At 39.2% G+C, this 144179-nt stretch overlaps 3 protein-coding genes and 3 pseudogenes across 4 annotated transcripts; 5 read left to right on the top strand and 1 right to left on the bottom strand.

Annotated features, from left to right (window-relative positions):
• Nucleotides 1-2042: 2042 nt before the first annotated feature.
• LOC144323167 (olfactory receptor 6C2-like) lies at nt 2043-2989 on the bottom strand. The gene is given in 2 exon segments (XM_077913243.1): nt 2043-2696; nt 2699-2989. Coding segments are annotated over 2 exon segments (945 nt in total).
• Nucleotides 2990-48603: 45614 nt separating this feature from the next.
• Nucleotides 48604-89058, top strand: LOC144323451 (olfactory receptor 6C1-like; annotated as a pseudogene). The gene is made up of 3 exons (XR_013388877.1): nt 48604-48773; nt 50410-50508; nt 88006-89058. The product of XR_013388877.1 is annotated as an olfactory receptor 6C1-like (transcript).
• LOC144322966 (olfactory receptor 6C2-like) lies at nt 54239-55425 on the top strand. Its single transcript, XM_077913185.1, has one exon. The coding sequence runs from the start codon at nt 54290-54292 to the stop codon at nt 55226-55228; it is 939 nt and encodes a 312-aa protein (XP_077769311.1). The 5' UTR covers nt 54239-54289; the 3' UTR covers nt 55229-55425.
• On the top strand, nt 78315-79314 carry LOC144323166 (olfactory receptor 6C2-like; annotated as a pseudogene).
• Nucleotides 89059-100983: 11925 nt separating the features above from the next.
• Nucleotides 100984-101922, top strand: LOC144322965 (olfactory receptor 6C2-like). The gene has a single exon (XM_077913183.1). It carries the CDS (start codon nt 100984-100986, stop codon nt 101920-101922), a length of 939 nt encoding a protein of 312 aa, XP_077769309.1.
• Nucleotides 101923-122599: 20677 nt separating this feature from the next.
• LOC144323165 (olfactory receptor 6C4-like) lies at nt 122600-123534 on the top strand (annotated as a pseudogene).
• The last annotated feature ends 20645 nt before the right edge of the window (nt 123535-144179 follow it).

Genomic DNA, 144179 nt, shown 5'->3' with positions numbered 1-144179 from the left:
TCACCCTCACAGACTTGCCTTACCACAATGCATTTTTGATTGGAAAGAAAGGATTATAATAAGAAATCATAACATGGAATTTCAAAAACCACTAAGATTTTTTTCATGAATAGCATAATATATAAAATCATACATAAGTTTTGAAATGTTTAGACAACTTAATGTTTTTCTTTGATGTCAGTAAAGAAAATAAATAAACTGAAATGTAGACACATCAATAAACTGAGTCTATGACTACAGAGAGAGATCCCAACTGCTGTAGATTACATACTTTGAATCAGTGTCTTTTCTTAGCCCTTCCACAGCAAAACTACACTATTACTTGAAAGGTCATGAGTTGTAGTGAAGTGGACATGACTTGATATCAGAATTCAGGCTCCATTTTTCACTACCTATTATGTATTGGTCAATGTGTCAATCTTCTTCAGCCTACATTTTGATATAACTAAAATGTATTTCCAGGATTAATAATAATCTTTGAAGAGTTTGGCATATCATTGGCATTTTGAAAAATACATTTATTTTCAAACCTATGCCAATAGAAATAATTAAAAGAGTGGCACCTGGGAAGCTCAGTCAGTTAAGCATCTGCCTTTGGCTCAGGTCATGATCTCAGGATCCTGGGATCAAGCCCTACATTGGGATCCCTAATTAGCAGGGACATCTGCTTCTATCTCTGCCCCCCCCAATCCTCTCTCTCTCTCTCCCTCAAATAAATAAAATCTTAAAAAGAAAATAATTTTAGATGTTATTTCAACGCCCACTTTTATTTTTATTGATTTTTTAAAATTTATTTATCTGAGAGATGAAGAGATGGCACAAATAGGGGAAGGAGCAGAGGAGGTGGGAGATGGAGAGGGAGAGAATCTCAAGCAGACTTGCTGCTCAGTGAGGAGTCCTATGTGGTTTTCGATCTCATGACATTGAGATCACGACCTGAGCTGAAATGAGTAACTGGCTGAGCCATGCAGGAGCCCCTCAGAGCCCACTTTAGAATTTAAAATTTATCATTTTTGTATTTTCTTATTTTTTCCTATTTCTACTGATTACATATTCTTGATCTCTTCTTAAATCATTCACTTAGCCTTGTGTAGATGTGAATAATGGTCTTATTTCATTGTCATTTAAAATTTGGTGTTCCAATTTGCTCTTATGCACTTATTCTAATTTTGTAACATATAATAAGTGACATAATGTTTAGTTTTTAATTAATTATTTATTTTAGAAGGTTTATTTACTTAGAGAAAGTACTCATGAGTGAGTGCAGGGAGGGGCAGAGGGAGAGAATCAACCAGCAGAATCCCTACTGAGCATGGAGCTCATTGATGGGCTTGATCTCATGACCATGAGATCATGACCTGAGCCAAAACCAAGATTTGGACACTTAACCCACTAAACCACCCAGGTGCCCCTGTTTACATTTGTCTTAAATTAAATGTATGCCTTTTAAGTGAAATTCTGTCATAAATATAAGTAATACATCTAATCAGCGTTTGTGAAGCTGTTTCCATCTCTTCAATTCTGATTATTCCCAAACTCCCATTGATATCTCTGTTTCAATTTGTTGTTTTCATTATTTTGACTGCCCTAGAATGCCCTATTTGGTTTAATTTATTTTAATGCATCTTTGCTCTCGCTGTTTTCTATATTGTATTTGGGTCTTCGACTATGCCATTAATTTTGATGACTTTGGTTAGGGAAAGAAACTGGTTTTATTACTATGTAATGTGTCTTCTATAGCACTTATATAGTTTTAATATTATTACTTTCCTTCCTTCCCCAGAACACTGAAGAAAGGATTAGGTCAGAAGTGGCGATAAGTTCAATTATAGTTTATACGTTATAGTTTTACAGTGAAAGAAAACATCATGTATGAATTTGGTTTGAAAGAAAAAGGAGTTCAATTAAGATGAGATTAGGATGTATTATTAAATGTCTTTGAGAGGGTTAATATGATCAAGTTATAAGCAAAGCAATGAAACAAGTTAGAAGCTGTTGTTAAATGTTTAGAGGAACTTCTTCTTTCATTTTACACTGATTTATTAAAACTTCAGTTTCATTGAGTGAAATTTCATCTTCTTTATGAAGTCATTAAAAGCTTGTTTCACTTGCTTATTTCTTAAGGTGTAAATGAAGGGATTCAACAAGGGTGCAACAGAAGTAGTGAGCACCGAAACACCTTTATTTATGGCTATCCCTTCTTTTGCTGATGGCTTGATATAGATGAAGATGCAGCTTCCATAGGTGATGGAAACTACAATCATGTGGGATGAGCAGGTGGAAAAGGCCTTTTTTCTTTGTTGGACAGAGGGGAATCTCAGAATGGTCCTGATGATGTATGTGTAGGACAGAAATACACACACTAAGGTGATAATGAGTGCAAATACAGCCACAAGGATAACCATTTGTTCTATCATCCATGTATCTGAACATGAGATCTTCAGGAGGGGAGCTGCATCACAGCTAAAATGATCAATGGCATTGGAGTCACAAAATTCCAGCTGGAGGCACAAGCTAGGGGGTGGGAGAATGATCATCAAGCCAGACACCCAACAGCAGAAGACTAATAAGCTACACACCCTATTGCTCATGATGGTCATGTAATGAAGTGGTTTACAGATAGCAACATAGCGATCATAGGACATGGCGGCCAGGAGAAAAAATTCAGTTGATCCAAAGAGAATAACAAAAAAAATATTTGACTTGCACAAGCATTGTAGGTAATAGTATTGTCCCCTGTTGATATACTATACAGGAATCTAGGAATGCAGACAGTGGTGAATGACACTTCTAAGGAGAAATTTCTCAGAAAAAAGTACATAGGAGTTTTAAGATGGGAGTTCACCAGTGTGAGGGTGATAATAGTCAGGTTTCCTGTTACGCTCAAGATGTAGGTGAGAAATATAAAGATAAAGAGCAGGATTTGCAGTTGTGGGTCGTCTGTCAGACCCAGCAGGATAAAAGTTGTTATTGCTGTATAGTTTCTCATCACTGACTTTTGAAATCTAACCATCAGCCTAAGAAAATAAAAGAGATTTTTGTGGGAAGATCAGTATTAAAATTCTGTAGCAAAACACTGAATACAAAAACCAAGCAAATCAGTCTATTTTCTCATTTCACATCATAATCCATATCACCACTATTCCAACTAGCCTTCTTGAATATTCCATATATGAGCAAATATTTAGGATTCATGTTAATGTAAAACAATCCAACATTTTCTCAGATCATTCTTTCCCCCTGAAAATTTACAAATGTACATGTTAATTGTTTGTAATTCATTACATGGATTGGATTTACAAATAAGAGCAAAAAAATGATGTTACTTAATGTGTATTTAAATGTTCTTTATCCAAGACAAACCTTGGATATATGTCATATCCAGATGACAAAGAACATGACTTCTCTTCAGTTGTTATTTTCAGAGGATTGTTTTCAGGTTAAGATGCATTTTACCTGGAATACAAACAAACAACGATAACAAAGCACAGCACTGGATTCTGAGATTTCCCCCTTGTCTCTTTATTATTATCTGCTTGTACTCCTTATTCTTAAGGATAGTTCGATATGCAATTATTTTATCTATTGTGTGAAAAAAGGAATATTTTCATATGCATACACCTGACTTTTTAGTTGTCTGTGGCTCCATTTCTCTCAAAAGCCCTGAAATGAAATCTGTGTTTAATATCAATAAATAGTCTTCCAGGAGCTGTGTATCTAGTTTTTTGAGAAACTGTGGGGAGAGCCTAAGGGAGAGGCAGAGAATCTGAAGCAGATTTCATGCCTAGCACAGAGCCCCATGTGGGCTTGATCTTACAATCCTGAGATCAAGATCTGAGCTGAAACCAAGAGGTGGATGCTCAACCAAGGTGACCCACAGGCTATGCATCTTTGATTACATTTTTTATTCCTTTGAAAAGATACTACTATTTCCACCTTCTCATCCTACCCCTACTTAGTTTAGGTCTTAGGGCTCTGCAACCCTATTTTCATGTCCAACCTCCTACTGCTCTAACACCCATAAGAACGTTTTTACTGTTGAAGCCATTGGCATATTTTTTGTAGTTATTTTGCCTGATAGCCCCTTCAAATGGATTCCATACCATAATCCTGATTCTATTCCAGATTCTATCTCTTTTTAGTGTCCTATGGCCTCCTCATCCTCTATTAACCTATGAAGCATTGCTATTCCCCAATATTTTGTCCTGAAACCTCTCTTTTCTTGTTTTCTCCTTGTTCTTCTTCTTACTCCATGCTCTCCAAGAAGATTTCACTTGGTGCAATTGATTTCATTGCCATTTATATGATGAATTCCAAAGTCTGGAACTTTTCCAAATAAAAAAAATTGCTAAGTTTATATCATCAGTTAGATGTTCCACAGACACTTCATACACTAAGAGCTCAAAATGAAATCATGGTCCTTCTCCAAGCCATCTTCTCTTCTAGTGTTCACTATTTATTTTTTAAAGATTTTATTTATTTATTTATTTATTTATTTATTTATTTATTTATTTATTTGAGAGAGAGAGAGAGAGAGAGGGAGGGAGAGAGAGAGAGGCAGTGGGAGAAGCAGGCTTCATGCAGGAAGCCCAATGTGGGACTAAACCCCGGGACCCCAGGATCACACCTGGGGCCAAAGGCAGGTGCTAAACCGCTAAGCCACCCAGGCATCCTGTGTTTGCTATTTATTGATAAAGATTAGTCTCTTTTTTGTGGCCTGCAAGGCTCTTCATGGACAGGGCCTTCCTTATTTGCTCACCTCATCTCTTACAAATTCCTTAGCTTTCTTTCTCATAACTTAAGTTCCACAAACATTGAGGGCTTAAATTCCTCATATTTTTCACATGTTGTCTTCTCTGCAAGGGCTAATCTTTGACTAATGGCAATTGGTGCTTCAGAATTCTCCTTAGGTATGAGTCTTCCAGGGAAATCTTCATTCATCTTCCCAGAGTACGTGAGATTATGATACCGTGTTATTTATAAACAGCTGCTGCTTACTCTCTAGACCACATTGTATGCTTCCGTATACTTATATTTTTCCTCTAAGTTCCTATAAACTTCTCCAAAATAGAGGTTATGTTTTTATATATCCTTTATTCCATTACATCTGGCACAAGTAGGTTGTTATGTAAATGCGAACTAAAGAAACAAAAACCTGAGTGGTGAAAAATTAGACAATAAGACAACCATGAGAAACTCCTAACTCTGGGAAACAAACAAAGGGTTGCAGAGGGGCAGGTGGGTGGGGGCATATGGTAACTTAGTGATGGGCATTCATGAGGACACATGATGAGATGAACACTGGGTGTTGTATTATATGCTGGCAAGTTAAAGCATATATTAAAACAAAACAAAATTAAAATTAAAAACAAAAACAAAAATTAAAAATAAAACAAAAACAAAAAAGGTGTGGTCTATGTACTGAGACAAATCTATATTCTTTAATGCCTATTCTGGTCAGGTGGTTCAGCACTCTTATTTTTTATATCTGTTTCATATTGCACCGTCATTTTAAGTACACTCCTACGTAAAAATCCAAATTCTAAACTGTAAATCCTTTTCCAGACTTCTTTTTTTAGCTTCCGAGCTAGTTTCTACTTTAATATTTTAATTCTCCATCTGTTGTTATTGATTCCTTGTGGATTTGTTTCTAGTAATCTATCTCCTGCACCTCTTCCTTGTTGGGTATTTAGTTTTTTTTCCATTGTCCAGAATTTGCTCCCCATTCAATATTTCTTAGAGACTACAGTTCTGGGTTTTTTTGTGTTTTTCTTTTCCTTTTTTGGTTTTTGGTGGTTTTTGTTTGTTTTTGGTTTTTTTGGGTTTATTGCTTTTTTTGTTCTGGGTTTTTTGTTTGTTTTCGGTATTTTTTTAAATAATGAATTTATTTTTTATTGGTGTTCAATTTGACAAAATACAGAATAACACCCAGTGCTCATCCTGTCAAGTACCCCCTCAGTGCCCGTCACCCATTCACCCCCACCCCCCGCCCTCCTCCCCTTCCACCACCCCTAGTTCATTTCCCAGAGTTAGGAGTCGTCATGTTCTGTCTCCCTTTCTTTTTTTTTTTCTCTCTTTTTTATTTATTTATTTATTTATGATAGTCACAGAGAGAGAGAGGCAGAGACACAGGCAGAGGGAGAAGCAGACTCCATGCACGGGGAGCCCGATGTGGGATTCGATCCTGGGTCTCCAGGATCGCGCCCTGGGCCAAAGGCAGGCGCCAAACCGCTGCGCCACCCAGGGATCCCTCTGTCTCCCTTTCTGATATTTCCCACCCATTTCTTCTCCCTCCCTTCTATTCCCTTTCACTATTATTTATATTCCCCAAATGAATGAGAACATATAATGGTTGTCCTTCTCCGATTGACTTATTTCACTCAGCATAATTCCCTCCAGTTCCATCCACGTTGAAGCAAATGGTGGGTATTTGTCGTTTCTAATGGCTGAGTAATAATCCATTGTATACATAGACCACAGCTTCTTTATCCATTCATCTTTCGATGGACACCAAGGCTCCTTCCACAGTTTGGCTATTGTGGACATTGCTGCTAGAAACATCGCGGGGCAGGTGTCCCGGTGTTTCATTCCATCTGCATCTTTGGGGTAAATCCCCAGCAGTGCAATTGCTGGGTCGTAGGGCAGGTCTATTTTTAACTCTTTGAGGAACCTCCACACAGTTTTTCAGAGTGGCTTCACCAGTTCACATTCCCACCAACAGAGTTAGAGTGTCCCCGTTTCTCCGCATCCTCTACAACATTTGTGGTTTCCTGCCTTGTTAAATTTCCCCATTCTCACTGGTGTGAGGTGGTATCTCATTGTGGTTTTGATTTGTATTTCCCTGATGGCAAGTGATGCAGATAATTTTCTCATGTGCATGTTGGCCATGTCTATGTCTTCTTCTGTGAGATTTCTGTTCATGTCTTTTGCCCATTTCATGATTGGATTGTTTGTTTCTTTGGTGTTGAGTTTAATAAGTTAAGTTCTTCATAGATCTTGGAAACTAGCCCTTTATGCTTTCTTTTTTAAAGCTGAAATCACTTACACTGTTTTTGAAGATTCATTCCTCTCCTAAAAAGAAACTAGAGTGTGGCACGGTTTCTTTAGCTTCCCCATCTCAATCTCTAGTCTCAACCCTCGTCGTCTGATAAGAAGTATTGATGTTATTCATTCAAGAATCACTTTGTATAGTTTTAATTGAAATCAGTAACAATTCACATAGGTACTATAGATGGAGATATTCCAGGAGTTCAAGAATAGTCATTGGATCACTTAGGTCACTAACAAATGAACTCTACGCACAAGGAATTTGTTCTTTCTCTGCTATATACCTTGTTATTGCAGAAACTGAGTCTGACACATAGCATGCATTCATAATTTTAGATGAATGATTTAATGTACCTTATGTATAATTTAACTCCATTTGCATTTTATTATTTTTTAAAGGAGAGAAAATTTTAGGCAATAATGATAATTAACAGGCTTACACTGCAACATCAGGATGATTCGAATTGCCCTAACTCCGGTGAGTGTACTCAAGATAGAACCTATTTCTTCATTTAAATAATCTACTTCCCTTTCTACACCCAAAAACCTATTTATCTCTTAATGACCCTTTTATATCATGCAATCAATAAATGAAGTGTATTTTAATATTCAGTATGAATTTCACCCATTTTTAATACACATATTAGAAATTCATTAAGCTGTCCAGTTTTTTTGTGCTATGTAGAACTAATTTTTAGAGAAACAAATGCCTAAGCATAGAGACAAACCAATAAACCAACTTTTTGTAAGGGGAAATGGTATCCTCCCATTTCTGTGCCTTGAAACTGCCATAGGGCCTCTAAAAACTCTTTCATTCAACTTTTCGTTGCCTTGTCAGTACTCCTTTCTCTATCTCCTTTTCCATCAATCAGTCACACATCAGTAGCACAATGTTCAACTCTTTATTTGCATTAACACTTCCAAGATATAGAATATAATAATATAGTAACAGTAAATTGCTCTCTTTTGTGGTGATTATGAATTGGGAGTTGGATGTATACTAGTTACTCTATCACCCCTAGTATATGTGAGCATATATGAGATTCTTTGGGTAATGGAAATCTCATGAGTTTGGAATCAGTCAACCTCAAAAAGGAATTCTGAAATATCCAAATAACGGATGACCCTTCCACTCCTAGAGAGAGATTTCTTTGTGAGCCGCTCATACCAATCAAGGTAATACCTTATACAAGGAAAGAAAAGCAGGGTTCTTTGTTCTCAAACTTCCTGAGATTTTTCTTTCTTTAAAAAAAAATAATTTAAAGACACAGAGAGAGGCAGAGACAGACAGAGGGAGAAGCAGGCTCCCCATAGGGAGCCTGATGTGGAACTCGATCCCAGGACCCCAGGATTACACCCTGAGCCAAAGGCAGTTGTCCAATCTCTGAGCCACCCAGGGGCAAATTCTATTTTTGCTTGTGTTAGAAAATCAATTTATTAACAGTTTCTCTTTTGTGCAAATAAAACAGTGTGCTAATAATTTACTATGGCTTATTCTTTGCCTTGTCCTTTGATTTTGGTTTATCTAAGAATTGATGATCTCCGACTACTTCAGGGCTACAAAAAGGGCAAGAAGCAGAACAAACTACAAAGTAACTAAAAATTGACTTCCTGCTCTCATCTCCTTTTCCATCCTTCCTCTCTGGATGAACAGCAGGCAAAAGTTGCACTTGTGAAATATTCTTTTCACTTTGTTATCTTGAACAGTGTCATACAAGTCATTATCTAGAGAACAAATTGTGCTCCATGAACAATAAAAATGGCCTCTCTCTCCTCCAGTCATCCAATTACTCCAATTATTGTTATTGAGGAATTAGATATTAAGGGAATATTTTTGTTGAATTAACAGATGTTTGGGAAGGATTAAATTAATTCTTTTAAAATTATTCATTGTAAGAGAATATTTACAAATTAGAAAATGTGGACATTTTAAGCAATGTAATATTCTTTTGGGGTACAAATTCCAAGGATTGGAAGGTATATTTCTGTATGTTCTTGAAATTACGCTACATGGGTGACTAATTATGGATGCAAAAATATAGCTCTGACTATATGACCTTAAGTCTTACAAAGGGCTATTGAATAGTTCACAACATGTCTACTACAATTTTCCACATTAAAAGTTGAATCAAGGGATCCCTGGGTGGCGCAGTGGTTTAGCACCTGCCTTTGGCCCAGGGCGCGATCCTGGAGACCCGGGATTGAATCCTACATCAGGATCCTGGTGCATGGAGCCTGCTTCTCCCTCTGTCTGTGTCTCTGCCTCTCTCTCTCTCTCTCTCTCTCTCTCTCTCTGTGTGTGTGTGTGTGTGTGTGTGACTATCATAAATAAATTTTTTTTAAAAAGTTGAAACAAGCTTAAGTAACCATATTACAGAAGAAATGCCAGCAAATGTTTCTTTCTCTTATCTCCTATAGGAGAAAGTAACTCTTATGTCTACCTGCAGTACTTACTCTGGGTAATTACTGGTGGCTTCAGCTGGCAGCTCTTCCTGTGTTTCACTGTGTTGTGCAGAGAAGATGTGCCTCAGCCCAGGTCCAATGGGATTATCAACTCATAGTCACTCTCCAGGCATTTTCTGAAGGGTCTTGAGTTCTTTGAGTTTTCTGTTTTCATATCATATAAAAACTGTCATTGGAGACTCTTATTTTAAACATTGGAAGCATTTTCCTTATTTTCCTTTGGTCTCGGCCAGGAAGGGAAGAAAACTTAACGTAAGGAAAGAGAATAAGCAAATTTCCTCAGGGTTTTGGAAGTCATCTCTGATTGTTCTCAGCTAGGGATTGGCTTTTCTACTCCAAAAATAATGATATTTATGGTTCTTTGCTCTATCTTCTGGAGATGCCCTGAGATCATGTTTATGAATAACATAAAGGATCCTTAGAGACCTGAGTTCTAGTGTCACCAAGGAATATTTTGCTTAGTGAACTTTGGCAAAGCAACTAAAATAGCTGCAGGGATGTTCTCCTTTGAGACAATAAGAACAACAACATCAGAGATCAGGTACCCTTCGTACTAATGAGAAAAATTGTGCAAGCTTAACCCAATCTTCTACTACACTTTCTAAAGATATGGGTATATGAGACTTTAATAATCAAAATATTTTGCTTCAACGTGGATGGAACTGGAGGGTATTATGCTGAGTGAAGTAAGCCAGTCGGAGAAGGACAAACATTATATGTTCTCATTCATTTGGGGAATATAAATAATAGTGAAAGGGAATATAAGGGAAGGGGGAAGAAATGTGTGGGAAATATCAGAAAGAGAGACAGAACGTAAAGACTGCTAACTCTGGGAAACGAACTAGGGGTGTTGGAAGGGGAGGAGGGCGGGGGGTGGGAGTGAATGGGTGACGGGCACTGGGGGTTATTCTGTATGTTAGTAAATTGAACACCAATAAAAAAAAATATTTTGCCTTATCTAACCCCCCATGATATAATTTTGTTTGTAAAATGTCTAATATGTATTGAAAAAATTACTATGTTCAATAACATTGAAGAACAAATTTATTTATTTATTTATTTATTTATTTATTTATTTTAACCTTTTTATTTATTTATTCATGAGAGACACACAGAGAGGAAGAGAGATAGGCAGAGGGAGAATCAGGCTCCCCACAACAACCTGATGTGGGATTTGATCCCAGGACCCTGGGATTATACCATGAGCCGAAGGCAGTCAACCACTGAGCCACCCAGGCACCCCTGAATTTATTTTTTTTAATTGTAGGAGCATTTACCTACATTTGGCAAACAGGAAAAAAACATATATGGCAAACATATTTTTATCCTGCCTACAGACAATGCTTGTTAAGTTCATGGATGACTCAAAAATATTTCACTTAATTGGAAGCATGGCTCTAAAATTTCTGTTGTGAAATATCTGCCCCTGAGAATTCAAAATATGTGTTAAGAGGAACCCATGTGAAAATATTTTAAGACATAAACTAAGGTTTGAAGAACTGGTTAAGAAATGTTGCTTTTGATCAATTATAAAGGGGAAATAGGAATTACAGTAGCTTGGAGATGAGATGACTGCTTAGAAATCTGGAAAGACCTTGTATGGTTGCATATTAATTGCTTTGGGAGTTATGATTCGATGATGGTAGATTAGGGCTCATGATTAAAACATTTGTCATGATTAAGAATGAAAACTCCTACAGTAAAGGTGGGAGAAAATGCCCTTTGTGCAAAATGCTTGAATAAATAAAGCTAATCTCTACTTTTTATTACTTTTAATTATACCAGCATCACTTCTATGTCTTTTCCTAATTTTCATTTTATATTTTAATTGAGGCAAGTATTTGTTTTTACAATTATTCTTCATTTTAATATTTTTCACACAATAAAGTTTTATTTATTATTAGGATTTATGTTGTGGGAGGCAATATATTATAGGAATAGGTTCCTTTTTTAAGATTTTATTTACTTATTGAGAAAGAGAGATTTTATCCCTCCTACGAGGGAGGTGGGAGTTGGATGGAGGTGGGATGAAAGGGGCAGAGGAAGAGGGGGAAGCAGATCCCCTGCTGAGCAGGAAGCCTGATTCCATCCCTGGACCTGAGATCATGACCTGAGCCAAAGTCAGACACTTAATGGACTGAGCCACCCAGGTGTCCTGAAGCAGGTTCTTTCATGCTGGTAAGTATTCAAATTTTTGGTCTGGAGAATAGAAAGAGGATAAACAATGAATTTAAGATGTATGAAAACTATGACTTCATATGTTGGATTTGAAAAAAGAAGAATGAATGCTATCAAGCAAGTAATATTGTACAACTTCAGAAAGTTTTAGTCCTAGATATTTTAAAATTTTCCTTCCATCCTCTTACCTGTTTTTTACTACTGTATGTAGTAGGCTGGTATATGTAATATAACTAATACTTTTGCATTTAGAAAGGCCTTGATCTTAAATATATCTTATAACAGGTCAGTCACTTTTTCCCAGATGATTCTCTTAGATTTTTCAAACATATATTATGAGTAAATTATAATGATTTTTCCATGGATTCACCAATTGGATTTGCAATGCCATACACTTGCATTATTGCACAGCTTTTAAATAAATCAATCGGAGGAGGACAAACATTATATGGTCTCATTTATTTGGGGAATATAAAAAATAGTGAAAAGGAATAAAGGGGAAAGGAGAAAAAATGAGTGGGAAATATCAGAAAGGGAGACAGAACATAAAGACTCCTAACTCTGGGAAACAAACTAGGGGTGGTGGAAGGGGAGGAGGGCGGAGGGTGGGGGTGACTGGGTGATGGGCACTGAGGGGGGAACTTGACGGAATGAGCACTGGGTGTTATTCTGTATGTTGGCAAATTGAACACCAATAAAAAATAAATTTATAAAAAAAATAAATAAATAAAACTTATTTTAAAAAACTCTACCATGCGTACAAAATAATGTATCATTGTAGAGGTATCCACAAGCTAGGTTAGGGAACAGAACATTACCTGTACCTTTGAAACCTCCTGTTTGTCCATCTCTGATCACATCCTTCTTCATCCCTGATAGAGGAATTTAAGGGCCATTTAGTTTCTACTTGTTCTCTTCGTTCTTCTTTTGGTCCGGGGAAGCTGACCAGAATACACTGCATGAACAAGCTCCTTTTTCTGTGGATTTTATTGTGAGTTCAGCCATTGAGAGCCCCTTAGAATATCATCATCAAGTATCGTATCAAGATTATGGCTTTGGGACGCCTGGGTGGCTCAGCGGTTGAGCGTCACATCATGATCCTGGGGTCCTGGGATCGAGTTCCGATCGGGGTCCCTGCATGGAACCTGCTTCTCCATCTGCCTATGTCTCTGCCTCTCTCTTTGTATTTCTCATGAATAAATGAAATCTCCTTTGGCTATGACCTGGAAATGTCTGTGGAGAACCAGTATAAATTTCTCAAATATTTACCAAATATTGTTATATTCTGGAAGTTTTATGAGATAATTTTCTTTGGAGATTCAAAGTTTGTAATCAATATATAGGTATTCAGAATTTATATTTTTTGGTGTATTATTTTGTAGAGATTTCAAAACTACTTATAAGTTTACTGGCAAAAATTATAATTATTTTAATGTATGCTTATGTTATGTGTAGTTATGTGCACTCTATTTCCTATTATGATTGATTTCCTTACTTTTTTAATAATAAATTTATTTTTTATTGGTGTTCAATTTGCCAACATACAGAATAACACCCAGTGCTCATCCCGTCAAGTGCCCCCCTCAGTGTCCGTCACCCAGTCACCCCCACCCCCCGCCCTCCTCCCCTTCCACCACCCCTAGTTCGTTTCCCAGAGTTAGCAGTCTTCATGTTCTGTCTCCCTTTCTGACATTTCTTACCCATTTCTTCTCCCTTCCCTTCTATTCCCTTTCACTATTATTTATATTCCCCAAATGAATGAGAACATATAATGTTTTTCCTTCTCTGATTGACTTACTTCACTCAGCATAATACCCTCCAGTTCCATCCACGTTGAAGCAAATGGTGGGTATTGGTCGTTTCTAATGGCTGAGGAATATTCCATTGTATACATAAACCACATCTTCTTTATCCATTCATCTTTCGATGGACACCGAGGCTCCTTCCACAGTTTGGCTATTGTGGACATTGCTGCTAGAAACATTGGGCTGGGGCAGCCCCGGTGGCGCAGCGGTTTAGCGCCGCCTGCAGCCTCGGGTGTGATCCTGGAGACCCAGGATCGAGTCCCACATCGGGCTTCCTGCGTGGAGCCTGCTTCTCCCTCTGCCTGTGTCTCTGCCTCTCTCTTCGCTCTCTCTGAATGAATAAATCTTTTAAAAAAATAGAAAAAGAAACATTGGGGGTGCAGGTGTCCCGGCGTTTCATTGCATCTGTATCTTTGTGAACTGGTGCAGCCACTCTGGAAAACTGTGTGGAGGTTCCTCAAAGAGTTAAAAATAGACGTGCCCTAAGACCCAGCAATTGCACTGCTGGGGATTTACCCCAAAGAATTCCTTGCTTTTCTTTTAGTCACCTTTGAGAGAGATTTTTATTTTATTTTATTTATTTATTTATTCATGAGAAACACAGAGAAAGGTAGAGACATAGGCAGAGAAAGAAGCAGCCTCCCCACAGGGAGCCTGATGCAGAACTCGATCCCAGGACCCTGGAATCGTGCCCTGAGCTGAAGCCAGATGTTCAACCACTGAGCCACCTAGGTGCCCCACCCTTGAGAGAAATTTAATGATCTCATTAGTCCATGTAGACATTCCTCTTTGGGCATTACAGGTTTTAACAAAAGGTTTTGCTCATACTCTATTTGTTTCTTCTCTATTTTTATAATATTCTGCTTTAATATTTATTACTTTCTTTTTTTCTAATTTAGTTAGGTATAATGTCATGCCTTTTTTACTTCTTTGGATTAATGTTTAACGTTGATTTTAAGCTCTGATCATTTTTTTTCTAATGCACTTGGATCTAAATATGCTGCTATTCACCACTTTATACTTACTGCACAAATTTGTTACTTTATATTTTGTATGACATATAAAATGTGCATTCTAATATTTGTTGTGATTTATTTTTTGCCCAATGTCATATTGAGATGCTATTTCATAATTTTCAAATATATGGTGATTTTCCATGGTTTTTTCTTCTTTATTAACATCTGATCAGAACTTCTACTGTGGATTATTTCACTCCTTTTTAATTTTTAATAGCTGTTTCAAGGCTCAATATATGGGTAGTCTCAGTAAATATCCTACAACGACTTATATAAAATACCAATTCTGGGGCAGCCCGGGTGGCTCAGCGGTTTAGCGCCACCTTCAGCCCAGGGCCTGATCCTGGAGACCCAGGATCGAGTCCTGCGTCGGGTTCCCTGCATGGAGCCTGCTTCTCCCTCTGCCTGTGTCTGCCTCCGTGTGTGTGTGTGTGTGTGTGTGTGTGTGTGTGTGTGTGTGTATGAGAGAGAGAGAGAGAGAGAGAGAGAGATGAATAAATAAATAAAATCTTTTTTAAAAAATACCAATTCTGGAGTAGTTGGATGTAGTATTTTACATGTATCAATTAGTTCTAATTTGCATATTAAACTTGCCAAGTGTTTTGTCCTTAAAGATATATTTTATAGTTTTTACATATTTATTCTTATCTATTTTCTCTATCAGTTACTGAGAATAGTTTATTAGAATATTCACTGTGGATTTATCTATTTCTCTTGAAAGTTCTAATGATTTTTCTGTGTTTTGAAATCTCTGCTATTAAAGACATTTGAATTTACAATTTTTTGAACTGTGTAAATTTTGTCATTATGAAATCTTTATCTTTAGTGATTTTTTTATCTTGAAAGATATGTGCTTTTATTATTATTAACATAGTTATACAAGCTTTCTTTTCCCAGTATATGTTTTCTGCATGTTTTCTATGCTTTTACTTGAAATTTCTGCACATATTTCAGATGTGTCCCTTGTAAGAAAACATGTTGGTTTAAAAAAAGAATTGTTCAAAGTTACATATGCTTAGTTGAGGGGATATTATTATCTTTTTTTAAGCAGCTGAAATCCAGAGTTCATATTTGTGCAGTACATTCTATGAGTACTGACAAACGTATGATGATGTATGCAGCACTGTCGTATTGACGTATTCTCTGGCATAAAAATCCCCTATGATCCACCAATTCATTGCTTCCTCCCTCCCTCCTAGCCCCTGGTAACCTCTGATTTTTTTGCTATCTCCATAGTTGGCCTTTTCCAGAATGTTACATAGTTAGAATCATATAGCATGTAGCCTTTTCAGATTGTCCTCTTTCACTTAGTAATATGGTTTTAAGGTTTCTTCATGATAGCTCATTTCTTTTTAGGGGTAATAAATATTCCATTGTCTAGATGTACCACATTTTACCCATTCATGTACTGAAAGATGTCTTAGTTGCTTCTACGTTTCAGCAATTATGATTAAAGCTGCTATAAACATGAGTATGTGGAGTTTTGTATGAATGTAAGTTTCTAATCATTTGCATAAATACTAAGGAGTAAAATTGCTGGACTGTATGAGCAAGAGTATGTTTTGCTGTCTAAGAAATTACCAAGCTCTTTTCCAAACTGGCTGTACAGTTTTGCAATAAATGAGATTTTTCTGTTGATACACATCCTTGCCAGCATTTGATGTGGTCAGTGTTTGGGATTTTAACATTTTTAATAGGTTTTAAGCAGTGCCTCATTGATGCTTTATGATATATGATCTTGAACATCTTTTTATGTGCTTCTATGCCATTGGTGTTTCATTTTTGAAGTCTCTGTTCAAATCCCTCTCCAGTGTTTGAGTTGTACATTTTCTTATTGTTGAATTCTAGTATCAGCACATGTCCTAATTGAAAAGTATTTAACTGTACTTTAAAACATTTTTAAAATATTTTTAAAAACTTTGAATAGATAGTTTGATATGAACCACTTAGCTCAGCATTGTCAGAAATGGAATACATATTTATTCACTTCAACTTTTTCGTGACTTTATCCTTAGAAAAAGTTAAATTTCCATTATAATTGGATGCCACCTTCTTAACCTATTTATTAATTAACATTCGTATCCTTTCCTGGGTGAAAATGCACTAAGTGTCCTCTGAAATTCACACTCACAAGTCGCATGTGACAAATGGTGTGATATTGAAGACATTATGGAGAAAGGGTATGTTTGTCAGAATCCTGAAGGAAGGGGGCGGTGCAAGATGGTGGAGGAGTAGTGTCCGCAAGTCACCTGTCTCCACCAACTTACATAGATAACTTTCAAATCATCATGAAAACCTATGAATTCGACCTGAGATTTAATGAGAGAACAGCTGGAACGATGCAGACAGAAGGGTTTGCACTTCTAACAAGGTAGGAAGGCAGAAAAAAAAAAAATAAAAAAGAATCAAGTGGGGGAAGGGCACTACAAGGAGGCGGGCTAAGGGGGCCGGCGGGAGCTTCCGCAACAGGAGAGTCCCGCGCCGGGGAAGCAGGAACTTCAAAAATTTGCACCAGATGCTTCCCGGATGAAAGGCGCTCAGCAGGGACCTCGGGGGGAACCACAGGAGGGGCAGTGAGGCCTCCATATTCCCAGGGTCACTAACAGAGGAAGTGCAGCTGGGGAGAGCATGACACAGCCTGTGGGCCCAGCTCGGGGAAGGGCTGGAGGGTGGAGGGCGGGGCCCCGGGAAGAAGGCTGCTCCGGGCGGAGGGATTCAGGAGGGGGCTCCAGGTGGAGGGGGCTGGGCCCAGCTGCCTTCAGGAGCCGCAGACCGGCAGCGCGATTCTAGCAGCACTGGCGCCAGAGGACACAGCCCAGGATCCGGCGTTCCCCCCGGGACAGGGGGAGGCCAGGAGGGCACAGGACAGTGAGCACCAGGCGCCCCCAGGATGTGCAGGTCAGCGCCCCCCACCCCCCGAGCATCCAGGCCAGTGCGGACTGGGAGCTGCAGTGGTTACTGCTGGGAGCTGACTCCAGAGCTGGGGACACGGCCGCCCCCAGTGGTGTTGTTCTTCCTCGTGTCACCCTGTGCCTGGGACAAAGTGGGGCCACCAGGGGACACGGGCCTCACAGGATAAACAGCTCCCACTGAGCCGTGCACCTGGCAGGGGGCGGGGCAGCTCCCCCAGGTGCACACACCTGATTGTCCACACAAGAGGCCCCTCCCCCAGACGACCAGCTGGAAGGACAGGGGAAGAGGAAGTTCTTGACCAAGCAGCACTGGAAAGCTCCAGGGGAAGTCAAGGGATTTACAGTATGTAGAACTAGAGGGTATCCCTCCTTTTTTATTTTCTTCCTTTTTCCAGAACAACTCATTTTTATATCAGACTGTAAATTTCCAATTTTTTTTCTCTTCTCCCACCTTAACTACAATATTTTACCACCTCTTCATTTTTAAATTTCTTCCTTTTTGACTTTGATATTTCTATAATTACAGGTTCTAGATATACTTTGTACTTCTAGATTCCCTTCAACATACTCAATTTTGGGAGATACACAACATATGCTCTTTTTGTTTTGTGTTTTTTCTTTTCTCGGCCTCATTTTGTTCTACAATGGCAGAAGGTAATACCTTCTAAAATATGACCACCACATATCAGATCCAAGTGGTAACACTATGCTGGTTCATCCTGTGAGATGCCTGATTCCCATTCTGCCCCCTCTTTTATCTCATTTATGTTTTGGTGGTCAATGTTGCACCCTTAAACAAATATTTCTGGTTTATATAAATTTGGGGATGAGCATCTTCTAATATACCAAACAATATACTCAGAAACAAGAGGATCACCACTTAGAATGCCACAGGTAGACTAAATTCTCTCTCCAATACAACTTCTTCGCCACCACCATCTCTCAATCCCGCCCCCCCCTTTTTTCATACCCATTTTTCTTTCTTTTTCTTTGCTTTTCCTTTTTATCTCTTCTCTAGGATTCCTGGCCTCTTATTTTTTACTACTTAGTTGTAAAATGTGTTTTTCATTTTAGTGGTCCTTTTGATTTATTTCATTCTCATCTTTGTTTTCAATTTCTGGTCTCTGACCTTGGCTGAATTATCTACAGTCAAATTTACTTAGGTCGTGGTTGATATTTCTTGATGCAGCCTGCTCATACAGCCACTCTGCACTGAGGAAAATGAGTAGAAAGAAGAACTCACCACAAAAGGAAGAATCAGAAACAGTACTCTCTGCCACTGGTTACAGAATATGGATTACAATTCGATGTCAGAGGGCCAATACAGAAGCACAATTATAAAACTACTGGTGACTCTGGAAAAAAAGCATAAAAAATCAAGAGACTTCATGACTGCAGAATTGAGATCAAATCAGGCCTAAATGAAAAACCAATTAAATGAGATGCAATCCAAACTGGAGGTCATAAGGATGACAGTTAAAAGGTAGAAGAAAGAGTGTGTGACACAGAAGACAAGTTGATGGCAAGGAAGGAAGCTGAGGACAAAAAGAGAAAAAAAACATTAGAAGATCATTAGGAAAGTATAAGGGAAATAAATGACAGCCTCAAAAGGAAAAGTCTATGTTTAATTGGGTCCAGAGGGCACCAGAAAGGACATAGGGCCAGAAAGCATATTTGAAAATATCATAGCTAGGAACATCCATAAGTTGTGGTAGGAAACAGGCATTCAGATACAGGAGAAAGAAAAGGGGCCACCAAAATGAATTAAAATTCCCCTGGCTATTCAGGGTCTTTGCTGATTCCACACAAATCTTAAAATAATTTGTTCTAACTCTGAAGAAAGTCCATGGTATTTTGATAGGGATTGCATTAAACGTGTAAATTGCCCTGGGTAACATTGACATTTTCACAATATTAATTCTGCCAATCCATGAACATGGAATATTTTTCCATCTCTTTGTGTCTTCCTCAATTTCTTTTGAAGTGTTCTATAGTTTTTAGGGTATAGATTCTTTACCTTTTTGGTTAGGTTTATTCCTAGGTATCTTACGCTTTTGGGTGTAATTGTAAATGGGATTGACTCCTTAATTTCTCTTCCTTCAGTCTCATTGTTAGTGTATAGAAATGCCACTGACTTCTGGGCATTGATTTTGTATCCTGCCACGCTGCCAAATTGCTATATGAGTTCTAGCCATCTTGGGGTGGAGTCTTTTGGGTTATCCATGGAGAGTATCATGTCATCGGTGAAGAGGGAGAGTTTGACTTTTTCTTTACCCATTTGAATGTCTTTTTGTTGTCTGATTGCTGAGGCTAGGACTTCCAGTACTATGTTGAATAGCAGTGGTGAGAGTGGACATCCCTGTCTTGTTGCTGATCTTAGGGGAAATGATCCCAGTGTTTCCCCATTGAGAATTATATTTACTGTGGGCGTTTCATAGATGGCTTTTAAGATGTTGAGGAATTCTCCCTCTATCCCTACATTGTGAAGAGTTTTGATCAGGAATGGATGCTGTATGTCCACAATAGCCAAACTGTGGAAGGAGGACCATTGTCCATCGAAAGATGAATGGATAAAGAAGAAGTGGTTAATGTATACAATGGAATATAACTCAGCCATTAGAAAAAACAAATACCCACCATTTGCTTCGATGTGGATGGAACAGAAGGGTATTATGCTGAGTGAAATAAGTCAATCAGAGAAGGACAATATTTATATGGTCTCTTTGACTTGGGGAATATAAATAATAGTGAAAGGGAAGAGAGGGGAAAGGAGAAGAAATGGGTAGGAAATATCAGAAAGGGAGACAGAACATGGAAGACTCCTAACCCTGGGAAACGAACTAGGGGTGGTGGAAGGGGAGGAGGGCGGAGAGTGGTGGTGACTGGGTGGCCTCCACTGAGGGTTGGCACTTGACGGGATGAGCACTGGGTGTTATTCTGTATGTTGGCAAATTGAACACCAATAAAAAATAAATTTATTATTAAATTTAAAAAAAGGAATGGATGCTGTATTTTGTCAAATGCTTTCTCTGCATCTATTGAAAGTATCCTATGGTTCTTGTTTTTTCTTTTGCTGATATGATGAATCACATTGATTGTTTTACAAATGTTGAACCAGTCTTACATCCCAGGGATAAATCCTACTTGGTCATGGTGAGTAATCTTCTTAATGTACTATTGGAACCTATTCGCTAGTATCTTCTTGAGAATTTTTGCATCTGTGTTCATTAGGGATATAATTCTCCTTTTTCCGTGGGGTCTTTGTCTGGTTTTGAAATTAAGGTGATGCTGGCCTCATAGAATGAATTTGGAAGTACTGCATCTCTTTCTATCTTTCTGAACAGCTTTAGTAGAATAGGTATGGTTTCTTCTTTAAACGTTTGATAGAATTCCCCTGGGAAGCCATCTGGCCCTGGACTTTTGTGTCTTGGGAGGTTTTTGATGACTGCTTCAATTTCCTCCGTGGTTATCTGCCTGTTTCGGTTTCCTATTTCTTCCTGTTCCAGGTTTGATAGTTTGTAGTTTTCCAGAAATGCGTCCATTTCCTCTAGGTTGTCTAATTTATTCGCGTATAGCTGCTCATAATATCATAATAGGTTTTTAAAATCGTTTCTATTTCCTTGGTGTTGGTGGTGATCTCTTCTTTCTCATTCATGATTTTATTAATTTGAATCGTTTCTCTCTTCTTTTTAATAAGGGTGGCTAATGGTTTATCTATCTTATTAATTCTTTCAAAGAACCAACTACAGGATTTGTTGATGTGTTCAACAGTTCTTCTGGTCTCTACTTTATTGAGTTCTTTTTTTTAATAATAAATTTATTTTTTATTGGTATTCAATTTGCCAACATACAGAATAACACCCAGTGCTCATCCCGCCAAGTGCCCCCCTCAGTGCCCGGGACCCAGTAACCCCCACCCCCGGTCTCCTCCCCTCCCACCACCCTTAGTTCGTTTCCGAGAGTTAAAGGTTTCAATGGTCTGTCTCCCTTTCTGATATTTCCTACCCAATTCTTCTGCCTTCCCTTCTATTCCCTTTCACTGTTATTTATATTCCCCAAATGAATGAGACCATATAATGTTTGTCCTTCTCTGATTGACTTATTTCACTCAGCGTAATACCCTCCAGTTCCATTCACATCAAAGTAAATGGTGGGTATTTGTCATTTCTAATGCCTGAGAACATCCCACTGTATATGGAGTCCACATCTTCTTTATGAATTCATCTTTCAATGGACACCGAGGCTCCATCCACAGTTTGGCTATTGTGGATATTGCTGCTAGAAACATAGGGGGCGAGGTGTGCCAGCGTTTCACTGCATCTGTATCTTTGGGGTAAATTCCCAGAGGTGCAATTGCTGGGTCGTAGGGCAGATCTATTTTTCACTCTTTGAGGAACCTCCACACAGTTTTCCGGAGTGGCTGCACCATTTCACATTCCCACCAACAGTGCAAGAGGGTTCCGCTTTCTTCACATCCTCTCCAACATTTGTGGTTTCCTGCCTTGTTAATTTTCCCCATTCTCACTAGTGTGAGGTGGTATCTCATTGTGGTTTTGATTTGTATTTCCCTGATGGCAAGTGATGTGGAGCATTTTCTCATGTGCATGTTGGCCATGTCTATGTCTTCCTCTGTGAGATTTCTGTTCATGTCTTTTGCCCATTTCATGACTGGATTCTTTGTTTCTTTGGTGTTGAGTTTAAGAAGTTCTTTCTAGATCTTGGAAACTAGTCCTTTATCTGATATGTCATTTGCAAATATGTTTTCCCATTCTGTAGGTTGTCTTTTAGTTTTGTTGACTGTATCCTTTGCTGTGCAAAAGCGTCTTATCTTGATGAAGTCCCAATAGTTCATTTTTGCTTTTGTTTCTTTTGCCTTCATAGATGTATCTTGCAAGAAGTTACTGTGGCCGAATTCAAAAAGGGTGCTGCTTGTGTTCTCCTCTAGGATTTTGATGGATTCTTGTCTCACATTTAGATCTTTCATCCATGTTGAATTTATTTTGTGTATGGTGCAATAGAGTGGTCTAGGTTCATTCTTCTGCATGTGGATGTCCAATTTTCCCAGCACCATTTATTGAAGAGACTGTCTTCTTCCAGTGGATAGTCTTTCCTCCTTTATCGAATATTAGTTGACCATAAAGTTGAGGGTCCACTTCTGGATTCTGTATTCTCTTCCATTGATCTATGTGTCTGTTTTTGTGCCATTACCACACTGTCTTGATGACCACAGCTTTGTAGTACAACCTGAGATCTGGCATTGTGATGCCTCCAGCTATGGTTTTCTTTTTTAAAATTCTCCTGGGTATTCAGGGTCTTTTCTGGTTCCACATGAATCTTAAAATAATTTGTTCTAGCTCTCTGAAGAAAGTCCATGGTATTTTGATAGGGGTTGTATTACACGTGTAAATGCCTTGGGTAGCAGTGACATTCTCACAATATTAATTCTGCCAATCCATGAGCATGGAATATTTTTCCATCTCTTTGTGTCTTCCTCAATTTCTTTCAGAAGTGTTCTATAGTTTTTAGGAAATGGATCCTTTACCTCTTTGGTTAGGTTTATTCTTATGTATCTTATGCTTTTGGATGCAATTGTCAATGGGATTGACTCCTTAATATCTGTTTCTTCAATCTCATTGTTAGTGTATAGAAATGCCACTGACTTCTGAGCATTTTTTTGTATCCTGCCACACTGCTGAATTGCTATATGAGTTCTCGCAATCTTGGGGTGAAGTCTTTTGCGTTTTCTATGTAGAGTATCATGTCTATGGCCATACCTCCCTGAACGCGCCCGATCTCGTCTGAGGTGGGCACTTGATGGCATGACCACTGGGTGTTATTCTATATGTTGGCAAATTGAACACCAATAAAAATTAAATTTATTAAAAAATTTTCACTGGATATTCAGGGCCTTTTCTGATTCCACACAAATCTTAAAATAATTAAAATAATTTTAATTAATAATTAAAATAATTTGTTCTATTTCTGAAGAAATTCCATAGTTTATTCCTAGGTATCTTATACTTTTGGATCCAACTGTAAGTGGGATTGACTCCTTCATTTCTATTTCTTCAGTCTCATCGTTAGTGTATAGAAATGCGACTGACTTCTGGGCATAGATTTTGTATCGTGCCACACTGTCAAATTGCTGTATGATTTCTAGCAATCTTGGGGTGAAATCTTTTGGGTTTTCTACGTAAATCATGTCATCTGTGAAGAGGGAGAGTTTGACTTCTTCTTTGCCAATTTGAATGCCTTTTATTTCTTTTTGTTGCCTGATTGCTGAGGCTAGGATTTCTAGGATGATGTTAAATAGCCGTGGCAAGAGTGGACATCTCTGTCTTGTTCCTGATCTTTGGGGAAAGGCTCCCAGTGTTTCCCCATTGAGAATGATATTTGCTGTGGGTGTTTCATAGATGGCTTTTAAGATGTTGAGGAATGTTCCCTCTATCCTTACACTCTGAAGAGTTTTGATCAGGAATGGATACTGTATTTTATCAAATGTTTTCTCTGCATCTATTCAGAGGATCATATGGTTCTTGTTTTTTCTCTTGCTGATTTGATCAATCACATTGATTGCTTTACGAGTTTTGAACTAGCCTTGCATCCCGGGAATAAATCCCACTTGGTCATGGTGAATAATCTTTTTAGTGTGCTATTGAAACCTATTGGCAAGTATCCTGTTGAGAATTTTGCATGCATGTTCATCAAGGATATTGGTCTATAATTCTCCATTTGGTGGTGTCTCTGTCTGGTTTTGGAATTAAGGTGATGCTGGCCTCATAGAACATGTTTGGAAGTATTCCATCTCTATCTTTCTGAACACCATTAGTATAATAGGTACAGTTTCTTTAAACATTTGATAGAATTCCCCTGGGAAGCTATCTGGCCCTGGACTTTTGTGTCCTGGGAGGTTTTTGATGACTGCTTCAATTTCCTCCATGGTTATTGGCCTGTTCAGGTTTTTATTTCTTCCTGTTCCAGTTTTGGTAGTTGTAGTTTTCCAGAAATGTGTCCATTTCTTCTAGATTGTCTAATTTATTGCAATAGAGCTGCTCGTACTATGTTTTATTTATTTTATTTTTTTTAATTTATTTTTTATTGGTGTTCAATTTACTAACATACAGAATAACCCCCAGTGCCATCACCCATTCACTCCCACCTCCCGCCCTCCTCCCCCTCTACCACCCCTAGTTCGTTTCCCAGAGTTAGCAGTCTTTACGTTCTGTCTCCCTTTCTGATATTTCCCAAACATTTCTTCTCCCTTCCCTTATATTCCCTTTCACTATTATTTATATTCCCCAAATGAATGAGAACATATAATGTTTGTCCTTCTCCGACTGACTTACTTCACTCAGCATAATACCCTCCAGTTCCATCCACGTTGAAGCAAATGGTGGGTATTTGTCATTTCTAATAGCTGAGTAATATTCCATTGTATACATAAACCACATCTTCTTTATCCATTCATCTTTCGTTGGACACCGAGGCTCCTTCCACAGTTTGGCTATCGTGGCCATTGCTGTTTTAAAAATCGTTGTATTTCCTTGGTGTTCGTCGTGTTCTCTCCTTTCTCATTCCTGATTTTATTAATTTCTGTCGTTTCTCTCTTCTTTTCAATAAAGGTGGCTAATGGTTTATCTATCCTATTAATTCTTTCAAAGAACCAAATCCTGGTTTTGTTGATCTGTTCCACAGTTCTTCTGGTCTCGATTTCGTTGAGTTCTGCTTGAATCCTTATTCACTCTCTTCTTCTGCTGGGTGTAGGGTCTATTTGCTGTTTTTATCCAGCTCCTGTTGGTGCAAGGTTAGCTTTTGTACTTGAGTTCTTTCCAGTTTTTGGATGGATGCTTGTATTGCGATGTATTTCCCCCTCATGACTGCTTTTGCTGTATCCCAAAGATCTTGAACGGTTGTGTCTTCATTCTCATTAGTTTCCATGAATCTTTTTCATTCTTCTCTAATTTCCTGGTTTACCCCTTTCATCTTTTAGCAGGATGGTCCTTAACTTCCACGTGCTTGAAATCTTTCCAAACTTCTTCTTGTGATTTAGTTCTAATTTCAAAGCATTATGGTCTGAAAATATGCAGGGGACAATCCCAATCTTTTGGCATCGGTAAAGACCTGATTTGTCACCCAGTATGTGGTCTATTCTGGAGAAAGTTCCATGTGCACTTGAGAAGAATGTGTATTCAGTTGATTTTGGATGTAAAGTTCTGTAAATATCTGTGAAATCCATCTGGTCCTGTGTGTCATTAAAAGCTCTTGTTTCTTTGGAGATCTTGTGCTTAGAAGATCTGTTGATTGTAGAAAGCAGTACATTCAAGTCACCAAGTATAAGTGTATTATTATCTAAGTATGTCTCAACTTTAGTTATTAATTGATATACCTGGTAGCTCCCACATTTGGGGCATAAATATTGATGATTGTTAGGTCCTCTTTTTGGATAGATCCTTTAAGTATGATATAGTGTCCCTCTTCATCTCTCCCTACAGTCTTTGTGATAAAATTTAGTTTATCTGATATAAGGATCACTAACCCTGCTTTGTTTTGAGGGCGATTTGAATGGTAAATTGTTCTCCAAACTTTCTTTTTTTTTTTTTTATTGGTGTTCAATTTACTAACATACAGAATAACACCCAGTGCCCGTCACCCATTCACTCCCACCCCCAGCCCTCCTCCCCTTCTACCACCCCTAGTTCGTTTCCCAGAGTTAGCAGTTTTTACGTTCTGTCTCCCTTTCTGATATTTCCCACACATTTCTTCTCCCTTCCCTTATTTTCCCTTTCACTATTATTTATATTCCCCAAATGAATGAGAACATATAATGTTTGTCCTTCTCCGACTGACTTACTTCACTCAGCATAATACCCTCCAGTTCCATCCACGTTGAAGCAAATGGTGGGTATTTGTCATTTCTAATAGCTGAGTAATATTCCATTGTATACATAAACCACATCTTCTTTATCCATTCATCTTTCGTTGGACACCGAGGCTCCTTCCACAGTTTGGCTATCGTGGCCATTGCTGCTAGAAACATCGGGGTGCAGGTGTCCCGGCGTTTCATTGCATTTGTATCTTTGGGGTAAATCCCCAACAGTGCAATTGCTGGGTCGTAGGGCAGGTATATTTTTAACTGTTTGAGGAACCTCCACACAGTTTTCCAGAGTGGCTGCACCAGTTCACATTCCCATCAACAGTGTAAGAGGGTTCCCTTTTCTCCGCATCCTCTCCAACATTTTTCCAACATTTGTTGTTTCCTGCCTTGTTAATTTTCCCCATTCTCACTGGTGTGAGGTGGTATCTCATTGTGGTTTTGATTTGTATTTCCCTGATGGCAAGTGATGCAGAGCATTTTCTCATATGCATGTTGGCCATGTCTATGTCTTCCTCTGTGAGATTTCTGTTCATGTCTTTTGCCCATTTCATGATTGGATTGTTTGTTTCTTTGGTGTTGAGTTTAAGAATTTCTTTATAGATCTTGGAAACTAGCCCTTTATCTGATATGTCATTTGCAAATATCTTCTCCCATTCTGTAGGTTGTCTTTGAGTTTTGTTGACTGTATCCTTTGCTGTGCAAAAGCTTCTTATCTTGATGAAGTCCCAATAGTTCATTTTTGCTTTTGTTTCTTTTGCCTTCGTGGATGTATCTTGCAAGAAGTTACTGTGGCCGAGTTCAAAAAGGGTGTTGCCTGTGTTCTTCTCTAGGATTTTGATGGAATCTTGTCTCACATTTAGATCTTTCATCCATTTTGAGTTTATCTTTGTGTATGGTGCAAGAGAGTGGTCTAGTTTCATTCTTCTGCATGTGGATGTCCAATTTTCCCAGCACCATTTATTGAAGAGACTGTCTTTCTTCCAATGGATAGTCTTTCCTCCTTTATCGAATATTAGTTGCCCATAAAGTTCAGGGTCCACTTCTGGATTCTCTATTCTGTTCCACTGATCTATGTGTCTGTTTTTGTGCCAGTACCACACTGTCTTGATGACCACAGCTTTGTAGTACAACCTGAAATCTGGCATTGTGATGCCCCCAGATATGGGTAAATTGTTCTCCAAACTTTCATTTTCAGGCTGTACATGTCCTTCTGTCTAAACTGAGTCTCTTGTAGACCGCAAATAGATGGGTCTTGCTTTTTTATCCAGTCTGAAACCCTGCACCATTTGATGGGGTCATTGAGCCCATTCAATTCAGAGTTACTATTGAAAGATATGAATTATGTGTCATCATGGTGCCTATTCAGTCCCTGTTTGTGTGGATTGTTTACTTGGACTTCCTCTATTACAGAATCCCCCTTAGTATTTCCTGCAGAGCTGGCTTCGTGGTCGCATATTCTTTCAGTTTCTGCCGATCTTGGAAGCTCTTTATCTCTCCTTCTGTTCTGAATGAGAGCCTTGCTGGATAAAGTGTTCTTGGCTGCATTTTCTTCTCATTTAGGACCCTGAATATATCCTTCCAGCCCTTTCTGGCCTGCCAGGTCTCTGTCAAGAGGTCTTCTATTAATCTAATATTTCTCCACATAAAAGTTAGAGATTTCTTGTCTCTTGCTTCTTTGAGGATCTTCTCTTTATCTTTGGAATTTGCAAGCTTCACTATTAAATCTCAAGGTGTTGAGCGGTTTTTATTGATTTTAGGTGGGGAAATCTATTTCCTGGATCTTAATGCCTATTTCCCTTCCCAGATAAGGAAAGTTTTCGGCTATGATTTGTTCAAATACATATTCTTACCTCTGTCCCTTTCTGCGCCTTCAGGAACCCCAATTATGTAGATTTTTCTTCCTCAGGCTGTCCTTTAATTCCCTTAATCTATCCTTATGATCTTTTATTTGTTTTTGTCTTTTTTCCTCAGTGTCCCTCTTTGCCATCAACTTGTCTTCTATGTCACTCACTCATTCTTCCACCTCGTTAACCCTCGTCTTTAGGACCTCTAGTTTGGATTGCATCTCATTTAATTGAGTTTTAAATTCTGCCTGATTAGATCTAAATTCTGCAGTCATGAAGTCTCTTGAGTCCTTTATGCTTTTTTTAGAGCCACCAGTAGCTTCATAATAGTGCTTCTGAGTTGGCTTTCTGGCACTGAATTGTAATCCAAATTTGGTAACTCTGGGAGAGCACTGTTTCTGATTCTTTCTTTTGAGGTGAGGTTTTCCTTCTAGTCATTTTGCTCAGTGCAGAGTGGCCAAAAACAAGTTGTATTGGGAAAAGGAGAAAAAGGGAGAAGAGGGAAAAAAAAAGAAAAAAGAAAAAATGAGAAGAAAAGAAAGGAAAAATGGTGGAGGGGAAGCAAACGGAAGACAAAAAGAAAGGGGATTGTCCTCTGATTCTATATACTGTAAATCCCTGGACTTTCCCTGGAACTTTCCAGTGTTGCTTGATCAATAACTTGTTTTTCTCGTCTCTCTAGCTGGTCTTCTCGGGGAGGGGTATGCTCTGTTGATTCTCAGGGGTGAGCACCTGGGGGGAGCTGCTCAGCCTCCTGCCTGGTGCACGGCTCAGTGGGAGTTGTTTATCCTGTTTATCCAGTGAGGCCGCTGTAAGGCTCAGTGGGGGAGGTTTATCCTGTGAGTCCCCAGGGGGAACAACTAGCGGTGGCCAGCTTTCCAGCCCTAGAGTCAGCTCCCGCTGTAACTACTGCAGCTCCCAGTCCACAGGGGCCTGGATGCTCCCGGGACGGGGCCACCGATCTGCAGAGCTCTCCCAGCGGCAGGAGTGTCCTCTCTCTCCTGTGCCCTCCTGGCCTCTGCCTGTCCCAGGGGGAGTGCCGGATCCTGGGTTGTGTCCCCCGCACCCTGGGCTCCCAGGCTGGGCAGCACGCTCTGCGGGAGCCTCTGCCCGAGCCCCTCCTTGTTGCTCCAGTGTCCAGCCGGGCACGCGCTGCAGCCCTTCAGGGAGCTAGGCGCTCTCCCCCGGGCGGGGGGCAGGTGTCTGTTAGTGTCCCAGGGAGCCTGAGGGCATCCCCGCCCTCCTGGGGTCTTGCTCCAACTCCCTGCGAGCACCTTTCCATCCGGGAAGATTGGTGAAGCTCCTGCTTCTCCGGGCGGGGCTTTCCTGTCGTGGGGACACTCGCCCCGGCCTTAGCCCGGCTCCTCGCGGGGCTCCTCCCCCTTGGAGGCCTTTTGTTCCTTTTTTTTTTTCCATCTTCCTACCTTGATAGAAACATGAACTCTTATAAACATCAGGGTGCAGGTGTCCCGGCTTTTCATTGCATTTGTATCTTTGGGGTAAATCCCCAACAGTGCAATTGCTGGGTCGTAGGGCAGGTATATTTTTAACTGTTTGAGGAACCTCCACACAGTTTTCCAGAGTGGCTGCACCAGTTCACATTCCCACCAACAGTGTATGAGGGTTCCCTTTTCTCCGCATCCTCTCCAACATTTGTTGTTTCCTGCCTTGTTAATTTTCCCCATTCTCACTGGTGTGAGGTGGTATCTCATTGTGGTTTTGATTTGTATTTCCCTGATGGCAAGTGATGCAGAGCATTTTCTCATATGCATGTTGGCCATGTCTATGTCTTCCTCTGTGAGATTTCTGTTCATGTCTTTTGCCCATTTCATGATTGGATTGTTTGTTTCTTTGGTGTTGAGTTTAAGAAGTTCTTTATAGATCTTGGAAACTAGCCCTTTATCTGATATGTCATTTGCAAATATCTTCTCCCATTCTGTAGGTTGTCTTTGAGTTTTGTTGACTGTATCCTTTGCTGTGCAAAAGCTTCTTATCTTGATGAAGTCCCAATAGTTCATTTTTGCTTTTGTTTCTTTTGCCTTCGTGGATGTATCTTGCAAGAAGTTACTATGGCCGAGTTCAAAAAGGGTGTTGCCTGTGTTCTTCTCTAGGATTTTGATGGAATCTTGTCTCACATTTAGATTTTTCATCCATTTTGAGTTTATCTTTGTGTATGGTGCAAGAGAGTGGTCTAGTTTCATTCTTCTGCATGTTCTCATTCATTTGGGGAATATAAATAATAGTGAAAGGGAATATAAGGGAAGGGAGAAGAAATGTGTGGGAAATATCAGAAAGGGAGACAGAACGTAAAGACTGCTAACTCTGGGAAACGAACTAGGGGTGGTAGAAGGGGAGGAGGGCGGGGGGTGGGAGTGAATGGGTGACGGGCACTGGGGGTTATTCTGTATGTTAGTAAATTGAACACCAATAAAAAATAAATTAAAAAAAAAAAGAAACATGAACTCTTCTCACTGTAGCATTCCAGCTGTTGTCTCTTTAAATCTCAGGTCGAATTCGTAGGCTTTCAGGATGATTTGAAAATTATCTAGGTAAGTTGGTGGGGACAGGTGACTTGGGGACCCTACTCTTCCGCCCTCTTGCCCCCTGTCCAAGCATTTAAAATTTTCCCAGGGGATGCCTGTGTGGCTCATTCGCTTGAGCCTCAGTCTCTTGGTTTCGGGTCAGGTCATGATCTCCTGGGTCCTGGGATTGAGCTCTGTGTCAGGCTCTGCACTCAGCGGAGAGTCTACTCGAAGATTTTTCCCTCTCACTTCTCTTGCCCTCTCTCTCTCTGTGTCTTTCTCAAAATATAAATCAATCAATCAAATCTTTGAAAAATTTTCCCCCAGTGTAAGTAATATTAGAATGCATACACACACATATACATTTCGGCATTTTTGACCTGTTACCTTTTGACAGTTAAGTTTCCACAAAGGAGTTACTGATCATAATTTTAGACACTTAAAGTGTTTATGCATATTTGCATATTTCTCTAGAGTATGGTTGTTTATATTTCATCTTTAGTCAGTGTCAGGTTTAATCCGATTGGTAGTGAAGTGAAATAAAGAGGCCAGGCAAAAGTTGGTCAAAACAGGCTTTTAATGGGACGCTCTCTTGGGCAAGGTTCCACAGCCCACAGGGGAGGGTGAGAGCGGGGAAGTCGTGGGCCAGGGAAGTTGCACCCAGGGAAGGGCAAGTGGGCTTTTTAAGAGGGGGAGGGGGAAGGGGTTGGGTGTCTGTATGGGGTGATAGGTATTAGGCATATTACTGGAGGAATCAACCTGGGGTAATAACTGCCCATGCCCTTATATGAGGTCTGAGTAACTATGGTTCAGGTTTCCTGCACAGGTCCAGGTTCCCCCTGAGGATGTGTCCTTGGGTGGGCTGCTAGTGGTGGGAAAGTTCTGAGTTGGGGACCACAAGGTGGGGGGCCTGCTACCATTTTATTGGTGCCTCCCGATCCCCCTTGATCCTGCTGACCCAACATTCCGATCCTTTTGTTGTTATAGGGCATTGATTCAGATCTGATACTTCCTGCTGAGTAGGGAGTGTCATGGGGTCCCTCGGAAGTGGGCAAGTGGGAGTAGGGGCGTAGGAGGAGTTGGTTGACAGATAACTCGAGACATCTCATGAATTCGTTCCTAGATGAATCAGAGAATCCAAGGGGCCACCATTAATAATATGCCGATGATTAGGAGTGGGCTTAGAAGGGGGAGGAGCCATGTGGTTAGTGGGGTCTGCCACCATTGGGGTGTATTTGTGCTGCCGGGGTGGTACCAGGCTTGGAGAGACTCAGGAACTTCAGCAAGGGTGTGGAGAATGGTCTCAACTATACCTGTTTCATTGCTGTAGTAACAGCATTCTTCGTTGAGAAATGCCCTTGTCTGCAGTGAGAAGGTCCCAGGCGCATCAATTCTGGAGGGCCATCTGGGCCACTGAGGTTATCTGGTGTTGGAGGGAAGCCAGAGACTCTGCCAAGGCCTCGATGGCCTTCTGGAGCCTTTCAGATATGTCCCTGGTGGAATCTACAGAGTGGATTAAGGCCCCCATCCCCAATCCCTTGGCCACCAGAGTTGAAGCCAGGGAGACCCCGATAACTAGTGGGAGAAAGACCACTTGTTTCTGCTTTTCCAGGGGGCTGGCAAGGAGGGCTACTTCTGCCTGACTATAGATAATCTCAGAATCAGGGAGATAGGCAGACAGAGGAAAGAGGCAGAGGTATTGAGAGATTTAGAAAGGGTGCTGTTGCACCAAAAGAGACTGCCAATAGGGGTGTGATGAGAGGTAACATTAGACAGGGTGACATTGCAGAGGGAGGAGTTAGGGGTGGAATAACAGAAAGGGAATTGGTAGTTGAGAGGCTCAGTGACTAAGGGAATGTCACAGAGAGAGGGATAATGTCCCGTGGGTGTGAGATTGGTGCAGTTAAATGCATTAGGGAGGGGAACAGCCACCAGGGGGCCTTTATCCAAGGTTGCACAGATTAAACAGTGGGACAGATTGCCCATGGCGGAAAGGCTGGAGGGGGAAGTGCCTTGTTGGATAAGTTTTATCCAGGAGAAGGGGCCCTGGTCCTGAGCTGGGTTAGCCTGTAGGTGGGTTTGGAGAAGTTGTTCCTGTTCATGTATGGTGTGAGCTTGGTTACTTAGGGCAGACTGGATTTGTGGAAGTGAGACCTGCACATATGTTCTATAGATTCAGAGAGAGGCAGTGGGGTAGGAGGAAAAAGGCCATCGATATAATTTTCCAGTTGCCCCCGTTGCCCAGCGGGAATCCCAAGGGTCTGGAATAAGTTAGGATATACTTATCGTGTTGTCTGTAGAAGCGGCATCATGGGTCACTGGTTGCAAAGGTGCCAGTGAAAGGGTCCCAACAGGAGTGGCCAAGGTGATAAGGACAGCCCCCATAGATTTCAACCCAGTAATTTTGGCAGGTAGGATGGGTCTGATCATAGGTGAAACAGATTATAGGATCAGAGCTGGATACAGGAATTGACTGTAAATTTGGTATGGAGAAATTGATGAGAGCCTGGCAACCCTGTGGTTGACAATCAATGGTAGAAATAAGGTGAGACCTGATTTCCTAGTCCCAGGTTTCTGTCATGTAAAACCTCCACCTAAACCCAGGGGCAGTGGTGGAGTGACTAGGATGTAGGACCAGGAGGAGGATGATGGTGTGAAAGCCATATTTGAGTACGTCCCAAAGGTTGTGCTATCCATACACCTTGTGAGGGGGTTCATTTTAATTTAGAGACATGTACCCACATGTGGTGTCCTATGAGTTTGGCAGCTGTGGGGCTTGTAAAGACCACCATATAGGAACCAGTCCACTTAGGCTGTAAGGTTTTTGGGTGTACTTCTTTCAGCAGGACATTATCCCCTGGGGCCAGGGCTTGGGGAGTATCTGGTGTGGGTTCTCCTGGAGTAGGGGTGACTGAATCCGCATGGGCCCACAGGAGGGCTCGTAGAAGAGCTAGGTAAGGTAAGTAAGATAGGAGAGGAGGAAGTGATGATGGAAGATTTTGAGTGAGCAGGAAGGGCCGCCTGTAGAGAAGCTCAAAGGGACTTAGACCCGACGACCGTCTAGGGGTAACTCTAAGCCTTGTTAAAGCCAGTGCGAGGAGGGTTGGCCAGGACAGGCAGGTTTCAAGGGTAAGTTTGGTGAGATGCTCCTTGAGAAGGCCATTGGCCTGCTCTACCTTACCCGAAGACTGGGGATGATATGGGATATGGAGTTTCCAGGTAATATTTAGTCTCTCGGAGACTTGCTGGGCGATGCTGGAGATGAAAGCTGGGCCGTTGTCAGATTGTAGGGTCCGTGGGAGGCCAAATCTCAGAATGATGTGCTTGATGAGTATGGTGGCCACCACATCCGCCATCTCCCGAGCTATGGAGGAAGCCTCTATCCACCCTGTAAAGGTGTCCACTAAGGTTAATAGGTAGGGAAAGAGTTTATGGCGTGGCATGTGAGTAAAGTCAAGCTGCCAGTCCTCACCAGGTTGGTGGCTGTGGAGCTAGTGATTGGGTCCCAGCCTGCGAATTCCACCTTGAGTGTTTACAGTGGAGCAGGTTTTGCAAGACTGATGCACCTCTCCGATTACCTTTTGGGGATGTGGAGAGGGGAAAAGGGGTTCTAGGAACTGGTGTAAGGCCTTGGGACCAATGTGTAGGGATTGATGTATGTCTGAAATGATCATGGGAGCTAAATGGTTTGGAAGAGCGATTTTCTTTTGAATGAACATCCAGCCTTTTCCCTCAGCTATTCCTCTCATCCTTTTTAGTATCCGAGTTTCCTCATCTGTGTAAGAGGGGGAATATGGTGTGTTGAGGGAGAGGAAGGGTGCTGGTGAGGAGCCTAAGGCAGTGACTCAGGCAGTGGAGTAGGTTTTGTTGTTGCCTCGGGACACCGGGTCCTTGGAGGATTGGTGTCGAAGACAGTGGACAATGGCCACTTCAGTGGGAAGGCTGAGGGCCTTGAGTAGTTTTGAAATGAAGGACCCACATTATGGGGGTTCCCTTCGTTGTAAGAAACCCTCACTCTTGCCAGAGGAAAGAATTTGTATGTGTGATGAGGGAGGCATATTTGGAGTCAGTGTATATGGTAACTCATTGCCCTTTGGACAGGTGAAGAGCCCTGGTGAGAGCTATAAGTTCTGCCTTCTGAGAGCTTGTCCCGAGGGGGAGGGAACTGCCTCTAGGATGGTGTCTAGGGTAATGACAGTGTATGCTGCGTGTCTCTGGCCGTCCAGGGTGATGAGAGAACACGATCCACAAAGAGTATTCAGTCAGGTTATGGAGGAGTTGAAAGTTCTGGATGTTGAAAAAAAAAAAAAAAGAAAGTTCTGGATGTGGAGGATTCAGCTCTTCCAGGAGTTGAGGACAGGTTAGTAGAGGGGATAAGTAGGAGGGTATCAGGATTTAGATGAGGAGAAGTTGATAGATAGATGTCAGAATTTTCGATGAAGAGGAGGTGAGCAGAAACAGTGGATGAGGGAGAAAGACGAGTGGTGGCCTTGAGTTTGTGTAGGATATCCCGGCCAAGGAGAGAGGCTGGGCAGGAAGCAATTATAAAGAAGGAGTGTGAGAAGGGGAACCCATCCAGACTCCAAGAGAGGAGTGGGGCAGTCCGTGGAATAGAGGAGGTGCCATCAATTCCCTCCACCACCCCTGGAGAGGGGAAACTGGCCCCCGAGTAGGAAGGCAGAACAGAGTAGGTCACCCCGTGTCCAACAGGAAAGAGATGCACTCACCCGTTACCTGGAGCAGGACCCTGGGCTCAGTCTGGGTTAGGGGGATGTCCAAGTCTGGGCCTCGTCAGTCATGGTCCAATCCAAGTAGTTGGAAGGCTGGACTTACCGGTTCAGGGTTTCCTCCACGTGGAAGTGCCAAGGATCCTCCGACACTGGGGTAGTCAGATTTCCAGTGGCCCATCATTCAACATTGAGGGCATGGCCGCATTGGCTCCTTGGGATTGGGACATTGACAGGCCCAGTGTCCCTCGGTGCTGCGTTTGAAGCAAGCCCCAGGCAGGTGTGGTTGGTTCTGGAGCCCGCCGGCCACAAGGCTGCCACCAAGGCTGGGGTCTAGAGTTGGACCTTCTGCTGGAGTCTAGGCTGCCTCTTAAGTTCAGCCACTTCCTCTTGGGTATTAAAGACCTTAAATGCCATTTTCACCAGGTCAGGAATGGGGTTTGAGGACCCCCTTTGGCCTCCTTTAATTTTTTACAGATATTGGGGGAGGACTGAGAGATAAAATGGGTCCCCAAGACAGTAGCCCCGGCCAGGGAGGCAGGGCCCAGGCAAGTGTACTGGGTTAAGGCCTCAGTGAGCCTATTCAGGAAAACTGCAGGGTTTTCATCTGGGTTCTGAATGATTTCCCTGAGTTTATCATAGTTGACGGCCCTGTTAGAGGCTGCCCGCATGCCAGTGATGAGACAATGGCCATGCAGTCGCGGCGCTGGGGGCCCCCCTGCCCAGCCTGATAATGCCATCCGGGACCCACGGTGGGAACTGAGTACCGACGGCCCAGCAGCATCCGTCTAATGGCCCTGGTCCCTGGTCAGCATGCTCTCCGGAAGCAGCCTGAACACGCTCCCTCTCCTCCGGTGAGGGCGGTGGTCTGGACAACATGCCAAATCATGCCAAATCTTGGGTTAGCAGAGCAAGAGCCCAGCCACTTTTCAATTTGGAAGGGTCCCAGAGCGAGAAAGCGTGGCCCCAAACAACCCCTTCAGTCCCCACCGCCACCGCTCGTAGGGGCAGGCCAGGTCAGGGGAGGAGGAGACCTTGTGGCATCTAGTGCACTGGAGATCGAGGGGGGATGGGGGGTGAAGGTCGGGGGTCAGAAATGGGTAAAGAGGTGTATGGTTGGGAGGCAGGAGGAGAAGGAGAGGGGGCAGGGGGCTCCAGATAGGGAGGGGGAAGGCTGGCGTCCCCTTAAGACGTGGATGGGCCAAGGTCTCAGGAGACTCCCAGAGAGGGGAAAGGGGAAAGGATTCGGGGCTTTCTGAGCTGAGGGAATAGGGGGAAGGGAGGGAGGGAGCAGTTCCGGCGCCAAAAGGACCTGGGTGCTGGAGCGTTGGGAGCAGAGGGAGGGGGTGTGGAGGTCCTGGGAAGCCTGCACTTGCGGCACCTTTGATCCGACTTGCCCTGGAGTCTACAGAGATTGTCCAGGTCCCCGAGAACTCGGTAAGACGGTGTTTTCTAAGATCCTGTGAGAACCCCAGATTTCGAAATTGGCCAGTAGACAACCCAACGGAGCTTGGGAGTCAAATCTGGATCGGGCAATTCCCATGACTCCCGCCGGGTAACCCAGAGACTGAAACCCGGTGTCCCCGTTTGCAGTCAGGGTCACGGACGGAAACAGAGGTCACCGTGAGGATGAGGACGTCTCCTGATCCCCAGGGACCCTTGGGGAGCCACCTGGTGGCTCGGGGGAGGTGTCCTGGCACGGCCGTGGCTTCAGGGAGGACCACCCAACTGAGGCAGGGAATCGGGGAAACTACCCGGCGTTTCCAGGTGCTGGGTCCAGTTAAGGTCCTGGTGGTGAGAGGAGAGAGGCTCCCCACCAGCGCGGGGCCTAGATCTCCTCCCGGGTTTCAGCACCAAATGTCAGGTTTAATCCAATCAGTAGTGAAGTGAAATAGAGGGGCCGGGCACAATTTGGTAGAAACAGGCTTTTAATGGGACTCGCTTTCAGAGGTTCCTGACCCACGGGGTGGGGGGTGGGGGAGAGCGGGGAAATCGCACCCAGGGGAGGGCAAGTGGGCTTTTTAAGGGGGGAGGGGGAAGGGGTTGGTGTCTGTATGGGGTGATAAGTATTAGGCATATTACTGGTGGAATCGGCCTGGGGCAATAACTGCCCATGCCCTTATATGGAGTCTGGGTAAGTATGGTTCAGGTTTCCTGCACAGGTCCGGGCTCCCCCTGATGACATGTCCTCAGCTGGTCTGCTGGTGATGGGAAAGTTCTGAGGTGGGGACCACAAGGTGGGGGGTCTGCTGCCATTTTATTGGTGCCTCCGGATCCCCCTTGATCCCACCGGCCCAACACAAGAATGTTTATTTAAACACAAACTCAGCTTGCAGAACATGAATACTTTCCACCGCTATGTGGGAGAGTGTAAGTGCCACTTCCCCACCACCCTTGGAAGCAGATTTTTAAAATATATTTATTTATATAATTAAACATAGCATTGCCATTTAATCTTGCAAATCCATTTCTGGCTGTGTGCCCACAATAATTGAAATCAGAATCTCAAAGAGAATGTTTTTTTGCGGCCTTATTTACAATAGCCATGGTATGGCAATAACCTAAATGTCCATTGATAGATGAATGGCTAAAAAAAAAAAATGTGGTGTACACATATAATGTAATAGTAAGCCAACATAAAAAGGAAGGAAATTGACACATAAATTTCAATATCAATTACTCTTGAAGATATTATACTAATTTTCATGAGCCAGACACAAAAGGACAAATATTGTATAATTTCACTAATAATGAAGTACCTAGACAAAATCAGAGTCAAAATCAGAGAATTAGAAAGTGGAATGGTGGTTGCCAGCAGTGGGTGTTGGGCCGGCGGGATCAAGGGGGATCTGGAGGCACCAATAAAATGGTCTTGTGACCCCCACCTCAGAACTTTCCCACCAGCAGCAGACCGCACAAGGACACGCCATCAGCGGGGAGACAGGATCTATGCAGGAAACCTGAACCATACCTTACCCAGACCCCATATAAGGGCATAAGCAGTTACCACCCCATAGTGATTCCACCTGTGACATGCCCTAATACCTATCACCCCATGCAGACACACAACCGCTTACCCTCCCCCTTAAAAAAAGCCCACTTGTACTCCCCTGAGCGCGACTTCCCAGGCTGGAGTCTTCCCTGGCTTCACTCCCTTGCAGGGCCCTGGAACCTTGCCCAAGAGTGCATCCCATTAAAAACTTGTTTCAAAAACAAAACAAAACAAAAACAAAAACAAAAACCACCTGTTTTAACCAACTTTCCCTGGCCTCTCTATTTCATTTTCACTACTGATCAGATTAAACCTGACAGTGGGGAGGATATCTGCTGTATAACGCTGTGCATATAGCCGACAATACTGTGTTGTGCACTTAAAATTTTGTTGAGAGTAGATCTCACGTTAAGTCTTCTTCCCACAGTTTTTAAAAGGTGGCCCTTTCGCATTTTCCTCTGGGAAACTCTACAAACAGCCGCACAGAAAGGAAGAAGGAGGAAGCATTAAAGTATTTGGAACCCAGGCCTTGGAGCTTTAAGCAGCCCCAAGGTTTATCTGGGCAACTGTGAGGTAGAAGCAGCAGTAAGCAGGGGTGTCAGGGGCCTGAAGACTTTCAGCCAAAGTCACTTCTGGATGCTTGCCAAAGAGTGCATACCAGGGGATTGAGAATAAGATTGATATCCAAGAAAAAGGATGTGTATGATTCGCTTAGGATGAGGATTGGCTGTCAGAAAACATTTTATGGTTACTGGGAGAAGGATGTAGCTTTCTCAGCTGGGGGGAATTATACATGCCATGAATCTCCTTGTTGGGTGTGATATTGCTTGTGCTCCCATAAGGTGCTCCTAGCTTCTGGCATGTTTGTTTGGAGAGCATAAGTTAGTATGGAAACCATGACCAGGACAGGGACAAGAAAGTAGACAGCATGGTGCATGGAAAATTAACTGAACAGGGACGTAGATCTCGATTTGTCCCAATTCACTGAGTCACCTGGGAGAATTCCCTTCTCTTTCTTGGTTTCAGTTGCTTCATCTCACAAGTGAGAAAGTTAGCTATATCAGGTGTAGAAATAAATCTCATCTCATAGGTCAACTCTTATGGTATTGGCATGAGGTTGAGAAGGATTCTGAGGTCATGTCCTCACTTTTTGAGAAATAACTCTGCAACTTATTTGCAATGATGTGCTATAGCCACAGGAAAGGAAGGTTAGTGGCATGTCTCTTTCATTTGCTACCCCTGTAGGAGAATACATCTATAATCCCCTCTACATGGAAAATTGTATTATTCTAAACATTTTAATAGTTGCCCTGATATTTGAGGTCAGAAAATTATATTTAACCCTTCTCAATCATTTTATGGAATACCCCATACCAATCTTCCACAGAAATATAGGATTACAGAACCTGTTTTTAGGCATCAAAACTCAAAACATGTATAGAAAAACACAGCGCCTAGTCATTCCATTTAATAAAGTTTTCAATTCCTTCGACGTTGTGCTCTGGTAAGTAAACTCAGCCTTACACTAATAAAGTACAATGTGTGAAATCACATACACGTGCGCGCACACACACACACACACACACAAATACTGTGCATCAATTCATCTAAGGTTTGTACACCTAACAAGATATTGATAAAATGTTGGGAATTTTTGAAAGCACAGCACTTAGAAGAACTTTGTATAGTTTTTCAGTAATTCTATCCATGGTTAAAAAACATACTCAGGAGGAGGGTGTCAATGTTGGGGCTTTCCACAAGTATTGCTGGCTTATATAAATTTGGGACTGAGCATCTTCTAACATACAGAACTTAATAATTCAGAACCAAGAGGATCACCATCTAGGACCCCTCAAGCAGACTATATTCTCCCTCCACTACAATTTCGTCACCACCACCATCTCGCAGTCCCACCCCTTTCTTTCTTCTCTTTTATTTTCTCTTTACTTTTGCTTTTTTTCTCTTTTTTTCCCTTTTCGTTTTTTTCTTTTTTTCTTTTCTTCTTCTTCTTTGGGATTCTTGGCCTTTTATTTTTTACTACTTTGTTTTAAATTTTGTTTGCAAAACGGCGGAAGAGTAGGTGCCTCAACTCACCCAGCCCCACCAACTGACTTAGATTACTGTCAAATCATTATGAAAATCTACTAATTCGATCTGAGATTTAAGGAGAGAACAGCTGGAATGCTACTGTGTGAAGGGTGTGCTCTTCTAACGAGGTAGAAAGGCGGGTAAAAAATTAACAAGAATCAAGTGAGGGAGGGGCCCCGTGAGGAGCCGGGCTGGGGGCAGCGTGAGCCTAGGGACAGGACAGCCCCGCCCCGGAGAGGCGGGAACTTTAAAAAGTCCACCCTGGATCCTTCCCGGAGGCAAAGGCGCTCAGCAGGGAACTTCGGCAGGAGCGGGAGCGCAGAAGGGCAGTGAGGTCTCCGGTCTCCCGGGGTCACTAACAGAGGAAGTGCGCCGGTGAGAAGCGCACACAGACCGGCCAAGCTCAGGAACGGGCTGGAGCGCCCCGGCGGGGCCTCAGGGAGAGGCGGGTGGGGCAGCCGGGAGCTCCGGGGGAGGGGGTCGGGGAGGGCTCTGGTCGGAGGGGGGCAGCGGGGGGCTCCGGGGGAGGGGGCAGCGGGGCTCCGGGGGAGGGGGTCGGGGAGGGCTCTGGTCGGAGGGGGGCAGCGGGGCTCCGGGGGAGGGGGCAGCGGGGGGCTCCGGGCGGAGGGGGTCAGCGGGGGGCTCCGGGCGGAGGGGTCCAGCAGGGGGCTCCGGGTGGAGGGGGGCAGCGGGGCTCTGGGCAGAGGGGGTCGGGGGGGGCTCCGAATGGAGGGGGTCAGTGGGGGGCTCCGGGCAAAGGGAGTCAGCGGGGAGCTGCGGGCGGAGGGGGGCAGTGGGGGACTTTGGGCGGAGGGGGGCAGCGGGGCTTCGGGGCAGCGGGGCTCCGGGCGGAGGGGGCGCTGCGCCCTGCTGCCTTCAGGAGGCACAGCCCCAGGAGCGCGATGCCAGCAGCCCAGGCCCTGCAGCCCAGGGCGTGGGGCGGGGGGACACAGCCCAGGATCCTGCGCTCCCCCAGGGACAGGCGGGGGTGGGGAGGGCACAGGACAGGGAGGACACTCCTGCCCCCAGGCGCCCCCAAGCTGTGCAGGTCAGTGCCCCCCACCCCAGGAGCATCTAGGCCAGTGAATAATGGGAACTACCGGTGGTTACTCAGGGAGCTGACTCCAGAGTTGGAGACATGGTCACTTCCAGTGTGGTTGTTCCTCCTGGTGTCACCTGGTGCCTGGGATGGACCGGGGCTGCCAGGCGACAGAGGCCTCATGGGGTCAACAGCTCCCATTGAGCCCGGCACCTGGCAGGGGATCGGGGCTGCTCCCCCAGGTGCACACACCTGAGAATCAGCAGAGCAGCCCCTCCCCCAGAGGACCAGCTGGAAGGACAGGGGCAGAGCTAGTTCTTCACGGAGCAGCGCTGGAAAGCTCCAGGGGAAGTCAAGGGATATGCAGTATATACAAGCATGGGGTAACCCTCCTATTATTTTTCTTCCTTTTTCCAATACACTTCGTTTTTCTAGCAGACTGTAAATTTCCAAATTTTTCCTCTTTTTTCCCACCTTAACTACAATATTTCACCACCTCTTCATTTTTAAATTTCTTCTGTTTTCACTTTCATATTTCTACAATGACAGGTCCTAGATATGTTTTCCACTACTATATTCCCTTCAACATAATCAACATAATTTGGAGAGATATACAAGAGAGGAGATCCATTTTTTTATTGTTTTGTGCTTTTTGTTTTTTCTCTGCCTCATTTTGTTCTACAATGAGGGAAGATAATACCTTCTAAAACATGACCAGCATGCACCCAGAACGAAGTGGTTACACTGTGCTGGTTCATCATGTGAGATTCCTCATTCTCATTCTGTCCCCCTCTTCTATCTCATTTATGTTTTGTTGGTCAGTGGTGGGACCTTCTACAAGTATTTCTGGTTTATATAAATTTGGGACTGAGGGTTTTCTAATATACAGAATTTAATAACTCAGAAACAAGAGGAACACCCTCTAGAACCCCTCAGGTAGACTACATGCTCTCTCCACTACAAATTCGTCACCATCACCATCTCCCAATCACCACCCTCATTTTTTTTTCTTTTTCTTTCTCCTGCTTTAGGATTCCTGGCCTTTTACTTTTACTACATTGTTTTAAAATTCATTTTTCACTCTAATGGTCCCTTTTTAAAATAAATTTATTTTTTATTGGTGTTCAATTTGTCAACATACAGAATAACACCCCGTGCTCATCCCGTCAAGTGCCCCCATCAGTGCCCGCCATCCAGTCACCCCCACCCCCCACCCACCTCCCCTTCCACCACCCCTAGTTCGTTTCCCAGAGTTAGGAGTCGTTCATGTTATCTCCCTTTCTGATATTTCCCACTTATTATTCTCCTTTCCCCTCTAGTCCCTTTCACTATTTTTTATATATTCTGATCCTTGTCTTCAATTCCTGGTCTCTGACCTCAGCAGAATCATCTAGGGTGAAATTTACTTAGGTCGTGGTTGATATTCTTGACACAGCCCACTCATACAGCCACACTGCACAGAGCAAAATGACTAGGAGGAAGAACTAAACACAAAGAAAGAATTAGAAACACTACTCTATATAAAAAAAAAAGAAACAGTACTCACTGCCACAGAGATACAGAATTTGGATTATAATTTGATGTCAGAAAACCAATTCTGAACTACAACTATAAAGCTACTGGTGGCTCTGGAAAAAACATAAAGGATTCAAGAGACTTCATGACTGCAGAATTTAGATCTAATCAGGCTGAAATTAAAAATCAATTAAATGAGATGCAATCCAAACTGGAGGTCCTAGCGATGAGGGTTAATGAGGTAGAAGAAAGAGTTAGTGACATAGAAAACAAGTTGATGGCAAGGAAGGAAGCTGAGGGAAAAAGGAAAAACAAAACACCATGAGGAAAGGTAATAGGCAATAAATGACAGCCTCAGAGGGAAAAATCTACATTTAATTGGGGTTTCAGAGGGCGCCAAAAGGGACAGAGGACCGGAAAGCATATTTGAACAAATCATAGCTGAGAACGTCCCTAATTTGGGGAGGGAAACAGGCATTGAGATCCAGGAGAAAGAGAGGTGGCCACTAAAATCAATAAAAACTGTTCAACACCTCAACATTTAATAAACTCGCAAGTTCCAAAGATAAAGAGAAAATCCTTAAAGCAGTGAGAGATAAGAGATCCATAACTTACCTGGGGAGAAACATTAGATAACAGCAGACCTCCCCACAGAAACCTGGGAGGCCGGAAAGGGCTGGCAGGATATACTCAGGGTCCTAAAAGAGAAGAACCTGCAGCCAAGAACACTTTATCCAGCAAGGCTCTCATTCAGAATACAAGGAGAGATAAAGAGCTTCCAGGATAGGCAGAAACTGACATAATATGTGACCACCAAACCAGCTCTGCAAGAAATATTAAGGAGGACTCTGTAAAAGAAAGAGGATGCCCAAAGTAATAATCCATAAAAGCAGGGACTGAATAGGTAATACTACAAAACTAAATTCATATCATTCAATAGTACCTCTGAATGTGAATGGGCTTAATGATCCCATCAAAAGATGCAAGGTTTCAGACTGGATAAAAAAAAAAAGACCCAACTATTTGCTGTTTCAAAGAGACTAATTTTAGACATAAGGACACTTCCAGCCTGAAAACAAAAGGTTGCAGAACCATTTATTATTCAAATGGTCCCCAAAAGTAAGCAGGGGTAGCAATCCTCATACCTGAGAAATTGAAGTTTATCACAAAGACTGTAGTAAGAGATAAAGAGAGACACTACATCATACTTAAAAGATCTATATCCGACAAGAGGACCTAACAATCATGAATATTTATGCTTCTAATGTGGGAGATACCAAGTATATCAATCACTTAATAACCAAAGTAATGACATACTTAGATAATAATACACTAATAGTGGGAGACATCATCACGGGCTTTTTGCAAATGACAGATTTTCTATTCATAACATCTCCAAAGAAACAAGAGCTTTAAATGACACGCTGGACCAGATGGATTTCACAGATATTTACAGAACTTTACATCCAAATGCAACTGAATACACATTCGTCTCAAGTGCACATGGAACTTTCTCCAGAATAGACCACGTACTGTGTCGCAAATCAGGTCTCCACCAACACCAAAAGATTGGGATCCCTCCCTACATATTTTCAGACCATAATGCTTTGAAACTTGAACTCAATCAAAAGAAAAAATTTGGAAGAAACTCAAATGCGTGGAGGTAAAAGAGCATCCTGCTAAAAGATGAACGGGTCAACCAGGAAATTAGAGAAGAATTAAAAAGATTCATGAAAACTAATGAGAATGAAGATACAACCATTCAAAATCTTTAAGACGAGCAAAAGCAGTCCTAAGATGAAATACATTGAAATACAGGCCGCCCTCAAAACACTGGAAAAAACAATCATATTCACAGCTAACCTTGAACCTAAAGGAACTGGAGAGAGAACAGCAAACAAATCCTACACCCAGCAGAAGAAGAGAGTTAATAAAGATTTGAGCAGAACTCAATGAAATAGAGACCAGAAGAACTGTGGAACAGATCAACAAAACCAGGAGTTGGTTCTTTGAAAGAATTAAAAGGATAGATAAACCATTAGCCTGCATTAAGAAAAGTAGAAGACAATAGACTCTAATTAAGAAATCACGAATGAAAAAGGAAAGATCACAACGAATACCACGGAAATACATATGATTTTAAAATGTATTATGAACAGCTATACACCAATACATTATGTAATCTGGAAGAAATGGATGCATTTCTGGAAACCACAAACTACCAAAACTGGAACAGGATGAAATAGAAAACCTGAAAAGGCCCATAACCAGGGAGGAAGTTGAAGTAGTCATCAAAAACCTCCCAAGACACAAAAGTCCAGGGCCAGATAGCATCCCAGGGGAATTCTATCGAATGTTCAAGAAGAAAAAATACCTATTCTGAAACTGTTCCAAAAGATAGAAAGAGATGGAATACTTCCAAATTCGTTCTATGAAGCCAGCATCACCTTAACTCCAAAACAAATACCCCACCATAAAGGAGAATTATAGACCAATATCCCTGATGAACACACATACAAAAATTCTCAAGAAGATACTATCCAATAGGATCCAACAATACATTAAGAAGATTATTCAATATGACCATTGTGATTCATCCCCAGGATGCAAGGCTGGCTCAACACTAGTAAAACAATCACTGTGATAGATATCAAGAGAAAAACTAGGAAACAGGGGATGCTCTCAATAGATTCAGAGAAAGCATTTACAAAATACAGCATCCATTCCTGATCAAAACTCTTCCGAGTGTAGGGATAGAGGGAACATTCCTCAACATCTTAAAAGCCATCTAAAAAAGCCTTCAGCAAATATCATTCTCAATGGGGAAGCACTGGGAGCCTTTCCCCTAAGATCAGGAACAAGACAGGGATGTCCACTCTCACCACTGCTATTCAACATAGTACTGGAAGTCCTAGCCTCAGCAATCAGACAACAAAAAGATTAAAGGCATTCAAATTGGCAAAGAAGAAGTCAAACTCTCCCTCTTCACCAATGACATGATACTCTACATAGAAAACCCAAAAGCCTCCACCCCAAGATTGCTAGAACTCATACAGCAATTTGGTAGCGTGGCAGGATACAAAATCAATGCCCAGAAATCAGTGGCATTTCTATACACTAACAATGAGACTGAAGAAAGAGAAATTAAGGAGTCAATCCCATTTACAATTGCACCCAAAAGCATAAGATACCTAGGAATAAACCTAACCAAAGAGGTAAAGGGTCTATACCCTAAAAACTATAGAACACTTCTGAAAGAAATTGAGGAAGACACAAAGACATGGAAAAATATTCCATGCTCATGGATTGGCAGAATTAATATTGTGAAAATGTCAATGTTACCCAGGGCAATGTACACGTTTAATGCAATCCCTATCAAAATACCATGGACTTTCTTCAGAGAGTTAGAACAAATTATTTTAAGATTTGTGTGGAATCAGCAAAGACTCCGAATAGCCAGGGGAATTTTTAAAAAGAAAACCATATCTGGGGGCATCACAATGGCAGACTTCAGGTTGTACTACAAAGCTGTGGTCATCAAGACAGTGTGGTACTGGCACAAAAACAGACACATAGATCGATGGAACAGAATAGAGAACCCAGAAGTGGACCCTCAACTTTATGGTCAACTAATATTCGATAAAGGAGGAAAGACTATCCATTTGAAGAAAGACAGTCTCTTCAATAAATGGTGCTCTTCAATAAATTGGACATCCACATGCAGAAGAATGAAACTAGACCACTCTCTTTCACCATACACAACGATAAACTTAAAATGGATGAAAGATCTCAATGGGAGACAAGAGTCCATCAAAATCCTAGAGGAGAACACAGGCAACACCCTTTCTGAAGTCGGCCACAGTAACTTCTTGCAAGATACATAGATGAAGGCAAAAGAAACAAAAGCAAAAATGAACTATTGGGACATCATCAAGATAAGAAACTTTTGCACAGCAAAGGATACAGTCAACAAAACTCAAAGACAACCTACAGAATGGGAGAAGATATTTGCAAATGATGTATCAGATAAAGGGCTAGTGTCCAAGATCTATAAAGAACTTATTAAACTCAACAGCAAATAAACAAACAATCCAATCATGAAATGGGCAAAAGACATGAAGTGAAATCTCACAGAGGAAGACATAGACATGGCCAACATGCACATGAGAAAATGCTCTGCATCACTTGCCATCAGGGAAATACAAATCAAAACCACAATGAGATACCAGTGAGAATGGGGAAAATTAACAAGGCAGGAACAACAAATGTTGGAGAGGATGCGGAGAAAAGGGAACCCTCTTACACTGTTGGTGGGAACGTGAACTGGTGCAGCCAGTCTGGAAAACTGTGTGGAGGTTCCTCAAAGAGTTAAAAATTGACCTGCCCTACAACCCAGCAATTGCACTGTTGGGGATTTACCACGAAGATTCAGATGCAATAAAACGCCGGGACACCTGCACCCCGATGTTTCTAGCAGCAATGTCCACAATAGCCAAACTTTGGAAGGAGCCTTGGTGTCCATCGAAAGATGAATGGATAAAGAAGATGTGGTTTATGTATACAATGGAATATTACTCAGCCATTAGAAACGACAAATACCCACCATTTGCTTCAACATGGATGGAACTGGAAGGTATTATGCTGAGTGAAGTAAATCAATCGGGGAAGGACAAACATTGTATGTTCTCATTCCTTTGGGGAATATAAATAATAGTGAAAGGGAATATAAGGGAAGGGAGAAGAAATGTGTGGGAAATATCAGAAAGGGAGACAGAACATAGAGACTCCTAACTCTGGGAAACGAACTAGGGGTGATGGAAGGGGAGGAGGGTGGGGGGTGGGGGTGAATGGGTGATGGGCATTGAGGGGGGAACTTGACGGAATGAGCACTGGGTGTTATTCTGTATATTGGCAAATTGAACACCAATAAAAAATAAATTTATTATTAAAAAAAATATCAGTGAGGGTGACAAAACATGAGAGACACCTAACTCTGGGAAATAAACAAGGGGTAGTGGAAAGTTAGGTGGGAAGGGAGTTGGGGTGACTGGGTGATGGGCACTGAGGGGAGCACTTGGCCGGATGAGCACGGGGTGTTATGCTATATGTTGGCAAATAGAACTCCAATAAAAAATAAAAAATAAAAAAAATAAATAAATAAATAAATAAATAAATAAATAAATAAATAAGAAAAAATAAATAGGGACAGCTTAGTTGTCTCTAGTTTGGGCGATGCTAAATAAAACTGACTTTATTTGCAAAACAAACTTGAATACCTTGCACAAAGACAGGCTTTATGGACTACCATCCTGAATCAGTTTGGATTAGGCCCATTAAAATACATTTTCAGATGGATGGAAGCTGGTGGAATAGAATTCCTCATGTCAGCTGGTCCCCTTAATTTAGCTACATAACTATCAAGCCATCCTGAACAGCAGTGAATTCAAGCTGAGATGTAAGGAAGAATGCCTGACTCTACAAATCAAAAGATACACCCCTGTCAAGACAGCAGGTGATTGCTGTGCAGCTGCATTCACTTTGAAAGCACTATGATGTCACACATTGCCATGGTGACGAGAAATATACCTCTGCCTTTCTTCCCAACTGTCACTCTTTGAGCTGAGCAGTTCATAGTTGATATTGAGTTGTCAGCTCTCTACCTAGCGTCTTTGAGGATGGACAACCTCAATTCTTGCTGCTGCGATGATGTTGCCAAGGCTGTGGTGCCAGATTTTGTCCACCGAAACTCAGTGAGTGACTCTCCACCCACTTCTATGATTCACCCTTCAATACATTCATAATGAGAAGGTTCATAAAAAATATTAATGAGGAAGAACAAATAAATATTGTCAAGGTGGCCTCAGGAAATTTGAAAGCGATTGGGCAGTGGAGAATATTGGGGATGACATTACTGACAAGGAATCCTCACAGAGAGAGACAAAGGAGTTACAGGAATGGCAGAGGAAGAGGGATATTCAGACCCTGAACTGAACAGGGAGCCTGACATGATCTTGGGATCATGATGCGAGCTGCAGTCAGACACATAACCTATTGAGCCAAGAAAGCCACTGTATCCTGATTCCTATGCTGCTTCACAAGGAAGATTATTTTGGTCACTGTGAAGACTCAGATCCTTAAATCAACATCCTTCTAGTGCCTTTTGTTAGCCTTGTATTCTTCCCACTTGAATTCTGGCTTTCATGATGTGTCTACAGAAGTTACACCATGGCTGGTGGAACAGAACCAAAGATAGCACATTGTAGGCCATCCCTCGTCATGGCATTGATTTCCTACAGCCTCAGAAGCTGATTCTGTCTCATGCTGGGATAAATCAGGTCTCCTGAGGGGCGTCCTTCATCTCCAAACAACTGTACTCTGCATAAACACTGTAAAAATTAGCCTGAGAGCCTCCTCCCCATGAGGTCATGTGACCACAGACCTTGGCTCTTTAGGCATCTTGAGTGGTAATGTCCGAAGACAAAACACACATGGAACATTGTCTAATGTATGGAAGTGTTGAATCACTATGCCGTATAACTGGAACTAATACAACATTGTATGTTGACTACAAAAAAATTCAGTAATAAATCATAGTAAAACCAGAAACCTATCCCAGAACCAGGCTATTTTTTTTTTTTTTTTTGCATATTTGGGATGCAAAACTCCATTGCTTCAAATACCAAAAGTAGTTTCAATGCCTTCCTGAAAAGTCTTAAGTGGAAGGAGAAATGATGAAACTAAAGGCCAGGTAGCATTAAGAGAACATCAAATTTGAAAATTAAATGTCAGTAAGCCTCTTAAATATTGGGACAAGTAGCTAAGGTAGCATGGAGGAAGAAGAAGGATCTTTGTATTTTAATAAACTCTGATCCAAAATCTGCACCACCTCAGTGGGGCATTTTGGTTAGTCATTTCGCTGCTCCTCAGTTACTTCTTCTGTAAAATGAGGAAAATTTGGGATTTTTTTTATTTTTTAAGATTTATGTCAAAGATAAATAATACATAATATATATAAAGTGCCAGAATGTCTAACTCTGGGAGAAATGTAAAGATTCAACAGAGAAATCCAAACAGAATTCAGATGGCATCAGACCATCCCCAGTGTCCCTGAGGACATTGTTCCCACTGCAACATGTGTTTTTATGCTGCTAACTAGACTGCCATGGATTCGTTAGTAACTTTTGAAACTTGGTCACCAAGGACTATTTTGTTATTCACTCAGATGTTCCCTGTGCACTGGTAACAAACTAAACATATAAAAGAAATGTTGCCATTATAGAATTTGCAGGGAAGCCTGCCTCCCTGTCCAGATCAGATGTGCCTCTCTGACAAAACTAGAGAGAAACTTCCTTACCTCTGCATTTTTTTCTTCTTTCAAACAAACAGAGCAACGGTGAAATCCAGTATCGGTGCCAGTTTAGACTTGGTGAGAGAAGCAGAGACTGTACCCAGGCTCCTTATATCAGTCATGGACGTCTAATGAAGGTCTGTCAAGTGTCAGGCTTGCCTGTGTGTGTGTGTGTGCTTGTGTGGAGGGTGAGGTTGGAGGCTGTGATAAATAGAATATGAGAGTGGGAACAGAAGGACACACGCCAACTCCTGACCAACTGAATGCTGCTCAAGTTGCAGTTCCCTCAAGGGCCACTAATAAAGAACCATCAAAAAGTAATTGTCATGATATATTTTTCCAAATTCTCCAAAGGCAGAGGGTGAGCACAGTTTTTAAAATCTGGAATTCAGTTCATTATAATTGATACTGCAGAAAAGTATTCAACAATCATTTCTTATAAGTCATTATCCTAAAGGAACACAAAATTAGAATTTTCTACCATGGTTATTTTATGAGTTCAGGAAGCTTTTATTTTGGGGAGTGGCAGAGGGAGAGGGACACAGAGAGTCTTATATGGTCTCTACACTGGGTATGGAGGGGGCTTAATCTCATGATCCTGAGATCATGACCCAAGCTGAAACCAAGAGTCGGAGGTTCAACCAGGTGAACTGCTCAGGCACCTGAAATTGATGAACCTTAATAAAGAGATAAAAAATAAAAGGCAACAGAAAGACACTGCCATCCAATAAGATCCACTAGGGTCACAGATGTCAAATAATATCAGTATTATAAATTACATTGCAGGGAACCTCCCCTTATTCTCTATCTGTTATTTAGATCCTTTTTACCACTTTTCCTTGGAAGAGGGAGAGGTGGTGGTGGTGGCAACATTTACTCTTCTTGCATCTCTTCTTTCTAGTCCACGGGCATCCTCTGTCCCAAATGAAGACTGAATGAGTTTTGTTCCAAACATACAGAGGGTCAAAGTTTCTCAAATATATTCACTAAAGAGGAGTCAATGAAGGAATAAACTGACTGTCACTCATCTAACTCCCGAAGTGACAGTGAGAACAGGTAGTTTTGCATAGGTAAGCCTGGAGGCCTACCTGTGAACGTTAATTGAAAACATTACTTATACAAAGAAGGTGGTAAATTTTATTATTTGATGAAATGGTTTCAAATTTTAATTGATCTGAATTCAAATTAAATAAATAAATAACTTTAGTCTCCCAGAAAAATTTTCCCAATATAACAGAGAGTGTGAGTATGATTGCTGGTAAAAGCCAAAATGAAGCAGTCTTATATCCAAAGGATCTACCCTCATAGGCTTACTGGATTATCAAGAGTAGAATTTATTTAACAAGCTTCCTAAATTAAAAAACAGTGTCACTGAAGGTCAACACATTATATTAAGTATTTTAAACATAAAATTCATGATCAAATGCTAATATGGCTGAGTTCATCAGTCTTTCCTACGAATATAGAAGAATTAATGTTTTGATAAGACAAGAGGAAATAATTTTAGATCCTAAGAACTTCATAGGAGAGGAAGAACTAGAGTTACAATACCAATAACAAGTACAGGGACTTAAACTCTTCTACAGTGGAAGGGAGAGGGGGAAGAAAATTAAGAATGCAGAAATAAACCTGACTCATCATTCAGTTTGGCCTATCAGAGTCTTCCCCTGGCAAGTACATGACAAGATACTATCTCTCCAGTGAGTCATTTCTCCCAGGAGCTAAGGGGGGAGGGCTTGTCTGTATTTCAAAATCATGTCTGTGAACCTTGAGCAATAAACCTGCTAACTCAACTTATGAGGACAGATGTCATGACCAACATTAGTAAAAATAAAAAAAATAACTAGAGAAACTGGGTGAACATAAAAAAATTTAAATAGCTATTAATATAAATAGCTATCTAATAGCTAAGATCAATTACCAAGGAACAAGCATAGAATAGTTGTCATCTGAAATCCACAGCTATATTTTCACTGTTATCTTGTGTTACCATGTCACTGAGTATGCACCAAAATGAAATACTATCTTCTACGGGCAGCCAGAAAGCTCCTTGAGGGAGCTCAACCTGCAAATGATTGGAGCTCCACTCTCTCATATTATGTTCTTTAAATAACAGAGGCTTATTAGATATTTATTTTAATGAATAAATGTAGATTATTTACTTGAGCAATGCAAGAGTAACCTAACGTAATTTTGATTCTCTATTCAGAAAACATATACTGGATACAACTAGGACAATTTTTTGAAACATAAAAAAGTAGTTTTCACTCTCATGTACAAGTGTATAGGATTTCCCTACAAACACTGAGTTATGCCTAAAGTTGCTCATTAACAATCATTTACCCCCAATAAAACCCTAAGACATATTATTGGACAATATATCAAGTTACTGTTAACTATTGATATTCCCAGTGAGGTTGCACTTACCGATTTTTTTTACAGGATGGATAACTGGATACCTTCAAGCAGCTGCTTGAAACACAAACCTCAATGAGGCTAAGTTTTGACATGAAGGAGGGGAGGGAATTTCCTGAGCACCTATCTAAAAGAGATTTCTGGGGGGAAGAAATGTACATTGGGGTATAGGGAGGCTTAACACTCCTTGGAGGTGCAGAAATGGACAGTGACAAATGTCACTGAGAAAGGTAGGGTACTTTATACTATGGCTACAAAGATTGGCTCATATTGTGTCCATTTGTTTCTGGATGTTGTTTGGGCAAGTTACATATATCAAAACTCAGAGAACATAAGCTGTAGGGTTAGGGAGCTGATTTACTAGTGAGGAAAGTTGAATTGAAGCAGGCAAGAACACAAATTGTTCAAAGAGGTCACTAAGATAAACCCTAAGACAGATTCTGAAGGCTGAGTGCTGTGAAGAACACTGAGTTGGTCAGGCCAATCAGGCTGGCAAAGAACAAATTGGACAGATCATCCCCTCTGGACTCCATCCAGGACCCAAAACACTACAACAGGACTTATATATAAAGTACAGATAAATTGGGTTTATATTTAAGTTCCAGAAAAAAATTTCATTATACCACTTCAGGAAACCCCTCCTAAGCAGTCCCAGCCTGGCTTAAAAATACTTTCATTTGCCTAAACATGGGGTGAAAAACAAAACTACATCTTTGTATTTTAAAGTTTTTATCTCCCTATTTAGAAATAATTGAAGGTACAGAGAGCGGAACTAACTATAAATGAATGCTCTAGTGTTAAAATTCTGCATATGACAAAATATGATCAATATAATATACTAAATATCTGTCCAAATCCATAGAATGTACAACATGAGTGAACCATAATGTAAATTATGTACTTTGACGTGTCCATATAAGTTCATCATTTGTAACAAAGGTACCACTCTGGTGGGGGGGTGTTAGTAACAGGAGAGGCTATGCATTTGTAAAGGCAAGAAGCATATGGAATATTTCTGTACCTTCCCCTCAATTTTGCTGTGATGTTAAGATTGCTCCAAAAAAATAAGTTTTAATTTTAAAACACAAAAAAATACAAAATAACAGATCCTTCTTGGTTTTGAAAATGGAGCATTTCAGTATGGTGTGAAAAAAACTAAAGAAAATAAGGATGGGGGCGCTGAAAACTGACATAACTGCCTCCAGGATAAAGACAAATAAAATCTGTACAAAAGGCAATATTGCTGAGAAACTGCAAATCAGACATATGATTTATGTTTTGTTTTGTGTTTATTTGACATCTTTGGAAATATGCTTTCTAGTTAAAAGCACAAGATCCATACTAAACCTTTCCCATAGATGTCTCTATGCTAACAAATTAAATTAACTAAAAAAAGAAAGTGCATGTGAGCAGGCTTGCCAGAATGTCCTCCTTCAGGTTCCAGTACTAGCTTCTTATGACACTTCTTTCTCCAGGCAAAATCCTTCCTGGTGCAAGGCAGTGATGAGAAATCATACAGCAGTAACAACATTCATCCTGCTAGGATTGACAGATGACCCAAAAATACAAGTTCTACTCTTTGTATTTTTGTTTCTCACCTACATGTTGAGTGTAACTGGAAACCTCATCATTATCACCCTCACACTGGTGGACTCCCATCTTAAAACTCCCATGTATTTTTTCCTCCGAAATTTCTCTTTCTTAGAAGTCTCATTCACCACTGTCTGTATTCCCAGATTCCTGTATACTATGACCACTGGAGATAATACTGTTTCTTATAATGCTTGTGCCACCCAGTTATTTTTTGTTGTCCTCTTTGGAGCAACAGAATTTTTTCTCCTTGCCGCCATGTCCTATGACCGCTATGTGGCCATTTGCAAGCCCCTGCATTATACAACTATCATGAACAACAGAGTCTGCACTACCCTCGTTCTCTGCTGTTGGTTTGCTGGCCTGTTAATCATCCTCCCACCTCTTGGCCTGGGCCTCCAGCTGGAATTCTGTGACTCAAATGTGATTGATCATTTTGGCTGTGATGCATCTCCAATTTTACAGATAACCTGCTCAGACACAGTCTTAATCGAGAGAATTGTTCTGAGTTTTGCCGTGCTGACACTCATTATTACCTTAGTGTGTGTAGTCCTCTCCTATACCTACATCATTAAGACCATTCTAAGATTCCCTTCTGCCCAACAAAGGAAAAAGGCCTTTTCCACCTGCTCTTCCCATATGATTGTGGTTTCCATCACTTATGGCAGCTGCATCTTCATCTACATCAAACCTTCAGCAAAGGAAGGAGTAGCTATTAATAAAGTAGTGTCTGTGCTCACTACTTCAGTTGCTCCTTTGTTTAACCCATTCATTTATACACTTCGAAACAAACAAGTGAAAGATGCCTTCAAAGACACAGTAAAATGGATTGTATTTCTCACAAAGAAGTAAGAGACAATTGATTTTTTTGAGGCTGGGTTAAATTAAATTTAAATCTGAATAACCCATCCATGAATTTGCCAAATAAATGGTTAACAAATATTTCCACAAAAAAGTTTCCACTGCCCATTCTGGAAATTTTTTGAGTGTACTATATCATGAAATATGATATGACTACAGAATTGAAAGAATAGTTTTCCGAGTACTGAATGTGTTCTACTCTCATAGCTTGATGGCGTTTAAACATAGACTCAAGAAGAACAAGACTGAATTTAGGGGCAGCACAACTAAGTCCTACTTAGATAACTTCTTCAATATCCAGACTTACATTATCCCTTAATTTAAGAAGAATGTTAGTGAGGGATGGGCAAAATAGGTGAAAGAGGCCAAGTGTATGGTGGTGGATGGTAACTAGATTTGTGGTGGTAATCCCTTTGTAATGTATACAGATGCCAATCTTAATGCTGTATACCTGAAACATATAATGATATATACCAATTTACCTCAATTTCTAAAAAAGAAGAATGTTAGATATTAGGAGCCTTGACTAAAACATCAAAAATATTGCTAATTTGAGAAGGGGCATTTGGTTGCTTAGCACAGACTGACTACTGAAGATACAATCCAGATATAGTCTGAAAAAAAGCTGTTGGTGGGAATGTGAACTGGTACAGCCACTCTGGAAAACTGTGTGGAGGTTCCTCAAAGAGTGGCCCTATGACCTAGCAATTGCACTGCTGGGGATTTACCCCAAAGATACAGATGCAGTGAAACAGCAGGACACCTGCACCCCAATATTTATAGCAGCAATGTCCACAATAGCCAAACTGTGGAAGGAGCCTCGGTGACCATCAAAAGAAGAATGGATAAAGAAGATATGGTCTATGTATACAATGGAATATTACTCGCCATTAGAAACAACAGATACCCACCATTTTCTTCAACGTGGTTGGAACTGGAGGGTATTATGCTGAGTGAAGTAAATCAATCGGAGAAGGACAAATGGTCTATGTATACAATGGAATATTACTCGCCATTAGAAACAACAGATACCCACCATTTTCTTCAACGTGGTTGGAACTGGAGGGTATTATGCTGAGTGAAGTAAATCAATCGGAGAAGGACAAACATTATATATTATATATTTGGGGAATATAAAAAATAGTGAAAAGGGAATAAAGGGGAAAGGAGAGAAAATGAGTGGGAAATATCAGTGAGGGTGACAAACAATGAGAGACACCTAACTCTGGGAAATGAACAAGGGGTAGTGGAAAGGGAGGTGGGAAGGGGATTGGGGTGACTGGGTGACAGGCACTGAGGGGGACACTTGACAGGATGAGCACTGGGTGTTATGCTATATGTTGGTAAATCGAACTCCAATAAAAAAAAATATACAATAAATAAATGTTAAAGAAAATAAAAATAGACTTAGAAAAAAAGGGGGGAGATGTGGGTGAAAAAAGTAATAGTCATTCAGGAAGCTTGGACCAAATCATTGGACTTTTTTCTATCAAAGGATAGAAACAAAAAAATAAATAAAATAAAATAAAATAAAATAAAATAAAATAAAATAAAATAAAATAATAAAATAAAATAATAAAATAAAATAAAATAACAAAGGATAGAAACAGTAATTGTGAAAGTTGTGTGTTTTCATACTATATATATATATATATATATGCTTATTAAACATCATCCAACTGCTCAAATGTATTTTTATGTTGTACTTCTTATTTTCAGTTGTTCATACAAGGTAATGACCATCATATAAGTTTCTTCTATACTTCAAAAATATTCAAGGAAAATAGAACTCTCTTTTCCAAGGCCTTTCCTCTTTTTTCATTTAAAATTTCTTTAAAAACCAACAAAATCCCACTACATGTTCCCCAGCTTCCCTTCTGAAAATTAACTTAAGCATACATCTACATGATATATATGTTTAGTAGTTGGGTTGATCACCTGAGTCATGAATCCTTAACAGAGGTTGTCTATGAATCTCATTGTTTGGTTTGGACGATGATGAAGAAAGATAAGAATATTGTAGATTCAAAAACCTATCCTAAAAAAAAAAAAGACCTATCCTGACTAATTTGCCATTCAAGAACCAACTGCATTTGGATAGGTCCAATATTGGAAATTCAGTAGGTTCATGAAAGATAATCCTCTACTTCTGATTTGGATAATGAGATATCCTCCTCTTGCTCACTTGCTCAGTAAGAGAAAATGAAAAAGAGTTGCATCTTGTCAGGTCTTTGGAACTGGAGGTAGTGCATCAAATAACTGAGGTCACATTTGGACCCAACACCAGTTCCCAAACATAACTCAAATATTACTGAAATTGATCATGACTTTATACTTTGCCCAGTTTGAACTCAGAACTTTGTTGAACCTAATTTTATGTGTAGGTTGCCTTTACACAGAAGGGGCAAATTTTTATGTTAGCCTACTCTTCCTCAGCTCTTCCTTCTAAATCCTTTATTTCAGTCACTCAGTGTTATCATTTTCTTCCGTCAAAAAGTTCTTGTTTATCATTCCTGTCATACTTCTAATCTAAAATTGTATCTCTCAACCAGAATTATCTTGACAACTTCCTAACGATATTGCATTTATAATCTCTTCTCTGTATTAGTCATCCTAAGCAGTATCACAGTATTTATTATCCTAAAACAGTATTTTAATTAGTTCACTTCTTGCTTTAAATCTTCTAGAATCTTCTCGTTCTTAATTTTGAAACTCATTCTCTTAGTAATCAGGAGTTGTGAAGAATCTATGTTCAACTTCACTAATCCAAACATTTTCTGCAAATCCTCAACATTAACCCTAATCCAAAATATAAGCTTTTCACATGATAGTTACCTACCTGAAATATCCTTCGTTTGCCCCTAATCAAATCCATTTATACCCTATTCAAACATAAGTGATTTCCCTGGCCCCACTCAAATTCATCTTCCATTTCCCTCCCCTCATCCTTTCTTCCAAAAACGATGTTCTATTTCTATACACCCCATAGGAATTCTTGTTAATTCCACATATTTTGTTATTTCCCAATTGGTTTGCATTGTATATGTTCTATATGTTTAACCTTGTCTCTATCTTTGCTGTATACCTGAAACAAGGGCAAATATCTTTGACAAAGAAAATATTTCAAAATTATCTTCATAATAATGCCAGTTTATCACCTCTACACTAGGTGTCAGTTGTACAGATCTAACCATCTGACCTGAACTCTTTTTATAAGAAGTCTCATATAGTTCAATAATATATGACAGAAATATTTATTAATATTTCCTCATTGTTTGACTTAACTTTGCTCCAACAATTCTAATGAAACCACATTCTCCCTTCCTAATTAGATACAATCTTTTTAAAATATCTATTGGAAGAGTTAATTTATTTATTTGAGAGAGCAGAGAGAGAGACACACAAGCAATGAGGAGGGACAGAGAGAGAGAAGGAGAGCAGACTCCTCACTGAACAGGGAGCCCAACTTGGAACTTGATCCCAGGACCCTGAGACCATGACCTGAGCTGAGGGCAGATGCTTAACCAAATAACCCACCCAGGTGTCCGTAATTAGATATAATCTAATTTGGTATCACTTAAACCTCACACTACAATTGTTCACACTATTTCTCCTGCTTCCATCTAAGACATGTCATCATTCTTTAATTTATTCATCCAACATACTACCATATTCCAGATACTCTTAATGAACAGATAGGACAAGGTTTCTGACCTCATGGAACTTGTGTTCCACCCTCAAAAAGGAAAAAGATGATGCTTCTATGTAAACAGGACCTCCCAAATCCACTCCTTCCCTTGGTGTCTAGAACCCTTCTTTAAGTATGCTCTTTTTGGAAAATAAAAATAAATATAATCACATTGATGAGGTATGTCCAAGAAACAGAGAAAGCACTAAAAGAACTTCTAATGGCCAAAGTTGGAACAATTTGGATAAGAAAATAAATGGAATAGTAGTAGATAATAACCCAAAGAATAAAATAGATATCCAATAATTCATACTTATATAAATGATTGATTGAATGAATTAATAAGTGAGGGAGAAGGGACAAACCTCCCATGTAGAAGTATTCCAAATAATTTGTGTAGATACTCCATCCTAAAGAAAGAGAAAACTTTACAGTGGAAAAACTGACAGTAAAAATGCACTTTACCTCTGTGGTCTTCCCAATAGCATCAGACAAATTTCAAAACTGGAGTATTCTATAAAATATCTGACCAGTAACTCTCAAAAGTCAAAGTCTTCAAACATAAGGAAAGTGTGAGAAACTGTCATGGTCAAGAGGAGCAAAAAGATAGCATAACAACTAAATGTAATGTGGTATCCTAAATGAGATATTGCAATAGAAAAAAATATATTGAAAGGTTAAAACTTAGAAAATCTGAATAAAAACTATAGATTTTATTTTAAAATAATACATCAACATTGGTTCATTAATTGTAACAAATCCATCATATTAATGTGAGATGTTAATAATAGGAGAAACTGAGCATATGATATATGGGAACCAGCTATACTACCTACACAATTTTTCTGCATATCTAAAATTATTCTAAAAATATTGTCTAGTGATGGGCACTGAGGGGGGACACTTGACGGAATGAGCACTGGGTGTTATGCTATATGTTGGCAAATCGAACTCCAATAAAAAAATACAAAAAATAAAATAAATAAGTCTGTTAAAAAATAAATACAGTCCTCAAGTTAAGTGACAACTATTTTTTTATAAATTTATTTTTATTGGTGTTCAATTTGTCAACATATAGAATAACACCCAGTGCTCATCCCGTCAAGTGCCCACCTCAGTGCCCGTCACCCAGTCACCCCCACCCCCCACCCACCTCCCCTTCCACCACCCCTAGCTCGTTTCCCAGAGTTAGGAGTCTCTCATGTTCTGTCTCCCTTTCTGATATTTCCCACTCATTTTTCTCATTTCCCCTTTATTCCCTTTCACTATTTTTTATATTCCCCAAATGAATGAGACCATATTTTCTCCATGCTGAAAAATGTATGGCTTAAGTGATGGGTTGTTTTGTTTTGCTTAAGTGATGGGTTTGAAAGAAAATTTGTTTTTTTTTATAAATTTATTTTTTATTGTGTTCAATTTGCCAACATACAGAATAACACCCAGTGCTCATCCCATCAAGTGCCCCCCCTCAGTGCCTGTCACCCATTCACCCCCACCCCCGGCCTCCTCCCCTTCCACCACCCCTAGATTGTTTCCCAGAGTTAGGAGTCTTTATGTTCTGTCTCCCTTTCTGATATTTCCCACACATTTCTTCTCCCTTCCCTTATATTCCCTTTCACTATTATTTATATTCCCCAAATGAATAAGACCATATAATGTTTGTCCTTCTCCGATTGACTTATTTCACTCAGCATAAAGAAATTTAAAGATCTGTCCTGCAGGCTGCTCACTGCAAGGACGTCATTCAACCCCACTGTTTTGCTTCTCTCATTCTTTTCTTTAACCTGCTGGTGACCTGTGTTTGACCTCCCATTGCAACTTCCTCACTACCCTCACCAGTATCCCTGTGATGACTTCTCTTAAACATCTCTTGAACTTTTGTTATTGAGGATGGCAATAAAGGATCTTTATTAGTCTCTCAGAATCATGACTCCCCAGAGAATGTATTGTTTGTCAGTACAATTGATCCCAAAGAGGCTGCTCTGAAGAGAGAAAATATTTTGTTACTTTTGATATTAAAAAACCTAAAAAAAAAAATTTTTTTTAAAAAGCTCCCCAGAAAGTTAATGTCTCTTGTTCAAGTCATCATTTCTCCTGAGAAGGAGCTCTAGAAATTATCTGGCCTTCAATGCATGTTTTGTATATAGTTTAATAAATATTTGAATGTAGGTCCAACATTTTTCTATGCAGTGTAAAAAATACAACAAAGTAAATCTGCCACAGGACAACAAATCAGTATATAAAATACAGCCATGAAAAGTTAACAATAGAAGAAATTGCATGAGGCAAAAGATACTGAAATGCCACATAAGTGGCACAGATCATTTGTGCTTTCAATACAAGAGAGAATTCCCTGTAATCAAGTGAAATAGTTAATTGCATTTATGCTATTTACTATGTCCCAGGCATTATTCTAAGAAACACGGATAGTAATAATAGAATCAAAACCAGTATATGTTGTATCTCACTATCATCAATTATTGTTATTATTCATTATTATGAACAAATTATCATTATCATTTTTGCATTACAAATAAGAGAACTCAGACACAAAAAAAGTAAGCAGACAGTATTTCTTTAAAAACAAAAAACTAGATTAAACCAATTAATGAGAATATACTTCAAAACTCCTGGGCAAATCTTTTTTTTTTTTTTCAAATCTTTCTACCTAAGCAAAATGTCTAAGGCAGATATAAAAATTAGAAATAATTAGTGTTATTTACTTACTGATTAATATAAAGTGAAAGGAAAGTCACTTGGAGAGTTTAAATCTAGATAACTGGAAATATACTGCTCCTGACACAAATAGACAATTAACATGGAGAATCATAAGCCCTCCAAATTTCTTTCTTCAAAATTGTTTTGTCTATCTAGGTCCTTTGCTTTTACACATAAATATTAAATGCCAGCTAGTTAAATTCTCTCTTGAAAAAGAAAGCCCGTTAGAATTTTGATTGGGATTGCAATCTTAACACTATTAAGTCTTCTGATCCATGAATATGTTCTCTCTCTCCATTTATTTAGGCCTTCCGTAATCCTCCTACAATGATTTATAATTTTTTTAAATTTTATTTATTTATTCATGAGAGACACACAGAGAGAGAGGGAGAGACACAGGCAGAGGGAGAAGCAGGCTCCATGCAGGGAGCCTGACATGGGACTGGATCTGGGGTCTCCAGGATCACACCCTGGGCTGAAGGCAGGAGCTAAACTGCTGCGCCACCAGGGCTGCCCTGATTTATAGTTTTAAGCATTTCAAAAACTACACAACTTCAGTCAGATTTATCCCTAAGTAATTCATATTTTTATGTAAACTATACTCTTTATTTTTATATTCCAATTATTCATTATTAGTATATAGAAATTCAATTGATATTTATAAATTGACCTTGTATCTTGTCACTGTCCTAAGCTCACTTATTAGTTTTATGTTATTTTTTATTATTTTTATAAATTTATTTTTATTGGTGTTAAATTTGCCAACATATAGAATAACACCCAGTGCTCATCCCATCAAGTGCCCCCCTCAGTGCCCATCACCCAGTCACCCCCACTCCCCGCCCACCTCCCCTTCCACCACTCCTAGTTCATTTCCCAGAGTTAGGAGTCTTTCATGTTCTGTCTCCCTTTCTGATATTTCCCACTCATTTTTCTCCTTTCCCCTTTATTTCCTTTCACTATTTTTTATATTCCCCAAATGAATGAGACCATATAATGTTTGTCCTTCTCCAATTCACTTATTTCACTCAGTATAATACCTTCCAGTTCCATCCACCTCGAAGCAAATGGTAACTGTGTGGAGGTTCCTCAAAGAGTTAAAAATAGATCTGCCCTACAACCCAGCAATTGCACTGCTGGGGATTTACCCCAAAGATTACAGTTTTAGCATCAATTTTGTGTTTCCCATTGACTTTCTATATTAATGATCATGTCATCTGAAAATAAAAACTATTCTAATGCTTCATGTTCAATTGACATGATTCTTATATTTTCCTGCCTTAGTGCTGATCACTATTTTCACTGCCCAAAAATTACTTGCTCATCCCTGGTAATGACCGATTGTTTTTATGTCTCCAAAGTTTTGCCTTTTCCAGAATGTCATTTAGTTGGAGTCATGCAGTATGTAGTCTTTTCAGACTGGCTTCTTTAACTTATCATTATGCATTCCAGGTTTTTGTTTTGTTACATGGTTACTCTCGGGTCAAAACATCTTTAGGGTTAATAGATCTTTAACTGATAAGAGTTTACGTTCAAATAATGTTAACACCATTACAGATGTAGTGTAAGAATCTTATAATGTTAACACCATTACAGATGTAGTGTAAGAATCTTATAATATACTCTCATTTTGCCCCTTCTGTTGTCACATATTTTTTGCTACATATTTTTTGTATATTTTTATTGGAGTTCAATTTGCCAACATATAGCATAACACCCAGTGCTCGTCCCCTCAAGGGCCCTGCTCAGTGCGCATCACCCAGTCACCGCATCCCCCCGCCCACCTCCCCTTCCACTACGCTGTTTGTTTCCCAGTTAGGAGTCTCTTATGGTTTGTCACCCTCTCTGTTTTTTTCCCACTCATTTTCTCTCCTTTCCCCTATAATCCCTTTTACTATTTTTTATATTCCTCACATGAGTGAACCATATAATGATTGTCCTTCTCCAACTGGCTTACTTTACTTAGCATAATACCCTCCAGTTCCACCCACATCGAAGGAAATGGTGGGTGTTCATCATTTCTAATGGCTGAGTAATATTCCATTGTATACGTAGGCCACATCTTCTTTATCCATTCATCTTTCGATGGACACCGAGGCTCCTTCCACAGTTTGGCTATTGTGGACATTGCTGCTAGAAACATAGGGGTGCAGGTGTCCTGGCATTTCACTGCATCTATACCTTTGGGGTAAATACCCAGCAGTGCAATTGCTGGGTCATAGGGCAGATCTATTTTTAACTCTTTGAGGAACCTCAAAATAGTTTTTCAGAGAGGCTGTACCAATTCACATTCCCACCAACAGTGCAAGAGGATTCCCCTTTCTCCACATCCTCTCCAACATTTGTTGTTTCCTGTCTTATTAATTTTCCCCATTCTCACTGGTGTGAGGAGGTATGTCATTATGGTTTTGATTTATATTTCCCTGATTGCAAGTGGTGCAAAGCATTTCCTCATGTGCATGTTGGCCATGTCTATGTCTTCCTCTGTGAGATTTCTGTTTATGTCTTTTGCCCATTTCATGATTGGATTGTTTGTTTCTTTGCTGTTGAGTTTAATAAGTTCTTTATAGATCCTGGATGCTAGCCCTTTATCTGATACGTCATTTGCAAATCTCCTCTTCTGTAGGTTGTCTTTGAGTTTTGTTGACTGTTTCTTTTGCTGTGCAGAAGGTTTTTATCTTGATCAAATCCCAATAGTTCATTTTTGCTTTTGTTTCCTTTGCCTTCATAGATGTATCTTGCAAGAAGTTGCTGTGGCCAAGTTCAAAAGGGATTTTGTCTGTGTTCTCCTCTAGGATTTGATAGATTCTTGTCTCACATTTAGGTCTTTTATCCATTTGGAGTTAATATTGTGGAAATATCTATGCTATCCAGGGCAATTTACACATTCAATGCAATCCCTATCAAAATGCCATGGACTTTCTTCAGAGAATTGAAACAAATCATCTTAAGATTAGTGTGGAATCACAAAAGACTCCATATAGCCAGGGGAGTACTGAAAAAGAAAACCAGAACTGGGGGCATCACAATGCCGGATTTTAGGTTACACTACAAAGCTGTGGTCATCAAGGCAGTGTGGTACTGGACAACAACAGACACACAGATCAGTGGAATAGAATAAAGAACCCAGAAATGGGCCCTCAACTCTATGGTCAACTAATATTCAACAAAGCAGGAAAGACTATCCACTGGAAAAAGGACAGCCTCTTCAATAAATGGTGCTGAGAAAATTGGACAGCCACTTGCAGAAGAATGAATCTGGACCATTCTTTTACACAAGACACAAAGATAAACTCAAATTGAATATGCTATTTTTGTAACACAGTCTATTGTACATATTACATAAATGCAAAAATGTATTTTTATTTATATGGACAATTATCTTTTTCCTTCTTTTTCTTTGGTAAATTGAACACCAATAAAAAATAAATTTATTATTAAAAAATAAAATAAATTCAATTAGCCAACATATAATACATCATTAGTTTCAGATGTAAAGTTCAGTAATCCATCAGTTGCATATAACACCCAGTGCTCATCACATCACATGCCCTCCTAATGCCCACCATCCAATCACCACATCTTCCCACCCACTTCCTCTCCAGCAACCATCAATTTGTTTCCTATAGTTAAGAGTCTCTCATGGCTTGTCTCCCTCTTTGATGACTTCCCATTCAGTTTTCCCTCCCTTCCCCTATGATCCTCTGTGCTATTATACTCCACATATAGGTGAAACCATTTAATTATCCTTCTCTGATTGACCTATTTCACTTAGCATAATTAAATAGGCAATTATCTTTAAAGAGATCTTTAAATTACTAAAAAAATGTCTTGTATATTTACCCACATACTTATCAATACTGAGTTGCTTCATTTTGTATCTGTGGATCCAAATTTGATTATGATGTGTCTTGGGGGAGTTTTCTTTATGCCTCTTCTGTTTAGTGTTCACTGAATTCTTGGTGAGGGTTTTATAGTTTTCATAAAATCTGGAAATTTTTCAGCTATTATTTCTTTAAACATTTTTTCTGCCCTTAACCCAATCCCCAATGGGCTCCAATTACATGTGTTATAGGCTACTCAAAGTGGTCACACAGCTCACTGATGCTCCTTTTTTCTCTCTTTCATTTTGGATAGTTTCTATTAGTATGCCTTCAAGTTTGCCAATATTTTCTTCTGCAAGTATAATCTGTGTTTAAACCTATGCAGTCTATTTTTTATTTCACATGCTGTAGTTTTCATCTCTAAGTTTGATTTGAGTCTTTATACTTTCCTTGTTTCTACTTAATTTTTTGAATGTATAGAGTGAAGTTATAATAGCTGTTTTAAAGTTCTTGCTTGCCAATTCTAACATTGGTGTCTGGTTGGGTCACTTTCTTTTTTTTTTTTTTTAATTTTTTTTTTATTTATTTATGATAGTCACAGAGAGAGAGAGAGAGAGAGAGGCAGAGACACAGGCAGAGGGAGAAGCAGGCTCCATGCACCGGGAACCCGACGTGGGATTCGATCCCGGGTCTCCAGGATCGCGCCCTGGGCCAAAGGCAGGCGCCAAACCGCTGCGCCACCCAGGGATCCCTGGTTGGGTCACTTTCAATTAACTAATTTATTTCCTCATGCTTTATGTGTGTAAAATTATTATATATATAACATATATAAATATATATAAAATAAGAATATATGTGCATATAAAAAATACACACACACACACATTTTGCTTCTCTGCATGTCTGATAACTTTTATTGGATTCTACACATGGTGATTTTTGCCTTGTTGGGTCTTCAATATTTTTGTGTTTCTATAAATATTTCTATAAATATTCTTGTGTTCTATGATGCAATTAAGTTATTTAGAAACAGTTTGATCCTTCTGGGTTAATCGTTGAAATACATTCAATTCCTCAAAAAGTATACATCTATTTTGAGGTAAATTTCTGCTAGAGTTATGGGGAAAAATGTCTCACTATGACCCCCTTCTTGCCCATCATTAATCAGATTATCTTTAAGCCCTTGTTCTTTGAAGCATAGAGAGATAATGTAGTGCACTTAGAAAGCTTGGACTTTGTCATAAGGCAAACATGAGTTCAAGTCTAAACTCTCTTAGCAAATACATGGCCTTGGGAAAATTATTTAGCTTCTTAATTTTCAACTTCTCAATTTTTCAACCATAAAATGTAGATAGTCATATAACCCACGTACTAATGTTGTGATTAAGATTATAAAAGACAATACAATAAGAGTATTTGGCACAGAACTAGGCCAAAGAAGAGCTCAATTAATATTATTTACCTAGCTAAAATATAAACTATATTTTATGTAACTATGTTATGTAACATTAGATACTCCTACATTTATCTTACCTCAATGAAATATATAATAGTGTACTGAATGGAGAAAATATTCTATAAAAATTATTGATTAAATAAATAAACAAAATCATATATATAAAGTTATAATACTATACTATTTGCATCAATTTTTGTTTTGGGTTGGACAGCAGCTGACCTTTTTTAAATTAAATTTTATATATTTAAGGTGTATATGATAATTTGGTATACATACACATAATGAAACTATTTCAACAGTCAAGCTAATTAACCTATCTTCTCACCATTAATTTCATATGTGTGAGTAGGTGTGTGTGTATGTGTGTGCATGCACATGGAGAGCATTCAGCAAATTTCTGAGAGTCAATACAGTATCACTAACTATAGTTCATATAATGTGCATTAGATTGAGACTTATTCATCCCACATAACTCCAAGTTTGTGCCCTTTGACCAACATGGACAACAACTGATCTTGAAACTTAAGTCAAAAATGAAAAAACTGAACACAAATTTCCCTGATTGTTTGTGATGTCTTAATAAAGAATGGTCACCGGAAGAAAAGCTGCTTAGAATAGAGGGAGGGAACCGTTTCCACTGTGACACAGAGTGACAGGACTTCATCCAAATCCAGATTCCCTCAGCAAATTCTGAGCAGCTTCTTTCTTGAGTTCAGCTGAAATATCCCTAGGTATATGGAGAGAATCTAACCTTCTAATCTAACCTTCTGATGGTTCATCTGACTCATTATTTTGCACATAACCTATTGTTACATCTTCCTGTCTCCAAAGACACTCTTCCTTCTGATAGATACTTAAAGCTTTTATTGGAAAGAATTCATTCTAGTTCATTACACTGTAGATTAACTAGTGACTTTTGAACCTGTACTCTCAAGGGAATCTTTTGTTCGTTCACTTAATTGATCCCTCCACACCTGTTGCATCCTAAATGGATATAACTATTGCTATTTTTGTAAATGTAAAATTTAGTGGGAGACCTTGTCTCCCTGTTCAAAAAAGCTAGAATAGTGATTTCCCAGAATGCAGAGAGCTCTTATATGTTAAGAACTCACTTAACCAGAATACATGAAGATTTTTCCTATTGAGAGAATGAAACTGTATATTTGGAATTTTTGTCTTTTAAACTTCTTAAGAGAAAAGGTGACTGGGAATTAATGGGTATGAGTTCCTGAGGAGAACTTGAAGAATTTTTGTGAGAGCTAGTGTGGGGGTATACAGAAAGAATGTGATAAGCCCTATATTTAATACTTTCTAGTCATTATTCCTGTCAAGCTTTGAGTCATACTAAGGACATTGGTTAAAGTATGCTCAGAAGCCATGAAAGACCATAAGAGAGGTAAATATAATTAAGTTAGTTTTAACATATATTCACCATCTGGGAACTAATAGAATAAAATTTGGGTGCTAAGTAACGTTGACAATACTCTAGAAGAATCAATAGTAATTTTGAGATACTACCTTGTTCTATGGTAAGTGACATGACTTTCTGTAAGATCTTTGGATACCATTCATGGGAGGTACATAGGTTAATAACAGAAACAGATGATTTATAGAGGATACAGTCAAGTCACCTATGAAAGATACTGAGGAAGCCCTTTCTCTCAATCCAATAAAAATGTCTCCTCCAATATTCTATAACACACAGCTTTAATCTCCAGGCTGATAATATAACCTTCTTTCATGTGCTTTATGTTTTACAACACGTTGGTCCCCATGTGTGTAAACACATTAAGTTAGTGGTCAATCAACACATTAAGACATTTATATGCTATTATATGCTATTGTTCAATGGTGACATTGGGATATGAAGAAATATTAAATACTGACAGAAAAAAAGTAAGAAAAATTTTAGGACCCAAAGTATAGCCCGGGGTAATGAGTACTCAGTCAGATATCAATTGAAGGCATTTGAAATCTATATCAAAATAAGAGATGGAATTAGGTAGATAGGATGGAAAGACAGCTGGGGTCCAGAGACTTGACCTATCACCTTTAACATTTGGTATCCTGTGATCAGGATCTACATGACTCTCTATTCCTGGGATGGTGCCTTGTAGCAGATAGCAAGAGCCAGAGGCTGTTGTACTTCCCTGTAATATTATCTGAAAACCAGGGGAGAGCTATACAGTGCAAAAGCACATGGTCCATCCCTCACTGGGAAGGGAAAAACCATGTTTCCTTAGACTCAAGGGAAATACACTTCAAGGCTATTTCTCAGAAATATTTTCCAACAACCAGGTGAAATCCATTCTTGCAAAAAACTAATTGGAGTCTTCTGGGAGCATCCTGTTCCATTTAAATAAAGAGAGAAATCAGGAGCCCTAGAGACAATGAATACAGATGGGAAATGTTTGGTTAGCTATAATGTGATTAATTTTAGATTGTTGAAGAGCAATTGTCTTCCTACTATTGCCTCTAATTCTGGTACAAATAGTTAACTAACTGAAATAGTTAACTGTGGTTAGGGAAGCAGAGGTGGCATCATATAAAAGATTATCTCTTCAAAAAAAGGTGGGGGTCAGGGAGCACAAAAGCAAGAGAAGTCAATTATCCATGTCCTCTCCATTTGTCCAATCATGATAAGCTTATACTTGAGTGAAGTAAACAAATTAAAAGGCATTAATTTGAAATATTTAAAAGCTAAGTCTCTGAAGTCAAACCACTTGTTTCCATATCCCTACTTTACCCCAGGTGGATCGGATGATACCCCAGATGGTACCTTAGGTGATACCTAGAACTTATGATCCTCAAGTTCCTCATCTATAAAATGTAGATTATAATACGACATAACTCAGAGAGTTGCTGTGAAGATTAATTGTGATAAACCACGTAAAACATTTAGCACAATATCTGTCACTTAGTAAATGTTCTAGAAATGTTAGCTGTTATCCTAGCAAGATTTGAAAATTAATTTGAAGAGAGAAAAATGGATTTCCATACCCAGAAGCATCTCTTATAAGATTGAATTTCATCATCAGAAGTCTATTTTTCAATTAAAACTATCTCTAGAATTGATAGTTCAAAGTTATTGCCAGCTTTAGAAAGCTTAGCATTGATCCATTTTCTAATTCTACAGTAACAAGAAGGTTATGACCAGATTTACTTAAGTATTTAACCTTTCATATAGCAAATTGTTTACTTACTAGGTTTTCCAAAAGAATGGTAGAAACCCTGGGACAGAAAAAAAGTGGACTACTTATTGAAGAAGCTGGAGAACACATTAGTTTGAAAATCTGGAGACCAGAAAAATAGACTCCTGAAATTTTCTTCTCACATCCATATAATTAAATAGATATATGTAATTGGGATTCAGGAGACAAATTCATTTTCCTGTCATTAATAAGCCAGCCAGTAATAATCTATGTTATATTATATATATATATATATATATATCATATATATTAACATAATAATAACTTACAACTTCTCAACCTCAAAATTAGGGGATTGAACAAAATGCCAACAATATCAGCTGCATTTAAGCTGTTCATGATCCACAGGTAATAATATATAAAGGGGACTGGTATCCATCAATCTAAAGTTTTATTTATCTTGTTTTTAAGAAAGAAGTAAGGGGATGCCTGAGTAGCTGAGTGGTTGAGCATCTGCCTTCCACTCAGGGCATGATCACAGACTGAGATCGAGTCCCACATCAGGCTGCCTGCATGGAGCCTACTCTCCCTCTGCCTATGTCTCTGCCTCTTTCTCTGTTTCTCTCATGAAAATAAATAAATTCTTTTTAAAGAGAGAGAGAGAGAGAGAGAGAGAGAAAGAAAGAAAGAAAGAAAGAAAGAAAGAAAGAAAGAAAGAAAGAAGAAAGAAAGAAAGAAAGAAAAAGTGTGGAAGAATAGGCAAAATAAGTGAAGGGGAGTGGGAGATAAGGCTTCCAGTTATGGAATGAATAAATCATGGGAATAAAAGACACAGCATAAGGAATATAGTCAACAATCATACTGTATGGTAACAGATGTTAGCTACACTTGTGGTGAGCACAGCAGAATATATAGAGAAGTTGAATTACCGTGTTGTACTTCTAAAACTAATGTAGTCTACGGCCATACCACCCTGAACGCGCCCGATCTCGTCTAAAACTAATGTAACATTGTGGGTCAGCTATACTGAAAAAAATTTTTTAAAGAGAAGGAAAGAGTAGGGCACCTGGGTGGCTCAGTCAGTTAAGCGTCCAACTCTATTTTTTTATAACGAATTTATTTTTTATTGGTGTTCAATTTGCCAACATACAGAATAACACCCAGTGCTCATCCCCTCAAGTGCCCCCCTCAGTGCCCATCACCCATTTACCCCCACACCCCGCCCTCCTCCCCTTCCACCACCCTTAGTTCGTTTCTCAGAGTTAGGAGTCTCTATGTTCTGTCTCCCTTTCTGATATTTCCCACACATTTCTCCTCCCTTCCCTTATATTCCCTTTCACTGTTATTTATATTCCCCAAATGAATGAGAACATATAATGTTTGTCCTTCTCCGATTGACTTATTTCACTCAGCATAATACCCTCCAGTTCCATCCACATTGAAACAAATGATGGGTATTTATCGTTTCTAATGGCTGAGTAATAGTCCATTGTATACATAAACCACATCTTCTTTATCCATTCATCTTTCGATGGACACCCAGGCTCCTTCCACAGTTTGGCTATTGTGGACAATGCTGCTAGAAACATCGGGGCGCAGGTGTCCCGGCGTTTCATTGCATCGGAATCTTTGGGGTAAATCCCCAATAGTGCAATTGCTGGGCTGTAGGGCAGGTCTATTTTTAACTCTTTGAGGACCCTCCACACAGTTTTCCAGACTGACTGCACCAGTTCACATTCCCACCAACAGTGTAGGAGGGTTCCCTTTTCTCCACATCCTCTCCAACATTTGTGGTTTCCTGCCTTGTTAATGTTCCCCATTCTCACTGGTGTGAGGTGGTATCTCATTGTGGTTTTGATTTGTATTTCCCTGATGGCAAGTGATGCAGAGCATTTTCTCATGTGCATGTTGGCCATGTCTATGTCTTCCTCTGTGAGATTTCTCTTCATGTCTTTTACCCATTTCATGATTGGATTGTTTGTTTCTAAGGTGCTGAGTTTAATAAGTTCTTTATATATCTTGGAAACTAGCCCTTTATCTGATACATCATTTGCAAAAATCTTCTCCCATTCTGTAGGTTGTCTTTGTTGACTGTATCCTTTGCTGTGCAAAAGCTTCTTATCTTGATGAAGTCCCAATAGTTCATTTTTGCTTTTGTTTCTTTTTTGTTTTTTTTTAGTGCTTTTGTTTCTTTTGCCTTCATAGATGTATCTTGCAAGAAGTTACTTTGGCTGACTTCAAAAAGGGTATTGCCTGTGTTCTCCTCTAGGATTTTGATGGAATCTTGTCTCACACTTAGGTCTTTCATCCATTTTGAGTTTATCTTTGTGTATGGTGCAATAGAGTGGTCTAGTTTCATTCTTCTGCATGTGGATGTCCAATTTTCCCAGCACCATTTATTGAAGAGACTGTCTTTCTTCCAGTGGATAGTCTTTCCTCCTTTATCGAATATTAGTTGACCATAAAGTTCAGGGTCTACTTCTGGGTTCTCTATTCTGTTCCATTGATCTATGGGTCTGTTTTTGTGCCAGTCCACACTGTCTTGATGACCACAGCTTTGTAGTACAACCTGAAATCTGGCATTGTGATGCCCCCAGATACAGTTTTCATTTTTAAAATTCCCCTGGCTATTCGGGGTCTTTTCTGATTCCACACAAATCTTAAAATAATTTGTACTAACTTTCTGAAGAAAGTCCATGGTATTTTGATAGGGATTGCATTAAACGTGTACATTGCCCTGGGTAACATTGACATTTTCACAATATTAATTCTGCCAATCCATGAGCATGGAATATTTTTCCATCTCTTTGTGTCTTCCTCAATTTCTTTCAGAAGTGTTCTATAGTTTTTAGGGTATAGACCCTTTACCTCTTTGGTTAGGTTTATTCCTAGGTATCTTATGCTTTTGGGTGCAATTGTAAATGGGATTGACTCCTTAATTTCTCTTTCTCCAGTCTCATTGTTAGTGTATAGAAATGCCATTGATTTCTGGGCATTGATTTTGTATCCTGCCATGCTACCAAATTGCTGTATGAGTTCTAACAATCTTGGGGTGGAGGCTTTTGGGTTTTCTATGTAGAGTATCATGTCGTCGGCGAAGAGGGAGAGTTTGAGTTCTTCTTTGCCAATTTGAATGCCTTTAATGTCTTTTTGTTGTCTGATTGCTGAGGCTAGGACATCCAGTACTATGTTGAATAGCAGTGGTGAGAGTGGACATCCCTGTCTTGTTCCTGATCTTAGGGGAAAGGCTCCCAGTGCTTCCCCATTGAGAATGATATTTGCTGTGGGCTTTTCGTAGATGGCTTTTAAGATGTCGAGGAATGTTGCCTCTATCCCTACACTCTCAAGAGTTTTGATCAAGAATGGATGCTGTATTTTGTCAAATGCTTTCTCTGCATCTAATGGGAGGATCATATGGTTCTTGGGTTTTCTCTTGCTGATATGATGAATCACATTGATCGTTTTACGAGTGTTGAACCAGCCTTGTGTCCCAGGGATAAATCCTACTTGGTCATGGTGAATAATTTTCTTAATGTACTCTTGGATCCGATTGGCTAGTATCTTGCTGAGAATTTTTGCATCCCTGTTCATCAAGGATATTGGTCTGTAATTCTCCTTTTTGGTGGGGTCTTTTTCTGGTTTTGGAATTAAGGTGATGCTGGCCTCATAGAACGAATTTGGAAGTACTCCATCTCTTTCTATCTTTCCAAACAGCTTTAGTAGAATAGGTATGGTTTCTTCTTTTTTTTTAATTTTTTTAAATTTATTTATGATAGTCACAGAGAGAGAGAGAGAGAGAGGCAGAGACACAGGCAGAGGGAGAAGCAGGCTCCATGCACTGGGAGCCTGATGTGGGATTCGATCCCGGGTCTCCAGGATCGTGCCCTGGGCCAAAGGCAGGTGCCAAACCACTGCGCCACCCAGGGATCCCATAAGGTTTCTTCTTTAAACGTTTGATAGAATTCCCCTGGGAAGCCATCTGGCCCTGGACTTTTGTGTCTTGGGAGGTTTTGGATGACTGCTTCAATTTCCTCCCTCTTTATTGGCCTGTTCTATCATACTTAAAGGATCTATCTACAAGAAGACTTAACAATCCCCAATATATATGCCCCGAATTTGGGAGCTCCAAAATATTTAAATCAATTCATAACCAAAATGAAGAAATACTTAGATAATAATACACTTATACTTGGTGACTTCAATCTAGCTCTCTCTATACTAGATAGGTCTTCTAAGCACAACATCTCCAAAGAAACGAGAGCTGTAAATGAGACACTGGACCAGATGGATTTCACAGATATCTACAGAACTTTACATCCAAACTCAACTGAATACACATTTTCTCAAGTGCACATGGAACTTTCTCCAGAATACACTACATACTGGGTCACAAATCGGGTCTGAACTGATACCAAAAGATTGGGATCGTCCCCTGCATATTCTCAGACCATAATGCCTTGAAATTAGAACTAAATCACAATAAGAACTTTGGAAGGACCTCAAACACGTGGAGGTTAAGGACCATCCTGCTAAAAGATGAAAGGGCCAACCAGGAAATTAAGGAAGAATTAAAAAGATTCATGGAAACTAATGAGAATGAAGATACAACTGCTCAAAATCTTTGGGATGCAGCAAAAGCAGTCCTAAGGGGGAAATACATCGCAATACAAGCATCCATTCAAAAACTGGAAAGAACTCAAATACAAAAGCTAACCTTACACATAAAGGAGCTAGAGAAAAAACAACAGACAGATTCTACACCCAGTGGAAGATGAGAGTTAATAAAGATTCGAGCAGAACTCAACGAAATCGAGACCAGAAGAACTGTGGAACAGATCAACAGAACCAGGAGTTGGTTCTTTGAAAGAATTAATAAGATACATAAACCATTAGCCAGCCTTCTTAAAAAGAAGAGAGAGGAGACTCAAATTAATAAAATCATGAATGAGAAAGGAGAGGTCACTACCAACACCAAGGAAATACAAACGATTTTAAAAACATATTATGAACAGCTATATGCCAATAAAGTAGGCAATCTAGAAGAAATGGACACATTCCTAGAAAGCCACAAACTACCAAAACTGGAACAGGAAGAAATAGAAAAGCGTCCAACTCTTGATTTCTACGCAGGCCATGATCTTGGGGTTGTGGGATCAAGCCTAGCTCTACACTGAGTGTGGAGCCTGCTTGGTATTCTCTCTTTCCCTCTCTCCCTCCTTTCCCTCTCTCTCCCACTCTAAAAAGAAGGAAGGAAGGGAGGGATGGAGGGAGGGAGGGAGGGAGGAAAGAAGGAAGGAAGGAAGGAAGGAAGGAAGGAAGGAAGGAAGGAAGGAAGGAAGGAAGGAAAAAAGGAAGGAAGGAAGGACAGAACAATCTACATTGTTATGTAGATGATGCTTTGTTTTGTTTGGTACTCCTGCTGAGTACCAAGGAAGGAAGGAAGGAAGGAGACACAGGAGAACACAAATAGAATGTGGAAAAGATGGATATAGGGTACTTTGAATACAGTTATTCTGAAATGGCACAAGTTTTTGAAAAGTCAGTCAAGACCAGCCCAGAAGAGAATTTGAAGGTTATGTGTAGTTGGGGAGTAAGTGCAAATAAAAAAGAGGTGGATAAATTAGAAATATCATTAGCATGCTATTCTACAAATCGCAAAGAGTAAATGACAAATACTAAATGGACTTGGAAAGAAGAGAACATACAGTATATTATTTCCAGTAAGAACCCTATGAATTAGTAGACTTTCCAAGGTAACACTACTCATGAGATTCCAGAAATCTTCATAATATCAAGCTGGGTACAAATCTCTCCAAGACTTTATGGGAGTCTTGGAGAGATATTAAGAAGGTTGCAGTTGGAAAAGAGTAGAAAGGGATCCAAAGTTCATCTAACCAAAGAGGAAAAGACATCAAGCACCATGTGAGAAACAACTCCTGTTCAAGGTAAAAAGAAGAAAGAGCAAAAATATTCAACCTTTATTTAATACTAATAATATCCCTAAAGCTATGCTAAGAACTTTGTGTTTAATCTTACTTAATCCTTACCACAACTCAATGAAGAAAAAGGTGTAAATATCTGCATTTTTTATGTATGATGAAACTGAAGGAAGTGGAGTACTTCAGAACCTTTGTTTGCACCCTAATCTGACTGATTCTCAAATCCTAACCCTTCACCACTACCAATTTCAAAAATAACCCTGGCAACTGTATTGTGTTTATCCAGGAATTAAGTTTCCAGCAGCTTCAATCAACCTCCTAGTGGAGAATTAGAGGTATGGGTGTCAGGAGCTAGAAAGGACCCTATGGAATTCAATCCTTTAGCCTCTCATTTCCACAAAATGATTCCGCATATTAATCCAAAATAATGCAAAAAAATATTGTCTGATTTAATCTTTGGCATAAGTAAACAGGCCAGGAGTCAGTTCAGGGGATGTACTGGTAAAAAATGATCTTTTTACCTTATGTCAAGATAAGGTCTTTTGCCAGACATCCTATCTGATGTCAAAAACAGTTTTCATAGGTTTTGAGACCTATTATCAAAGATAAGCAATAACTAGAAATGGATGAACGATGTTTCAGTTAAAGTATAATCAGCAAATTATTTTCATGTATAAAATGCTTGGTCCTACTTATTTACCGAAGAACATTTATTAAACTCCTGCTGAGTACCAAACACATTCCTGGACACGCCATTGAGCATAGTGAACAAAACAAACATGACCTTCATGGCCTTGTAGTCTAGTAAGGGGACAGAGATTAACAAGTTAAAAAGAAAATAGGTAATTACAAAGAGTAAAGTGGTGCATTACTAAAAGCCCCAAATTCATGTGTTTGTTTAGAGAGCACTAAGACTTCCTCTTGAAGAGGGTATAGTGTCAGTGAGACCTAAAAAAAAAAAAATATGGAAAACAGACACATGAAGTTGGCAGAACTGAAAAAGGCCACTAAAAATGGGATGTGCTTAATGAGATATAAAGTAGAAAAAGCTGAGATGGGAGAGATATTCAGGGCAATGCATACAGCATGTGGAAATTTGCAGGCCATAGTAGAGAATTTGGGTTTCATTCCAAGTTCAGACAGAAGTCATTAAAGTGTTTGAAATAGAAAATGATAGCTAATAAAAGAGCACCCTCATTGTTATGTAGATGATGCTTTGTTTTGTTTTGTTTTCCAGTTTTGAAAGTGAAAAGTTTATCAAGGCAGTAGTTATTTTAAATCATCATATTTGCCTAAGGAGCTCAGGAAAGACAGACTAATAGAGAAGCTTGAAGAGGAGCTGTAGGAACTTCACATCTATCATTATAAGCAATTCTATTTACATTCCACTGAAAAAAGTTTTGTAGTATTCATGACCAGAAGGCTTATCACCAATAATTCTAAAACCTTGTATATAATAATAAAAACAATGGAATCCCTTATACTGTGCTTATTACATGCCAATTTTCCAAGTGATTTAAATGTATTAGCTCATTAGTTCCTTTTAACAAACCTATGAGATAAGTTCAATTATTCTCCACTGTGTACATATGAAGAAATTGAAGCACAAAGATTAATGTTTATTTATTAATTTATTTTTTGAAAGCTAGAGAAAGACAGGGAAAGAGAGTATGTGAGGCACCAAGAGAGGGGCAGAGAGATAATCCTAAGCAAACTCCATACCCAGCCCTGAGCGATGTGGGGCTCGATCTCACAACACTGAGATCATTACCTGAGCCAAAATCAAGAGTCAGACACTTAACCAACTGAGCCACCAAAGCACCCCAAAGTGCAGAGATTAAGAATTTGCCTAAAGTCATATGCTGAATGAATCATAATTTGAACCCAGATAATCAAGGTTCAGAGTCCATACTCAAACCAATGTAGTTACGCTGTTCTGCTACCATTATATGATTCGTGATAGTGTTTCTGTGACTGTTTTTGTTTTCTACATAGCTGATTTCATCTGAAAGAGGTTCATTCCCAGGGGTTTTGTTTGCTTGCTTGCTTGCTTGCTTGCTTGCTTATTTTTTGCAGGAGGTGGGGGAGTTGGTTGTTTTTCTAATCTAGAAGTCCTTATGTCAGAGACATCATTGATATAATGGTAAGAATGTTTAATACCAGCATTCTGGTCACACTTCTGTCTGAATCTCAGAGTAGCACAAGCCACCAAAGCAATCATACTGTCAAATGAAATAATATTGGTTTGCCTGGCATCCTCGCTCTACCCACAATTTCAAACCATTTGAACTCTACTCATGTCCAATTTCTGTCTCATTTTTACCAACAGAATATGCAAAAGTCGGAGGTCGGTGACAAAAAAGTATACAGTACTAAAAAGGTTCATCCTGGTAGGACTGACAGATGACTCAAATCTACAGATTCTGCTTTTTGTCTTTTTGTTCATCACCTATCTGCTGAGTGTAATTGGAAACTTAACCATCATCACCCTCACATTTGTAGATTCTTGTCTGAAAACTCCTATGTACTTCTTTCTCCAGAATTTCTCATATCTAGAAGTCTCTGTTACCACTGTCTGTATTCTGAGATATCTGCATACCCTTGATTAACAATACAGTTACCTATAATCCTTGTGCCACTCAATTATTTTTTGTTATTGTCTTGGGTGTGACTGAAATTTGCCTCCTCACAGCCATGTCCTATGACCACTATGTGGCCATCTGCAAACCCCTGCATTACATGACCATCATGAACAACAGGCTCTGCATCAAGTTCCTTATTGGATGTTATATGTTAGCTTTGCTCATCATCCTCCTACCCTATATCATGAGCTTCAAGCTCGAGTTTTGTGACTCCAATATCATAGATCACTATGGCTGTGATGCTGCTCCCATCCTGAAGATTACCTGCTCAGACACAGAGTTTATTGAGCGATTTGTCTTGGTCCTCGTTGTGTTGACACTCATTTTCACCTTGGTGTGTGTAATTCTGTCCTACACATACATCATCAGGACCATTCTCAGATTTCCTTCTGTCTTTTGTCCTAAAAAAAGGCTTTTTCTACTTGATATTCCCATATAATTGTGGTTTCTATTACTTATGGAAGCTGCAACTTTATCTATATCAAACCTCATGCAAAAGAAGGGGTTGCTATTAATAAGGTGGTGTCAGTGCTGAATCCCTTTATTTATACTCAGTTGCCCCAGTGATGAATCCCTTTATTTATACTCTGAGGAACAAGCAAGTGGTACAAGCTTTCAAAGAATCAAAAGGGCTGCATCTATTTCAAAGAATTAAAGGACTAGTACATTTAAAAGATCAACATGTAAAATAAAAAAACTCCACATACCCACTTTTAACAGTCTTATTGAGATAGAATTTAACCACTATAGATAGAAGTCATCAATTTTAAGTCTACTACTGAATAAATTCTAGAAAAGTAATAGAGTTTCACAACCACCACCATGATCCAGTTTCAGCACACTTCCATCAATCCAAACAGTTCCCTGATGACCACTGTCAGTCAATCAACACTTCTAATCCCTGGTGCTACCACTAACCCGTTTTCTGTCTATAAAATTGCCTTTTCTGGACACTCTATATAAATGGAAACATATATTATGTAGTATTTTGTTACCTATCTTCATTAAGCATAATGTTTTTAAGGTTCATCCCTGTTGTAGCGCTTCTCACTATTCCTTTTTCTAGTAAATAGTTTTCCATTATATGGATATACCACATGTGTGCTTATTCACTTACTAATTGATGAACATTCAAATTGTTTCCATGTCACTATGAGACAAACGTTTTCATTTCTTTGTACCTACAAGTGAAATTGTTGAGTTATCTGGTATTAACCAAGCTGTTTTCCAAATTTCTGCCATTTCATATTCCCACCAGTAATTCCTTCACATAGCAAGGTATGAAGGGTCCAAATTCTTCACACAATCACAAATGCTTGATTTTGACTTTTGTTTATTACGGCTATTTTTAAAGATATGTAGTAGCACCTGATTGTAAGTTTTTTTAAGATTTTATTTATTCATGAGAGACACAGAGAGAAAGGCAGAGACACAGGCAGAGGGAGAAGCAGGCTCCATGCAGGGAGCCTGATGCAGGACCCAATCCTAGGGCCCTGGGATCATGCCCCGAGCAGAAGGCAGACGCTCAACCACTGAACCACCCAGGTGCCCCCTGATTGTAAGTTTAATTTGCATTTCCCTCAAGACAAATGATATTGAGTTTCAGATGCTTATTATCCATTTGCATATCTTCTTTAGTGAAATTTCTATTCAAATCATATGCCTATTTTTCAATTCGGTTGCTTATTTCCTTATTTGAATTGTATATATTGTGATACAGGTCCTTTATCAGATGTATGATTTGTAAACATTTTCTCCCAGTCAGTGGCTTGATTGTTGGCTGTTATTCATTTTCTAAAGGAGACTCTAGAGGATGCCTGGGTGGCTCAGTGGTTTAGCACCTGCCTTCGGCCCATGGCTTGGTCCTAGAGGCCTGGGATTGGGTCCCACATTGGGATCCCTGCATAGAGTCTGCTTCTCGCTCTGCCTGTGTCTTTGCCTCTCTGTGTGTGTGTGTCTCATGGATAAATAAACAAAATCTTTTTTAAAAAAATTTTTAAACGGGGACTTTCTAAAGTGCTAAATTTTTAATTTTGATGAAGTCTATTTTTTCCATTTTTTATTGATAAATATGCTTTTAGTGTCATATCTAAGAAATGTTTTCTTAATTTCTCTTTCTTCAGTCTCACTGTTAGTGTATAGAAATGCCACGGACTTCTGGACATTGATTTGTATCCTGCCACACTGCCAAATTACTGTATGAGTTCTAGCAAACTTGGGTGGAGTCCTTTGTGTTTTCTATGTAGAGTATCATGTCATCAGCAAAGACAGAGAATTTGACTTCTTCTTTGCCAATTGCACCCAAAAGCATAAGATACCTAGGAATAACCTAAGCAAAGAGGTAAAGGATCTATACCCTAAAAACGATAGAAAACTTTTGAAAGAAATTGAGGAAGACACAAAGAGATGGAAAAATATTCCATGCTCATGGATTGGAAGAATTAATACTGTGAAAATGTCAAAGTTACCTAGGGCAATTTACACGTTTAATGAAATCCCTATAAAAATACCATGGACTTTCTTCAGATAGTTGGAACAAATTATTTTAAGATTTGTGTGGAATCAGAAAAGACTCCGAATAGCCAAGGGAATCTTAAAAAACAAAACCATAGCTGGGCGCATCACAATGCCAGATTTCAGGTTGTACTACAAACCTGTGGTCATCAAGACAGTGTCGTAATGGCACAAAAACAGACACATAGATCAATGGAACAGAATAGAGAATCCATAAGTGGACCCTCAACTTTATGGTCAACTAATATTCGATAAAGGAGGAAAGATATCCACTGGAAGAAAGACAGTCTCTTCAATAAATGGTGCTAGGAAAATTGGACATCCACATGCAGAAGAATGAACCTAGACCACTCTATTGCACCATACACAAAGATAAACTCAAAATGGATGAAAGATCTAAATGTGAGACAAGATTCCATCAAAATCCTAGAGGAGAACACAGGCAACACCCTTTTTGAACTCAGCCAAAGTAACTTCTTGCAAGATACATCCACGAAGGCAAAAGAAACAAAAGCAAAAATGAACTATTGGGACTTCATCAAGATAAGAAGCTTCTGCACAGCAAAGGATACAGTCAACAAAACTAAAAGACAACCTACAGAACGGGAGAAGATATTTGCAAATGACATATCAGATAAAGGACTAGTTTCCAAGATCTATAAAGAACTTATTAAACTCAACAGCAAAGAAACAAACAATCCAATCATGAAATGGGCAAAAGACATGAACAGAAATCTCACAGAGGAAGACATAGACATGGCCAACATGCACATGAGAAAATGCTCTGCATCACTTGCCATCAGGGAAATACAAATCACAATGACAATGAGATACCACCTCTCACCAGTGAGAATGGGGAAAATTAACAAGGCAGGAAACCACAAATGTTGGAGAGGATGTGGAGAAAAGGGAACCCTCTTACACTGTTGGTGGGAATGTGATCTGGTGCAGCCACTCTGGAAAACTGTGTAGAGGTTCCTCAAAGAGTTAAAAATAGACCTGCCCTAGACCCAGCAATTGCACTGTTGGGGATTTACCCCAAAGATACAGATGCAATGAAAAGCCGGGACACCTGCACCCCAATGTTTCTAGCAGCAATGTCCACAATTGCCAAACTGTGGAAGGAGCCTGGGTGTCCATCAAAAGATGAATGGATAAAGAAGATGTGGTTTATGTATACAATGGAATATTACTCAGCCATTATAAATGACAAATACCCACCATTTGCTTCAACGTGGATGGAAGTGGAGGGTACTATGCTGAGTGAAGTAAGTCAATCAGAGAAGGACAAACATTATATGTTCTCATTCATTTGGGGAATATGAATAATAGTGAAAGGGAATATAGGGGAAGGGAGAAGAGGTGTTGGGAAATATCAGAAAGGGAGACAGAACATGACGACTCCTAACTCTGGGAAACTAACTAGGGGTGGTCGAAGGGGAGGAGGAGGGCGGGGTGTGGGGGTGAATGGGTGATGGGCACTGAGTGGGGCACTTGACGGGATGAGCACTGGGTGTTATTCTGTATGTTGGTAAATTGAACACCAGTAAAAAATAAATTTATTATCTAAAAAAAAGAAATGACAAATACCCACCATTTGCTTCAACGTGGATGGAACTGGAGGGTATTATGCTGAGTGAAATAAGTCAATCAGAGAAGGACAAACATTATATGGTCTCATTCATTTGGGGAATATAAAAAATAGTGAAAGGGAATAAAGGGGAAAGGAGAGGAAATGATTGAAAATATCAGTGAGGGGTACAGAACATGAGAGACTCCTAAGTCTGGGAAATGAACAAGGCGTGATATAAAGGGAGGTGGGTGGGGGGTGGGCATGACAGGGTGCCAAGCACTGAGGGGGGCACTTAATGGGATAAGCACTGGGTGTTATTCTATATGTTGCCAAATTGAACACCAATAGTAATATATTAATTAATTAATTAATTAATTAATTAATTAATTAATTAAAAAAATAAATAAAGTTATGTTTTGCAGTGTTAAAAAAAGAAAGTTTGGAATTTCATAAATAAAAATATATCTTCTATGGAGAGCAATTATTCTGTATGCTCAACCAGGTATGTTCTAAATAATATCATGTTTAATCTTCACAGCTATATGGCAACTTAGGCTAATTACCTCTTTCTTACAAATGTGCATTTGATACTTTGAAAGATCAAGGAATTTGCCTGAGGTCTTGAGGTGTAACGACCTATGTGATAACTTGATTTGAAAACCACAACAAAGAAACAAAAACTTGCCTTTATTTCATGCATGTTTAAAACTGTGAGAACTGGCAAATATTTATAGCTTTTACTTAGGACATGCACAATTTTATTAGTGTTTTACACTCCCATTGTATAATTTGGGCATGGTTATATTATTGTAGTATATTCAGGGACGGTACCAATTACTAATATTATACTTGGCATATATATTGGAACTTTTATCAATCAAAGCAAGAAACACTTCAGCTGTCACTGTTGGTGAGCAAAGAGTGAGAAGACAAGATAGTATGAAGTATTAGCAGTACTATTGAACCAAAAATTCTTATTGGAAGGAAGATTAAATATATGAGTAAGGAATGGACTTACCACTATATAGAGAATTTTCAACTTTTTAAAAATGGCATAGATTAAATATGCACTCAGTAGCAATGTGCATTAGGAACTAGATGTTCAGTTATTAATCTCTGAAAAATAATGTCTAGGGAAACAAACTTTACCTAATGTGGTTATTTGCTAGCTTTTTTTTCCTGTCTCTTTGGACACTGTCCCCTAAGCTTCCTTTTCAAATTCATTACTAATGTGTATGATATTTTATATTCTTTGGTGTTTTGTGTGTAGTCCTGTTCTGGCAATTTTGATTCACTGAATTATTCCCTGCGAGCCAGCAGCAAAGAGAATAGATAAAACATGTGGCTCATGCTACATTTTATTTGTGCAGAAACCATACCACATTGTTTAAAACACTTTCTGATATTTTTTCTTCTTCATATAATTGCTCCTTTCTCATGCTTTGTACACAAAGAAATATATTCCCTCTAGATAAAATGGAAATTTTAAGGAAAAAAAACCTTAACATAGAAAGAAAAGGGGCACTGAGTGGGGCACTTATGGCACTTGTTTCCAGAATGCTGGTTTCCCTGCATTACAACAGTAGCAACTGCTCTTATGTTTTCTATTCCAGCCATTCTATTTGTTAGTGATCCTGTATGAAAATTAGAGGTAAGTCAGAAATATAGGAGGCAATGGAGTCTCCCAAACCTTATCATTGTTTCATTGCTTATCAGCTCAATTTTTAATTAGATTAAATAGGGTATATTGGAGTTCTATTTTGCCACTGAATATAGATAGTAGTATATTTTGTTTTATTACATCATTCTTTTCATTCTCTGTTAAGTGAAAAGCAGGAAATTTCCATTTCTGTGCCTGTGTTTCTAACTGAATATAGGCTAGGTAGTACTTTCTTTTAGAGAATAGACTAACTGTAGGTAATTCCTGGCTACATTGAACACTTATTACTTATATGAATATATCTAAGGTACAAAACCAAACTGACTCCAGTGCTTCATTTGGGAATAAAGATAAAGTTCCATAGTTGTGTCATAAAGACTGAATGAGATAGAATATACAAATCTTTAGTATGTCATTGGGAAAAATAATGCCTTTGCTTAATCACAGTAACCATGAATATTCTGCCCCAAATTGGAAATCAGTTCACACTAAAGGAAAATAAGGTAAAAACCAGCTCTTCGGAAAGCATAGTGCCACATGGTTTATATAGCACTTTCATTCATACCATTTCAATTAATTCCCAAAATGCCCTTGAATTTCACATCCATGGTAAACAGAGAAGACTGATACTTAAGAAAATTAAGGACCATTCAAAGTCACAAATCTAAAAAAAAAAAAAAAAAAAAAAAAAACAAAGTCACAAATCTACTAAGTGGCCCATCTGTATTTTTAACCCATATTTCTCTAACCACAGAGCCTATATACTTTCTGTGGTAGTAATCTACCTTAGAGTGTCATGAATAAGAAACTGATACTGTTTTGATAGCATCATCTTATATTCAGGTTATGTGTTTTACTTTTTTTCTTTGATTACAAATGACTAAATAAAGAACTGAAACTTGGAGGGTAGGAATTGATAATTGCCATAAACTGCTAGAGATACAATCCTTCCACCTACTCAGTGGGTTCTCTAGAGGAGTCTTTGCTTCACTCAGGGAAAGAGAAGCTGCCAAAGAAAACCTATGTCATGGCCCAAAGTTCAGAAAGATTGAGCAGTTCCAAGTAAATTTAGAGTAATTATGAAGCCAAACTAGATTTTACCCACAATACTGAATTAAAAAAAACTTTCCTTCCCTCTAATGTATTATCCTAAACCCTGAACAACTATTTAAAGTAAAAATGAGTGGGAAATATCAGAAAGGGAGACAGAACATGAGAGACCCCTAACTCTGGGAAACGAACTAGGGGTGGTGGAAGGGGAGGTGGGCGGGGGGTGGGGGTGACTGGGTGATGGGCACTGAGGGGGGGCACTTGATGGGATGAGCACTGGGTGTTATTCTATATGTTGGCAAATTGAACACCAATAAAAATATTTTTATAAATAAAATAATAATAAAGTAGAAACAGTGAGGTGATCAATAAAGGACATTGCTTGGAAGATATGATGTGTAAAGTCCCCCTAATGATCTTTAATGAGGTTTAACTAAAGAAGAATGAAAATTAGTAAATATAGAAAGAGTTGAAACGATTAGACTCTAGTAAGAGACAGGTCCATCCAGGGCACCCAAGACATTAACAACAACAGCAAAATGCACCAAAAATAAATGCAGTCAGTCTAAGGCTCTCATCTCAGTGTCTTAAAAGAACATCCTTTGGTGCTTCAAACTTAATGTATCCTTTTATACAGAGTCCCTTTCTCATCTTGGGCATCAAGAAGTCATTAGTATCTAGTTTATCTGAACAGTCCTTGTTAATACTAACCTGATGGTAACAATTTTAAAGGGGCATGACATGGGATAATTTCAAAAGGAAACCTTGAAGGTACTTTGTGGCCATCTTATTTGACAAATATGAAGTACTATTGCTAGCTGTCATTTTGAATAGTTCAAAGAGTCTGTCTCAGGAGTTCTTAAAAAGAGTTCTTGATTTTGATGAAATGATTGGAAGATAATTTAAGTTTAACCTAAACCATGTTCTTCCAGGGGGAAATATGGATCTACATTCAGAAATAAAAAGATGAGCTAAATGTTAGAGATAACTTTCATACTCTGCATGAATACTTCCTTGGATGGCTTCAGGCTTGAGGAATCATATGCACCTCATTAAACACTGAGGTTTTTTTTCTCCTCAGAGGCTGCTGAATGAATGAATGAATGAATGAATAACACACACCAGGTTTAGTTGATGTTGGTAAGTGAATACAGTCCATTGATTGTCAATACATCCATTGATTGACTTTACATAAATAGGATAGTATACTTCCTCTGAGTCAGTGATATTGCATCATCTCATGGTAGACTCTTTAAGCCAATTTTTGCTGATCCTTGAAAATTAGACTTTAAGTACTCCTTTTCAGTGATGCTCATATGAACTTTCTATATATATTAATACCTTTATTCACAGCTTTTCATTCATTCCCTCAAAGGTTTAAAGAGTGTCAGTCAAGTTATTTTTCAGAAGCTATTAAAATTGATTGGAAAGTTAAGAGAAATAAAGAATATACAAAAAAGTTGAGATAAGGTTAAAAATGCAGTGCATTGACACATTATTACCAATGGAAGAGTAATAATATACCTTTGTTTTAAAAAGTTTTATTTAAATTCCTGCTTGTTAACACAGTATTACTTTCAGTTGTACAACATAGTGGCTCAACACTTGGATACAATGCCTGATACTCATCACAGATGCCCTCCTTCATCCCCATCTCCTGTTTTCCCCATCCCCCCTCACCTTCCTCAGGTTTTTATTAGTTTAGTCTCTATAGTTAGGAGTATGTTTCTTGGTTTGCTTCTCTCATTCCCCCTACCCTTTGCCAGTTTGTTTGGTTTCTTAAAATCCATATGAATGCAATTGTATCCTATTTGTCTTTCTCTGACTGACTTATTTCAGTTAGCATAATTATTTTTAGGTTGTAAATGGCATCGTTTCATCCTTTCTGATAATGGAGTGATAATATACCTTTTTAAACCAGGTTCTCCAAAGCCAGTAGAAGCCAGGAAATTTAATGCAGAAATTTCAATTTTGGGATTGAAATCAAATATTGTTTATTTGATAAGAATGCATTTTGAAGCTCCTAGATGTTATGAAGAACCAGTATTTTCTAGGAAAAGCAAACCCTGATAAAAGAAGAGTATTGTTATTGAGCAGAAGTGAAGTTAATTAAAAGAATGAAATATAAGGAATTTAATGAAACTTAAATTTAATGAAATTTAATAGACACAACCTAGGAACTGTGCAGCTAGGAATTCAGCATTCCATAGAGAATTTTGCCTGATTGGCATTTGTGATGCAACTACAAACTCAACATCACTTAAATAAATAAAAGTTTTTTTTAAGCCTCCTATGACTTCCAGGCACAGGACTGTGTTGCAATGCCTTTAAAGATCACAGTCTGCTGTAACTTGCACACATACACAATGTAGTGGAGTAGTTCCCAGGGGATTTCAGCAAAGATGTATGATGGGCTGGGAAAAATCCATCAAAGATTCATGAAATTTTCCCTCTACATAAAATGACACACCAATTCAGCCAGATTCTGGCTCTACACTTAGACCTTTGTTAATTAACTCTTCGAGTTTATTCCTTGTGTTTTCTTCTAGAAGTCTGGCAGGAGAACCACAAATAAGCAACTGAAAAATGAGAAACCACACAGAACTAACAGACTTTATCCTCCTGGGATTGTCAGATGACCCACAGCTTCAGGAGGTGATCTTTGTCTTTCTGCTCATCACCTACATTCTCAGCATCACTGGGAACCTGACCATTATCACCCTCACCCTGCTGGATTCCCACCTCCAGACCCCCATGTATTTCTTCCTCAGAAACTTCTCCTTACTCGATATTTCATTCACAACTGTGAGCATACCCAAGTTCCTGGGCACCCTGATTACAGGAGATAAAACTGTTTCCTTTAATGATTGTATGGCTCAGTTATTTTTTTCATTCTGTTGGGAGTCACTGAATTTTACCTGCTGGCTGCCATGTCCTGTGACCGATACATTGCCATCGGCAAACCTCTGCATTACATGACCATCATGAATCCCAGAGTCTGCATACTCCTTGTCTTTGCTTCTTGGTCGGCTTCATTCTTAATCATATTCCCATCACTCATGCTGTTCATACAGCTTGATTATTGTAAGTCCAATGTTATAGACCATTTTACCTGTGACTATTTCCCCTTACTACATCTTTCTTGTTCAGACACTAGATTCTTAGAGATAGTGGGTTTTTCCTGTGCTGTTTTTACGTTAATGTTCACATTGGTGATAATAATTCTGTCCTACCTATATATCCTCAGAACAATTTTGAGGTTTCCTTCTACTAGTCAGAGGACAAAGGCCTTTTCCATCTGTTCTTCCCACATGATTGTCATCTCCATCTCCTATGGCAGCTGCATTTTCATGTATATTAACCCAGCAGCAAAAGACAGAGTGTCTCTGAGCAAGGGAGTTGCTGTGCTAAACACCTCGGTAGCCCCCATGCTGAACCCCTTTATTTACAGCCTAAGGAACCAGCAAGTCAAGCAAGCCTTACTGGACAGGGCAAGGAAGATTGTATTTTTCTCAAGCAAATGAAAAAATAAAAGTGCTGTCATAAATTAGAGGCATAATGAAGAACAAGTAAACAAAAAACAGAGTTCTCAAAGTCTAACAATGCCCATGTAGCCTCACTAGAGTTCTATTTCATTGCTTGTATTTCTATTGCTAGCAGTTTGCTGAGGATATTTGAATTCATAGATATTTTTTTCCATTTAAATTCCAATCCCTTTTCATTGCACTTCCCTTCCTTTAAACTAGTCTTTCCACTCTATAACTATGAGGTTGGCCTCATTTCCCTCTTCTAAATATCTTTAAATTCCACTTTTTTTCACAATAATGCTTAGAAAATCAAAGAAAGACAAAAACACCACAAGATCAATGGGTTAAAACTGTTTTATAACTTTACCAGGAAACACTGTTTCATGGAATTCAGAAAATATTGTCATTTTTAACATTATTATTTATTTACCATACAAAGACTATAAATATAACTTAGTCTTACTGGAGTATTACAGACACTATCTTCTCCATATAAGAGCACACTTAGTAACCGTGTAAAAAATGTGTAACTAAAAAAAATAATATAATTACTTTTTTTGAGAAGTCTCAGAATATTTCTCAGGTACCCAATTTAAAATTTTACTGTGCCATATAATTTCTCAGCTTAAACTTGAAGTAGTCCTTACTTATTGAAACCCCATTATTACAACATACTCCATACCAGTTCTTTAAAAAGGCCTGAAGAAATAAATATTCCTAGGTACTAGATATGACCACAAATTTACTGTGGTATATTTAAATAAATGCTTGATGTTAAACTGCTCTTTTGGATAATAATGGCTAAGAGTTATAACATTCTCTTACTTTTTCTGGCCATTTTGATCTAACAGCTTACATGTACAGCTCATTTTGTGAAAATGACACAAAACCTTCTTTGTTTCATTCTATGCTTTGTTCATAGAAAAATCATTGCAACAAAAATAAGTACAAGCCCACTATCACTGCATTTCTTCAGTCCTTTACTGGAGGTTCCATAGGACAAAAACGAATACATTTAATAGTATTAGAAAGGAAGATACCAATAAATCTTTCTTTCAAATAGCATGATTTTCCTCCTATGACATTAGAGTATTTACACTAAATGGTTCTTAAGCCCAACACATTCCTCTCCCAGATATCCACACATCACCTCAATAAGGCCTCCCTCAATGACACTACTTAAAATTACAGAAGCTCCCCACTTCCAAGGTTATTCAATTTTCTCCCCTTTACAAAATAGTTATTAATTTATAAAAGACCCATAATTTGCTAATCAATCATGTTCATTGCTTATTGTCTGTATCCTCTCACATCTCTCACCCCATGAGAGCAGGGACCTCTGGCCTCCTTTGCAGATAAAATGATGTGCTTCCAGCAGTGGTGTGCAGGGCCCTGCCTCTATACTTCCCAAGAGTCAGTTGTGCTGTGTCTTCTCCATTCTGTATTCAGAAAGTTCCCATCAGTAGATTGAAACTTGCCATGTGAGAGAAGTGACATCTTAGAAACAGAGAAGCTCTATAGATCAGTCCCTCACCTCCACCCCCCTGAGAGGCAGTTGTTGAACATTTACCAGAAGTCACTAATCCTCCTCATTTAGAACATGTGTCTGCCTTGTAGTGGGTATTAGACAAATACTTTTTGAATAAATAAATACATTTGCATAATTTAGAATGGTCTGGTGCCCTAGCAATCAGAGCACTGACTAAATATTTTACAACATAAATACAATAATGTACATAACACTGAGCTAGCTTTTAAAACTCTTCAAATAGGGATCCCTGGGTGGCGCAGCGGTTTGGCACCTGCCTTTGGCCCAGGGCGCGATCCTGGAGACTCCGGATCGAATCCCACGTCGGGCTCCCTGCATGGAGCCTGCTTCTCCCTCTGCCTGTGTCTCTGCCTCTCTCTCTCTCTGTGACTATCATGAATAAATAAATAAAATCTTAAAAAATAAAAATAAAAAATAAAAAAATAAAACTCTTCAAATAAAATGTGCATTTTATCACAACTAAACATTTTGTATGACAAATAAATAATTGAATGTTTTCTAAAGCATTTGGTGTTCATTTTCTTTTATTTTACATTAGGTCTTTTGACAACTATGTAAAAATCAATTTATTTGATGTGTACTGACTTTTCATGAAGTTAACACTTTTTTTGATAGGCATTAATTAGATTTATTGTGGTGACCATTTTGCAGTATATACAAATATCAAATCATTACATTGTACACCTGAAACTAGTAGTGTTATATGTCAGTTACACAGCAATTTAAATTTTTTTTTAAATCTAGCATGTAAAAAAAAATGACAACACTTTTTGTTAAGGTTTGCATATTGAACTTTCTAATGATAGGAATTCCTATGATGCAAAACCTTATTTTTTTCCACCCAAAAAGATTCCTATAATTATTTGGGTTACACCTAGTAATATATGAGGTGCCAACATCATCTGTCAACTGATACACTTCTGATATTATAAATGCAAATAGAATAATAGCTCAGTTATATGATGGTAGTCAGTAAATGGGAGGCCAGTCAGACATCTTTGGGGGTGGGGCTTACCTATAGGGGACAATAATATACCATTGAAAATAATTAGCAATACATACTGGAATTATTCAAAAATCTGATGTGAGTTCAGGACTTAGAGAAAATCTTTATTTTATGTTATTTATTTTTGTAAAATTTTTATTGTAGTTTTATTTGCCAACATATAGTATAACACCCAGTGCTCATCCTGTCAAGTGCTCCCCCCAGTGCCCGGCACCCAGTCACCCCATCCCCCTCCCACCTCCCCTTCTACAAACCTTTGTTCATTTCCCAGAGCTAGGAGTCGATTTAGAGAATATCTTAATATATTTGGATCCCCTAGCAATCTGATTTAATAAACTTTTTTTTAATTATGAACATGTTACAGCAAAACTTTATTTGTAACTGAAACCTGTCCTCCACTTTCTGAGGAGAGTGAAACCTGGTAGCCTGAACAATAGTTCATAGACCTAAAACATAGGCACTCATCAACCTCAGAATACATGGAGGTAATTGGCACATTATTAAAAAGCAGATGTCCTACTAGCTTGTGGATAAGAGGCTAACAGTTGTAATTAGTCTTCCTCAAAAGTAAATTATTAGGAGGCCTAGAGAAAAGCTAGAGAGCTATTAGGAACTAGGAATAAAACAGTAAAGGTAGAAAGTGAGAGAGAGTGATCAAGGAGGAAAGAGAGAGACAATTCAGCATCTAGAAGTTTGAGGAAAGATATGGAGAGGAAACATATCTAATAAGATATTTCACGGGCAGTCCAGGTGGCTCAGCAGTTTAGCACTGATCCTGGAGACCCGGCATCGAGTCCCGCATGGGGCTCCCTACATGGAGCCTGCTTCTCCCTCTGCCTGTGTCTCTGTCTCTGTCTCTCTCTCTCATGAATAAATAAATAAAATCTTTAAAAAAAGATATTTCAAATGAAGTGCAGTGCTTTGTGAGACAGAAACTCATCCGCCTTTCCTGTAAGTAACTCCATAAAGACTGCATTGCCCACAATGCTATAATTTACAGTCATATAGGATCACATGAGCCTCATAGTACAGTATGCTTATCAATATAATTAGAAGTTTTTGCAATATACTGGAATTTCATCTTTCTTGACTATATTAATGGACTATGAGTATTTTTCTAGTGAAAGGAATACTTTGTTCATTATTGCATACCAAAGGCTTATTGTAGTGTAGCCATTAACTAAAATATTTGTTAAATTAGTCAACAAAGGATGGAGGTCTCAAAATGCTTATTCCTATCTAAACTATTTTTATCTCTTGCCTTGAGTAATTATAATTATTCTGTCCTGATATTTTGTTTGAGTAAGTTTCTATGCCTGGGTTTTCTAGAACCCCTTCTTTTTCAGAATCATAGACAAAAATCTCTATAACCCTTATAACAATAGCAGCACCTTTAAACTCCTTACTCAACAGAAAGAACCTCTCTTTTCTATTTAGATCTACCTCCCAGCATCTCCACTGCGGACATATATGGGGGAAAATCCTATATTTTAATCATTAAAGTACCAGATGGAACCCTATGATTAGACTCCCATAGATCTCACTCTTTCAATGTTTTCTTAATTTGAGATGTTTTCATATAGACAATAGTGAAATATCACAATGGTACTCAACAATGCCATTTACTTGGCACATGTCAATGGCTTCCTTGAGACAGATCCTTTCAAGTATCAGTAACAACTCATGTACTCCATCTTTCACTTCATATAATCCCCAGAAACACAGTTCCATTTGTGTGACCTTGGAAAAATTAGCTAAATTCTCCAAGAGTCAGCTTCCTAATATAAAAATTAGGGAGGATAATAGGAATTTCTTCAGAGAGTAGTTGTGAATATTTATTTATACAAGGCTTGCAAAAGACTTACAAATATGCCTGGTACCCTACAAATGCTTAATAAATTAAAACTATTACTATTATCTTAAATAATATCAGCTTTAATTGAATGTCATACAGCCAGCAACATGCAGTTTACTCAAAAACAATTTGGCTTTATGTATCACAACATTGTCTGTAGGACAAATGTCCTTGTATAATACATTATGTGGTACTCCCTCATCCATAAATTGGGGATGACAATAATGTTTATTTCTTTTTTACACATCACTACTCTAAAATATTTTATTATGGGCTTACACATTTTGCATCTACCAAATTCTGTCAATTATGTGTATCTATATACGAAGACTGAAAAGACTACATTTTCCATTGTCCATAAAGCTAGAATTATAAATGTAATTTTAGTTCTGCCAACCAGATGCATTCATAAAAGATACAAACTTTAAACATTGTTATAGTTAAGCATCTACATTGCTGGTGTAGATCATAGCAGATTCCAATGACCATAAATTTTGTAACAATAGCCCTAGATTCCTGAGGATCAGCTCTCATGAGGACTCAATTTTGTAAAGCAGCTTTGAGATCATTCCAGGAAGCTCATCCTAAAATCTGCCTTTAACTCTCTTGATAATTCCTTAATTTGTACATTACATTAAATTGATTTACATTTAACTAGCTATAATAAATTCTGTTCTCTACAACTGCAGTTGTATATATATACAAAGCCTATCCAGGTAACAGCTCTCAAAGAAATAAGAATTTGGAGCCAATTTATTAACCTGGCTTGATTTAAAGTCAGCAACAATTCCATTAGACACTGAAACACTGGTAGTCCACATGGACACATTAACAATGCAGAGATCACCAAGAATAAATGCCTACTAAAAGCAAAGTTGAATAAAATTGAATACTGAATACAAGGCTTATGTAGGAGCTGGCTGCTTCCAAATGCCTTAGACAGCTTAAAGAACAAAATGTAATTTTGTTTCAATCTTCTCATTGATGAAGGATAGTTGGAAGAAAAGCAGGCATGGACAAGGGACCCTAGGAGAAAACCACCCTTAAAAGGATTCTACACCTCCCTGGAAGGAGTGCTTCACTCTTTCCCATGTGATAGGTAGATAACCACTACCTGATTGGATGACAAGCTCATGGAGGGTTAATTATATTGAATCAGCTCACCAACAAACCCATAAAAGCCCCTAGACTTAGAAACTCTGATAGTAACCCTCTCAGGCCCCCTCCCTCTTTGGGAGCTTTGTACTATCACTCAATAAACTCTGCTTTGCTGCCCACCACTCTATCTGGTCTACCTCTTCATTCTTCTAAGTGGTGTGACCAAGAACCATTGGCACTGGTAGAGAAGAAATCCTACCTAGCATCATAAATGAAGAGATGACATCACCAATATTAAATCCTGAACCTGCAAATATTAAATCCTGTTCCTTAAATATCCAGTTGATTTAATTCACAACCTCTTCACATGTCTTACGTTAATGTTAGAACACTGACTGGGAAAAAATGGGAACTGATCATTGGAATGACGGCATCTCTGTGGATTCAGATGATTCAGAGTACCTGAACATGAAAGCACCACCTAGATTCCCTTGGCAACAGAAGGACCATCTTGTTCTGCTTCATGAAGCTGACCATGTATCATTTAGAACCTCTGTAATTATCTCACCTCAGGTAGTTAAGTTTAAATTTGTCCTTTGTGTACATTCACCATTCTTAGCCTGTGTTCTGACCTATATGTATCAGAATCTAGCATTACCAGGACATAGTAAGCAAGTACAAACTCAGAAAAAGACATAATTACACTTAAAAATTTTACCTGTTTTTAATAAAGTTTTCTTTTTAAAATTTTTTTAAATCTAATTAGTTAATATACTGCAATACTGGTTTCAGGAGTAGAATTCAGTGATTCATTACTTACAGAAGACACCCAGTGCTCCTCATAACAAGTGCCCTAATACCCATTACCCATCTATATCATCTCCCACCCTCATCCTCCCATTAACCCTCAGTTTCTTCTCTGTCGCCTATGGTTTGTCTCCCTCTCTCTTTTATCTTTCTCCCCTCTCCCATATGTTCTTCGGTTTTGTTTCTTTTAATTTAATTACTTACTTATTTATTTATTTATTTTAATAAATTTATTTTTTATTGGTGTTCAATTTGCCAACATATAGAATAACACCCAGTGCTCATCCCATCCAGTGCCCCCTTCAGTGCCCGCCACCCAGTCACCCCCACCCCCCACCCACCTCCCATTCCACCACCCTTAGTTCGTTTCACAGAGTTAGGAGTCTCTCATGTTCTGTCTCCCTTTCTGATATTTCCCACTCATTTTTATCCTTTCCCCTTTATTCCTTTTCACTATTATTTATATTCCCCAAATGAATCTCACACAGGAAGACATAGACATGGCCAACACGCACATGAGAAAATGCTCTGCATCACTTGCCATCAGGGAAATACAAATCAAAACCACAGTGAGATACCACCTCACACCAGTGATAATGGTGACAATTAACAAGACAGGAAACAACGAATGTTGGAGAGGATGTGCAGAAAAGGGAACCCTCTTGCACTGTTGGTGGAAATGTGAACTGGTACACCCATATCATATATGATGGAGGTCTTGTGTATCTGTGACAACAAGAATTTTCCTTATTCATTCTTCATTTGCTGTTAAGTTGGCAGCTTCCTTTCCTGATAAAAATTCACTTACACCTCCTGAAAAAAAATTCAACATGCATTTATGATAATATTTAGCAAGCTATGAGTGGAAGTGAATCTTTGAGTGTCCAAGTAGATCTGAAATAATTAGCTTTGCTCTTTCCCACCCAGGTTAGTTGTTTAAAAATAATAATAAAAATCGGATAGTAAAGTTAATTGAAAACAGTGGTAAAGTGAGTATACAATCTCGTAGGTACCTATAATAATGAATCACATGTTTGGGCAAGACATACATGAGGTGAAGGGGTGTCCAAAATCAAGGAAAGAAACCATGCTGTGATTTGTCATCTGACACTTACTGTTTAGCACAAGATCTGTTTCTGATTCTATTGTTGCATCTTCCTTTCTCCGAGGACAATAGTCCCAATTGATAGCTGTTTTTGTTCTCACAAAGTTCATTAAAGTTCATTATACTATAGTTTAATTAGCAGTTTTTGAACCTAGGATCCCAAGGGATTCTTTTGTTTGTTTAACCAATGATCTCTGCATACCTGTTGAGGACCAAACAGAATGGTATAAGATATTACTTATACCATTCTTATTAATATATAATTTGCAGGGAGATCTGTTTTCCTGCAAAGTCAAGACATCAGCTTTGCCCAAACCAAAGAGTTTGTCACCATTATAACAGTCTTTAATTCTTTTGACCCTGAAGGTTATATGAATACTTTTCCCAGAATTAAAGTCAGGAGATATTTTTTTAGTTGATATCCTTATAAGATTACAGAAGATAAAGGACATTTTTTTAAAAAGACCTCTGGGAAATTGTGGGCAATGCGAACCTAAATGACCTCTGCACACTCACAGACTTGCCAGTGCGTGCAAGTGTGTGAGTGCATGAAAAATATTGTAGGATCCATCACTACCAAACTCATGCCCTGCTCTGAGTTACTCTAAAGATCTTTGTGGTTAAATTGTACACAGAAGCTATGAACAGCCATCTGAAAGGTGAGTGTGATTTATTTAGTCAAGTCAGTTGTTTACCATCCAGAACCCACATAGTTCAAAGTACAGGATTTTGGCCTGTGTGTTACAAAGCCCAGATCCTAAATAATTATGAATAATGTTTCACAGTAGGAATCAATGGTTATCTCCAGTATTACTTTATTCTCTAACTAGTGACATTTAAAGTTTAATAAGACTTTAGTAACATATCCTCAGAAGAAGTTTTAAGGATAAGACAGTAAATTTTTAGAAGAATATAGTCTCTCATGTGTAAGATCCTAGGAAAGTGTTTCTGTTCTCTCAATTGAGCAAAAACTGACTCCTTAATGTTTACTTTTTTGCTACACGGTTTTTGTATCTACAACTAGAGATAATTCCCTATACTTAATGAGCAGTATCACAAAGCATACTGGAAAGGGTAAAACATTCTGTTGTTAGTAAGACAACACAAAATATCAATGACCTTTCATATGCTATTCTGTATCAGTTTACCCAGTATGTTCCAGATGAGACTAAAAACACTAACAGATATTGGACTTTTGTAAGGACAGAAGTTAGAATGTTATGGGTGCATGGGAGTTAGGCTAATTTTAAGAGAGCTTGGTAGGCACCATATGTGAGCTTGTGGAATCTGGATCAGAAGACAAGAAAGGATAATAGGGTTGTCTCAACATTGACATTTAGTCTTCTCTGGTCATTCCCTGAGTGATCCTCCCCTACAGTACCTGGGAGGGAAGTAGCTGATAGATCAGCCATTTATTCACACCCAGATCAGATTCCTGTCCATAAATCCAGAGTCAGAAACCTCTAAAGTGTGATCTGGGCACATGTTGGAAATGGACATTGCATCCTCAGTAGAAGGAAGGAGACATATTTCCCCACTCTCAGGAAAAGCTCATCTCAATATCATTGTGGGAAATATGTTGAAACACCCAGGAGCCAATTTGGAACATTCATATTCCACACTGAGGTCTCCTGGGAAGAGCCTGTTCCACCCCAGCAATAACAGAAATTGGAAACCTTAGAGACAGTGACAGCATTGGGAAACATTTCAGGTGCTACAAATGTAATTATTATGATTGAAGGCTATCTCTCTACTACAGCCCCTAACTCAGAAATAAGGCAGCCCTGGGCATTGATTTATCTAGTTCCCTGAGGAAGTTACTTGACAGATAGTATCACCAAGAAGATATTGATCATTTTCTCAAAAGATAAAGGGGAAAAATAAATCAATCAAATAAATAATTGAGAAGGCTGTGTTCTGTAGTGCTTATGAGCTTAGTTTCTGCAGTCCGACTGCTTATATTCATATTCCTGCTTCACTCCATCCTAAGTCAATGATCTCAGGCACAATTCTTAATATTTCTGGACTCAGTTTCCTCAATTGTGAAATGAAAGTTAAATAACAACTAGCCTTAGAGAATTGCTTTGAGAATTAAAGGAAGTCATGTAAGTATTAACATAGTATTTGACATTTAGTAACTGCCTTATAAATGTTACCTATGATCATCGTAATCGTAGACTGGTTTGTGAATTCAATTAAATACCATCTCACCAAAAAGGGATTCTTTGTCCTACCATCTCACGTGAAAATCTATTCTTATCCCAGGAAATTTCTCATTAGAATGTGTTGTTCAATTGAAAATATAAACTAAAAAAAAAAGAAAACATAAATGTGTCTGGTATGAATAACATAAATATTATTATCAGCCTCTAACACCTTAAGTGAATGTACTTTTCCTACAGCTCTGATAGGAAGTTTACCCTGAAGTAATACAGAGACTAAGAGACTAGTTACAATGGACTGGGTATCTTTAGAAGATGAAGAAACACAGAAGTGGCCAACTTCCTGATGGGCAAATGAAAACCAGGAACCCCCCCAAAAAAAAAATTCCTGAAACTCGCCCCTAACGTGGCAGAGTGAGAGGAAAAGCGTGGAATTAGGATTTAAGAAATGTGGATTCTTCCTTAGACTTTGTTCCTGACAAACCTAGTGACTGCAGAACCTCTGAGTTCCATCTACAAAGTTAGGGGATTGGCTAAAATCATCTTTACTGAGCTTTCTCTCTTCATTTATATAGTTCTCTTAAGTACTTGATTATTTTATTTATAGTAACCTAAACCCATTTGGCTAAGATTGTTTTCTCTCTTGTTCCTATCTGTTTGTTTCTTTCTTGTTCTAGGAGAGACAGGGCACATGTCCAGGTCATAAAAGAGATTCTTTATAAATTAGTAGACAGAATTGAAGGGAAGTATTCTAAAGTAATCCTATGTGATGAAACAAGAGAGCCCTAAGACAAGTTCAGAAGAGACTATGAAAGCTGTGGTTACTGAGCAGATTGGAAGAGAATATCCCAAAGACCAATGTTTGAATTAAGAGATTTGGGCAAAGAATCACAAAATCACATTTTAGAAAATGCAAAAAAGATTCAGAAACAAGTCCCACATTGTATGTGGTTGTTCACCCATTATGAATAGACCTGTCAACAAATACTACTCTTTTTAGAATTTAAGAGAACCTTATAATTTTGTATCTAACTTCGAGGACAATAGAAAACTTAAAATACATATGTGGAATATGGAGGAGGGGGCAAATCTAAGGAAAGTAAAATAAAGTATGGAAAGATGTGTGAAATCCTTCACGAAGGGAGCAGATCCTAGGAGAAGAAACAAAAGAATCAGGCATGAAGCTAACAGCCTAAAGGAATTAGTTTGTTTAATCTTTATTCTAACCTGTGAAAAACATACACTAATATTTTCATTTCACAGGAAATAGCCATTGCTATTGAGCTAAAAAGTAGAAGAATATGTAATTACCAATTATGGTAAGTACTCCAAATGAAATAAAAAGATCATTTCTTTTCACAGTAGGGATGAGAGAACATAGATAGGATTTCCCAGGGAGGTATCTTTGAAGGGGTTATGTTTAAGTTGGCACCTGAAAAATAAGATTCAGCTATGCAAGAATGTAAGCAAAGAAAATGCATTGCAAAAGCCCTGGAGTGGGAAAAACTTGACATCTTCAAGGAACTGAAGACCAATACAGTGGGATAAGCAAGAGATGAATTAGAATTACACAGCCATGAAATCATAAAGAACCATATAAACCAGACTAAGGGGGTTGAATTTTATTCCACAGGAAATGAAATCCTATTCAGTGGCTTTAAACACAGAAATGGATCTAATTCCTGGTTTGTTTGTTTGGGGTTTTTTTTAGGTAAGCTCTACAATGTGGAATTTGAACTCACAGTCTCAAGATCAAGAGTCGTACTTTACTTACTGAGCCAGTCAGGTGCCCCTCATGCATGGTTTTAAAAGATCACTCTGGTTCTGTCTTTAGAATGGACTTGCCAGAGTGTTTTTGTGTAATGTATGAAGAGAAGAAAGCAGAAGGGCATGAAGTACTTTAGAGGAGAATGTGGATTATCACAGTGAGTAGCAAGCAGAGACTGAGAGGACAAAAAATTTAACTTCACAACCTTAACTATTGGTAGCCCTGTTCGCTTCACATGCAACCAAAATGACAAGCAAAACTTGAGTTATTGTCATGAAATTACAAACCATGAATATTTTTATGATAGGGCTTTTCTGTTCATTAACATAGATAACGTAGAATAACCTCATTTCTGGGGTTGTTAAAGAATCCTTTTACTATTGTCTTAATACTACATCACGATATTAAAAATCTTTAATAAGAGCCTTCTGGCTGGTATCCACTATAATGCTCAACCGTGAAAGTCCAGTAGAAGTGTTTATCAATCAACTACCACAGCAATAACATTCCTCATTAACAGGTGACAAAATAAAATCTTGGCTTATCTAACATCTTCACCTCAACCCACTGCTAACTTGTGCTGACAGTCTCTCTGACCTAATGTCTCTCTTATTTTTACACACAGACAAGGCCATAGTCAGGAATTGGTGATGAAAAACTATACAGCAATAACAACATTCATCTTGGTGGGATTAACAAATGACCCACATCTACAGATTCTGCTTTTTATTTTTCTATTTCTAACCTACTTGTTGAGTGTTGTAGGGAATCTGACCATTATCAGCCTCACGTTGGTGGATTCCCACCTTAAAACACCCATGTATTTTTTCCTCCGGAATTTCTCCATCTTGGAAGTGTTCTTTACCACTGTCTGCATTCCTAGATTCCTCTACACAATGGCATCTGGGGACAATACCGTTACCTACAATGCATGTGCCACTCAATTATTTTTTGTTGTCATATTGGGTGTGACTGAATTTTTCCTCCTCACAGCCATGTCCTATGACCGCTATGTGGCCATCTGCAAACCCCTGCATTACATGACTATCATGAACAACAGGGTCTGCATCAAGTTTCTTATTGGATGTTATATGTTAGCTCTGCTCATCGTCCTCCCACCCTATATCATGGGCTTCAAGCTCGAGTTTTGTGACTCCAATGTCATAGATCACTTTGGCTGTGACGCTGCTCCCATCCTGAAGATTACCTGCTCAGACACAGAGTTTATTGAGCGATTTGTCTTGGTCCTGGCTGTGTTGACACTCATTTTCACCTTGGTGTGTGTAATTCTGTCCTACACATACATCATCAGGACCATTCTCAGATTTCCTTCTGTCCAGCAAAGGAAAAAGGCTTTTTCTACTTGTTCTTCCCATATAATTGTGGTTTCTATTACTTATGGAAGCTGCATCTTTATCTATATCAAACCTCATGCAAAAGAAGGGGTTGCTATTAATAAGGTGGTGTCAGTGCTTACCACCTCAGTTGCCCCAGTGATGAATCCCTTTATTTATACTCTGAGGAACAAGCAAGTGGTACAAGCTTTCAAAGACATGATCAAAAGAGTTGCATCTATCTCAAAGAATTAAAAGACTAGTGAGGACAGAATGACAAATTATAAAAGAATTGCTGATCTCCATTTTTTCCCTAATTGTATATTGTTCATAGATTTACATATATCACAACTCCATTCTGTTATACCTAGTGCTCACTACTGATATATATATATATATATATTCCCAGATATAATTAGCTCAATCTATTCCCAGAAATACATGGGAATAAATATCCAGTAAATACTTATAAAAACACACTTGTTATTACTTACAGAACCAATAAATTTAGACAGTATCAATCTACTACCATATTAGCACTCAACTACCCCTCTTGCACTGATATGTCATGATCTGAGTCTCACAATTCCCAGGAACTTCAGTGATGATTATCTATATTTACAAGAATGTCCCTACAATCACTCTATTGGATAAAACTCATTATTCTCTCTCTCCCACTCTTCAGGGAGATATAAATGTAGGCTAAAATTTTCCTTTAATATCATTTGCTTAAAAATTGTACAAGTTCTTTTTATAAAACTCCAACCTTTTTCTAAATAGAATTTCATATTCTTATCTGTGTGTCTCTGTATATGTTGTTGTGCATTTGTTCCCATATTTGGAATGTCAGCTTAGCAGGCTTAAAAAGATAAATGGGACAGATAAAATATAAGTGAGAGCTTATACTTGCATTCTATTCTCCTATCCAAGTTATTCACCATAATTATTTTTCTAGGCACAAAAATCCAAGTTCCATCACAAAAACTTACAAATTTAGCCAATGAATAAAAAATAATTTTAAGTGTCCAATTTTTGCCTTTCAGTTTAGTGCCTTATTCCCCCAACCTCCTTCTTCCCTCATAATTTTCTGTTTATATGATTATCTAGGAAGACATATGCTGTACCAGGAATCATACAATTCAGGTTGCAGGCAGGCTCTTACTACCACCAATTCAGACAAATCTTTTAACTTTCCTCATCCCTTCTGATTTCAGGAAGGAATAAGGTGAGGGAGCAAGGTAGCTAGAAAACAGGCAAGGAATCCCTATGATATTTGGGAGGGCTGTCCCAAGCTGATGTATTAGACTAAAAAACAGGACCAAATGGATCAGTAGTCTTTCTGTCGGGTAAGGAATTAATGAATCTTTTCTTGTAATAAAAATTACGTAAGGGGAAATGAATTCCGCCAATCCTCTTCAGTTTGTCCACTGGAAATCAGCAGATCCAGAAAACGTTTTTTAAAATAAAAAGAGAAAGAAAGATCTGTGGGAATCTTTATTGTGAACTAAGCAAACCTTGATTCTTAAGTTGGATTAACAAGCTAAAAGAAATTAAGGGACATATTCAATTGGCTGTGGATGGATAAAAATAAAGGGGTAGCTGAAGAAAATGATTTTTTAATCTTTTTTTATTGGAGTTCAATTTGTCAACATATACCATAACACCCAGTGCTCATCCAACGAAGTGCCCCCCTCAGTGCCCGTCACCCTGTCACCTCAAAACTCCCCGCCCACTTCCCTTTCCACTACACTTGTTCCTTTCCCAAGTCTCTCATGTTTTGTCACCATCACTGATATTTTAACTCATTTTCTCACCTTCCCCTTTATTCCGTTCACTAATTTTCATACTCTTCAAATGAATGAGACCATAATATGTCTGTCCTTCTCTGATTGACTTATTTCACTCAGCTTAATACCGTCCAGTTCCATCCAAGTCGAAGCAAATGTTGGGTATTTCCATTTCTAATGGCTGAGTAATATTCCATTGTATACATACCACATCTTCTTTATCCATTCGTCTTTCGATGGACACCGAGACTCCTTCCACAGTTTGGCTATTGTGGATATTGCTGCTATAAACATCGGGGTGCAGGTGTCCCAGCGTTTCACTACATCTGTATCTTTGGAGTAAATCCTCAGCTGTGCAATTGCTGGGTCAAAGGGAAGTTCTATTTTTAACACTGAGGAACCTCCACACAGTTTTCCAGAGTGGCTGCACCAGTTCACATTCCCACCAACAGTGCAGGAGGGTTCCCCTTTCTCCATATCCTCTCCAACATTCGTTATTCCTGTCTTGTTAATGTTCCCCATTATCACTAGTCTGAGGTGGTATCTCATTATGGTTTTGATTTGTATTTCCCTGATGGCAAGTGATGCAGAGCATTTTCTCATGTGCTTATTGGCCATGTCTATGTCTCCCTCTGTGAGATTTCTGTTCATGTCTTTTGCCCACTTCATGATTGGACTGTTTGTTTCTTTGTGGTTCAGTTCCATAAGTTCTCTATGGATCTTGAATGCTAGCCCTTTATCTGATAGGTCATTTGCAAATCTCTTCTCCCATTCTGTAGGTTGTTTTTTAGTTTTGTTGACTCTTTCTTTTGCTATGCCAAAGCTTTTTATCTTGATGAAGTCCAAATAATTCATTTTTTATTTTGTTTCTCTTGCCTTCATGGATGTATCTTGCAGGAAGTTGCTGTGGCCAAGTTCAAAAGTGGTGTTCCCTGTGTTCTCTAGGACATTGATGGAATCCTGTCTCACATTTAGATCTTTCATCCATTTTGAGTTTATCTTTGTGTATGGTGTAAGAGAGTGGTCTAGTTTCATTCTTCTGCATGTGGATGTACAATTTTCCCAGCACCATTTATTGAAGAGACTGCCTTTTTTCCAGTGGATACTCTTTCCTCCTTTGTCAAATATTAGTTGACCATAAAGTTGAGGATCCACTTCTGGATTCTCTATTCTGTTCTATTGATCTATGTGTCTGTTTTTGTGCCAGTACCACACTGTCTTGATGACCACAGCTTTGCAGTACCTCCTGAAATCTGGCATTGTGATGCCCTCAGCTATAATTTTATTTGCAATATTCCCCCTGGCTATTTGGGGGTCTTTTCTGATACCACACAGATCTTTTTTTTAAGATTATTTATTTATTTATTCATACAGACAGAGAGAGACAGAGACACAGGCAGAGGGAGAAGCAGGCATTACACAGAGAGCCCGACGTGGGACTAGATCCAGGGTCTCCAGGATCACGCCCTGGGCTGCAGGCAGCGCTAAACCACTGTGCCACTGGGGCTGCCCGATTCCACACAAATCGCAAGATGATTTGTTCCAACTCTCTGAAGAAAGTCCATGGTATTTTGATAGGGACTGCATTAAATGTGTAATTTGCCTTGGGTAACAGTGACATTTTCACAATATTAATTCTGCCAATCCATGAGCATGGAATATTTTTCCATCTCTTTGTGTCTTCCTCAATTTCTTTCAGAAGTGTTCTGTAGTTTTTAGAGTAGAGATCCTTTACGTCTTTGGTTAGGTTTATTCCTAGGTATCTTATGCTTTTGGGTGCAATTGTAAATGGGATTGACTCCTTAATTTCTCTTTCTTCAGTCTCATTGTGAGTGTATAGAAATGCCACTGACTTCTGGGCATTGATTTTGTATCCTGCCACACTACCAAATTGCTGTATGAGTTCTAGCAATCTTGGGGTGGAGTCTTTTGGGTTTTCTATGTACAGTATCATGTTATCTGTGAAGAGGGAGAGTTTGGCTTCTTCTTTGCCAATTTAAATGCCTTTATTTCTTTTTGTTGACTGATTGCTGAGGCTAGGACTTCTAATAAAAGATCCTAAATAATATGTTTAATAGCAGTAGTGAAAGTGGACATCCCTGTCATGTTCCTGATCTTAGGGGAAAGACTCCCAGTACTTCCCCATTGAGAATATATTTGCTGTGGGCTTTTTGTAGATGGCTTTTAAGATGCTGAGGAATGTTGCCTCTATCCCTACACTCTCAAGAGTTTTGATCAGGAATGGATGCTGCATTTTGTCAAATACTTTCTCTCCATCTATTGAGAGGATTCTATGGTTCTTGTTTCTTCTTTTGTGGATATAATCAATCACATTGATTTCTTTACAAGTTTGAACCAGCCTTGCATCCCGTGGATAATTCCCATATGGTCAGGGTGAATAATCTTCTTAATGTATTGTTTGATCCTATTGGCTAGTATCTTGTTGAGAATTTTTGCATCCATGTTCATCAGGGATATTGGTCTATAATTCTCCTTTTTGGTGGGGGTCTTTGGTTTTGGAATTAAGGTGATACTGCCCTATAGAATGAGTTTGGAAGTATTCAGTCTCTTTCTATCATTCAGAACAGCTTTAGTAGAATAGGTATGGTTTCTTCTTTAAATGTTTGATAGAGAGGAAAGCCCAGTCCCAGAGAAGCAGGAGCTTTACCAATCTGCCCTGATGGAAAGGCGCTCAAAGGGAGCTCGGGCAGCATCCCAGAGGGGCAGGGATGCCTTCAGGCTCCCAGGGGCACTGACAGAGGAACTACGCCCCAGGGGAGACCGCTCCACACACCTAGGCCGAGCTCCCTAAGGAGCTGCAGCGAGGCCCCAGCAGGGTCCCGGGAGCAGCTCCGACAGTGGTTCCAGCAAAGGCTCCATGCCGAGGGGCAACGCGGCCCCAGGAGCGCGATTCCAGGGGCACAGGGCCCGGACCCCATGGCGCTGGGGGACAAAGCTCAAGATCCAGCGCTTCCTGGGACAGGTAGAGGCCGGGAGGGCACAGGACAGGGAGGATGTTCCTGCTGCCGGGTGGCCCCGAGCTGTGCAGGTAGGCGCCCCCCGCCCATGGAGCATCCAGGCCCAGCACTCTGAGAGCTGCAGAAGGTACTGTGGGAGCTGACTCAAGGACTAGACAGCTGGCCACCACAACTGTTGTTGTTCCTCCTGATCTCACCTTGTACCTGAGACTGAGGAGGGGCCTCACAGAATAAACAACTCCCACTGAGCAGCGCACCTGGCAGGGGGCTGGGCAGCTCCCCCAGGTGCGCACACCTGAGAACCAGTACAGCAGACCCCTCACCCAGAAGACCAGCTAGAAGGACAGGGGAAAAGCAAGTTATTGACCAAGCAGTGCTGGAGAGCTCCAGGGGAAGTCGATGGATTTATAGTATGTAGAATCAGAGGATACGCTCCCTAGCTTTTTGTTTTCTGTTTGTTCCCCCCTTTTTTTTTCTTTTTTTCTTCTTTTTGTTTCTCTCTTTATCTCTGTTTAACAGTACAAATTGTTTTTGGCCACTGCACTGAGCAAAATGGCTAGAAGGAAAAACTCACCTCAAAAGAAAGAATCAGAAACATCCTCTCTCCCACAGAGTTACAAAATTTTGATTACATTTCATTGTCAGAAAGCCAATTCAGAAGAACAATTATAAATCTACTGGTAGCTCTAGAAAAAAAGCATAAAGATTCAAGAGAATTCAAGACTGCAGAATTTAGATATAATCAGACAGAAATGAACTAGGGGTGGTGGAAGGGGAGGAGGGCGGGGGGTGGGGGTGAATGGGTGATGGGCAGTGAGGGGGACACTTGACGGGATGAGCACTGGGTGTTATTCTGTATGTTGGTAAATTGAACACCAATAAAAAATTAATTTATTAAAAAATATTAAATAAAATATTTCTCTGGGAAAAAAAGAAAAAAGAAAAATCAATTAAATGAGATGAAATGTAAACTGGAGGTCCTAACGACGAGGGTTTACAAGGGAGAAGAATGAGGGAGTGACATAGAAGACAAGTTGATGGCAAGGAGGGAAACTGAGGAAAAAAGAGAAAAACAATTAAAAGATCATGAATATAGGCTAAGGAAAATAAATGACAGCCTCAGAAGAAAAAATCTACCTACCTATAATTGGGGTTCCAGAGGGCGCCAAAAACGACAGAGGACAATAAAGTGTATTTTAACAACTCATAGCTGAGAACTCCCCCAACCTGGGAAGGGAAACAGGCATTCAGATCCAGGAAATAGAGAGATCCCACCCTAAAATCAATAAATACCGCTCAACACCTCCACATTTAATAGTGAAACTTGTAAATACCAAAGATAAAGAGAAGATCCTAAAAGCATAAAGAGACAAGAAATCTCTAACTTTAATGGGAGAGGTATTAGAATAACAGCAGGCCACTCCAAAGAGACATGGCAGGCCAAAAAGGGCTGGCAGGATATATTCAGGGTCCTATATGAGAAGCACATGCAACCAAGAATACTTTATCCAGCAAGGCTCTCATTCAGAATAGAAGGAGAATAGGCAGAAAATGAAAGAATATGTGACCATCATATGTGGCTCTCTAGAAATACTAAGGAGGCTCTGTAAAAGAAAGAGGAAGTCCAAGGAAACAATCGAGGGACTGATTAGGTATCATGATGACACTAAATTCATATTTTCAATAGTAATATTTTTTTATGAATTTATTTTTTATTGCTGTTCAACTTGCCAACATACAGAATAACATCCAGCACTCATCCCATTAAGTGCCCACCTCAGTGCCCATCACCCAGTCACCCCCAACACCCACCCATGTCCCCTTCCACCACCCCTAGTTCGTTTCCCAAAGTTAGGAGTCTTCCATGTTCTGTCTCCCTTTCTGATATTTCCTACCCATTTCTTCTCCCTTCCCCTCTACTCCCTTTCACTATTATTTATATTCCCCAAATGAATGAGAACATATAATGTTTGCCCTTCTCCGATTGACTGATTTCATTCAGCATAATACCCTCCAGTTCCATCCATGTTGAAGCAAATGGTGGGTATTTCTCATTTCTAATGGCTGAGTAATATTCCATTGTATACATAGACCACATCTTCTTTATCCATTCATCTTTCGATGGACACCCAGGCTCCTTCCACAGTTTGGCTATTGTGGACATTGCTGCTAGAAACATCGGGGAGCAGGTGTCCTGGCGTTTCACTCCATCTGTATCTTTGGGGTAATTCACCAGCAGTGCAATTGCTGGATCAGGGCAGATCACTTCTTAACTCCACACAATTTTCCAGAGTGGCTGCACCAGTTCATATTTCCACCAACAGTGCAAGAGGGTTACTCTTTCTCCACATTCTCTCCAACATTTGTGGTTTCCTGCCTTGTTAATTTTCCCCATTCTCACTGGTGTGAGGTGGTATCTCATTGTGGTTTTGATTTGTATTTCCCTGATGGCAAGTGATGCAGAGCATTTTCTCATATGCATGTTGGCCATGTCTATGTCTTCCTCTGTGAGATTTCTGTTCATGTCTTTTGCCCATTTCATGATTGGATTTTTTGTTTCTTTGCTGTTGAGTTTAATAAGTTCTTTATAGATCTTGGAAACTAGCCCTTTATCAGATACATCATTTGCAAAAATCTTCTCCCATTCTGTAGGTTGTCTTTGAGTTTTGTTGACTGTATCCTTTGCTGTGCAAAAGCTTCTTATTTTGATGAAGTCCCAATAGTTCATTTTTGCTTTTGTTTCCTTTGCCATCCTGGATGTATCTTGCAAGAAGTTACTGTGGCCGAGTTCAAAAAGGGTGTTGCCTCTGTTCTCCTCTAGGATTTTGATGGAATCTTATCTCACATTTAGATCTTTCATCCATTTCGAGTTTATCTCTGTGCATGGTGTAAGAGAGTGGTCTAGTTTCATTCTTCTGCATGTGGATGTCCAATTTTCCCAGAACCATTTATTGAGGAGACTGTCTTTCTTCCAGTGGATAGTCTTTCCTCCTTTGTCGATTATTAGTTGACCATAAAGTTGAGGGTCCACTTCTGGATTCTCTATTCTGTTCCATTGATCTATGTGTCTGTTTTTGTGCCAGTACCACACTGTCTTGATGAGCACAGCTTTGTAGTACAACCTGAAATCTGGCATTGTGATGCCCCCAGATATGGTTTTCTTTTTTAAAATTCCCCTGGCTATTCGGGGTCTTTTCTGATTCCAACAAATCTTAAATTAAAATAATTTGTTCCAACTCTCTGAGGAAAGTCCATGGTATTTTGATAGGGATTGCAATAAACGTGTAAATTGCCCTGGGTAACATTGACATTATCACAATATTAATTCCTCCAATTCATGAGCATGGAATATTTTTCAATCTCTTTGTGTCTTCCTCAATTGCTTTCAGAAGTGTTCAGTAGTTTCTAGAGTAGAGATCCTTTACCTCTTTGGTTAGGTTTATTCCTAGGTATCTTATGCTTTTGGGTGCAATTGTAAATGGGGTTGACACCTTAATTTCTCTTTCTTGTAGGAGGGGCAAGATGGAGGAAGAGTAGGGTGCCCAAATCACCTGTCCCCACCAAATTACCTAGATAACCTTCAAATCATCCTGAAAATCTACGAATTCGGCCTGAGGTTTAAAGAAAGAACAGTTGAAAGGCTACAGTGAGAAGAGTTTGGGTTTCTATCAAGGTAGGAAGACGGGGAAAAAGAAATAAGGAAACAAAAGGCATCCAAGGGGAAGGGACCCTGCAAGGAGCCGGGCTGAGGCCGGGGCAAGTGTCCCCAGGACAGGAGAGCACTGTCCCGGAGAAGCAGGAGCTGCACCAACCTTCCCGGGCAGAAAGGCGCCCGCAGGGAGTTAGAGCAGGACCCCAGGAGGGGGGGATGTCCTCAGGCTCCCTGGGACACTAACAGACACCTGCGGCGCATGCAGGAGAGTGCGCTGAGCTCCCTAAGGGCTGCAGCGTGCACACATTGACCCGGGAACAGCTCAGAGGGGCTCGGCTGGCGGCACTGTGTGGAGGGGGCTGTGCGGCCCGGGAGCAGCTCGGCGGCGGCGGCTCCCACAGAGGGAAGAGGCTCCGTGCGGAGCGGGCTGCGCAACCAGGAGTGCGAAACCAACAACACAGGCCCGGGAGCACAGGGCACTGGGACACAGCCCAGGATCCGGCCTATCCCCGGGAAAGGCAGAGGACGGGAGGGCCCAGGAGAGCAAGGATGCTCCTGCCCCGAGCTGAGCAGATCAGTGGCCCCGCCCCGGAGCCTCCAGGCCCTGCAGGTGGAGAGCCCCGGAGTTCCTGCTGGAGCTGAATCCAGGGCTCCAGAAATGGCCGCCACCACTGTGGTTTTCCTCCTGGGGCCTCAAGGGGTAAGCAACCCCCACTGAGCCCTGGACCAGGCAGGGGGCAGAGCAGCTCCCCCAAGTGCTAACACCTGAGAATCAGCACAACAGACCCCTCCCCCGAAGACCAGCTAGACAGACAAGTTCCAGCGGAAGTCAAGGGACTTAAAGTATACAGAATCAGAAGATACTCCCCCGTGTTTTTTGTTTTTTTTTGTTTGTTTGTTTGTTTGTTTTTTGATTTCTGATTGCTTCCCCCACCACTTTTTTTCCCTTTCTTTCTTTTCTTTCTCTTTTTCTTCTCTTTTTTCCTTTCTTTCTTCCTTTTCTCTTTTTTCTTTTTCTCTTTTCTTTCCTTCTTTCTCTCCTCTCTTTTGCTCCTTTTCCCAATACAACTTGTTTTTGGCCACGCTGCACTAAGCAAAAACTAGAAGGAAAACCTCACCTCAAAAGAAAGAATCAGAAACAGTCCTCTCTCCCACAGAGTTACAAAATCTGGATTACAATTCAATGTCAGAAAGCCAATTCAGAAGCACTATTATACAGCTACTGGTGGCTCTAGAAAAAAGCATAAAGGACTCAAGAGACTTCATGACTGCAGAATTTAGATCCAATCAGGTGGAAATTAAAAATCAATTGAATGAGATGTAATCCAAACTAGAAGTCCTAACGACGAGGGTTAACAAGGTGAATGAATGAGTGAGTGACATAGAAGACAAGCTGATCTCAAAGAGGGACACTGAGGAAAAAAAGAGAAGGACAATTAAAAGACCATGAAGACAGATTAAGAGAAATAAACAACGGCCTGAGGAAGAAAAACTGACATTTAATTGGGGTTCCTGAGGGCGCCAAAAGGGACCGAGGGCCAGAATATGTATTTGAACAACTCATAGCTGAAAACTTTCCTAATCTGGGAAGGGAAACAGGCATTCAGATCCAGGAAATAGAGAGATCCCCCGCTAAAATCTATAAAAACCATTCAACACCTCAACATTTAATAGTGAAGCTTGCAAATTCCAAAGATAAAGAGAAGATCCTTAAAGCAGCAAGAGACAAGAAATCCCTGATTTTTATGGGGAGGAATATTAGGGTAACAGCAGACCTCTCCACAGAGACCTGGCAGGCCAGAAAGGGCTGGCAGGATATATTCAGGGTCTTAAATGAGGAGAACATGCAACCAAGAATACGTTATCCAGCAAGGTTCTCATTCAGAATGGAAGGAGAGATAAAGAGCTTCCAAGACAGGCAGGAACTAAAAGAATCTGTGACCTCCAAACCAGCTCTGCAAGAAATTTTAAGGGGGACTCTTAAAATTCCCCTTTAAGAAGAAGTTCAATGGAACAATCCACAAAAATAAGGAATGAATAGATATCATGATGACACTAGACTCATATCTGTCAATAGTAACTCTGAACATGAATGGGCTTAATGACTTCATCAAAAGGCACAGGGTTTCAGACTGGATAAGAAAGCAGGACCCATCTATTTGCTGTCTACAAGAGACTCATTTTAGACAGAAGGACACCTATAGCCTGAAAATAAAAGGTTGGAGAACCATTTACCATTCAAATGGTCCTCAAAAGAAAGCAGGGGTAGCCATACTTATATTAGATAAACTAAAATTTACCCCGAAGACTGTAGTAAGAGATGAAGAGGGACACTATTTCATACTTAAAGGATCTATCCAACAAGAGGACTTAACAATCCTCAATATATATGGCCCGAATGTGGGAGCTGCCAAATATTTAAACCAATTAATAACCAAAGTGAAGAAATACTTAGATAATAATACACTTATACTTGGTGACTTCAATCTAGCTCTTTCTACCCTCGATGGGTCTTCTAAGCACAACATCTCCAAAGAAACAAGAATTTTAAATGATACACTGGACCAGATGGATTTCACAGATATCTACAGAACTTTACATCCAAACTCAACTGTATAGACATTCTTCTCAAGTGCACATGGAATTTTCTCCAGAATAGACCACATACTGGTCACAAATCGGGTCTGAACTGATACCAAAAGATTGGGATCGTCCCCTGCATATTCTCAGACCATAATGCCTTGAGATTAGAACTAAATCACAACAAGAACTTTGGAAGGACCTCAAACACGTGCAGGTTAAGGACCATACTGCTAAAAGATGCAAGGGTCAACCAGGAAATTAAGGAAGAATTAAAAAGATTCATGGAAACTAATGAGAATGAAGATACAACCGTTCAAAATCTTTGCAATGCAGCAAAAGCAGTCCTAAGGGGGAAATACATGCAATACAAGCATCCATTCAAAAACTGGAAAGAGCTCAAATACAAAACCTAACCTTACACATAAAGGAGCTAGAGAAAAAAAGGCAGATGGACCCTATGCCTAGCAGAAGAAGAGAGTTAATTAAAATTCGAGCAGAACTCAACGAAATCGAGACCAGAAGAACTGTGGAACAGATCAACAAAACCAGGAGTTGGTTCTTTGAAAGAATCAATAAGATAGATAAACCATTAGCCAAACTTATTAAAAAGAAGAGAGAGAAGACTCAAATTAATAAAATCATGAATGAGAAAGGAGAGATCACTACAAACACCAAGGAAATACAAACGATTTTAAAAACATATTATGAACAGCTATATGCCAATAAATTAGGCAATCTAGAAGAAATGGACGCATTCTTGGAAAGCCACAAACTACCAAAACTGGAACAGGAAGAAATAGAAAACCTGAACAGGTCAATAACCAAGGAGGAAATTGAAGCAGTCATCAAAAACCTCCCAAGACACAAGAGTCCAGGGCCAGATGGCTTCCCAGGGGAATTCCATCAAACATTTAAAGAAGAAATCATACCTATTCTACAAAAGCTGTTTGGAAAGATAGAAAGAGATGGAGTACTTCCAAATTCGTTCTATGAGGCCAGCATCACCTTAATTCCAAAACCAGACAAAGACCCCAGCAAAAAGGAGAATTACAGACCAATATCCCTGATGAATATGGATGCAAAAATTCTCAACAAGATACTGGCCAATAGGATCCAACAACACATTAAGAAAATTATTCACCATGACCAAGTAGGATTTATCCCCGGGACACAAGGCTGGTTCAACCCTTGTAAAACAATCAATATGATTCATCATATCAGCAAGAGAAAAACCAAGAACCATATGACCCTCTCATTAGATGTAGAGAAAGCATTTGACAAAATACAGCATCCATTCCTGATCAAAACTCTTCAGAGTGTAGGGATAGAGGGAACATTCCTCGACATCTTAAAAGCCATCTACGAGAAGCCCACAGCAAATATTATTCTCAATGGGGAAGCACTGGGAGCCTTTCCCCTAAGATCAGGAACAAGATAAGGATGTCCACTCTCACCACTGCTATTCAACATAGTACTGGAAGTTCTAGCCTCAGCAATCAGACAACAAAAAGACATTAAAGACATTCAAATTGGCAAAGAAGAAGTCAAACTCTCCCTCTTCGCCGATGACATGATACTCTACATAGAAAACCCAAAAGCCTCCACCCCAAGATTGCTAGAACTCATACAGCAATTCGGCAGCGTGGCAGGATACAAAATCAATGCCCAGAAGTCATTAGCCTTTCTATACACTAACAATGAGACTGAAGAAAGAGAAATGAAGGAGTCAATTCCATTTACAATTGCACCCAAAAGCATAAGATACCTAGGAATAAACCTAACCAAAGAGGTAATGGATCTATACCCTAAAAACTACAGAACACTTTTGAAAGAAATAGAGGAAGACACAAAGAGATGGAAGAATACTCCATGCTCATGGATTGGCAGAATTAATATTGTGAAAACGTCAATGTTGCCCACGGCATTTTACACATTTAATGCAATCCCTATCAAAATACCATGGACTTTCTTCAGAGAGTTAGGACAAATTATTTTAAGTTTTGTGTGGAATCAGAAAAGACCCGAATAGTCAGGGGAATTTTTTTTTTAATAAAATAATTTTTATTGGTGTTCAATTTACCAACATACAGAATAAGCCAGGAGAATTTTAAAGAAGAAAACCATAGCTGGGGATCCCTGGGTGGCATAGCAGTTTAGCGCCTGCCTTTTTGCCCAGGGCACGATCCTGGAGACCCGGGATCGAATCCCACGTCGGGCTCCCAGTGCATGGAGCCTGCTTCTCCCTCTTCCTGTGTCTCTGCCTCTCTCTCTCTCACTGTGTGCCTATCATAAATAAAAAAATAAATTAAAATAAAATAAAATAAAATAAAATAAAATGAATAAAATAAAATAAATTAAAATAAAATAAAAAAGAAAACCATAGCTGGGGGCATCACAATGCCAGATTTCAGATTGTACTACAAAGCTGTGCTCATCAAGACAGTGTGGTACTGGCACAAAAACAGGCACATAATAGACAAACTGTGGAAGGAGCCTCAGTGTCCATCGAAAGATGAATGGATAAAGAAGATGTGGTTTATGTATACAATGGAATATTCCTCAGCCATTAGAAACGACAAATACCCACCATTTTCTTCAACATGGATGGAACTGGAGGGTATTATGCTGAGTGAAATAAGTCAATTGGAGAAGGACAAACATATGTTCTTGTTCATTTGGGGAATATAAAAAATAGTGAAAAGGAATAAAGTGGAAAGGAGAAAAAATAAGTGGGAAATATCAGAAAGGGAGACAGAACATGAAAGACTCCTATCTGGGAATGAACTAACGGTGTTGGAAGGGGAGGAGGGCGGGGGGTGCAGGTGACTGGGTGGCGGGCACCTAGGTGGGCTCTTGACGGGATGAGCACTGGGTGTTATTCTATATGTTGGCAAATTGAACACCAATAAAAATAATTTTATAAAAAATAAAGAAAGTGTTGCTATTAACCCAAGAAATTCAAACAAACAGACAAACAAATCCTTTGGGATACAGCAAAAGCAGTCCTGAGGGGGAAATACATCGCAATACAAGCAGCCATCCAAAAAATGGAAAGAACTCAAATACAAAAGCTAACCTTACACCTAAAGGTGCTAGAGAAAAGAGAGTTAATAAAGATTCGAGCAGAACTCAATGAAATCGAGACCAGAAGAACTGTGGAACAGATCAACAATGTCAGGAGTTGGTTCTTTGAAAGAATTAATAAGATAGATAAACCATTAGAGAGCCTTATTGAAAAGAAGAGAGAGAAGACTCAATAAAATAATGAATTAGAAAGGAGAGATCACCACCAATACCAAGGCAATACAAACGATTTTAAAAACTTATTATGAACAGCTATACGCCAATAAATTAGTCATTCTAGAAGAAATGGACGCATTTCTGGAAAACCACAAACTACCAAAACTGGAATTGGAAGAAATAGAAAACCCGAACAGGCCAATAACCAGGGAGGAAATTGAAGCAGTCATCATTAAATATAACAAAGGCATCTTTAGCATTATGCCCAGCATATAGTAAACTTCTCAAAAAACATGCTGTTTTTTTTTTAAAAAAAAGGTTGTTTTCTATTTCCTGTTATTAATCATTATCATTACTTGGTTCCCACATGGCTTTTGTACTACACTGACAGTCTCCTGTTATCTTCCTCAGAGTCTCTTTGGATTTCTTCCCCAACTCCTTATTAGAAGTTCAATTCCAGAGTTCCCAACAAAAGAGGGTTCATTAGTGTGCTCTGAAGGTTGGCCTTCCTGGATCTTTGATTTCCTTCTTTAACTGATCATGCTGAGGCCTCTTCTGAATAGAACATTTAAAATACACTTCACTATGTTATAAAATCACAAGCCACACATACTCATCCTCAAACAAGTCAGAAGAGAAGAAATAAGACTTTGAATGAGGATGCTCTGAATATCACTACTTAAGTATGCTTAATATAAATAAATCACATCTCAAGGATGTGAGGCCACGGTGTATTTTAAATTATGGTGGAATGAAGAAGTGGCAAATGACAGCTAAGCTGATATAAAGCAGGATGAGTAGGATTTTTCCTATTAAATTTTCATAAGTTTGGGAACTTTTGTGAATAATTAGGTCAATAAGTAGTGGTGAGAAAACCAACAATTTCAGTTTTATGCCACCATTCACTCACATCAGACTTCTAATTGTGATTCATCCCATGGACATATATGGGTAATACCCTGCAGAACTTGCCCTGAAAGTTAAGTGTAAGTATATTCTCAGTTTATAATTATACCAATGTTAACTCTTTGTGCTTATGGAGCATGAAATCATGTAACTGGTTTTTTTTTTAAATTAAAATGTAACTTTTCCTATTCAGTAGGTTGCCTATTCATTTTGTTGATGGTTTTTGACCTACAGAATATCACGCTAAGTAAAATAAGTCAGCGAGACAAAAACAAATATCTCATGATTCACTTACATGTAAAAACAAGCAAACAGTAACAGACTCATAAATAGAGAAAAAACTGGTGGTTGCCAGAGGGGAGGGGTGATAGGATGGGTAAAATAGGTGAAGGGGATTAAAAGGTTCAAACTTCCACTTAAAAAATAAATAAATCAGGGACACCTGGGTGGCTCAGCAGTTAAGCACCTGCCAGGATCAGGGATCGAGTCCCACATTGGGCTCCCTGCATGGAGCCTGCTTCTCCCTCTGCCTATGTCTCTGCCTCTTTCTCTGTGTTTCTCTCATGAATAAATAAGTAAAATCTTTTTAAAAATTAAATTAAAAAGTCATGGGGTTGAAAAGCATAGCATAGGAAATATAGTCAGTAATGTTGAAATAATATTTATGGTGACAGATCGTTAACTATATTTACTGTGGTGAGCACTGGGTAATGTATAGAATTGTCAATTCAGTATTTTATATATGAAACTAATATCAAATTGTATGTCAATTATACTTCAGTTTTCAAAAGTAACTTATAGCATTTATACAATATAGACAAGTATAAAGGAAAAGAAGATAGCTCCCCATATGTCCCTCACTTCCCCCATCTAACTTCGTAAAGGCAATACTGTTCAAATTTATTGTCCCAGATCTATGTGACTATGCACATAAAAATAGTTTTATATAAGATATAAGATACATAGATATAAAAATGTCCTTTTTTACCCAGTGGGATCATAAAATATACTACAGTTCAGCAGCTTTCTTTGTTCACATAGCACCATACCAAATATATCTTCCCGAGTGAGTTTACATAAATAAATAAATAAATAAATAAATAAATAAATAAATAAATAAATAAATTCCAGTTAGTTGATATACAATATTTCCCACTTGCTTTTATTGGTTTGTCACATTTTGTAGTTTGGATGTGCCAAAATTATTCTGTCCTTTCCTTACTGGTGGAAATTTAGATTATTTCCAACTTTTTACAACAACAAACAATGCTACAATGATTTGTAATATTATTGAAGTAGATTTATTACAGAACTTAAGTGGAACATAAATGTGATGTCTTGTAATGATAACTAAGCTATTCATCAAAGACCAGAAACTAATAGTTAGGAAGTACAAGAGCCTAGACATTCACATCATTGGATGGCATGACCTTTTTCACACATCCTTGAGATTATGATATTCTCGGAGACAACAGCAAAAATGGCTCTCTGGTGTTCCAGATAGGCACACAGCTCAGCAGTACAGGGTTTAGGATCCCAGGGGCTTAGGATTTCTTTATTTCAGGAAACTTAGAATAGCAGAATATTAAGACACCCACAGGATTCTAGACATTCAAGGCTTTTCTTGGGAAAATCGCTGACCTTTCTGGAAAAGATTATGACCAAGTAATCTGATAGCCCTTTTCCTGGTTCTGCATTGGGGCTATACTTTTATGCCAAGAAAAGTGACTCAGCTTATCCAGGATGCTTAGAGAGATAGGATGGAGGAGTCCAGGTGCACATGAACACTTCTCTCTGAGAGTCAGTGGTAAGCATTTTAAGTAGTTCCTGAAAGCTCTCCCTTGAAATCATTTGATGTCTGAAGTTTCTCTTTCTTTCAGTGACAGACAGCTCAGTATCCTGAAAACTAAGCACTGGGAGTTCTGTGCCCAAACAAACCTTAACTCATTAAGTCATTTCAAATTTCAATTACAAATAGAAGAAATACATATTTTTATTATTTGGTGATGGAAGAGCACCAACTATGAAAAAGGAAAATCTCAAAATACAACCTTGCTGATAGAGGCCTGTGTCTCCACTCAAAATCCCAGCAGAACCAGGTAATATTCATGACTTAGTGACCATTCATCAGTGGAAAAGAGAAGGAAATGGTAACAATTTATGTATTCAAGCGACTTTACCCTAAACTGGCTCTGGAAAGTTCCTATCAGTTACTAGACCAAAACAAGGCAAGAAAAAGTATACAATATATGTGGCAAATTGCCAAAGATAAAAGGGTAAATGGAGAATAAACTAAGGGAGATAAAGAGAAAAAAAGATCAGGATCTTTTTTTCATTTTTTGTAACAACAACCTATTTTGATCATACTGTATGTTTTTGCCACCGTTGTTGGGAAATAAAAGAATACCAAAATAAATACCAAACATATACCATAAATATATTTATGATGAGCCTAGCATAAACCAATACTAGAGTCATTCAGGAAGTGTTGGTTCTTCTGTCCTTCCCCTGATCTTAAGGAATTTATAGTCTATTTTTGCAAAGGTGATATATACATGTAAAAGAGAAAATAGATAATGCCTGAATAAAAAGCATTTATTTAATTTTTATCTTAGAATTAGGCATCTCTCTGCATTTATGTTGTGTCACAGATATTTATTCATTTTGTTTTTTGTTTTTTTAAGTTAATTTTCTTTTTTTAAGATTTTATTTATTTATTCATGAGAGACGAGAGAGAGAGAAAGAGAGAGAGAGAGGCAGAGACACAGGCAGAGGGAGAATCAGGCTCCATACAGGGAGTCCGACATGGGACTCGATCCCAAGTCTCCAGGATCATGCCCTGGGCTGAAGGTGACACTAAACTGCTGAGCCACCTGGGCTGCCCCAGATATTCATTTTGATGTAAAAATTCCAAATAGAATACAGCCACTATGGAAAGCAGTACATTGGTTCCTCAAAAAACTAAAAATAGAGTTACCATATGATTCAGCAAGATAGGCTGCTGGCTATATAGTCAAAAGTACTGAAAGCAAGAATTTTTTTAAAAGCAGGATCTTGAATATTTGCACACTCATTTTCATAGAAGCATTATTCACAATAACCAAAACAGAAGCAACAAAAACATTCATCGACAGATGAATGGGTAAACAAAATGTGATATGTATATGCAATGGAATATTATTCGGCCTTTAAAAAGAAGGAAATGCCTTGAGAATATTATACCAAGTCACAAAGAGACAAATATTGTATGATTTTACTTATATGAGCTAACTAAAATAGTGAGATTCATAAAAATTGAACATAGAATGGTGCTTACCAGGGGTGGGGGGGGGAAAGGGGAGTAGTTTAACGAGTACAGAGTTTGTTTTATGAGATAAAAAATTCTGGAGATCTGTTGCAAATCAAAGTGAATATAATTAACATTACTGAACTTAGAAATGGCTAAGATAGTAAGTTTTATGTTCCATGTTTTTTACCACAATTTTTTATAATTCCATAAAGCATCTCACGGGTACTAATTACACTCTGTCTATTCAGGTTGTGTTACTCAGATAATAGTGCTTAGCAATTGGACTCAATTTACTAATTTTCCCTCTCCTCTTGCATAAGATCTGCTGGAAGTAGAAGAAGAGATGAAGTTTCATTTCTATAGTGTCCTGACTACAGAAACAGAGAAAGACTCTGGTAGCTTGAGCCACATGTCTTTCAAGATCAATGTATGAAGTATCTTCCAATTAAAAGTTTGCCTGACAATACTAAAAATTTCCTTTGGGATGTGTATGGTTAAATATACAGGAAATTAAATATAGATCAATACTCTAGAAAGAGAACTTGTTCAACTAGCTTCTGACAGAAAACTTGGGGGTGACAAAACTAAGTTTTTATAAAATAATATTTTAAAAATAATAATTAACATAATGATGCATTCTATTCAGGAATTAACCATTTTCTACTTTATGTGTATATGACATCTTTCCAAAAATAGACTGCTTTTTAAGTACCTTAAAAGCAGGGGAAAAGCAAGAGAACCAACACTTATTAAATGACTTTTAAGAGTCAGTTTTTCAAAAGTAAATTTCTTGACATTTACCAAAAAGCCTATCAAGGAGTCTGGAATTTTAAATAGGTTTCATCATAGTGAAAAATTATGCTGAGATATGTTTTAAAATATTAAGTTTAATTTGAGCGGAATATGCCCAAAAGATAATGTATTATAGAGAGTTAAAAATATGGGTCTGAAAATGAAATAAGAATTCAGGCCTAGGAAAGCCATTTAAGAGGCACCATGAGATAGATGTTAGACAGGATTACTTCACTCATTTAGAAACTAATGCTGGCAAACAACTTCTGAAAAATGTATTTAGGAGAAAGTGCAGCCAGAGACAGAGACATCAGAGCCTGGAGAAAGGAGGGGAAAACTAGTTAAGAGCCATTGCTTAAAGGCAGAAATTAAGAAAATACAAGAAAAAATCAAAGACAATGTAGAGACAAAATATAAATATACAGAAGTTTTCTAAAGAATACACAATCACTGTTTAATAAATATGTTAAAAAATAAAGGTGCAGGGATCCCTGGGTGGCGCAGCAGTTTAGCGCCTGCCTTTGGCCCAGGGCGCGATCCTAGGGACCTGGGATCGAATCCCACATCGGGCTCTTGGTGCATGGAGCCTGCTTCTCCCTCTGTCTATGTCTCTGCCTCTCTCTCTCTGTGTGACTATCATAAATAAATAAATAAAAATAAAAAAATAAAGGTGCAGATCTGATCCATGTGTATTTTAGAATAGAAGAATTTGTTGGCTGTATGTATTTGGCCAAATCACTAAAACTTTCCCAACCTCAGTTTCATCATAATCACCACTATTATCCTCATAGGATCACTAATGCGCATTGTCTGATCTGTAAGATTCAGATAATAGTTGTAATTGTTCTGCCCCTGGATGAGGATGGGAAATCAGCACAACCTGGCAGTTGAGTATGCAGACTATGGATCAGGCAACAGTGGGCTAGAATTCTGCTCTACAATACACTAGCCGTGGGATTCAGAACAATTTATCAACTACTCCAAACCTCAATTTTCTCATCTGCAAGATGGAGATAGTAATAGCACCTGTCTTAAATGGGTCGTTGTGAGAATCAAATAAAATAACGATAAGGTTGGGCACCTATTAAGTCCTCAATTGATAACAGTTATTTTTTTTAGAGGAGGGAGGGGCAGAGCGAGAAGGAAAGAGACTCTTAAGCAGGCTCCATGCCCAGTGGAGAGCGCAAGGTGGAGTTCAATCTCACAACCCTGAGATCATGACCTGAGTCAAAGTCAAGAGTTGCACACCTAATGGACTAAACCACCCAGGTGCCCCACAACAGTTATTATTCATTATTATCATAGTTATAACCAAGTAAAACAATATACTAAATGCTTTTTATTGTAAAGGATAGTAAAATCAAAATGTTTGTGACTTGTTTGTATTTTCAAGAGTAAGAAAGAAATTGACCTGGAGACCCATGTGCAACTCAATCCCACGACCCTGAGATCATGACCTGAGCCAAAATCAAAGTCAGAAACTTAGCTGCCCACGCACCCTCTGCATGAGAACTTTTTAAAAATAATTCTTGTGAAAAGACACTCTCTGTGCAATAGAAACTCTCACTTGAGTCAAGTGGACAGAAAGTAGATATTTGAACCAATTCAATGAAAAAGCTTAGCTACTCCTAAATGTTCCTGATCCTCTTCCATTCTCATCACTGACTTCTTTCCTTTGTACTTTTATAGGCAGCAAATGTTAGCGATGAAAAACCAAACCCTTCTGACAGAATTCATTCTGCTGGGACTAACAGAAATCCCAGAGATCCAACTTGTAGTCTTTCTATTTCTCTTCCTCACCTACATATTCAGCATCATTGGAAACCTCACAATCATCACACTTACACTACTGGACTCACACCTCCAGACTCCCATGTATTTCTTCCTCCGGAATTTCTCCTTCCTAGAAATTTCCTTTACAACCACCTTTACTCCTAGGCTGCTGTTCAGCATCACAACTGGCAACAAGAGCATTAGCTTTGCTGGCTGCTTCACTCAGTATTTCTTTGCCACCTTCTTTGGAGCCACAGAGTTTTACCTTCTGGCTGCCATGTCCTATGACCGCTATGTGGCTATATGCAAACCCCTGCATTACATGACCATTATGAGCAACAGTCTGCATTCAGCTGGTTCTCTGCTCTTGGTTGGCTGGATTTCTAATCATCATATCTCCAATCATCCTGACCAGTCAGCTGGATTTCTGTGCCTCCAACATACTGAATCATTATTATTGTGACTACGGACCCCTGCTAGAAATATCTTGCTCAGACACAAGACTCTTAGAACTGGTTGACTTTATCTTAGCAGCTGTGACCTTGGTGGTCACCCTGGTGCTGGTGATTCTCTCCTACACAAACATCATCTGGACCATCCTCAAGATCCCCTCGCTCAGCAAAGGAAAAAGGCCTTTTCCACATGTTCTTCCCACATGATTGTCATTGCCCTCTCTTATGGCAGCTGCATCTTCATGTATATAAAACCCTCAGCCAAAGAAGGAGTTGCCTTCAATAAGGGGGTAGCTGTGCTCAATACCTCATTGCCCCTTTATTGAACCCATTCATTTACACTTTAAGGAATAAACAAGTAAAACAGGCCTTCAAGGATGTCATCAAAAAGGTTATGAGCATTTGGCGAATGTAAAAATTTCAAACTCAATGAAAAATCTGAACAATATGAATTCCTCCCCATGAAACATAAGGAGAGCTTCTCTAACCCTCTCATTAAAGCAACACTTCAGATGAATTTATCATAAAGAGGTGTCAAATTATGTTTCAAAGTTGTGAATGAGGGGTAACTTTTCCCAAAAAACAGTTCACATATTTGTTTCTAGTTAACAGACTTTTTAGCTCTAGCTAAAGTTTGTCTACAAACTCTTCACATTATTTTGAGATTATAGTTATTTAAAATAAAAATACATTATTTGTGCTAAGAAGAAATGTGTTTATTATACTTATTTTTAAATAATATATATATTTTAAGTTATATTTTAATTTCTAATATAATTTTAAAGGACAAACATTATATGTTCTCATTCATGTGGGGAATATAAATAATAGTGAAAGGGAATATAAGGGAGGGGAGAAGAAATGTGTGGGAAATATCAGAAAGGGAGACATAACGTAAAGACTGCTAACTCTGGGAAACAAACTAGGAGTGGTAGAAGGGGAGGAGGGCGGGGGGTGGGAGTGATTGGGTGACGGGCACTGGGGGGGTTATTCTGTATGTTGGTAAATTGAACACCAATAAAAAAACTGGGAAAAAAGATATAAATATAGCCCCTTAGTAAATAAACTTTATAGGAAAGATTTGCCACTGGATAACACTGTTAGTCTGAGTATAAGAAGGGAGTATCTGAATAAAATTACTAGGATACCACAAGCCCATGTTCCTGGGCTTCTAGTAAAGTTTAGCTTTTATATGTGATGCTCTTAATTTAATCAAAGTCTTTCAGAAAATAGTCCAAAAAATCAGATATATTAGACACTTTCCCAAAGATGCCAATAATTACATCTTGCAATAAAGCTCTACTCTTGCAATAAGACCATCTTTTCTCAAGTTTCAGACAATTTTCTCACTCATTTTTATTGTTCTGACAATTCTAAAACTATCTCCTTTACACACTTAATTCAAAAAGGATTTCCAGTTGTAGGGATGATATTTCTGACTCTATCTGTCCTTCCAGTTAGGAAATTAAAGTGAAAACTATTACCAAGGATATCCCTAACAGAGTGAATATCCAATTTCCTCTTAAGGGAAGATTCAGAAGAGTAGGAATCTTGAGCCATGTTAGCTATGCTCAAAATTTTTAGGGTCCTATAGTGCGCCTTGGCTTTCGCATCATTTTGTAGATGAACCAAAGGAGGCTGAGAGTAAAAGGGATGCCTAAAAATATCTTAGAAAATAGCACCCAAAGTTTTTAAGGATTGATGTTTTAAAGGGTAAAGTGGAGAGGGAAAAGAAATATATGATGTAAAGATTTCTATATTCTATTTAAAGTGGTACATTCTTTCTTTAAATTCAGTTAGCTAACATATAGTACATCACTAGTTTCAGATGTAGTATTCAATAATTTATCAGTTGTATATAACATCCAGTGCTCATTACATCACATGTCCTCCTTAATGCCCATCACCCAATTACCCCAGCCCTCACTCCCCTCCCCTCCAGCACTTCAGTTTGTTTCCTATAGTTAAAAGTCTCTCATGGTTTTTCTCCCTCTCTGGTGACTTCCACATATAAGTAAAATCATACAATTATTGTCTTTCTGATTTACTGGGTATTGAGCTGAGTGAAATAAAGGTAAATTAAGGTAAATTAATAAAGGTAAATTCTTGACTCTAAGTAGCCTGGGAAAAGTTAAATATGTGTATTGTAATTTCTCAGAAATTGTTTTATACATTAAAGAGATACTGTCAAAATCATAATAAATAAATGAATTTAAATGGAATACCAAAAAATTTTTCAAATAACCCAAATGTAAGCATGAAAGGAGAAATGAAGGAACTAAAACAGGGGAAAGAATGAGGGAAAAATAACCAAAAGATAGATTTAAATCCAAACACATCAGTAACTACGTTAAATGTAAATGATCCAAACGTGCTATTTAGGAATTTTTTAAAGATTTTATTTATTTATCCATGAGAGACACACAGAGAGAGAGAGGCAGAGACACAGGCAGAGGGAGAAGCAGGCTCCATGTAGGGAGCCTGATGTGGGACTCGATCCCAGGACTCCAAGATCATGCCCTGGGCCAAAGGCAGCATCAAACTGCTGAGCCACCTGGGCTAACCTAGAATGGATTTTTTCTAAATGACCTAATAACATGCTGCCTACAACAAACTCTTCAAATATAATGATTTAAGTAAGTTAAAAGTAAATAATAGAAAAAGACATAAACACTAATCAAAGGAAAGATGTGGGCACCTGGGTGACTTGGTTAAACATCTGACTCTTGATTTTGGCTCAGGTTATAATCTCAGGGTCCTGAGATCAAGCCCTGCACTGGGCTCCATGTTCAGTGGGAAGTCTGCTTGAGATTCTCTCTCCCTCTTCCTCTGCCCTTCCCCCACCTCCCTGTCTCTCTAAAATAAACAAATGAATATTTTCTTAAAAGAAAGAAGAATAAGGAAGGAAGGAAGGAAGGAAGGAAGGAAGGAAGGAAGGAAGGAAGGAAGGAAGGAAGGAAAGAGAAAGAAAGAAAGAAAGAAAGAAAGAAAGAAAGAAAGAAAGAAAGAGTACATATTAATATCAGACAAAGTAGACTCCAGAGCAAAGAAAATCCAAGAGATAAAGAGAAATGCTTCATAATCATAATGAGGTCAATTCACTAAGAAGATATGCACTTCACATAGTTATGAGATATATAAGTAAAAACTTGTAAAATTAAAAGAAGAAAGAGAAAATCTACAATTATAATTGATAGCCTCCCATACTCATCTCAGTACTAATTAGTAGATAGAAAATAATCAAGGATATAGAAGAACTGAAAAATGAAATCAACTGGATATAATTGACATTTACAGAACACTCCACATTGTTATAGATAGAGTTGTTTTGTTTTTAATACTATTATCTTCTAACATTTATGCGAGAGATAAAAGTGACTTATCCATCACCATTATAGCATTAGGTTATTCTGAATTGGGACATATATTTGGGCTTGCCAGTGATTTTATACTTTTATATGTTTCCATATTATTACTTAGAGTCCTTTCATTTCAGCTTGAATATCTCCCTCTAACATTTCTTGTAAAAGAGATTCAGTGATGATTAATTCCCTTAGCTTCTGTAGTCAGGAAATGTCTCTCTCTTCTTCATTCTAAAGAACAATTTTACCAGTTATATTACTCTTTGTTGGTAGTCTTTTTCTTTCAACACTTTGAATATATCATCCCACTCCTTCCTGCCCTGCAAGGTTTCTGCAAAGAAACCCACTGGTAACCTTATGAGGGGGGTCTGGATATGTAATGAGTTGTATTTATCTTGTTGCCTTCAAGACCTTCTTTGTCTTTGACTTTTAATGCATTTATAATGTGCCTTGAGGTATTCTTTGAGTTGATCGTACTTGGGGTCTTTTTGTACTTCCTGTATCTGGTGTCCATGTCTCTCTAAAGATCCAAGATTTGAGAAGTTTTCAGCTATAATTTTTTTAAGATTTCATTTTAAAGTAATCTCTACACCCAACACAGGACTCAAACTCATAATCCCGATATTAAGAGTTGCAAGCTCTAGCAACTGAGCAAACCAGGCTTCACAGCTATAATTTTTTAATAAGTTTTCTTTTCCTTTCTCTCTCCTCATAGATACGCATGATAGGAATGTTATTTTGCTTGTTTGTGTCCCATAATTAGCATAAGCTTACTTCACTAATTTTCATTCTTCTTGTTTCTTTTTCTTCTCTAAATGTCCAATTTCAAATAACCTGTCTGAATTCACTGATTCTGTCTTTTGCATAAATGAGTCTTCTGATAAAGATTTCTATTGAATTTTTCAGTTCTCTCGTGTATTTTTAGCATCAATATTTCTGTGTGGTTCTATTTTTGGTGTCTATTTTTTATAATTATATGGAGAAATAGTTGATATATATCACTGTGTAAGTTTAACGTGTACATCATGATGATTTAATTATTCACATATTGTGAAATGTATGTCCCAATAGATTCAACTAAAATCCTTCGACTTATATAGATACAATATAAAGAAAAGAAACAACAAACGAAAATCACATTTTTTATATATTTATTTTTTTAGTTGATTTACATTATTTTTTAATTATAAATTTATATTTTATTGGTGTTCAATTTGCCAACATATAAACTAACACCCAGTGCTCACCCCGTCAAGACCCGACTTCAGTGCCTGCCACCCAGGCACCCCCACCCACCGCCCACCTCCCCTTCACCACCCATAGTTCCTTTCCCAGAGTTAGGAGTCTTTATGTTCTGTCTCCCTTTCTGATATTTCCCACTCATTTTCTCTCCTTTCCCCTTTATTCCTTATCATTATTTTTTATATGCCCCCAAACAATGAGACCATATAATGTTTGTCCCTCTCCGATTGACTTATTTCACTCAGCATCATACCCTCCAGTTCTATCCATATAGAAGCAAATGGTACGTATTTGTCATTTCTAAAGCCTCAGTAAGATTCCATTGTATACATAGACCACAGCTTCTCTACCCATTCATATTTCGATGAACACCGAGGCTCCTTCTACAGTTTGGCTATTGTGGACATTGCTGCTAGAAACATCGGGGAGCAGGTATCCCAGCGTTTCATTGCACCTGTATTATTGGGGTAACTCACCAGCAGTGCAATGGCTGGGTCAGGGCAGATCTATTTTTAACTCTTTGAGGAACCTCCACACACTACTCCAGAGTGGCTGCACCAGTTCACATTCACACCAACACTGCAGGAGGGTTCCCCTTTCTCCACATCCTCTCCAATATTTGTGGTTTCCTGCCTTGTTAATTTTCCCCATTCTCACTGGTGTGAGTGGTATCTCATTGTGGTTTTCATTTGTATTTCCCTGATGGCAAGTGATGCAGAGCATTTTCTCATGTGCATGTTGGCCATGTCTATGTCTTCCTCTGTGAGATTTCTGTTCATGTCTTTTGCCCATTTCATGATTGGATTGTTTGTTTCTTTGCAGTTGAGTTTAATAAATTCCTTGTAGATCTTGGAAACTAGCACTTTATCTAATCTGTCATTTGAAAATATCTTCTCCCATTCTGTAGGTTGTCTTTTAGTTTTTTTGTTTAGTTTTGTTGTATCCTTTGCTGTGCAAAAGTTTCTTATCTTGATGAAGCCCCAATAGTTCATTTTTGCTTTTGTTTCTTTTGCTTCGTGAATGTATCTTGCAAGAAGTTACTGTGGCTGAGTTCAAAAAGGGTGTTGCCTGTGTTCTCCTCTAGAATTTTGATGGAATCTTGTCTCACATTTAGATCTTTCATCCATTTTGAGTTTATCTTTGTGTACGGTGAAAGAGAGTGGTCTAGTTTCATTCTTCTGCATGTGGATGTCCAATTTTCCCAGCACCATTTATTGAAGAGACTGTCTTTCTTCCAATGGATAGTCTTTCCTCCTTTATCGAATATTAGTTGACCATAAAGTTCAGGGTCCACTACTGGATTCTCTATTCTGTTCCACTGATCTATGTGTCTGTTTTTGTGCCAGTACCACACTGTCTTGATGACCACAGCTTTGTAGTACAGCCTGAAATCTGGCATTGTGATGCCCCAGGTATGGTTTTCTTTTTTAAAATTCCCCTGGCTATTCGGGATCTTTTCTGATTCCACACAAACCTTAAAATAATTTGTCCTAACTCTCTGAAGAAAGTCCATGGTATTTTGATAGGGTTTGCATTAAACGTGTAAATTGCCCTAGGTAACATTGACATTTTCACAATATTAATTCTGCCAATCCATGAGCATGGAATATTTTTCCATCTCTTTGTGTCTTCCTCCATTTCCTTCAGAAGTGTTCTATAGTTTTTAGGGTATAGATCCTTTACCTCTTTGGTTAGGTTTATTGCTAGGTATCTTATGCTTTTGGGTGCAATTGTAAATGGGATTGACTCCTTAATTTCTCTTTCTTCAGTCTCATTGTTAGTGTATAGAAATGTCACTGACTTCTGGGCATTGATTTTATGTCCTGCCACACTGCCAAATTGCCATATGAGTTCTAGCAATCTTGGGGTGGAAGCTTTTGGGTTTTCTATGTAGAGTATCATGTCATCGGCGAAGAGGGAGAGTTTGACTTCTTCTTTGCCAACTCGGATTCCCTTAATGTCCTTTTCTTGTCTGATTGCTGAGGCAAGGACTTCCAGTACTATGTTGAATAGCAGTGGTGAGAGTGGACGTCCCTGTCTTGTTTCTGATCTTAGGGGAAAGGCTCCCAGTGCTTCCCCCATTGAGAATGATATTTGCTGTGGGCTTTTCATAGATGGCTTTCAAGATGTTGAGGAATGTTCCCTCTCTCCCTATGCTCTGAAGAGTTTTGATCAGGAATGGATGCTGTATGTTGTCAAATGCTTTCTCTGCATCTAATCAGAGGATCATATGGTTCTTGGTTTTTCTCTTGCTGATATGATGAATGACATTGATTGTTTTACGAGTGTTGAACCAGCCTGTGTCCCGGGAATAAATCCTACTTGGTCATGGTGAATAATTTTCTTAATGTACTGTTGGATCCTATTGGGAAGTATCTCGTTGAGAATTATTGCAACCTGTTTATCAGGGATATTGGTCTGTAATTCTCCTTTTTGGTGCGGTCTTAGTCTGGTTTTGGAATTAAGGAGATGCTGGCCTCATAGAACAGCATCTCAGACAGATGGAAGTACTCCATCTCTTTCTCTTTCCAAACAGCTTTAGTAGAATAGGTATGGTTTCTTCTTTAAACGTTTGATAGAATTCCCCTGGGAAGCCATCTGGCCCTGGACTCTTGTGTCTTGGGAGGTTTTTGATGACTGCTTCAATTTTCTCCCTGGTTATTGGCCTGTTCACGTTTTCTATTTCTTCCTGTTCCAGTTTTGGTAGTTTGTGGCTTTCCAGAAATATGTCCATTTCTTCTAGATTGCCTAATTTATTGGCGTATAGCTGTTTATAATATGTTTTTAAAATTGTATTTCCTTGGTGGTGGTAGTGATCTCTCCTTTCTCATTCATGATTTTATTAATTGGAGTCTTGTCTCTCTTCTTTTTAATAAGGCTGGCTAATGGTTTATCTATCTCATTAATTCTTTCAAATAACTAACTCCAGGTTCTGTTGATCTGTTCCACAGTTCTTGTCTCTACTTCGTTGAGTTCTGCTCGAATCTTTATTAACTCTCTTCTTCTGCTGGGTGTAGGGTCTATTTGCTGTTTTGTCTCCAGCTCCTTTAGGTGTAAGGTTTAACTTTTGTATTTGAGTTCTTTCCAGTTTTTGAATGGATGCTTGTATTGCGATGTATTTCCCCCTTAGGACTGCTTTTGCTGCATCCCAAAGATTTAGAATGGTTGTATCTTCATTCTCATTAGTTTCCATGAATCTTTTTAATTCTTCCTTAATTTCCTGGTTGACCCTTTCGTCTTTTAGCAGTATGGTCCTTAACCTCCACGTGTTTGAAGTCCTTCCAAACTTCTTGAAGTGATTTAATTCTAATTTCAAGGCATTTTGGTCTGAGAATATGCAGGGGATGATCCCAATCTTTTGGTATCGCTTCAGACTCGATTTGTGACCCAGTATATGGTCTGTTCTAGAGAAAGATCAATGTACACTTGAGAAGAATGTGTATTCAGTTGAGTTTGGATATCAATTTCTGCACATATCTGTGAAATCCATCTGGTTCAGTGTATCATTTGAAGCTCTCATTTCTTAGGAGATGTTGTGTTTAGAAGACCTATCGAGTGTAGAAAGTGCTAGACTGAAGTCTCCAAGTTAAGTGTATTATTATCTATGTATGTCTTAACTTTGGTCTTTTTTCATAACAAATTTATTTTTTACTGGTGTTCAATTTACCAACATACAGAATAAAACCCAGTGCTCATCCCGTCAAGTGCCCCCCTCAGTGCCCGTCACACATTCACCCCCACCCCCCGCCCTCCTCCCCTTCCATCACCCCTAGTTCATTTCCCAGAGTTAGGAGTCTTTATGTTCTGTATTCCTTTCTGATATTTCCCACACATTTCTTCTCCCTTCTCTTATATTCCCTTTCACTATTATTTATATTCCCCAAATGAATGAGAACATACACTGTTTGTCCTTCTCCGTTTGACTTACTTCACTCAGCATAATACCCTCCAGTTCCATCCACGTTGAAGCAAATGGTGGGTATTTGTCGTTTCTAAAGGCTGAGTAATATTCCATAATATACATAAACCACATCTTCTTTATCCATTCATCTTTCGATGGACACCGAGGCTCCTTCCACAGTATGGCTATTGTGGACATTGTTGCTATACACATTGGGATGCAGGTGTCCCGGCGTTTCATTGCATCTGAATCTTTGGGTTAAATCCCCAACAGTGCAATTGCTGGGTTATAGGGCAGATATATTTTTAACTCTTTGAGGAACCTCCACACAGTTTTCCAGAGTGGCTGCACCAGTTTACATTCCCAAAAACAGTGTAAGAGGGTCCCCTTTTCTCCGCATCCTCTCCAACATTTGTGGTTTCCTGCCTTGTTAATGTTCCCCATTCTCATTGGTGTGAGGTGGTATCTCATCATGGTTTTGATTTGTATTTCCCTGATGGCAAGTGATGCAGAGCATTTTCTCATGTGCATGTTGGCCATGTCTATGTCTTCTTCTGTGAGATTTCTCTTCATGTCTTTTGCCCATTTCATGATTGGATTGTTTGTTTCTTTGGTGTTGAGTTTAAGAAGTTCTTTATAGATCTTGGAAACTAGTCCTTTATCTGATATGTCATATGCAAATATCTTCTCACATTCTGTAGGTTGTCTTTTAGTTTTGTTGACTGTATCCTTTGCTGTGCAAAAGCTTCTTATCTTGATGAAGTCCCAATAGTTCATTTTTGCTTTTGTTTCTTTTGCCTTCATAGATGTATCTTGCAAGAAGTTAATGTGGCTGAGTTCAAAAAGGGTGTTGCCTGTGTTCTCCTCTAGAATTTTGATGGAATCTTGTCTCACATTTAGATCTTTCGTCCATTTTGAGTTTACCTTTGCGTATGGTGAAAGAGAGTGGTCTTGTTTCATTCTTCTGCATGTGGATGTCCAATTTTCCCAGCACCATTTATTGAAGAGACTTTCTTTCTTCCAGTGGATAGTCTTTCCTCCTTTATCGAATATTAGTTGACCATAAAGTTCAGAGTCTGCTTCTGGGTTCTCTATCCTGTTCCATTGATCTATCTGTATGTTTTTGTGCCAGTACCACACTGTTGATGACCACAGCTTTGTAGCACAACCTGAAATCTGGCATTGTGATGCCCCCAGATATGGTTGTCTTTTTTAAAATTCCCCTGGCTATTCGGGGTCTTTTCTGATTCCACACAAATCTTAAAATAATTTGTTCTAACTCTCTGAAGAAAGTCCATGGTATTTTGACAGGGATTGCATTAAAAGTGTAAATTGCCCTAGGTAACATTGACATTTTCACAATATTAATTCTGCCAATCCATGAGCATGGAATATTTTTCCATCTCTTTGTGTCTTCCTCAATTTCTTTCAGAAGTGTTCTATAGTTTTTAGGGTATAGATCCTTTACCTCTTTGGTGAGGTTTATTCCTAGGTATCTTATGCTTTTGGGTGCAATTGTAAATGGAATTGACTCCTTCATTTCTCTTTCTTCAGTCTCATTGTTAGTGTATAGAAATGCCATTGATTTCTGGGCATTGATTTTGTATCCTGCCATGATGCCAAAATGCTGTATGAGTTCTAGCCATCCTGGGGTGGAGGATTTTGGGTTTTCTATGTAGAGTATCATGTCATCGGCAAAGAGGGAGAGTTTGACTTCTTCTTTGCCAATTTGAATGCCTTTAATGTCTTTTTGTTGTCTTATTGCTGAGGCTAAGACTTCCAGTACTATGTTGAATAACAGTGGTGAGAGTGGACGTCCCTGTCTTGTTTCTGATCTTAGGGGAAAGGCTCCCAGTGCTTCCCCATTGAGAATGATATTTGCTGTGGGCTTTTCGTAGATGGCTTTGAAGATGTTGCGGAATGTTCCCTCTCTCCCTATGCTCTGAAGAGTTTTGATCAGGAATGGATGCTGTATTTTGTCAAATGCTTTCTCTGCATCTAATGAGAAGATCATATGGTTCTTGCTTTTTCTCTTGCTGATATGATGAATGACATTGATTGTTTTACGAGTGTTGAACCAGCCTGTGTCCCGGGAATAAATCCTACTTGGTCATGGTGAATAATTTTCTTAATGTACTCTTGGATCCTATTGGGAAGTATCTCGTTGAGAATTTTTGCATCCCTGTTCATCAGGGATATTGGTCTGTAATTCTCCCTTTTGCTGGGGTCTTTGTCTGGTTTGGGAATTAACGTGATGCTGGCCTCATAGAATGAATTTGGAAGTAGTTGATCTCTTTCTATCTTTCCAAACAGCTTTAGTAGAATAGGTATGGTTTCTTCTTAAACGTTTGATAGAATTCCCCTGGGAAGCCATCTGGCCCTGGACTTTTGTGTCTTGGGAAGTTTTTGATGACTGCTTCAATTTCCTCCCTGGTTATTGTCCTGTTCAGGTTTTCTATTTCTTCCTGTTCCAGTTTTGGTAGTTTGTGGCTTTCCAGAAATGTGTCCATTTCTTCTAGATTGCCTAATTTATTGGCATATAGCTGTTCATAATATGTTTTTAAAATCGTTTGTATTTCCTTGGTGGTGGTAGTGATCTCTCCTTTCTCATTCATGATTTTATTAATTTGAGTCTTCTCTCTCTTCCTTTTAATAAAGCTGGCTAATGGTTTATCTATCTTATTAATTCCTTCAAAGAACCAACTCCTGGTTTTGTTGATCTGTTCCACAGTTTTTCTGGTCTCGATTTCATTGAGTTCTAACTCTCTTCTTCTGCTGGGTGTAGTATCTATTTGCTGTTCTTTCTCTAGCTCCTTTATGTGTAAGGTTAGCTTTTGTGTTTGAGCTCTTTCCAGTTTTTGAATGGATGCTTGTATTGCGATGTATTTCCCCCTCAGGACTGCTTTTGCTGCATCCCAAAGATTTTGAACGGTTGTATCTTCATTCTAATTAGTTTCCATGAATGTTTTAAATTCTTCCTTAATTTCTTGGGTGACCCTTTCATCTTTTAGCAGGATGGTCCTAACCTCCACGTGTTTGAAGTCCTTGAAACTTCTTGTTGTGATTTAGTTCTAATTTCAAGGCATTTTTGTCTGAAAATACGCAGGGGACGATCCTAAAATTTGTTATCAGTTCAGACCCGATTTGTGACCCAGTATGTGGTCTATTCTGGAGAAAGTTCCATGTGCAGTTGAGAAGAATGTGTATTCAATTTAGTTTGGATGTAAAGTTCTACAGATATCTGTGAAATCCATCTTGTCCAGTGTCACATTTGAAGCTCTCGTTTCTTTGGAGATGCTGTGTTTAGAAGACCTATTGAGTGTAGAAAGTGCTAGATTGAAGTCACCCAGTATAAGTGTATTATTATCTAAGTATGTCTTAACTTTGGTTATTAATTGATTGATATATATGGCAGCTCCCATATTCAGGGCATATATATTGAGGATTGTTAAGTCCTCTTGTTGGATAGATCCTTTAAGTATCATATAGTGTCCCTCTTCATCTCTCACTACAGTCTTCGGGGTAAATTTTAGTTTATCTGATATATGTATGTCTACCCCTGCTTTCTTTTGAGGACCATTTGAATAGTAAATGTTTCCCCAACCTTTTATTTTCAGGCTGTAGGTGTCCTTCTGTCTAAAATGAGTCTCTTGTAGACAGCAAATAGATGGGTCCTGCTTTTTTATTCAGTCTGAAACCCTGCGCCTTTTGATGGGGTCATTAAGCCTGTTCACATTCAGAGTTACTGTTGAAAGATATGAGTTTAGTGTCATCATGATACCTATTCAGTCCTTGTTTTTGTGGATTGTTCCACTGAACTTCTTCTTAAAGGGGAATTTTAAGCGTCGCCTTTAAAATTTCTTGCAGAGCTGGTTTGGAGGTCACATATTCTTTCAGTTGCTGCCTGTCTTGGAAGCTCTTTATCTCTCCTTCCAGTTTGAATGAGAGCCTTGCTGGATAAAGTATTCTTGGTTGCATGTTCTTCTCATTTAGGACCCTGAATATATCCTGCCAGCCCTTTCTGGCCTGCCAGGTCTCTGTGGAGAGGTCCGCTGTTACCCTAATACTCCTCCCCATAAAAGTCAGGGATTTCTTGTCTCTTGCTGCTTTAAGGATCTTCTCTTTATCTTTGGAATTTGAAAGCTTCACTATTAAATGTGGAGGTGTTGAACGGTTTTTATTGATTTTAGGGGGGGATCTCTCTATTTTCTGGATCTGAATGCCTGTTTCCCTTCCCAGATTAGGAAAGTTTTCAGCTATGATTTGTTCAAATACATATTCTGGCCTTCTGTCCCTTTCGGCGCCCTAGGGAACCCCAATTAAACATAGGTTTTTCTTCCTCAGGCTGTCATTGATTTCCCTTAATCTATCCTCCTGGTCTTTTAATTGTTTGTCTCTTTTTTCTTCAGTTTCCCTCTTTGCCATCAACTTGTCTTCTATGTCACTCACTCATTCTTCCACCTCATTAACCCTCTTCGTTCAGACATAAAGTTTGGATTGCATTTCATTCAATTGATTTTTAATTTCTGCCTGATTAGATCCAAATTCTGCAGTCATGAAGTCTCTTGAGTCCTTTATGCTTTTTTCTAGAGCCACCAGTAGCTTTATAATAGTGCTTCTGAATTGGCTTTCTGACATTGAATTGTAATCCAGATTTTGTAACTCTGTGGGAGAGAAGACTGTTTCTGATTCTTTCTTTTGAGGTGAGGTTTTCCTTCTAGTCATTTTGCTAAGTGCAGAGTGGCCAAAAACAAGTTGTATTGGGAAAAGGAGCAAAAGAGAGGAGAGAAAGAAGGAAAGAAAAGAGAAAAAGGATAAAGAAAAAAGAAAAAAGAGAAGAAAAAGAGAAGGAAAAAGAAAGAAAGGGAAAAATGGGGGAAACAAACAGAAATCAAAACGCAAAAAAAAAAAACAAAAACACGGGGGAGTATCTTCTGATTCTGTATACTTTAAGTCTCTTGACTTCCGCTGGAACTTGTCCGTCTAGCTGGTCTTCTGGGGGAGGGGCCTGTTTTGCTGATTTTCAGGTGTTAGCACTTGGAGCTGCTCAGCCCCCTGCCTGGGGCAGGGCTCAGTGGGGGTTGTTGTTTACCCTGTGAGGCCCCAGGAGGACAACCACAGTGGGCGGAAGCCAGCTCTGGAGCCCTGGATTCAGCTCCTGAAGTAACTACGGAGCTCTCCATCTGCAGCAGTCTGGATACTCTGGGCAGGGCCGCTGATCCTCTCCGCTCGGGGCAGGAGCGTCCTTGCTATCCTGGGCCCTCCTGGCCTCTGCCTGTCCCGGGGTGAGATCGGATCCTGGGCTGTGTCCCCCCATGCCCAGGGCTCCTGGGCCTGTGCTTTTGGATTCGCGCTCCCGGCCGCGCAGCCTCCGCTGTGGAGCCGCCTCCTGAGCCCCTCGGAGCTGCTCCGGGGTCCAGCTGCGTGCGTGCTGCAGCCGCTTAGGGAGCTCAGCCGCCGGGTGTGACACGCTCTCCCAGGGGCACAGATGTCGGTTAGTGTCCCAGGGAGCCTGAGGGCATCCCCACCCTCCTGGGGACCTGCACTAACTCCCTGGGAGCGCCTTTCCACCCGGGAAGGTTGGTGAACCTCCTGCTTCTCTGGGACGGAGCTTTCCTGTCCTGGGGGCACTCGCCCCTGTCTTAGCCCGGCTCCTCGCGGGGCCCCTCCCCCTTGGATGCCTTCTGTTTACTTATTTCTTTTCTTCCCGGTCTTCCTACCTTGATAAGCGCAAACTCTTCTCACTGTAGCATTCCAGCTGTTCTGTCTTTCAATCTCAAGACAAATTCATAGATTTTTCAGGATGATTTGAAGTTTATCTAGGTAATTTGGTGGGGACAGGTGATTTGGGGACCCTTCTCTTCCCCAATCTTGCCCCTCTTCTGCAGATGGAATTTTGAACATACTTATTAGAGATGTTTGTCAGAAGCTTGTGCGACGCAAGTGGAAAATGCAGGCTTCGTAGGTGTGTCTCCAGGTACAAGAAAGCAGTATTCATGGAACCTCCTCACTCTGAATGCTGCTACATTCTCACACCAATAAGTACGCAGCTAGTTGAAGGATGGCTTAACCCCTAACCCTAACCCTAATCCTAAACCCTAACCCTAACCCAAACCCCTACCCTAAGCCCTAACCCAAACCCTAATACTAACCCCTAACCCTAACCGTAACCCCTAACCCTAACCGTAACCCCTAACCCTAACCCTAACCCTATCCCTAACCACTAACCCTAGCCCTAACCCCTAACCCTAACCCTAAACCCTAGCCCTAACCCTAACCCTAACACCTAACCCTAAACCACCCCTAATCCTAAACCTAACCCAACCCTAACCCTAACCCTAACCCTCACCATTAACTCTCACCCTCACCCTAACCCTAACCTTAACCCCTAACCCTAACCCTAACACCTAACCCTAACCCTAACAACTAACCCTAACCCCTAACACTGACCCTAACAGCTAACCCGAACCCTAACCATAGCCGTAACTAGCTAACCCTAACCCTATCCCTAACCCTAACCGAAACACTAACCCCTAACACTAACACTCACCCTATCCCCTAATGCTAACCCTAACCCCTAACCCTAACTCTAAACCTCAAACACTAACACTAACCCTAAACATAATCCCTACCCTAACCCTAATGCTAACCCAAACCCTAACCCCTAACACTAAACCTAAATCTAACCCCTAACCCTAACCCTCTCCCTAACCCTAAACCTAACAACCCTAAGCATAACCTTAACAAACCTACCCTAACCCTAAACCAAACCCTAACCAAATAACCCTAAACACCTAACCCTAATACTACTCCTAATTCCTAAACCTAACCCTAACCCCCTAACTCTAACCCTAACTCCTAACCCAAGCCCTAGTCCTAACCCCTAACACTAACCCAAACCCTAACCCCTAACACCCTATATCTAACCCCTAACCCTAACACTAACCCTAAACTAACGCCGAACCATATCTGTAACGCCTAACCCTAACCCTAACCCTAATCCCTAACCTTAACCCTAACCCTTAAAAGTAACCCAAAACCCTAACCCTAACAACTAACCCTAACCATAACCCTAACAGTAACCCTAACAAACCTAACCCTAAGCCTAACCATAACCCTCTAACCCTAACACTAACCCTCTAACGCTAGTCCTAACCATAACCCTAAACCCTAACCCTAACCCGCAAACTTTAAACCTAAACCCTAACCCTAACATTAACCCAAATACCTAACCCTAACCCTAACCCCTAACCCTAACCCTAACCCCTAACCCTAACAACTAACCCTAAACCCTAACACTGACCCTAACACGTAACCCTAACACCTACCCCTAACCTTAACCCTAACCCTTAACCCTAACACCTAACCCTAACCATAAAAACTAACCCTAACCCCAAACCCTAACTCCGAACCTAACTCTAACTCTAACCCCTACCCCTAACCCTAATACCTAAACCGAACCCCCTACGCTAACCCTAACCCTAACGCTTTCCTTAACCACTAACCCTAGCCTTAACCCCTACCCCTACCCCTAAACCAAACCCTTATCCCTAAACCTAACCCTAACCGTAAACCTAAACCTAACCACTAACCCTAACATCCAACTCTAACCCTAACCCTAACCCTAACCCTAAACCTAACCCCTAAACCATAACCCTTATGCTAACCCCTAAACCTAACCCTAACCCTAACACAACCCTAACCCTAGCCTCCTCCTAACCCTAACCCTACCCTAACGCTCAACCCTAACCCTAACGCTAACACTAACCACAAAACCTAACCCTAACCTCTAAACCTAACCACGTAACCCTAACCCCACCGAAAACTCCTAACCCTAACCCTAAACCAACCTTAACATTAAACCTAGCACTAACCCTAACCCCTAACCCTAACCCTAACAACCCAAACCCTAACCCTAACAAGCCTACCGCTAACCCTAAACCTAACAACCCTAAGCCTAACCAAAAAACCCTACCCTAATCCTAACCCTAACAACCCTAACCCTACTCCTAACAACCCTAACCCTAACAACCCTAACCCTAACACCCTAAACCTAACAATCCTAACCCCAACCCCAACCCTAACCCCAACCCTTACCCTAACCCTAACCCCCTAACCCTAACCTGCTAACCCTAACCCTAATCCTAACCCTAACCCTAACCCCTAACCCTAACACTAAACCCTACCCTAACCCTAACCGTAAACACTAACCAAACCCTAACCCCTAACCTCTAACCCCTAACCCTAACCCCTAAACACTAACCCTAACCCTAACTCTAACCCTAACCCCCAGCCCCTAACCCTAACCCCGAACCCCTAACCACTAACCCTAACCCTAACCACTAACCCCTAACCCCTAACACTAATCCTAACCCGTAACCCTAACCCCGAACATGAACCCTAACCCAGACCCCAAACCCTAACCTCTAACCTGAACCCAAACCCTAACCCAAACCCTAACCCTAACCCTAACCCCTAACCCTAACCCTAAGCCTTACCCTATCCCTAACTTGGCATAGTGGTCACCTATGGTGGAAGAGGGAAGGTATGAGTTTATGAACGTGTAGACAGGGGCTTTAGCTGGAAATATTTATGTCTTAAATTTAACTATGACTACAAAAGCATTTGTCATATTAGTCTATCTGCTTTTAGTAAACCTAAAATAATTCTTAGAAACTAAAACATCTAATTATTGCTTCTAGAAGAGAGAAGATAGGAATGACTTCATTTTGCATTATTGTGAGATTTTATGATACAAATATTTATGTATATCTGGGACCAAAGTGATAAATGATAAGTTAAAATTTACTAAATTTAGGTAGATTCTTGGACAATGGTTGCATTGTTCCTTGCATTTTCCTTTTTTATTCTTTTCAAAATAAAAAGAAAAAATATACAGCCATTTCCTGTAGGGAAATATGCTACATGAGAGAAAAATTATTATAAAAATGGGCTACACCCAATCACCACAATTACAGCAGGTCACATTTTCAGTATCACCACATGTGCCTAGAGAAATATAAATCAACCTACTACACCAATTAATACATTTTTCTTCTCATAGCAAATATAGAGAGCTACTATACACACATACCCCCAATAAAATCTTAGTACATAATTCCTCCATGTATCTTGTGACTGGGGCTAAGTAATTCTTTAAGTATGTGGCTTGTTTTAATGAAATGGTGGCTTGGGAATGAGCAATGGTGATGGGTAAAACCTGAAAACCTATTAATCCCCTGCATAACTTGCTATACTTACTGTAGTACACATTGTGTGTTTTTGCCCCTCTTTCCCTTCTTTTGGCAGCAGCTCTCAATTTCTCCTTAGGAATCATTCATTCCCATTCTAAGCCCAGATGGTTTATGTGGGTGTAACCCACCTCTGACTTTAGAGTGTGATCCAGGACTGGCCACTAAGAGTCTTCCTGGGATTTGTTTGTTTGTTTGTTTTCTTCCTGGGATTTTGATGGAATTCTTAGGACGAAAGGATTTCTTCTGCTGAGAATTTAATTCTGCACTGCTGGCAGATATCTTTGCTTCAGAATAAAAACTACACAGAAAAAGCAGAGCCAGAATATGGAAGGACACGCACACACACACACACACACACAGAGAGAGAGGTCTCAAGATTATGATAGAGAAAGAGCATGAATGTTTCTATGATATTGCTGAGGGCGTAGGTCCAATTCCCAGGTATGTAGGGCAATAAATCCTCTTTTGTACTTGTTACTTTGAATTTCTATGACTTGCAGTCAAAGGATTCTTGAGAAGTATACTTATACGCAAGTACGGAAGCATACTAAAATTCTAATCCTGTGTCTCCTGGAGAACTCTAAAAGCAAAGGACTTGAGTGCTCATAAGATCAGATCCAGGCTTCTGAGACATTCCTCCTGTGTTGCTTTAAGGCAAGAGTCCCTAACCTGATGGCTTGATCTCTTAGGAGTTTTATGAAAGAGTGTGACAGAAATGTGAGCATCTCGTCAAACTATGGGTAAAATGATATGTGTACCCAAATATATGTGCTTTTCTGGGTCCATTGATTTAATTTCATCAGTAAAGTGACTTGCAAACCAAAAGAGATTAAAATCACTGATAGATGATCAAAAGCAAAAAATGTAGTGTTAAAACTTAATTTTCAGTCTCTAGGTGTATCAGATAGCTAGACTTTTTGAGATTTTGAAACAATGGAGAAGCCATGTCACCATCTTGTTAACATCAAGAAATAGCTTGTTTAAATACAAACCCATTAAATGTTTGAAATATATAATCTAAAAAGTTTATTTCATTAAAAAAATTTATTTAATCAAGAACCATCTGTGGCTACCACTGTCTGAAGGGTGGGGAGGCATATAGACTTAACAAATGACTAGAAATTTGCTTCCTGGAGAAGTTCAAATATTCTCCCAATGTCACGTAAACAAATAAAAGACTGTAGTTTGCTTCTTTGATTTGCCTAAAATAATAAATCTCGGCAGTGCCAATACATTTCACATGCCACTAATTAAATCTTGAGTTTTCATGCATGCGTTAAAAAGCCTTCTGTTGCTTCAGTGAAACCTAATATCACGAAACGTATTCCAGCTTTCCTTTAAGGAGAAGAATATTATAACCAAAAATTAAATCAAAGCTGTTTCTTATCAATAAGTACAATCAAGAAGAGAAAGATGGAAGATTGCCTTGGAAATAGTAGGAGAGGCCCAATGAAATATTAATGTTCTGTGGGCCTGAGTCCCAGAGAGACTAATATTCAAGCAATAATGAGTGCCTTTAGACCTCAAGCATCCACTGAATATAGCAGTGTCATTGTTTGGGTAATGAGACAACAGAATCCCAGGAAATGGATTAAGATTGTCCACCAAGGAGCCCAGAAAAGTAATGAACAACCATCTGGAAACTTTGGCTTCTTGATGCCAGGTAAGTTCTGCCCTAGCAGTGGGAAATAATGGGAAAAGTAGGAAATAACTTTGCTTTCATTGCATGTCTGGTAAAAGTAAAAGTAAAGCCCTTACTAGCCCTTTGAAGTAGAATCACAGAAATTAAGAACATCTGTAGGCCCAAGTCTCTCAACCTTGGCATTATTTGCATTTTAGGGTTGGGTAATTCCTTGTTTTCCAGATTGCAAATTCTTGGGCCCTGTCCTAGACCTACTGAACTATAAACTGGGAATACAATCACCCTCCACGTGTGTCCGAGGTTGGCTAAGGTTTAAGAAGCAGTAATCTAACTCAACTTTCTCATTTTACAGCTGAAAAAACAGAGGTTGGTTAAGTGTTCACTGAAGTGACTTAGCAGCCAGAGCTGTATACCATGTGTCCATATCTACAGAATTTGCTAAATGGGGCCTTGCAAGAAGGGGTTGATACCGTGCAAGCCTATTTCAGCCCAACACCATGACACATGAAACATGTTGTTGCACAGCAAACATTCCAAGACCGAATATGTTTCTCAAATTTGGTCTCTGTCCTGGACTCCCAGGTTTTCTAGGCTTTCATGCAGAGTCCTTTACTTGTTGACAATATTTTTCTAATGATTATTATTTTTTACCTATTTTTGTCCTTTTGCCTGCTTCCTTTTTCTTTTCTACCTTCATCCCTAAGATAGCCTGCCTTATAACCTTGAGGTGTAGCCTTCTAAATCTTTTTTTGTTGTATAATCACATACAAACATATATTCACAATATATACAGACACACATACATATAATTATCTAGCACAAAGAACACAAAATGTTATAGATGCTCAATAAATACTTATTGAATCGTTTGCTTTATAAAAATGGGATAATTTTTTTTTTTGAGAGAGAGAGAGAGCATGTGAGTGTGATGGGGAAGAGGAGGAGAGTAAAAATATTAAGCAGGCTCCACATCTACCACAGAGCCCCATGCTGTGCTCCATCTCATGACCCTGAGGTCACCACCTGAGCCAAAACCGGAGTCTGATGCTTAACTGACTGAACCACCCAGGTGTCCCAAGAAAAAAATATCTTAACATAACCACATGTCTTGGGACCTTGTCACTAATTACCCGTCTGTTTTATGTATGTACCGTATGTACAACAATCTTAAGTTTTTATAGAAGATATACAAGGGTGGATTCCAAATAGATGTTCCCAGTCTCACTAATGCCAGAAATTCAACCTAAGACTTCCCCAACTTGTGCTGCAGAGAATTTTAGAAATGGCAAGCAGTAAGACCAGTCACCAAGAGAAGTCTCATCATTAGTGAGTCTAAGAATTTTTAGATTTTTAGAAGTGCGAAAGTGTGCAAGTAGTGAAAAGCCTCACACTGAGGCCATATGCAGCGTTGAGGGAGCCGTTTTGGGAATACTTGAGAAGCGTCACTTAATTGCATGGTTCTGGCTCAGAAGAAGCACCAAGACCCTGGGAACGTAAGTACCATCAGAAACAAAGACTTTTAAGACTGTCTTACAAAAAAAAGATAATCGGTTTTAGTTTTGTTTTAAAAATTGGAAATGCAAATAAAGTGCGTGGCACCAAGTAGTCTCAGTAAATGGTAGCGATTGTGCCAGTCTCTGCCATCAAGGACCAGGCATC

Source organism: Canis aureus, chromosome 11 (genome assembly GCF_053574225.1).
Source record: "Canis aureus isolate CA01 chromosome 11, VMU_Caureus_v.1.0, whole genome shotgun sequence".
In the NCBI taxonomy this organism is placed as follows: Eukaryota; Metazoa; Chordata; class Mammalia; order Carnivora; family Canidae; genus Canis; species Canis aureus.
The sequence above is the reverse complement of the archived record's forward strand: the minus strand, read 5'-3'. Positions and strand labels throughout refer to the sequence as shown.

Excerpts from the sequence above, each read along its gene's own strand:
- LOC144322966 (XM_077913185.1), top strand. The coding sequence starts at position 54,290 with ATGAGAAATCATACAGCAGTAACAACATTCATCCTGCTAGGATTGACA.
- LOC144322965 (XM_077913183.1), top strand. The coding sequence starts at position 100,984 with ATGAAAAACTATACAGCAATAACAACATTCATCTTGGTGGGATTAACA.